At 40.7% G+C, this 121896-nt stretch overlaps 1 protein-coding gene across 4 annotated transcripts; it reads left to right on the top strand.

Annotated features, from left to right (window-relative positions):
* Nucleotides 1-4856: 4856 nt before the first annotated feature.
* Nucleotides 4857-116064, top strand: RNF13 (ring finger protein 13). 4 transcript variants are annotated; one of them, XM_084639616.1, is made up of 11 exons: nt 4883-5011; nt 5306-5478; nt 15294-15421; nt 19663-19743; nt 40398-40523; nt 77485-77572; nt 80194-80284; nt 83199-83304; nt 91491-91584; nt 111797-111877; nt 114629-116063. In XM_084639616.1, exons 3-11 carry the CDS (start codon nt 15308-15310, stop codon nt 114991-114993), a joined length of 1146 nt encoding a protein of 381 aa, XP_084495742.1. In that variant the 5' UTR covers nt 4883-5011; nt 5306-5478; nt 15294-15307; the 3' UTR covers nt 114994-116063. The 4 variants fall into 4 exon arrangements, with proteins under 4 accessions (XP_084495741.1, XP_084495744.1, XP_084495742.1 ...); XM_084639617.1 differs by lacking the exon at nt 5306-5478 and adding an exon at nt 8189-8259 and having other exon boundaries at nt 4951-5011; XM_084639615.1 differs by lacking the exon at nt 5306-5478 and having other exon boundaries at nt 4857-5011.
* The last annotated feature ends 5832 nt before the right edge of the window (nt 116065-121896 follow it).

Here is a 121896-nt window from a genome sequence, read left to right as displayed (position 1 = left end):
AAAAATGTGTAATCAAAAGTTATCCTTCTGTCTCCTGACTCAACAGAAAGTAAAGCTGGTGGTTCTAGGAAAAGCTGTTCCCCACAAAGCTACTATAAACAACACAGCAACTGACTATTTTAATTCTAAGAATTCTGCTGTATTTTGTTGAAAGGGACATTTTTAACCTGGCCTCTCATTTTGCATCCACAATTAATTGCGGGTGTAAATGACAATACTTAGGTGTTTAACTACCTGATCTGTAGAAATTTGGACCCAACATCTAAACTACCTCAGAGTTGGTTGGAGCACCAGCTGGTGGGAAGACTATGGCAACAAGGTTCCACAGGGAGCAGTGTTGCCAGGGGTGATGGAGATGACTAAAGAAACACAACAAATTTTTGTGGATACAGACTAACAAGGCTACCCCCTGATAAAGAAACACAAATTCTCTGTGCAGGTACCCCTGTGATTTGCAGTTACCAAGATATCCATGGAATTTCTTTGCCATCCAAGATTTGGTGGGTCATTTATGGGTTTTCAGGGGTCTGGTGGGTCTTGTCATATTCCTGCTTCAGGGTGGGTAGCTGCAGAAAGGCAAATCCACTTATCCCTGGATTGAATTAACTGCAGGAAATTATATGTACTAAAATTTGGAGTTTCCTGGTTTTCCTGCTTATAATTATATATTCCTTACTCTACTCAGGGGAAACTTTAATTGTATATATACACATATGGACAATGATAAATATTCATTATGGTCCCAATTCAGCAAAGTACTTAATTAAGCCCCAGCCTAATTAAGCACAAGTAGTCCCACTGAAGTCAGTGGCATTACCAACATGCTTGAAGACAGACATGTGCTTAATTGAATATCTTGCTAAATCAGTCTCTACCTGGTGACTGACTCCAATGGGTATTTTGCCTGAGAAAATAGTGTAGGAGTGAGTCTTATGAGGGCCGTCCCACATTTTATATACATCTTTACTTCCATCCCACATAAACCTGCTGTGATCTCTTTCATATTACTGCAAGTTATTTACAAAAGAAATGCTGATACTAGAGAACATGTTATTTATCTAAAAGAAATAAATTTTACATATTTGTGCATTTTTATGTCTACACCTTCCTTTCAAATTTTTCCTCTGCTTTTGGGACATGGCAGTTAAGAAATAAGAAAATATATTAAGAGGAGTGAAAAAAAAAAAAGCAGAAAAAGGAAGAGTGGAAGAAGCCAAAAAGGAGTGATGGGAAAGGAAGGGAAAAGAGAAACAGCAGGGAAGAAAGAGAAACATGGGCATAAAGAAAAGAGAAAAACCCTTGGATAAGTGTCCACCTAGCAACCGATTTATTGTCCCTACACCTTGTAATCACAATTCTTTCAAAAAGACAGCTTGTTTATTAAAACACGTGCAAAGAACTATACCGTACACGTTTCAAAGAAAAAAAAATCCAACAAAAACATGGCAACAGTGAACTAAAAGGAATGCATGTTATCTACCTACATGGAATGTGGAATTTGTGGGAGCCCTGAGTATGACTTTCTTATAGTCCCATGAGTGTGAAATTCACTTCATTAGCAATCTACAAAACCTACCACTACAAAATATTTATTGCAGGCCCTTTCCTAGCAGAGTTATGCAGTCACTCAGGAATCTTGTGGCTGGCCAAAACAGAAAAAAGGTACAGCCATCCTTGGAGTATATAAACTAAAAAATTCCTCTACCTGTGTTATTTATGCCTCTCCACAGCCAAAACATAGGCTTAAAAATAAATAAAGACATAAAATAGGCTTACTTGCCTAATCTTCCACACTCCAAAAAAGTATATCAGCAAAACCTGTCTCCCTCTAGGTTGTGGGAAGGATGCTAATTATATATCCTCCCCAGCAGGTTTTGTCAGGACTACAAACATGGCTCTAGGAGGGACTACATTTCCCAGCAAGCCTGGTACCCTTACTTTCCCGGAAAGACTGGGAGGGAAATACTATTTGTTAGTCATGGTCCCTCACTGCAGCAGAGGAGATACAAGTTCCAGTCCTCCCTACCCATAGAACTTCAGCCTAGAGCACTAAAATTAGTCAGCAGTGTGGGTTTCTTTACAAATCCCAGAATGCTTCCTCTGAATCCGCTTTCTTCTCAGCAACCAGGTGCTGTTCTAGTAAAACTTACAAGTTAAAGGGCTAATATACATTTAAATCCCTTTATGGGAATAAATGAATCCTCAGATAATATGCCCAAGCACTATGGTGATAAACACCTTAGAAATACATTAAATACTATATAATTATTCATAGAAGAAACAATAAAGAATAGTTAGATAAATACCATTTATGCTACAGCCAGTTCTGAAATAAAACAGACATTGCTGATGCTTCAATAATTTCATAATAAATATGAGGTCCAGTCTTGCACCTCAAAAAACATACCACTGAAGTCACTGAGTGTTTTGCCTGAATAAAAGCTTTTTGTTTTAAGGTAACATTTGCTATCAACATCCTTAACTTACATTACTCTAAACACAAAAAAAAATACTTTTCTACCAACTATTCTGTGTTCTCTTTTTCATCCTGTGTTATCTCCCTAATCTGGGGCAAAATCTGTTTTGGGGTACTTATTCATATGCACAATTGACCATTTAGAAACCTAACTGACCAATTGTCTGTGCAAACATGTTTTCCTGCACAATCATGGCAAATGCTTGTTTCAAATCTCTGTGCATGAAACCAATCATAGCTTTTGTTCTTTTTTGTTTCTGAAAATTTGGCTCTTAAAACCCACATGAAACAGACAGCATTTTTGTTTGCTCAGATAGCTTGCTTGACTCACCTACAAAAGAGTAAAGTGCATCCTCTAACCTATGAAGGTGGAGCAGAGTCTAACAAGATTTAAGCCTATGGTTCTAATGAATATAGGTACACTATTCAAACCATGATGCTTAGATCACTAAACTCTTCTCTCCACAACCCAGATTTTCAGTGAAAAGTGAGTTATACAGGGTAAGATAAGGATCATCAGACTTCAGGTTGAAGGATGATGGCTGAAATTGCAGAATTTCTCTTGCAACATCAAATTTAGTCAAAGGGCACAACTGGATAACATGGAATTCTATTGAGTCAGAAGCTAGCTGGGAAGTATTATTTAGGTCAATCTTTGTTGCAAAAGAGGTAAACACAAAGGGACAAATTCAGAAGTGATCTAAATTACACATTGAATGGTGGGAGTAATTTACAAGCCACTGGAGCCTTACCAGGAGAAAGAGGAGTCATCCCTAACATAGCAATTAGCAGTAGAATGTAGGGTAAAGTAAATCTCTTTGTCCTATTTTATCTTACATTTGCCTTTCCTGCTGTCATGGGTGTGTAGGTTACAACCGCTCTCTGAATTTGTCTCAGAATATTTATAATGCATAATCACCTCTAAAAGCATACCTTATACCTAACTCATTATCAAGCATTAGTACCTTTCATTCTAAATGTTTGGTAATTTATTCCAGGGGCTTTCAAACTGTGGTCTGGGTCCACAGACAATGACTAATGGGTCCACAAAAGGTTGCTATTACCACAGAACAATGGTTTTCAATCTGTGGTCCAGGAACCATTGAGGGTCTGCAACCTAGGTCTAATATTTCCAAAGGGGCCCACACCTCCATTTGAAAATGTGTAGGCATCTGCAAATGAAAAAAGGGGTTCTATTACAAGGGTAGCACCTCTTTTGTAAGAAGGCTGATTATATATTACTGGCCTCTTCTACAGCTCTCTCCCTCAGAGGAAATCTTTGTGTGGTAGAAAGAAAAGGAATACTTGTGGCACCTTAGAGACTAACCAATTTATTTGGTTAGTCTTGAAGGTGCCACAAGTCCTCCTTTTCTTTTTGCAAATACAGACTAACACAGCTGCTACTCTGAAACTTGTGTGGTAGGTACATCTGAAATCTAGTCAGGAACAACCTAGAGCTGGCAATAACTGAAAGTTATTGGTAGGGATATGTAGGGATAGCTAGCATCACTAATTCACTGAAAGGCAGCAGCACAGATGAAATTTGGAGAAAACCAGAGAACCCACCCCAAACCGAAACCGACCACATCAAAAGAGCTCAGCCTAATCTATGGCAACTCTTTCTACTGTTCGCAAAAAGAAAAGGAGGACTTGTGGCACCTTAGAGACTAACCAGTTTATCTGAGCATAAGCTTGCGATGCATGTTCAAATAAACTGGTTAGTCTCTAAGGTGCCTCAAATCCTCCTTTTCTTTTTGCGAATACAGACTAACACGGCTGCTACTCTGAAACCTTTCTACTGTTGTGCTTTTAAATGGGGTGGGGGGGCACTTTCAAGGTTGGGAGGTCAAACCCGTGGCCTCCCAGCCATGCTGCCCATGCCCGCGCTGTGCTCTCCGGGCGCGGGCAAGGACGCCGCTCTCGGAGCGTTGTGCGCCGCGTGCTAGGCATTTCCACTGGCCGCCCACTCACAAGGCTGGAACTGCCCAGCCACGGCCCTGGGAGCCCGGGCCCCGCGCACAGGCGGGCGCGGCCCCCGTCCCAAGCAGAGGAGAGGGCTGGGCAGACACGACGTGGGTGAGGGTCCCGGCCCGCGAGGTGACGTCACTGCCATCAGGCCAACGAACCAAACGGCCGTCAGATCGCACCTGGGTGGACCTGGTGGTCGTTCCACTTCCCCGCGCCTGCGTCCCCCTCCCCACGCCAACCTCCCTCCCTCCGCTATCTCGCTCGTCTCCTCAGCGGCCTCTGCCCGCTCCCGCGGCCCCAGCAGCCGCCCTCCGCCTGCAGCTCCCTCCTCTCCTCGCCCGGCCCCAGCATCACGTGTAGGCGGGCTACGTGCGGCCCAACTGGGGCGGATCGGCCGGTGAGTGACGAGCCGGGCGAGCAATTCCTGGCGCCTGGGCTGGCCTCTCAGCCTATGCGGGGGCCCGGGGCGGGATTTCCGCCGCGCTCTGGCTCCGCGTCTCTCAGCTGACGGGACAAACCCATTTGTCATGGAGTCGCTGTAGGCTGGTCCCGGCGCTCGGCCCCCAGGTAAGAGCTGCCTTTGCGGCGGGGATGGGGGCGGGCTCCGCTCGGGCCTCCCGGCCAGCTCCGCCTGGGTCGCTGCTGTCACGCTGCCGCCCCCAGGGCTTGTGGGAGGCTAATGGATCAGTCGCCCCGGCGAGCCGAGCTGCACCGGCTTGGGGGGGCCAAGACTGTGAGCTGGTTTTGCGTATTGAGGCCGAACTAAGTCTCCCCCGGAGCAGAGTCGCTAGCAGCCCAAACGCTGGAGCTGTTACCAACTTTCACTGCAGCTGAGTCTGGCATTTCCCTTCCCTCCCCCAGCCTGCAGCGAGCTCAGGGTAAGCAGAAGAGAGAAGAACGAGTGAGAAGAACAAAATGCTGACAAAGCACCACCGATTACAGCTACAGCCCGGGCTGGGGTTTCACTTCTGTATTTCTTGTGTGTGGTTTTTCTCCAGAGCTCTCTGGCCGGGGATGCTGACCATATTTATGAGGTAGTGATTATCTGTGCTCTCCCTGGCGACGTTTGGCAGCTGTGTAAGGGGGAAGCAGGTACTGGCTGGAGAGTGCAGCCTAATGCCCCCACAATTATTAATAAAGAGGTACAAACAAACTGTTTGGGATGTATAGACTCTGTTTACTGTCTAGCGCAATCCATGCTTTGGTTAACAAAATCCTGAGATAGTGAGAATACAGTGCCATCTGCCATTCTTCATAGCTATTCACCAGTAATGCCCCTGGTGCTTTTTAGTTTTCACTCTCTGCGCAGGTACCCGTCCTAGCCCAGCCCCAGAGGTAAGGCCATCCTGGTATGATACAGATTCAGAGCTGGTGTGGTCTGATGAAACTCAATGCACGGAAATGCTGGGGGGAGTATCAACAGAATATTATTAACATTAAGCAGCTAAGGGGGGGGTTGTCCTCTAATTGTGAAACTAACAAACCTCCCCTGCACCACCTGGAACTTTTTAAGAGAAATTAGAATGTAAATGAAATGAGTGATCCAGATATTAATATTTCTAAGTGTTTTCTTTGCCAATGATGAATAGCAGCAGAGTTTACCAAAATGCAAACTGAATTACAAAACTATAGGCAATGGAACAAATTCAAGCCTCGCATAAGGCTTCTTCAGTTGAATTACATCAGGGATGAATTTGGTCAGATATTAGCCAGTTCACATGACGATTTCACATGATGTGTGTACATGTAAGTATCCTTGCCCCTGGAAGATGGATAATCTGAGGTAATAGGGCAAGGACTACCATTTGGATGGGGACTTTTTATTCTGTGGCCCACACTTTTAACAGTTAGTCTCATGGTCCAATCTCTCCTCTCCCCAGACAATTATTCAGCACCATCTCCCCTCCCATTGGTGCCTGTGCAGACTTTCCCTCCTGTCTTCAGCCACATAAGTTCCTGTTGCACCTACAGCAATTGCTTACATGGAAAATTCATATTAGGAAGATATTTAATATTTTGTAATAATCTATAATGTAATTTAATAGGTTTGAATAAGAAAACCAGATAGCTCTCTGCAAGCCACAGTATGCTGTCTGTGGAGCACCAGTGGCCTATGGACACTGATTTATATGAATATTCCCTGATAACAGGGAACAGCCAATATACAATTATGCCTTCCGTAAATGCTGCAGTATTCTATGTTCGGTAAACGGTGATTGGTCCGAAGTTCCATTCACCATAGGGGCAAGCGGTTTGCCTAACTTCACTTTGTTTTCTATCCCACCACGAAGTTTCTTGGTTATAGGGAGCACTGACAGCAACAGCTGGAGTTAGTCTAACATTTTCCCCCATAAGACCCAATTTTCAGTAGCTTTGTATCTTTCCCAAACTAACTGTTCACATTAAAAAAAAAAAACTGATACAAGATCTCTGCCTCAGACTGATTTTTTTTTTTTTTTAAGAAGGTTACAGCAAAAGTGGCTTAGCCATTTCTGAGAACAAGATTGGCAAAACAACCTATTTTTTTCTCTAATGCTAAATTTGTAGCACAATAAAAGAAATGGTTGTATCTCCATGCAGTGGAGCAGGACTTGACATTTGACAGGGGGTTGCTTGGGGGAAGGGAGGTGCTTTTTACTCTTTATCAAAATATATAGTGAAGAATAGCTCTGTGTAGCTCAAAAGCATGTCTTTTTCACCAACAGAAGTTGGTCCAGTGGGAGAGATTCTCAGCCCAAGTTTTTATGTGCATTCTGCATTGAGCATTCTCTAGCTCTAGGGAATTCCTACATGTAAACTGCACTGATCATAGTCTCAGGACCACTCAGCTTCCTGCTTGGCAGGCACAGAGCTAGAGTTTCAGACAGGATATAGACACTGTAGCAACAATGCCCTCACTTTTGACCTCAGGGGAGGCCCGCTGGGAAGGGAGCGCAGGAGGATGCTTTCTGCTGACTGATGGTGTTAATTATGTGTACTTCATAGTCTTCATTAAAGTTTCACACTCCTAAATCAAGGAACAGCCAAGTAGTAATCCTCCCATTCTATAGCTGGGGTAACAGACGTTTCAGATAGTTGCTTCTGGCAGAGTTGAGAACAGAACCCTATCTCTAGTATGAGAGACATGTATTATTCATTCAGTCACACTTAACGCTTTCTGTGTAAAGAACAATCTACATGCTTATCTGTGCTGTGTCTACAGTCACAGTCCACTCCAGAGCTAGAAATAGAAACCAGATATCCTCATTCCCAAAGTTTCGCAGATATCTAGCAAATTATATAAGCCACTTGCAAATTGTGTGTTGTATTCCCCTCTTGCAGTTGGAAAACTGAATTATACTATACTCTTGCTAACAGTTGCTCCTTTTTAAAGTGGTAGAGATCTGTGCTTTGAATCTAGAACCCTGCAGATGATCCCTTTGGGGGTGAATAGGGTTCCAACATGATGGAATCCATTTGCTTCTTTAAAAAAAAGCACCCCAAAACACACCACTACCACTTAGGAAATTACATAAAAAGAACCTTTAAGGAATAAAGTTTGAAGTCCAGGAAATGCCAGAATTGGCATTGCTTGTGTAACCTTAATTCAGCCCCTTTGTGTATATATAGTATGATGCAGTCTTTTGTTATGTGATCATATACTATGTGTTCTGCAACTCCCCAGCCTTATTCGAATGAGCAGGGATCGACAATGAATGAGGCACAGAATTTTGAGAATTAAAGAGATATTCTTTTGTATTTGAGGCACTGTACTGGGACCCATGAGAACTGGGCTCTGATCGTTGCTCTGCCACAGATTTGCTGCATAATTTTAGGTAAGACAATTGTAATATGTATGCACAGTGGGGCTGAATTAAGGTTGTCTGTACAACCTTAATTCTAGTATTTCTTAACTTAGGGTGCTTGACTTTTCAACCTTAATGTTGTTTTATCATTATTTGTATAACTGCAGTAGACGTAATGTTTGCATATTCACAAATTTTCCTCCCTTATGAAGAGCTAGTTTTCTTCAGGTGGATAGTCATAGCCCCTGCATTTTCTGTACTTCAAACTATAGCTGACAAATTGTGATAAGAGGGAACTAATAAAATTATGGTAAGAGAAACTAAACAGTAACAATTCTATATATTTATATAAAAAATAAAAATTCATGGATTACAAAAGTTTTTTTTTTTTAGAGACAGATTTGTGAGACTTCAATTTCCTCTATTGCTCTGTCAGTCAACAGTATTACAAAGCTTCATGGGTCTAAATTGCTATGCCAGAGTCACAAAATTACTTGCTTCTAAAATGTCAGCTCTTCCTTAACTCCCATTAATAATGAATTAGAAGTACTCTCTCATTTAGATTAAATTTAAGCCAAATGTATCCAGAGAAGACTCGCCTTTCAATGTTCACTAAAATGCAGATGGAAACCTCAAAAAAATGTGGGAAAACACCTGCTCCACTGAACATGCAACTTTTGAAGCTTATTCAGGCAAAACTCCCCGTGATTTTGATGCAGGACTGCAGGTTATAAAATGTAAAAATATACACATTAGTGCAATTCTACAGCTAGTCAGTTAAAATTAAAATCAAGAAATGCAATGTTAAAGTTTCAAAAGCATCATTAACTCAGTCCCCTCGTACATGCTAGATGGTATATGGATTTACATTTTACAATCTTTTTAGCAGGCCTGATTGTAATTTGAAAAGAGGCTTCCAATAAGGAAGAAGCTAGTATAATGTTTAGAGGATAGAACTGTGAGTCAGGAGTTTTGTACTCTGCTCTGGTACTGACTGTAGTAGTCTTGTCTGTGACTCTTGGTCAAGTCATCAAGGTCGCAATTTTCAATCCTGGGTGCCTAAAATTAGGCGCACAAATCCTTGTGAAGTCACATGAACAAGACTACTTATTCAGAGGAGCTGAGTACCCACATCTCAGTGGAGTGCCTCTTTAACAGAATTTTACAGATTGATAACATGCCTGTGAGATAGTAAAGTATTATGAGGTTTAACTCAGTTTTTACTAAGTGCTTTGAGATCCTCTGAAAATAAGTGCAAATTAACAACAGTAAAATGAGGCACTCAAGTAAAAAAAAAAAATATCACTTGTCTGATTTTTTTAACCTATTGTTGTAACACCCAACACTAGTGTAAATGAAAGAGTTTGGGAGGAAATTATGCTATATTATTCCATTTTATATATAACTAGTTTCACTGCTTCCCCTATATAGTCAGTAAGTTTTCCCTCTGCTGTTTGTGCAAGCAATTGTAAAACCAGGGACATTGCTGGAGAGTCAGAGGCAGGTGTGGAACCTGTAACTCACTTTAACTCAAATTGACTAGATATGTTGGTTGTGTCCCATTAGCTACCCCACAGGTAGGTTGTAAGTATCAGTTCATGGTTCATAAAACACCTCAAGATCCTCTTGTAGAAGGTGTTCTAGAAATACAATGTATCAAACCATAATATTAGCCTAACACACAACTAGAAATGACAGTAAATACATGTTCAGTGTCAGCTAGTAATGCTGCAGTTGGGATCTTAACTTTTGGAATTCCTGACGTGTTTATATTCAGGCTTAGAAGAATTTGATTTTTAATTGATAAATGTTAGTAAACATCAATTTCACTGTACTCAAACAGGAAAACATATTTCCATTGGTAATCAAAATTTACAGACAGCAAAGAAGGAAAAATGCTGCTTGAGAACTTAGTGTTTGATTTAAGACTATTTATTTTGTCAGCATCACACGTTGAAATATACAATTTATGGTTTCAACAGTTAAAGCTTTCACTTTTTGAATCCCAATGTTTGTCATTAAATAATTCTCTCTCCTTCCTTCTCTGCCTCCGTAATTTCAGCTGTGAAAATTTAAAATTAAAGTTTTAAAGTGCTTTAAAAAGACACTGATATGTCAAAATTATAAAAAATTGAATTTTGCCAAGCCTATTTATATTTAATTCTACTTACTTATTGCATTAATGTAGTTTCTTCTTCATGTAATGTCCTTGTATTTTAAAAGGAAAGCATCAAAGATTATCTGTGCTTAATATTGGTATTGATGTAAACTGGGCTTTGAAGTTCATGTCTTAATGAAGTAAATGGGGCGGGTTACCCTTTGGTTAGAGGCAATTTTCTTAAAACTGAAGACAAGTTGCAACAGGGACACATTTAAATTGTGTTGGGTGGGCCTTTATTAAAAGAGAGGTCTAGATCCTGGGCTTCAGCCAAGGACCTTTTACTGTAGCTCAGGGTAGAAGGTGCAAAGATGGCTTTAAATTGTGAGCTGAGCTAGACTGCTGATACAAATTAGATTGGAGTAAGGGCTACTCTAATTTATGGTGGCTATCAGCACCTTCTGGGGCTATTCCAGGAGCCAGAGATCCTCTGGGAATTAGTGACATTCTGGCTACACCTCTTTCTGGTCATGTCCTTAAACTGGCTACTGGGAAAGGGTTGCTATGGGAGCAGCATCCTCCAGCTCCAGCTGGAGGAATGGCAGAATTTGCCCAATGCTGTTATGTGATTATTATCTGCCATCCCAGCCTTGAAGGGATTTTTGTCTGTCATATTCAAGAATGATCTTGTGTTTGATCATATGGTCTTGTCTAATGAAAAACAAGCAAGCACTTGTCTTAAGTATTAACGTATTTTCACACATGTGGTAATTTAGTCTGGAATAAAGTTTCTCCACAAAGGATAATTCTTTACTCTTGTTATAGACTTGACCACGTATAAAACCAATTCACTGCTCAATCTAACCAATCTATTAGCTGCTGAAATAAAAAAAAAAAAAGTAAGTCTAGGATCCAACTGAGTGTAAGTAAACCACACTTGGTATCCTTAAAAACAATGAGGAGTGCTTTTGTGGCCCATTCATGATCTCTTTGACTAACTGAGAGCAGGAGCAGGCTGATTAACTGATCTGTAAATCAAACGTTAGCGGTATGGCATAGTTTATTGTCCTTTAAAAGTTTTATGGAGTAGAAGGAGGAACTTTAGAGTGACATCAACGGGAGTAGTCAGGGTAAAAATATTATGTAAATACCCAAAAAGTGTCTTTGGTTAAAGACACTGATAAATTAAAATTAGATGTTATTTTTGTGGAACATACAATGTTAATATGGGGCTATATCACATCACCCTTTCTGAAGCAGAACTCCCTCTGATTTCAGTGGAGAATTCTGTTTAAAAAGATATCCTTAATACAAGGAGTCATGGAGAGCGACTCTAAATTAAATAAGTTTTCTTTCAAGTCCATCATGAATAATCCAGAAGGGAAGGGATTCTAGATTTACATAAACAGAACAGACTGTGAACACTTCCTGTTTTATTTGAGTCCTCTAGAAGACATTCCATAATTACTACTTGTTTTCAACTCCTCTTCCCCTACCACCTCTGTTCTCATTTTTGTATTTTCCTCTTTTCTTCAGTGTTTACTTTCCATTTAGTTTTGTTTTTATTTATCTTGTTATTCAGTGGGATTGACATGCATATATTCTGTGTTTAAATAAATCATAGGTAAGTAAAAGGGTACAGAACCTAATATTTTTTGTATACCGACAGCCCATCCCTTATTCTGGGGGCAGACATGGGGCAGTGCCCCCCACATCTAGTAGGGGGAGGAGAGTCAGGCCAGGCTCCCTGATCATTCCTTGGGTCCAGCCTTTGGCCCATTCCTCATCTCACCCCTTGCAGACAGAGCAGACTTCCATAGCTCAAGTGGTAGGTTCAGTGTTCAAACCATGGTGACTATACATGATTGGGGATTGTTACAGTTGCATATAATGAAATTTATTCATACTTTTTAAAAAAAATTAATGTAGTTTGAGGGTTGTTAAAAGTCAAACATTCAGAAGTTAGGAAATGTTAGATTTATGGTTACCTGTCCACTTTTAATTTGGCCTCCTTATGTGTATGCATTATGGTAGGTTTTTAATTACATGCCATTCCCCCCCCCCCACACACACACACAAGATACTCCCTATTAAATGCAGAGGGAAACAGATTTAATGTTTCATGGGCAACATAAATTTAGCATTTCCTGAGTTTACAACCTAAATAATTCTTTTTATGTATGCACTTATTCAGTATTTGTATAACAGTAGCAACTCGAGGCCCCAACTCAGATTAGGACCACATTGTATTAGGTACTGTACCAGCATTTAGTAAGAAATTATGTTTGCCCTGAAGAGTTTACAGACTAAACAGGTAAGTCAGACAGAGGTTGAGAGAAAGGAAAGTAATACAAAGAGTTACTAGAGAGATGTTTGGCAAATGTCATGTTAGTTCCATTTAAAAAAAGAAAAAAAAATTTAACCAGAACTGATCATACATACTATGCAAGTACATAAAATTTTCCATCTCTATTACAGTCATTAAAGACATGTTAAATGAGTTTATGAAAGCCATAAATCTCATAACAGGTTTTAAACAGGTGGGTTAGTTTCTTTTCAAAGCCCCATTGGATTTATTGGAGGGGGGGGAAAGTGTGACTATCTATGCAAGTAAGGATTATTATTCATGTGAGTGAGGCTTGCAGGCCCCTACCTTGTATTCTGAACGTTTCTGAGAAGGAATTCCTAAAAACAATTGACTAGCAAACCAAAAAAGCCCCCCAAAACAATGAATCAGGAATTTTAAAGGGCAGTTACTCTTTGAAAAGTGATTCAGCAGAGCAGACTTGCTCCCTCTGGTTATTTAAAGACAAAGTTGTTAATTTTAGTGGTTTAAATCTGGTTTTTAATCTTGTAGAATTAACACAACTATGGAAGAGGGAGCTGAGATCTATTCCTTCTTGCACATCTACAGAATTGTTTAGGAAGGGCAAGATTCACAGCTTGTGTAAATTGGTGTAGCTCCATTAAAGACAATGATCTATGTATGTTTACGCCGCTGAGGATCTAGGTCAAGTGTTACAAGTAATAGGTCCAATCAGTTACACTTGTGCAAACCTGAAGACAATAGGGCTGCACAGATATAGCACAGCAATATGAATAATTATGCCCTATTACTTATTATTTATATTATAGTGGAACAAGCCCAGTCATGGAACAAGGCACCATTGTACAAACACATCACAAAGACAGTCCCTGCTCCAAAGAGCTTACAGTGTGTGAGGGTAAAGATTTTCAGGAGTGACTAGATGTTTTGGGTGCACAACTTGACACCTTAAGGAGATCAGATTTTTATAGGACAGCTGCCCAGCACATTCTGAAAATCAAGTTCATGTAAGGCAGTGGTTCTCAAACTAGGGCCGCTGCTTGTTCAGGAAAAGCCCCTGGCGGGCCAGGCTGGTTTGTTTACCTGCAGTGTCCGCAGGTTCGGCCGATCGCGGCTCCCACTGGCCGTGGTTCGCCACTCCAAGCCAATGGGGGCTGTGGGAAGCGGCACGGGCTGAGGGATGTGCAGGCTGCCTTTCCTGGAGCCCCCATTGGCCTTGAACAGCGAACTGCGGCCAGTGGGAACCGTAATCGGCTGAACCTGCAGACGTGGCAGGTAAACAAACCAGCCCGGCCCGCCAAGGGCTTTCCCTGAACAAGCGGTGGCCCTAGTTTGAGAACCACTGAATTAGAGAACATGCTCGTTTAAAGTTGAGCAATGCTCCCTTATAACATTGTTTGTCCACTGCTTGCAGAAAGAGCAGCCAGTTGGAGCTAACTGGTGGGGGCTTGGAACCAGGGTTGGCTGGCAGCCCCCCCATCAGCTCCCCTAAGTTCCCTGTGCAGCAGCTGCCCAGCAGGCTATCAATTGCTGGGCAGTCCAGCTTTCCCTCCCTCAACTGCCAGATGCTGCTCCTGCCCTCCACCTTGGAGCCTCATGCTTGCTGTGCAAGTGGGGTGGAGGAAAGAGGCATGCTAATGTAAGGGTGTCCCCCTCTCCCCTGCTCCTGCCCCGCACTCCTTTACCCTTCTCCACAGAGTGGGAGGACACACGACAGGGCTCAGGACGGAGGGAGCTTGCTGGCAGTAGGTACTGTCTCAACTTGCTGATCTACTTAAAAAGGCAGTGTACTTAGAGTGGGGTCAGCGTACTTAAAGGGGCAATGTGCATTTCTCTCTCACGCACGCTGTGTGTGTCTCTCTCTCTCTACCATGCTGTCTTCCCTCCCTCCATTCATGTTGCCTTGTAGAGTGTGAGGCTACATTAACAACGTGTTAACCCTTGAGGGCTCAGCGGAGTGCTAGTTCATCATTTAGTAGTAAGGCATTCCCTGGGAAATATCCCACCCTCTGACTTCACCACCTCAACCAAGCTTCACAATCATCATTGCTGTGTACAGTATTAAATTGTTTGTTTAAAACTTATAGTGTGTGTGTGTGTATTATATATAAAAATAAAACAGTTTTTTGTCTGGTAAAAAAAAAAAAATTTCCCTGGAATCTAACCCCCCCCCCATTTACATTAATTCTTATGGGGCAACTGGATTCACTTAACATCATTTCACTTAAAGTAGCATTTTTCAGGAACATAACTACAGTGTTAAGCAAGGAGTTACTGTAAAAATATGCATGTCCACTGCTTAATGCCAACAGTTAGTTGCTTGGATAGCTGCATATTGTCTGTGTAAAATATTTTCATTGTTCCTGTCAGCTGAATATCTAACCATTCTAGTGATCTAGACATCAAATGCCATGGAAGCTACGTTCTTTGGGAAAACTGTACCTAATTGTGAAATAATATCAAATAAAGGTTTCTTATCAATTAAGAATAACCATAAAATCTCTTAAAATATTCTTTTGAAAGACAACTTTTTAGCTAATCTAAATAGCTATTGATTAGTTTGCTCTGATCAATAGGAGACTAACCAATAAGGAAAAAATATCTGCTACATAACATGATTTTATTTTGTTTTATTTACAGATATTTAATTTAAAATGCTGTTGTCAATAGGAATGTTAATGTTGTCTGCCACTCAGATCTACACCATCCTGACAGTTCAACTGTTTGCTTTCCTAAACCTTTTGCCTGTGGAGGCAGACATTTTAGCGGTAAGTGTAATAAATGTGTTTACATGCAAATGAATGGGAATTTCTTTCAGATTTTCCTACTTATAAATCATCATGCAATACATTTTGAAACATTATCAGTGCAAAGTTAATAGGACCTATATATTTTACCAATTACGTGAAGCCTATTCAAAAATAAAGGGTAGGCTTTTCAGAGAAAGTTAGGGTTAGAGTTTAGTGCTGGAATCTCTTTGAAATTCAGTGTGAGTAAGGCATTTAACTCCCTTAGGATCTCCTGAAAGTCCCAGCCAAAATATGTAGGACCATCTCATGCCATAGAACTTTAAAAAGAACTCCCCGCTGATTTAATTTAATAGTAAAAATAAGTAGATAGCAGACAATAATACTTTCTATGGACTTCTGTACTTCTGTTTGCATGTGAGAATTCTGTCCAGAGTAATTTACAATATGCTCATGGGCAGTGAGAAGAAGATTGTCCCCTCAGATCCTCATTTATTTACATTGAATTCTGTAGTCATGAAAATATGGCATAACATATTAGAAAGGGTTGAATACCATTTGGATATAGCAAGTTGTGTTCCACCCAATTGTGATTAATAGAGAAACTAGTGGGAAGTTCTTTTTAAAGATCTGTGGCATGATATGGTCTTCTATTTTCCGGCTGAAATTTTCAAGGGACCCTAAGGGAGTTAGGTGCTCTACTCACACTGACTGGTGTTAGTATGAACAGTATTGGATACAGACTGAGTTTTTATTGGTATATTAGAAAACAGAATAAGGCCCTGATTCTGCAAACACACACATGTATGCTTAACTTATGTACGTGAGCAGGCCCACTGATTGCAACTTCATATAGGTGGGTAGTCCCATTAAACATGTGTTTAAGTACTTGGACAATTGGGACCTGATTTGGGAGTAGAAAAAGCAAGCTGTTATCCCTAAGTGTTGTCAACATATACACACTCACATATATGCACACACCCCATCCCCAGCAGAATTAAATGTTAAGTAGGTATCATCTCAGATGATCTCATGGTTGGGTACTGTATAATGTTAGAAAAGGGGTTCACCACTTATTACTCTATTTATGCATTACAGTTATATGAGGGAGTTACATTTTTTCTGTTTGGGACAGGTGTTCAAGCCACTGAAAAAATTTCATAGCTCTAATCAACTATTGTGTTACCCAAGGAAATTATTATTAAGATAAACTGAGGGGAGAGATTTCAGAGTAGCAGCCGTGTTAGTCTGTATTCGCAAAAAGAAAAGGAGGACTTGTGGCACCTTAGAGACTAACCAATTTATTAGAGCATAAGCTTTCGTGAGCTACAGCTCACTTCCTCAGATATGCATCTGAGGAAGTGAGCTGTAGCTCACGAAAGCTTATGCTCTAATAAATTGGTTAGTCTCTAAGGTGCCACAAGTCCTCCTTTTCTTCTTGAGGAGAGAGAGAGAGGCTCAAACAGGATGATGAAGTAATCAAATGAAAATGCATAAAGTTACAAGTTCCACAAGTTTGTGGTAATACAAGGTTGCCAAATATAGAATTGTGTTATTTTGTACTTAGGATGGTTTTACTAGGTCACTTATCACTTTTCAGTATCTCTTTTTAGCTGGATATTTTAGAAAAAAAATTGGATAGATATGAACTGCTTTATTATGGAACAGCTAGGTGTGAAACTGGCTTTCCATTAAAAGCCTTATTCCCCCCCCTCCCCTCCCCCCCAATCCTCCTATCGCCCTTTCCCAGAAGGAAGAGAATCTTTCTGCATGCCATTTTTCATGCTAGGATAATTTTTTGTGTGTGTGGGGGGGAAGTTTTGGTAAAATTCAGAAATGAATTTTTTTTAAAGTTAGTGTTTTGAAAAATTACTTGAAATGTACTTTTGAAGTTTTGTGGGTTTTTTGGCAGGGTGACAGAGGGGTGTCATTGTATCACCAAAGGCCTTTTTGTGAAGTGTCTTGTAATATTTTAGGAGGATTAGTGGGGGAATTACAAAGTATTCTATTTAAAACAAAACAAAAAACCCTTGCAATACCTCATGCTAAATTAAGGAGTGATGGGATTAGCAAGGGTCTCATTAAAGCAGCGTTATACAAAGGAAACAGTGGAATGAGAGTTAGGGGCCATCAGTGGGAAAGGAATGCTTCCCCAGCCACACCATGCAGAACTGGAAAATTGAAACTCTGTAGATAGCTTGAGAGATTTTGTAAATTAAGGATTGTTTGTTTTTTCCCCCTCAGGGCTGAAGAATGTTTAAGATCCCCTATGCACGGGGCTGGGGTGGGGAAGTGCTTTGCATAGAGGAGTGTGTGCTTTAAAGTGGCAGGATATAGAGTGGGTGTGTAGGGATGTGTGTTGCAGATGCCACAGGTAAAGTCTGTATGCAACAGCCCGGGCTATTTTTCTAGAAAACATCTTCAAACTTCTTTTAAGAGTTTATAAATATAAGTGGACTTGCTATTGACACCTTGAATAGTTTGGAGGGTGGGTAGGTGATGTGGGGGAAAATGGTGTGGGAATTGAAAGTGGTGGGGCAGTTGTTTGTAGGGGATGTGAGCTGGGGAGTAGGAGACTGGTTGGCACAGAGCTGTGCTACCTGGTCTTAATACTGGGAGCCTGGGGAGGGCAGGAGAAAAGGATGCTTGGCGTGATGCAATGAACTGTGGAGGGCAGCAGGGATGAGGGTATGTAGAGAAGATCAGGGAGAGACAGAGGTTCTTATTCATATAGCGCTTAACATTTTTATATCTAGACATTTAAGTGCTTAAAGTTTTAAAGTATGGATAAAAGCTTCCCCTCCCCCCTTAAGTTTAACTCCATTCTCACTCACCATCAGTCTTACTGATCTCTTGTGTAAAGTACTACTGATGAAGAGTGCTATATAAGAGCAAGGAATTATTAAAGCTGCAGAAGGGGAGCCCTGCTTTGATGGGCCCCAAAAGATCCTTCAGAGTAAACTTAGATATTTGCAAGCAAAAATTTCTATTTAACAAGTTAAGTTCAGAAGTGTGTCTTGACAGTCAGTGGGATTTCTTGTATTAGGTACATTGGTGTTAGTCCTAGAACTACAATTTGAGAGCTCCTCTGTCTCAGACTTTTGCTCTGATGATGTCTCTTCCTTATGCAGTAAATATAACCATATCTTAACATTTGAACTACATTTGGCAATCCAGGGGTGTAGGCAGCATGAATAAAGCTTTTTAAACTATTTAAATTCTTTAGAAACAACAAGGAGTCTGGTGGCACCTTAAAGACTAACATTTATTTGGGTATAAGGTTTCGTGGGTAAAAAAACCCCTTCTTCAGATGCATGGACCAGTGGTTTTTTTACCCACAAAAGCTTATGCCCAAATAAATATATTAGTCTTTAAGGTGCCACCAGACTCCTTGGTTTTTTTTGTGGATACGGACTATCATGGCTACACCCTGATACTTAAATTCCTCAATTATTTTTAAATTTTAAAATCGTTCTTGCTACAATAAAGAACTTTTACAAGTTTGGGGTTTTCTGCAGAAAACTGAAAATCTGCCAAGATCTGTTTTTGCCCTGTTTATTAGAGACTTGTATGGTACTCACCCACTACCTGTGGCCTAGGGCAATAGAAAAAAAGAGTCATAGGGAATAGAAAAATGTGGCTTATGCAGTTTTAGAGCCATTATGCAATGTTGTGTATGAGCTTCCATAAAAAAAAACATTTTAGAACTTAACTGTTTAAACTGAGTATCTTTACTCACTTCCCTAAAATCTTTGTAGGGTGTTAAGGATTGCCTCCTGGGGACATTTTAAAAAGCTGGTTAATTTCAAAGTGAAGAAAATCCACTCTCCAGAAGCATATTCATGAGGCACAGCAAGATGTACCCTTTGCTCAAAGTGCGCTTTGGCTACAGCCAGTTTTTTGCAAACGTTAGTGCTTGAATTGAAGGAGAGGTTTTCCCAACATTTAGTGGAATTCATGTTACTTTCTTGTTGTTGTTAAATCATTCCAAATAAAGGAAGACTCTCTAGAGAACTTTGAGTTTATTACATGGAATAAAGCTCTTCCATCTGACATACTAAAGCAGATTGGGTTGGGCAATATGTGGATGAAACACCACCAGAAAACCCGGAGGGACTGGAAGCAGCAGTGTTTATGATTCATTAGTATAGTGTTAGGAGGCACTATGTATAGTACATTTTTGCCCTAAAGAATGAGGTTTTTCTTGTGTTTTCAATTTGATACATGTTATAGATCTGATTTTCTTTTATATTTATGTTTAGTATAACTTTGAAAATGTAACTCAGACATTTGATGATCTACCAGCAAGGTTTGGCTACAGACTGCCAACTGAAGGCTTGAAGGTAAGAAGCAGCATCTCTGAATAAACAAAGTATAAACTAAAAGAAAATTCTTAGAATGTATTTTGTGTGCTATGTAAATATGTTGAAAATAACTTTGTCAACACTAGCTTAAAGATAGATTTATAATTTTCACAGATATACTTTAATAGGGGACTAAAAGAGGATGTATGATGATGTACTATCCTCAAGCACACCTCTTTGTGTCCATGCAGGAACACAGCCCTCAGCTCCCTGTTGGTGCTTGCAATCATTTAATCTGACCCAGATACTGAGAACAAGTCCTTTGGGGGGGGTTCAATTTATTAACTTCTTTTCTAGAGTACAAAGGATCCTCCTTTTAGCCCCTCAAGTCCAACTCTTCTTCTCACTCTAGGGCTAATGACAACAAGAGTCCCAGGAGTCCTCCAGCCCTCCTCCAGGGGCCTGTGTACTTACCTTCCTTGCATCCAGCGGTTCCACAGCTGTCCTCCTGGGCCTGTGTTCATTCAGAGCTTCTAGCCCTGCATTAGGCAGCCCTTATCTCTAGGCACTCCATGTCCTGGGAGCCTTCTTTCTCTGGGAGCACATCCTTCAACTGAGCCCTGGTAGCCTTTTCAGGTCCAGGTGCTCATTACTCAGTAAGCTGTCCACCAGCTAACTAGGCAGTTAATTGTTTACAGGTGGGTTTATTCTCCTTAAAGAAGCCCATCATGCGTAGACTGGGCCATGACTCCCCTTAAAGGGGCCAGCCATCCCATGACAGGATGCATCTGTTAGTCTTGTTTATATAGGAAAAATATGGTATGGTGGTCTACCATATAGCAAAGTCCTACAATTCACACTGATTTTTTTGGATATAGTATGGACCCCATCTTGCAAGTTATTGAGCTCAACTACTATCCTGGCCTATAGAAAACGTGGTTGTCAGAAAAAACAGCCTGAGTGGCTACATTGTACTAAGTTACTTTGTTTTTGTGATAAAGCCTTTCATGTTTATTTTAGTGATAAGTAAGTTTCTTGTAGTCAAACATTCATTGCACTGGTCCCTATCTGAGGTACATATTAAAGGATGTCTGCAACAGATGTGCACTGATTAAAGTGTATGAGCTTTGCAGACATGACTCTAGCATCCTTGTATTTCTGTACTACACTATGCTATCACTGAATGCTTATTATAACTGAATTTAGCTGGGCAGGAAAAAGGTTGCTGCTACATAGCTCTGCATTAAATTATCTTTATAGGTTATGAAGGCTGAAATTATGGAGCTGAGTTCACAAACAGACTCTGACAACCCACTTCCTTAAAGAGACAGAATATCTTCAGAGACACAGTTCTTTCTAGATGAGTTCAGGCAGACTCTTCTAAACCTTGATGATGAACTTAGCAGATGGGTTATTGTAGGAGTGCACCTGCAACTAAACCTGAAGAAAAATACATTTGACAGACACTTTACCTTCTACAAAAGTGTAATTTGGGAGCAACCACACCTGATGATGGAAGATTGAATACAGGATGCAGAGGGGTTGGCCATAAGGCTATGAACTAGCATGTCTTCTGAGTGCATGCATTCCATAATCTGAATATATGAAGAGCATATTGCTAAATACATACAGGCTCCATGAAGAGTCTGGCTTTTCATGTCCTCCACCTGGCATATCATAGAATCCTAGAACTGGAAGGGACCTTGAGGGGTCATCTAGTCCAGTCCCCTGCACTCAGGGCAGGACTAAGTATTATCTATACCATTCCTGACATGTGTTCGTCCAACCTGCTCTTAAAAATCTCCAGTGATGGAGATTCCACAACCTCCCTAGGCAATTTATTCCAGTGCTTAACCGCTGACTGTTAGGAAGTTTTTCCTAACGTCCAACCTAAACCACCCTTGCTGCAATTTAAGCCAATTGCTTCTTGTCGTATCCTCAGAGGTTAAGAACAACAATTTTTCTCCCTCCTCCTTGTAACAACCTTTTAGGTACTTGAAAACTGTTATGTCCCCTCTGTCTTCTCTTCTCCAGACTAAACAAACCCATTTTTTTCAATCTTCCCTCATAGACCGTGCTTCCAGACTTTTAATCATTTTTGTTGCTCTTCTCTGGACTTTCTCCAAATTTGTCCACATCTTTCCAGAATTGTGGCACCCAGAACTGGGCACAATACTTCAGATGAGGCCTAATCAGCACAGAGTAGAGCGGAAGAATTACTTCTCGTGTCTTGCTTACAATACTCCTGCTAATACATCCCAGAATGATGTTTGCTTTTTTTGCAACAGCGTTACACTGTTGACTCATATTTAGCTTGTGATCCACTATGGGCCCCAGATCCCTTTCCGCAGTACTCCTTCCTAGGCAATAATTTCCCATTTTGTATGTGTGCAATTGACTGAGGAGAAAGGGGAAGTGATCTCACCGGAAGTATTCAAAGTATGGGTCCTACTAATAAAGTCACTTAGTGTTGCAGATTATAGGGCAGAATGCACTTGGTCCCTGGGCAGGTATGCAACCAGAGTGGAGGCAAGAGGACACAATGAAGAAAGGAGGGGAGGGAAAGAAGAGGGTAAAGGGAACCTCCACATAGTAACTGGATACAATGAAAGTCTTGATGCTCAGAACTGCAGGAGGAAGCATATATGGCAATGTTAATACTCCCTCAGAAGGGACTGGGCCTGCATCACCCATGTGCCCATCTTTATTCTGCTTCTGCTGGGGGAGTGCATACTGTTCCCTGTAATAATGTGGCATAATGGCTGCTCTTCATCTGCATTCTCCAGAGTTCCTGGAGGCATTATGCCAGTATGATGGCCACCACCTTGACTGACACCAGGCATTGAACTGGGGATCTCTAGAGTCAAAAGTATGAGTCTCTACAGCTTGAGCTAAACAGCCAGGTTGTTACACTGACAGTTGTAATAGCTTTGCCTCCTCTATGGATTGAACACAGAAGGGAATATTACACCAGCTTGAGGCACAGCATGTCTTGGAGCTCCTTCTAAGTAAATACAGAGCTCTCTCCACTGACCCCAACACCAGGTTTCACCTTAAAGGCACAACTGAGACCTGAGATGCTGATAAAAATGTGGATCAAAGATCACACCTCTCATAGTATCAAATAATTTGTATTGTTAAATCTTTATTGCCTTTTTGCGGTGTCTTCACACTGTGGTATTTACATTTTGAAGATTCATCCCAAAATGAACAGTTTTCAGGCCATACCCATACAGATTCTGGATCCTGTAAACACAGACCTTTTCATCATCTTTTGGCTTTAACGTGATACAACAACTTAACTTAGTGTTGGGTAACTCTGGGTTAATGGTCAAAGCCCAACACCAAAATCCAAACTCGTACTGAGATATGAATACAAATATAAACAAACACCTTTGGTGAAACTCCAGTGATTTTAGAGAAATTGGCCCCTTTACGGACAAGAACATATAAGTCCCTACCTGAGCAAAGGCCAAATCTACAGCCCCTTGAAGTCAATGGGAATCTTTCCATCTACTTCAGTGGCTTTGCATTAGGTAGAGAATTAGCAATGTACTACTTAATTTATAAATTAACTGTCCAAAAGCCATCTCAAAGGCACAGCTTTTTGTCTGTGCCTGAGGTCATGCTAAGCTGTACCTGATTTCTTTTTCTTTCCTTTTTTGGGTGCTATAGTCACAGCTGGTAAAGCGCAGAAGAGAGGCTTAATGGGCAGTCACAATCACTGCAAAAAGCAAATTTTGGTGACCTTTTTTGCAGAAGAATTCTTTGTGTGTGCTGTAATCATGAAATGCGAATACAATTTAATATTTCCTGAGATTCCTGAATCTTTTGAGTCTGAATCCTACTATTGGATTGCAGCATGTCTTCCTGTTAGCTATTTTCCAGTTTATCTTTTAACATAAATTAGCATTAATGAAACAAACATCTATATAACTCATAGCTGTAGCTTCTTCAACAATGTTATGTTAGGGCCATAAATGTATTCGGTCCTTCACTTAAAAGGGCTCTAGATTTCTTTGTAGTAAGTTTCTTTATGATGATGATAGAAAGGATTTGTTTTTGCCAGTCTGTAAGAGAATAGGATGCAATGAACACCTAGAGAAATTGTGCTGAGTAAAATCTTGCAGGTCTGCGTGAATAACCTAATACAATCAAGTACAGTATGCAGACTGTGCTTCAATATGCAGCAGCTAACATATTGCTAGATTTTTCCTTAGTGACAAATTATACCCCGTAGTTCTAGAGTACAAACGAAAGCAAGCCCTCTCTATGCTAAACACCCATTGATTTTAATGGGATGTTTGACTGAAGGACTTGCAGATTTGGATCAAGATTTTTAGTATGATGTTCTAATGTATTACTAAAAGAAAAGGAGTACTTGTGGCACCTTAGAGACTAACCAATTTATTTGAGCATAAGCTTTCGTGAGCTACGATGAAGTGAGCTGTAGCTCACGAAAGCTTATGCTCAAATAAATTGGTTAGTCTCTAAGGTGCCACAAGTACTCCTTTTCTTTTTGCGAATACAGACTAACACGGCTGTTACTCTGAAACCTAATGTATTACTATAATACTATTATACATAATATCCTTCACAAGTCCAAAGGCACAATATGAAATAATCCTAAAAGCAAGAATAAGCATTAGTACACTGGACTTCTTTAACCTTAACTTAAAATCTGACCCTGAATTATTAACAGGGAGCTGTTGCCACAGCCTAGAAGCATAGTTACAGAAAACTGTAGTTCCTTGTGTTTCAATGTCGGATTTAGAGCACACTGCTTATTCAGACCAATGTGATGCTAGGGATGCTGTGGTGTGAATGATAACTCAGTAAAATATCCAGGACCATGGCCACTAAGAGCTTCTTATAGAAGTTTAAAAACTGATATGATTTTTGAGAAGCTAATGTAACGATATTAATTTAGGACTAATATTCTGAGATAATCCACTGCTCATGCAAATTTGAGCTGCAGCATCTGATAGGAGTTACAACCTGTGAACAGCAGAGAGGAAGCCCTACAAAAAGAGAATTATAGTAATCTGATCTTGTGGTGGGTGGGGAAGGGAAATCACTAATTTCCATACCAAGATGAGGCCCTCAGGCCAAAAAGTTTGCCCACCCCGATCTAGGATAATCAAGCCAGGAGCAACAGCACCACAGGGTATAAGAAATAAATCTTAGGGTCCATTCCTGCTCCCCTGATGTCAGTGACAAACATCCCATGGATTTAAATAGATACAGGATTGGGCCCGGTGTTAGACAAACTTATCGTAGAACTGGAAGGGACCTCGAGAGGTCATCTAGACCTGTCCCCTGCACTCATGGTAGGGCTAAGTATTATCTAGACCAATGCTTCTCAAGCCATCTGATGTGGGGGACTGGCATTTTTTTCTTCCAATGTGCGCGCAGACTGGCAGCTGATGGTTTGTGGACCAGCACCGGTCTGCAGACCACCACTTCAAGTAGCACTGATCTAGACCATCCCTGACAGGTGTTTGTCTATCCTGCTCTTAAAAATCTCCAATGATGGAGATTCCACAACCTCCCTAGGCAATTTATTCCAATGCTTACCCACCCTGACAGGAAGTTTTTCCTGATGTCCAACCTAAACCTCCCTTGCTGCATTTTAAGCCCATTGCTTCTTAACCACTGAGGACAGTACAAGAACAGAAATTTTTCTCCCTCCTCCTTGTAACAACCTTTTATGTACTTGAAAACTATTATGTCCCCTCTGAGTCTTCTCTTTCCCAGACTAAACAAACCCAATTTTTTCAATCTTCCCTCACAGGTCATGTTTTCTAGACCTTTAATCATTTTTGTTGCTCTTCTCTGGACTCTCTCCAGTTGAGGCCTAATCAGCATGAAGTAGAGCAGCAGAATTACTTCTTGTATCTTGCTTACAGTACTCCTGCTAAAACATCCCAGAATGATGTTTGCTTTTTTTGCAACCGCATTACACTGTTGACTCATTTAGTTTGTGGTCCACTATAAGCCCCAGATCCCTTTCCGCAGTACTCTTTCCTAGGCAGTCATTTCCCATTTTGTATGCGTGCAACTGATTGTTCCTTCTTAAGTGGAGTACTTTGCATTTGTCAATTTCATCCTATTTACTTCAGACCATTTCTCCAGATCATTTTGAATTATAATCCTATCCTCCAAAGTACTTGCAATCCCTCCCAGCTTGGTATTGTTTGCAGACTTTATAAGTGTACTCTTTATGCCATTGTCTAAATCACTGATGAAGATATTGAACAGAACCGGACCCAGAACTGATCCCTGAGGGACCCTGCTTGTTATGCCCTTCCAGCATGACTGTGAAACACTGATGATTACTCTCTGGGGAAGGTTTTCCAACCAGTTATGCACCCACCTGACAGTAGCTCAATCTAGGTTGCATTTCCCTAGTTTGTTTATGGGAACGTCATGTGAGACAGTATCAAAAGATTTACTAAAGTCAAGATATACTATGTCTTCTGCTTCCCCCCCATCCACAAGGCTTGTTACCCTGTCAAAGAAAGCGATCAGGTTGGTTTGACACAATTTGTTCTTGACAAATCCATCCTGACTGTTACTTATCACCTTATTTTCTAGATGTTAGCAAATTGATTGCTTAATTATTTGCTCCATTATCTTTCTGGGTACACGCTTGATTACATTAAGAAAAACCTCAATCTCCTAATTACTGTAGTCCAGAATGTGGCTAGCCTTTACAGAGCTATACAGTGTGGGAAGGTGCTACTAGGCAGTAAAGAACTTCCTCCATCACATGGATCTGCTCTGCCCCATCCCTACACTGCATTGAAACTAAATATCACAGTTCAGCCTATAGTCAATGGGTGAAAAAAAAGCAGTAGGTATGTGTGATATAGATTTTAGTAAGTCATCTGATACAATGCCTATAAAACTCACACTCCAAATTACTTCATGTTCACTTGAATAGGAATGGCTTGAAAACTGGCAGAAGTCTCAGGGCACTAATAAAGGGCAACATGCCACATTTCTGGGAGGTACGTAATGGGGTCCAGCAGGAACTAATGCTTGCTCCCATCTTATTTAATAAGTTAAAATGAAAGAGCAAGGTAATGAAATATATATGAGATACTAAATTGGGAAATGCTGTAAATACTGGAGATGACAGAAATACAAAGGGGTCCAGAGAGGTTACTAACAAGGACAGAAAATGGAAATCAGCTTGGAATAATGCAAGATAATACCTCTGGGGAAAATACATTAAATATCTGTTTCAAATTAAGGAAGCAAGAATCACGACTGCAGGTTTGTGCTATGTATTCAGGGGAACAGAGAGAGTAATCCTTTTCTCTGAGGCTACAGTATGACGATACCTGGAATGTAGGCAAAACATACAGACAGAAGAGAAACAAAATGGATTCCAGAGGAGGTGGGAAAAGGGTGATGGAGGAGGGGTGGATTTATGAATAAAAAGATTAGAGAGTGTCAAATAAGCATGTCTCAAGCATCTAATTTCCAGGTAGACAAACAGGTTATACTTTTAATGTCAGCATCACAATTAAGCAGCCCCTTAACCCAAGCCCTGCAAGCCTGAGTCAGCAGGTATGGGCCAGCTGCAGGTGTCTAACTGCAGTGTAGACATACCTTGTCAAGCTCCTGTACAGGAGTGGGAGGGAAGTCTCTGTAGCATGTACTGCAACAGAAATAGGAGGTGTTGTGTAGTGGACAGGCCAGGGAACCAATGGTTCGAAACAGGGAAGGAATTGTTTTTTCTCTCACCATCCCCCTGGAGCTCAAGGAGGAAATGTGATACAGTCAGACCATTTAAGCAAGGTCTCAGACCATGTGTACACTACTAACCTCACAGCTGTACTGGTACAGCTGTGCCATTGTAAGGTCTCCCATTTAGCCACTCTTTGCTAGCAGGAGAGAGCTCTTCTGCCGGCATAATTAAACCACCTCCCAATGAGCAGCGTTCGCTATGCCCGCAGGAGAGCCTCTCCTGCAGACATAGCTCTGTCCACACCAGCACTTTTGTCGTTGAAACTTGTCAGTGAGAAGGGTGGCTTTTCTCATACCCCTCACCGATAAATGCTTTACCAACGAAAGTGGTAGTACAGACACCTGCCAGTTGCAAAAGCCATGTCTGCGTTGCTTCTCAGGAGCCTTTATGCCGGGGTGTGGAAACAAAACCAAAAACTGACATGGAGGCACAGGGCTTGACTTCTCATTGATTCCCGGGTATCCGTGCAAATTCCAAGGGATCTCTAGAGTGGGTGAGTTATCTTCCTTGTGGGGAAACATCCCTGTCTCAACGGAACAACTGTAGAGAAATATTACAAAAGGAACCTTTTATAAATTCACACACCCCGCCCCATATTTTCTTTTAGGAGGGTGTGACCAGGACTAGTTGTGTTTAAACTAAGATTATGTCTATACATAGCGCTTCAGTGTAGACAATCACTATAGCAACAGGAGGAGTTCTTCCATTGCTGTAGCTAATCTGCCTCCCCAAGAGGTGATAGCTAGGTCAATAGAAAAATTCTTCCATCAACCTTCTGCTGTCTACACCAGGGTTAGGCTGGCATAGCTACATCTCTCAGTGTTGTGGATTTTACATCCCTCTGAGATATAGGTATTCTGATGCAAGTTCAGTATAGACCAGCCCGGAGATACACAGAAATTAATTTGCCCAAGGATGTACAATGAGCCGGTGGCAGAGATGAAAAAGAAATAAGGATTATTAACTTTTGATCCTTTAAGCATTAGACAGACTGCTCCTCTTGATTTATTTAAGCCAGTTGCAGATGAGTGATAGGTGTAAACTCTCCTGATCCTTTATTCCTGAAAGTAGTACTGAAACAGTTTCATTTTTCTGTTAAGATTATTAAAAAAATGCTGTTATAGCTGCTGCAGTAGATTCAAAATGGTGGTAATTATTATTTGATGCTTATGATCAGGCTTTGTCAGTTGATTTACTGCTTGTAAATATAATTATCAGCTACTGAAATAGCTGGTTCCGAAAAGAGTATAACAAAAGTAGGAAATTCATCTTTCGCTTACAATGGTCCATTCATATGGAATCCTCTCTGGCTGAGAGCCCTTGTATAACAGCTCCTTCATTAAACATACATACCCTTCAATTTCTATATTTGCATGTACTTAACTTTAGCAGCTATTTTTCTGTAATGTAGCCTGGTATGACTTGCCTAAAGCTTCTCTCTAAAAGGAGATTAAAGACACAGATTTATTACTCTAGTTAAAATAAAGTGAATATTTTATAAGCAATTACCTAACAATAATACTTGCTGTATGAGTCAGTACCTTTCCATCCATTGCAGTAAACTTGGGGGAACCCAACCTTGGCTCCTTGCACAATGATGGAGAATTTGTAGTGGATATTGCTGATAATAGTTCCAGACAGTGCAGTGTGTCTGTCACCACAAACTCAGCAAAGCCCCGATTGCTTAAAGGGACACTAATTTTAAAGATCATATATTTTTCAAAACAAAATATCTTATCTCTAATTAGGATTAAATCTAAAGAATTTTAAAAATCAAATTTATTTTTCATTTCATTATTTCATTATTTTTTATTTATTTTATATTTTATTTTATAAAATATATTTTATATTTTATTATTTATTCATTATTTTTCATTTCATTATTATTTCATTTTCATTTCAGTATTTACATTTTCCTTGGACAATGAAAAAAATTTTGCTTTGGTTTACAGTCTGTTTTGCTTAGTGGAGCGCCTACATTAAAACAGTGCTGCAATATTTGGGTTGTAGTACTCTAAAATAATGACACGTTAATGAATGTTGACTTAAAATGGAATTTCTGGAGAATTACTTTTGAAACCTGCATTGTATTAAATGAGTTCTTGATAAGTTAAATAAACAATCAGTAACAGTAGTTGTTGATTAGACAATTACTTTGAAGAGTTACTTACTATACTTTTAAATTTTAGCCACAAACAATACAGTCCCTTTCTGGAGAGGGACAGAGTTCTGTGAAAATTGAGAGAAGTCCAAGGAACATGTATGAATGATGCTAATAACCTAATAACCTGTAAAAATACAATTTGACCATTGTAACTTCAATTTTCTGACCCACAACAGCACAGCTTCCTATAATTTTCATGTACATGAGAAAAAGAGTAAATGCTTTTATTCTTTTCCTGTTTCTCCTCTTCCCTTCCTACTCTCTTAGGCCTTGTCTACTCTACAAAGTTATGTTGGCAAAAGTTATGCCGCTTTAATTAAAACCACTCTTGCATGTCCACATTAGTTCCTTGTGTCAGAGTGCATCCACCTAACAGCTCTTGCATGGACACAGAGAGCAGTGCACTGTGGTAGCTATCCCACTGCACAACTGGCCACAGGGTGCTTTGGGAAGGGTTTGCAGTGCCTTATGGGGCTGGTACAATGTCACATGATGCAGGTTTCTCAATCCCATGGTTCCAGGAGCATCCTAGATTCATAGATAGTAAGGTCAGAAGGGACCATTATGATCATCTAATCTGACCTCCTGCACAACGCAGGCCACAGAATCTTACCCACCCATTCCTGCAAAAAACCTCTCACCTATGTCTGAGTAACTATTGAAGTCCTCAAATCGTGGCTTAAAGACTTCAAGGAGCAGAGAATCCTCCAGCAAGTGACCAGTGCCCCATGCTACAGAGGAAGGCGAAAAACCTCCAGGGCCTCTTCCAATCTGCCCTAGAGGAAAATTCCTTCCCGACCCCAAATATGGCGATCAGCTAAACCCTGAGCATATGGGCAAGATTCACCAGCCAGATACTACAGAAAATTCTTTCCTGGGTAACTCAGATCCCACCCCATTTACCATGAATATTTAAAGATCAATTAATTACCAATCATGTTATCCCATCATACCATCTCCTCCATAAACTTATGGAGTTTAATCTTAAAGCCAGATAGATCTTTTGCCCCCACTGCTTCCCTTGGAAGGCTATTCCAAAACTTCACTCCTCTGATGGTTAGAAACCTTCTTCTAATTTCAAGTCTAAACTTCCTGGTGGCCAGTTTATATCCATTTGTTCTTGTGTCCACACTGGTACTGAGCTTAAATAATTCCTCTCCCTCTCCAGTATTTATCCCTCTGATATATTTATAGAGAGCAATCATATCTCCCCTCAACCTTCTTTTAGTTAGGCTAAACAAGCCAAGCTCCTTGAGTCTCCATTCCTAAGACAAGTTTTCCATTCCTCGGATCATCCCAGTAGCCCTTCTCTGTACCTGTTCCAGTTTGAATTCATCCTTCTTAAACATGGGAGACCAGAACTGCATATAGTATTCCAGGTGAGATCTCACCAGTGTCTTGTATAACGGTACTAAAACCTCCTTATCTCTACTGGAAATACCTCTCCTGATGCATCCCAAGACCGCATTAGCTTTTATCACAGCCATATCACATTGGTGGCTCATAGTCATCCTATGATTGACCAATACTTGAAGGTCCGTCTCCTCCTCCATTACTTCTAATTGATGTGTCCGCAGCTTATAACTAAAATTCTTGTTATTAATCCCTAAATGCATAACCTTACACTTCTCACTATTAAATTTCATCCTATTACTCCAGTTTACAAGGTCATCCAGATCCTCCTGTATGTTATCCCGGTCCTTCTCTAAATTGGCAATACCTCCCAGCTTTGTATCATCCACAAACTTTATTAGCACACTCCCACTTTTTGTGCTGAAGTCAGTAATAAAAAAGATTAAATAGGATTGGTCCCAAAACTGATCCTTGAGGAACTCCACTGGTAACCTCCCTCCAGCCTGACAGTTCATTTTTCAGTAGGACCCATTGTAGTCTCCCCTTTAACCAATTCCTTATCCACTTTTCAGTTTTCATATTGATCTCCATCTTTTCCAATTTAACTAATAATTCCCCATGTGGCACAGTATCAAATGCCTTACTGAAATCTAGGTAAATTAGATCCACTGTGTTTCCTTTATCTAAAAAATCTGTTTCTTACTCAAAGAAGGAGATCAGGTTGGTTTGGCACGATCCACAAGGCTTGTTACCCTGTCAAAGAAAGCGATCAGGTTGGTTTGACACAATTTGTTCTTGACAAATCCATCCTGACTGTTACTTATCACCTTATTTTCTAGATGTTAGCAAATTGATTGCTTAATTATTTGCTCCATTATCTTTCTGGGTACACGCTTGATTACATTAAGAAAAACCTCAATCTCCTAATTACTGTAGTCCAGAATGTGGCTAGCCTTTACAGAGCTATACAGTGTGGGAAGGTGCTACTAGGCAGTAAAGAACTTCCTCCATCACATGGATCTGCTCTGCCCCATCCCTACACTGCATTGAAACTAAATATCACAGTTCAGCCTATAGTCAATGGGTGAAAAAAAAGCAGTAGGTATGTGTGATATAGATTTTAGTAAGTCATCTGATACAATGCCTATAAAACTCACACTCCAAATTACTTCATGTTCACTTGAATAGGAATGGCTTGAAAACTGGCAGAAGTCTCAGGGCACTAATAAAGGGCAACATGCCACATTTCTGGGAGGTACGTAATGGGGTCCAGCAGGAACTAATGCTTGCTCCCATCTTATTTAATAAGTTAAAATGAAAGAGCAAGGTAATGAAATATATATGAGATACTAAATTGGGAAATGCTGTAAATACTGGAGATGACAGAAATACAAAGGGGTCCAGAGAGGTTACTAACAAGGACAGAAAATGGAAATCAGCTTGGAATAATGCAAGATAATACCTCTGGGGAAAATACATTAAATATCTGTTTCAAATTAAGGAAGCAAGAATCACGACTGCAGGTTTGTGCTATGTATTCAGGGGAACAGAGAGAGTAATCCTTTTCTCTGAGGCTACAGTATGACGATACCTGGAATGTAGGCAAAACATACAGACAGAAGAGAAACAAAATGGATTCCAGAGGAGGTGGGAAAAGGGTGATGGAGGAGGGGTGGATTTATGAATAAAAAGATTAGAGAGTGTCAAATAAGCATGTCTCAAGCATCTAATTTCCAGGTAGACAAACAGGTTATACTTTTAATGTCAGCATCACAATTAAGCAGCCCCTTAACCCAAGCCCTGCAAGCCTGAGTCAGCAGGTATGGGCCAGCTGCAGGTGTCTAACTGCAGTGTAGACATACCTTGTCAAGCTCCTGTACAGGAGTGGGAGGGAAGTCTCTGTAGCATGTACTGCAACAGAAATAGGAGGTGTTGTGTAGTGGACAGGCCAGGGAACCAATGGTTCGAAACAGGGAAGGAATTGTTTTTTCTCTCACCATCCCCCTGGAGCTCAAGGAGGAAATGTGATACAGTCAGACCATTTAAGCAAGGTCTCAGACCATGTGTACACTACTAACCTCACAGCTGTACTGGTACAGCTGTGCCATTGTAAGGTCTCCCATTTAGCCACTCTTTGCTAGCAGGAGAGAGCTCTTCTGCCGGCATAATTAAACCACCTCCCAATGAGCAGCGTTCGCTATGCCCGCAGGAGAGCCTCTCCTGCAGACATAGCTCTGTCCACACCAGCACTTTTGTCGTTGAAACTTGTCAGTGAGAAGGGTGGCTTTTCTCATACCCCTCACCGATAAATGCTTTACCAACGAAAGTGGTAGTACAGACACCTGCCAGTTGCAAAAGCCATGTCTGCGTTGCTTCTCAGGAGCCTTTATGCCGGGGTGTGGAAACAAAACCAAAAACTGACATGGAGGCACAGGGCTTGACTTCTCATTGATTCCCGGGTATCCGTGCAAATTCCAAGGGATCTCTAGAGTGGGTGAGTTATCTTCCTTGTGGGGAAACATCCCTGTCTCAACGGAACAACTGTAGAGAAATATTACAAAAGGAACCTTTTATAAATTCACACACCCCGCCCCATATTTTCTTTTAGGAGGGTGTGACCAGGACTAGTTGTGTTTAAACTAAGATTATGTCTATACATAGCGCTTCAGTGTAGACAATCACTATAGCAACAGGAGGAGTTCTTCCATTGCTGTAGCTAATCTGCCTCCCCAAGAGGTGATAGCTAGGTCAATAGAAAAATTCTTCCATCAACCTTCTGCTGTCTACACCAGGGTTAGGCTGGCATAGCTACATCTCTCAGTGTTGTGGATTTTACATCCCTCTGAGATATAGGTATTCTGATGCAAGTTCAGTATAGACCAGCCCGGAGATACACAGAAATTAATTTGCCCAAGGATGTACAATGAGCCGGTGGCAGAGATGAAAAAGAAATAAGGATTATTAACTTTTGATCCTTTAAGCATTAGACAGACTGCTCCTCTTGATTTATTTAAGCCAGTTGCAGATGAGTGATAGGTGTAAACTCTCCTGATCCTTTATTCCTGAAAGTAGTACTGAAACAGTTTCATTTTTCTGTTAAGATTATTAAAAAAATGCTGTTATAGCTGCTGCAGTAGATTCAAAATGGTGGTAATTATTATTTGATGCTTATGATCAGGCTTTGTCAGTTGATTTACTGCTTGTAAATATAATTATCAGCTACTGAAATAGCTGGTTCCGAAAAGAGTATAACAAAAGTAGGAAATTCATCTTTCGCTTACAATGGTCCATTCATATGGAATCCTCTCTGGCTGAGAGCCCTTGTATAACAGCTCCTTCATTAAACATACATACCCTTCAATTTCTATATTTGCATGTACTTAACTTTAGCAGCTATTTTTCTGTAATGTAGCCTGGTATGACTTGCCTAAAGCTTCTCTCTAAAAGGAGATTAAAGACACAGATTTATTACTCTAGTTAAAATAAAGTGAATATTTTATAAGCAATTACCTAACAATAATACTTGCTGTATGAGTCAGTACCTTTCCATCCATTGCAGTAAACTTGGGGGAACCCAACCTTGGCTCCTTGCACAATGATGGAGAATTTGTAGTGGATATTGCTGATAATAGTTCCAGACAGTGCAGTGTGTCTGTCACCACAAACTCAGCAAAGCCCCGATTGCTTAAAGGGACACTAATTTTAAAGATCATATATTTTTCAAAACAAAATATCTTATCTCTAATTAGGATTAAATCTAAAGAATTTTAAAAATCAAATTTATTTTTCATTTCATTATTTCATTATTTTTTATTTATTTTATATTTTATTTTATAAAATATATTTTATATTTTATTATTTATTCATTTTTCATTTCATTATTATTTCATTTTCATTTCAGTATTTACATTTTCCTTGGACAATGAAAAAAATTTTGCTTTGGTTTACAGTCTGTTTTGCTTAGTGGAGCGCCTACATTAAAACAGTGCTGCAATATTTGGGTTGTAGTACTCTAAAATAATGACACGTTAATGAATGTTGACTTAAAATGGAATTTCTGGAGAATTACTTTTGAAACCTGCATTGTATTAAATGAGTTCTTGATAAGTTAAATAAACAATCAGTAACAGTAGTTGTTGATTAGACAATTACTTTGAAGAGTTACTTACTATACTTTTAAATTTTAGCCACAAACAATACAGTCCCTTTCTGGAGAGGGACAGAGTTCTGTGAAAATTGAGAGAAGTCCAAGGAACATGTATGAATGATGCTAATAACCTAATAACCTGTAAAAATACAATTTGACCATTGTAACTTCAATTTTCTGACCCACAACAGCACAGCTTCCTATAATTTTCATGTACATGAGAAAAAGAGTAAATGCTTTTATTCTTTTCCTGTTTCTCCTCTTCCCTTCCTACTCTCTTAGGCCTTGTCTACTCTACAAAGTTATGTTGGCAAAAGTTATGCCGCTTTAATTAAAACCACTCTTGCATGTCCACATTAGTTCCTTGTGTCAGAGTGCATCCACCTAACAGCTCTTGCATGGACACAGAGAGCAGTGCACTGTGGTAGCTATCCCACTGCACAACTGGCCACAGGGTGCTTTGGGAAGGGTTTGCAGTGCCTTATGGGGCTGGTACAATGTCACATGATGCAGGTTTCTCAATCCCATGGTTCCAGGAGCATCCTAGATTCATAGATAGTAAGGTCAGAAGGGACCATTATGATCATCTAATCTGACCTCCTGCACAACGCAGGCCACAGAATCTTACCCACCCATTCCTGCAAAAAACCTCTCACCTATGTCTGAGTAACTATTGAAGTCCTCAAATCGTGGCTTAAAGACTTCAAGGAGCAGAGAATCCTCCAGCAAGTGACCAGTGCCCCATGCTACAGAGGAAGGCGAAAAACCTCCAGGGCCTCTTCCAATCTGCCCTAGAGGAAAATTCCTTCCCGACCCCAAATATGGCGATCAGCTAAACCCTGAGCATATGGGCAAGATTCACCAGCCAGATACTACAGAAAATTCTTTCCTGGGTAACTCAGATCCCACCCCATTTACCATGAATATTTAAAGATCAATTAATTACCAATCATGTTATCCCATCATACCATCTCCTCCATAAACTTATGGAGTTTAATCTTAAAGCCAGATAGATCTTTTGCCCCCACTGCTTCCCTTGGAAGGCTATTCCAAAACTTCACTCCTCTGATGGTTAGAAACCTTCTTCTAATTTCAAGTCTAAACTTCCTGGTGGCCAGTTTATATCCATTTGTTCTTGTGTCCACACTGGTACTGAGCTTAAATAATTCCTCTCCCTCTCCAGTATTTATCCCTCTGATATATTTATAGAGAGCAATCATATCTCCCCTCAACCTTCTTTTAGTTAGGCTAAACAAGCCAAGCTCCTTGAGTCTCCATTCCTAAGACAAGTTTTCCATTCCTCGGATCATCCCAGTAGCCCTTCTCTGTACCTGTTCCAGTTTGAATTCATCCTTCTTAAACATGGGAGACCAGAACTGCATATAGTATTCCAGGTGAGATCTCACCAGTGTCTTGTATAACGGTACTAAAACCTCCTTATCTCTACTGGAAATACCTCTCCTGATGCATCCCAAGACCGCATTAGCTTTTATCACAGCCATATCACATTGGTGGCTCATAGTCATCCTATGATTGACCAATACTTGAAGGTCCGTCTCCTCCTCCGTTACTTCTAATTGATGTGTCCGCAGCTTATAACTAAAATTCTTGTTATTAATCCCTAAATGCATAACCTTACACTTCTCACTATTAAATTTCATCCTATTACTCCAGTTTACAAGGTCATCCAGATCCTCCTGTATGTTATCCCGGTCCTTCTCTAAATTGGCAATACCTCCCAGCTTTGTATCATCCACAAACTTTATTAGCACACTCCCACTTTTTGTGCTGAAGTCAGTAATAAAAAAGATTAAATAGGATTGGTCCCAAAACTGATCCTTGAGGAACTCCACTGGTAACCTCCCTCCAGCCTGACAGTTCATTTTTCAGTAGGACCCATTGTAGTCTCCCCTTTAACCAATTCCTTATCCACTTTTCAGTTTTCATATTGATCTCCATCTTTTCCAATTTAACTAATAATTCCCCATGTGGCACAGTATCAAATGCCTTACTGAAATCTAGGTAAATTAGATCCACTGTGTTTCCTTTATCTAAAAAATCTGTTTCTTACTCAAAGAAGGAGATCAGGTTGGTTTGGCACGATCTGCGTTTTGTAAAACCATGTTGTATTTTTTCCCATTTACCATTGACTTCAATGTCCTTAACTACTTTCTCCTTCAAAATTTTTTCCAAGACCTTGCATACTACAGATGTCAAACTAACAGGCCTGTAGTTACCTGGATCACTTTTTTCCCCTTTCTTAAAAATAGGAACTATGTTAGCAATTCTCCAATCATATAGTACAACCCCTGAGTTTACAGATTCATTAAAAATCCTTGCTAATGGGCTTGCAATTTTGGGTGCCGATTCCTTTAATAATCCTACTAGATTGTCTGTCTGTCTGTGTCGCTTTTCAACTGAAGTGGAGGGGGGCAGGGAGAGGAGAATGGTGTGTCTGGGGCAGGAGAGAGAGCACAGGCTGACCGACCTATCCTGGGGGAAGGGGACCCCCCCAACACACACATCGGCCTCCTGCTCGGCTCTGCTCCGCACAGCAGTCTCTCCCTAAGCAGCCGACTCCGCCTGCCTACCTACCTATGGTTCTGAGATTCCCTCCAAGTTCTCCGACAGCCTCCTTAACTGCCTGGATTGGCATCCTGAGCAACTGTGTAAGCTCTCCGTGCTGACGAATGTCAAAGCAGCACAGCAGTCTCTACCCCCCCCTCAGCCCCCCCCCTCGACCTCCCGTACCCCAGCAGTAATCTGCCTGTGGCTGTGTTCCTGGTGCAGGGCAGAACAGGAGCATTCCATGTAAATGATTTGCTCTTTGTTCCCCAAATGGAGCAGGACACTCAGCTGTCAGATACTTCCTGGAGCTTGGAAAGGGGAGGGATGCATGCCTGCAGGGCAGCAGAGGTCAAAACCGTGAGCAGAGCAGTCACTGCAGGCATTGTGGGATAGTAGTGGAAGCCAGTTATGTTGACAAAACTAACAGCAGTGTCTACACTGAGGCTTTGTCACTTTAACTTTGTTGCAAAAAGCTTTACGCCTCTCATTGAGGTAGTTTTATTTTGTCGGCTAAACAGCAGAGGTTTGCCGCCAAAAGTAGTTTTGTGGTGTGTACACCTCTCCTGTTTTGTTGGCAAAAGGCAGCTTACTTTCCCCCTTAGAAACAGAAGGCCTGCAGCTATGGAAAGTTACAAAATGAAAGTAAAGTAGAACCTTTTAATGTCCTTATATTAACATTCAAGATCTCCACTATGCTAAAAAGGCGTTAGCATGGCTGACTGTCTGGTATTGCTCTACTATTGATTGCCTAGTGTTACCCTTCTTCTGCCTTGTCCAACAGGCAAACAACATTTTATACTGCTTTAATGATCTTGTACATATCATATGGTGAAGCATTATTAATTAAAACCAATTAAAAAAAATTGTCAGACTGGCTTGCCCAGTAAGGTGTAGTCTTGACAATTCATGGATTGAATAACAAAAAAAATAATCCACTCAGTACGTTCAAATTATTCATGTTTCAAACAATTCCAGGCACTTTCATTATGTCTTGCTAAGCTTCAGGCTTAAACTTCCTTGTTACCATTAGGAGACATTCAACCTTTATATTTAGGATATAAGGCTGCAAAAAGACAATTTTTAAAAAATTGATTTTTGACATCTGATATAAAAATTATCTTACAATAGTTTTTTTTTTAAATTTTGGACAACATATTCAAGCCTGCATGTCTAAAATTAGGTGCCTAAATCTGTATTAAGGCAGCAAAATAAGCAGCCTGCTTCCTCAGAGGTACAAAGTACTTGCAACTCCTAGTGATGTCGAGAAGCAGTAAATACTAAGCACTTCTGAAAATCAATCCTGAAGCATTTCAAATTCAACACCCAACAATAATTCTGGATTATTTAACACATTTGAAAAATGTTGATTATGATTCTGAACCTGACACTTTCCCTATAAGGAAATCAAATTAAGATACAGCTCCAGTTAGATAGAGCTCAGATGGCATCAGTGCCACTGACTTTTTCTACCACCCTTTCAAATACCAGAAGTTCAGGAATGCCAAAATATTGTATTGTATAATGAAAAAAAATCTGTTAGGGCCCAGTTGTTTTCTCTGCTTGATAAGTTCAGGGGACCTAAAGTGGATGAAAATGGTGTATGGGTCACACAAATGAGCTGAAGCAGTTCTGAGGTATATTCCCACTTCCACTGATACTTGGGAAGACCCTCTTCAGATACTCCATGGGATCAAATCTCCATGTTAAGAGTAAAGTGCCAGAGATAGGGTTAAGGTTGCTCTCCAGAACATCTTCCACCTTTGACTGACTTGCAGTGTGAGGTATGCATAGCATTTCTTTCACCATTATCTTATGTTGCTTCCCTGTCAGCATTGTGAAACCTTCTCATGAAGTAATAGTCTCTGGGTAGCAGCCAACATGGAACCATGGCAGCTCAAAGAGGGATTAGGGAGTAGTGCCAGGACATTCAACCACTATAAACATGTCTCTGTCCTTGCCAAGGTCCTAAAAACTTCAGGATTTTTCAGTGGATCTTAGAGCATCTGCAGATTAAGAGGGTCACACCCAATCTATGTCCCATTGTGGTGTGCAAACCCAACCTTATGGTGGGACAATCGAAAAAATGCCCCAGGAGTCAACGTTCATGGAATTTCCTGGTCCTTTTATGATTTTTCCCTCTTGTGGGGGATGTTATGGCCCTTATCAGAAGTTAAGTGTGCATGCATCACTGCAAACCTTGTAAAAACCTTGCACGTGTAAATGCAAATCTAGTAAGTACTGTCACAAATATAGAGATGTTCCTCGCCTTCCCTCTTTGGTAGTGCTTGTTGGCTTAGTGTGCCTGTGGTTCTGTTAATTACAGTGAGCGGCCTTAAAAAATTCATCTTGATAATGTTACTGTGCGATGTGCAGTGTTTCCCATACTGAACTATAGATACACTAGAAATACTGAAAATTCTGAAGTGACATTAGTAACTAGTGTAAGCCAACAGGAAAATTAAGGGCAACTAATGTATATATTCAGTTTGACTTTGTGTTTTCTCTGTAACCCCAAGCAGCACTTTGATATTAAAGATCCTATGTAAATAAATAAAATATGATATACAATGTAAAATTCACAGTGATACAAGATTGAGCTCCAGGAATTTGCTTGGCTTTCTTTTGAAAGTATGATTTTTCCCTAGCACTTGTGTTGTGTCACATAGAGCTAGAACTGATAGTATGCTGTCACTTTGTTTCAGGGCTTCCTAATAAATTCAAAACCAGAGAATGCATGTGAACCCATAGCACCTCCACCACTAGAAGACAACTTCTCTCATGCTTTCATTGTGTTAATCAGAAGACTTGACTGCAACTTCGATGTTAAGGTAGGCCTCTTTCATTTTAAAGGTTTGTAAAATTTAAAGCTGCTGGTATTTCTGAATGATGGCCATAGTTAATGTCAAAAAGGGCTCTCCCTGACACATGAAATGAAAGAGTCGCATAATCTAGAGGCAGGCTACAGTAATCATAGATGTTGGTTAATTTGTGGCTTTTCACTTATAATATTAAACTTCATGTTGTTTTATGCACCGTTTGTTCAGGAAGTAACATCTATAGCCAGTAAGGATTGACGAATCTAAAGTGAAAGGCTCTCCATTTGTGAGGTTGGAAAGTTAGAGACTAGAATTATTTGTTTTGGTGAATATCTAGCTTTGATATTTATTACTTTGAAAGAGTGAAAATGGGCCCACTATATGGGGCAACAAGGACATGCTAGCCTCTTGGGCCTTCTCGGCCCTACCAAAAATGGTTCATGTAATTTGCCACTGATTTTCATAGGATAAAACAGGGTTCAGGCATTTTTACCACCGTGTGGTTTGTTCAGAGCATGGTTCTGTGATACAGTAGTTGAAACTCCTGAACTCTGTCCACAGTATAGTTTCCACTGTTGCTAGTGCTGGCAATGAATTGTGGTCCTATATTTACTAGTATAGAGGCAGGCTTTCTGTCTTGCAACCTGGCTCTGTACCAGACAGACTTCCACAAGAACTTCACAGGTTTAATATAAAATCTTTCCCCCTTCTGTGTATATGTTGTAGTAGGGGCAGAAGGTAGATATAGCCACTTCCTTCTCATCCCTATGCAGCTTCAGGACAAGATTACAAGAACATTATATTGGGGGAACAAGCTACTGCTTTTACTAGTATGTTACAACCTCAAGGGGATGTGATCTGCTAGCTTGGGGAAGGCAGGCCCCAGGTTCCTGGATGCATGCGGCAGTATGCAGTACTAGCTGCTTATGTGTTCTACTCCTTTTTGGAGCAGCAGCAAGGACACTCAAGAACATATTTTTCCCCCTGGCCACCCTGAGTGATCCTGCCCTGAGCTGAAGAGAAGATTCTAGTGCTGAATGTATCATCAGACCCACCATGCCATTTGCCTTTACATCACTCCTAGGAGTTAGAGCAGAATTTAGTCCTTAATACCTGCATTCTTACATGCTGTAAGAATTGGTGAAAAATTAAGCAACTGGTTAAAGTTTGGTGTAAGACAAAGGGGCATCATGATGTTCTTAAATTGGACCTTAAGAATGGCAAACAAGTTGGAGAAAAATGGTGGGGGCTGGAGCACCCACTGGCAGTCCCCCTACCAGCAGCCCCATCACCCCCCACCACCTGCCCGCCGCAATCAGCTCTTTTGTGGCGTACAAAAGGATAATGGGGAGAGGAGCAAGGATGTGGCGCGCTCGGGGGTGGGGGCTGAACAGAGCGGGAAGAGATGGGGCAGGGGGTTGAGCACCCCCTGGCACAATGGAAAGTCTGCGCCTATGAGTTGGAGGGTGTGATGTTGGGTGATCTGGAGTGAAGCTCCTTAGCTTACACAGATGACATTGTATAAATGGCAAACATGTTTGAATTAATGATACTCTTCGCTACCTCTGTAAATTGGTGTAGTCAGCTTGGACTTAAAACCACTTCATCATCTTGGCATTTATTTTGTCTTGGAAAAGGGACAATAGATAAAGTATTGAAATGCAACAGTGAAGTCTCAGAACAAGTAAAATCTTGTGTACCTAGGAAGCTTGATAAGTGCCAATAGTTCCAGCAACAATGTGGTTAAAAGGAGATGTGCTGATAAAAATAGCACATTTGGTATCAAAGTGAAAATTTATCAAACCAGTGTACTAACAGTATTACTCTGTGGTGTAGAAGCAGTTGCATTAAATGAAAACAGACATCAGAAGGCCGGAGGCAGTAGAGATGAGAGTTATTCAGAAGATGTCAGGTGTAAAGCGGAATGATTTTAAGACAAAGTTAGAAGGAGAGTAGGATGTGAAGTCAGCATAAGGGATTAACTGCATTCAAAAACATTACAATAGTGGAGACGCTATAGAAGACAAACAGATGATAGGATATTAAAAGAGATTGTGTGAAAACAACCAAGACAGTCAGATCTAGAGGCTGATCACTGACTAGATAATGAGACGTACACAGGAACATGACCTGGCTGGGTATAATGAAGGAAAAAACCATGACCAGGAATGAATGGTGACATCATGCTGCTCTGTGTCTGAAAAGATGCTTTGATGAGAAGACTTTTACATTTTATTGGTGTAATAAAAGTAAAAATGTGCATTAAGACTGTTACTAAATTTAGTTGAGCAAATTGTTTTCTGTGGTTACATGTATGCAGCTTCCATTGCAGTCAGTGGGCCAGATCTTGGGCCCACTGGAGTCCATGTGTATTTTGCCCTTGCGTTCTACATGATAAGAATTTGGTCAAGTGAGTGTTTTTGCATGCATATATAGGGCAGAATTTGTTCTTATAAGTACCACTGTACTTATGTCACTGGTAAAATTGCTACCTAATCTTTAAGTATGTATTTAGCAAAGAGAAGGTATTTATCGCAGGATAGTCAGATACTTTTCAACATTTATATTGAGTTCTTGATTGTGGTTTCATTATCACGTGTTTTCACAAGCAGTAACTAACCTCATTTAAATGGATTTCTGTACTGGTGTTGAGATAAGCTGTGCTAAACCCTAGAGGCAATAAGGGGGGCTCCATAGTTACTAAAAAGTTATCAGGAGATTTGAGGATATGGCAGAAACAACTAGAGATTAATAACAGAACATTTTGCCAGTTATTGTTGAAATCTGTAATTCTACTGCAACTGGGATGTAATGTTGAAACGAGTCAGTGAATTTATGGCCCTTTTTAAAAAAAAATGCTATTCTGTATTTGCAGACAGATGGTAAAAATTGTGTGTTACTTTTTCTCCATTTAATCCATGTCTTCCCCATCCCTCTTATTCTCTTGCCACCAGCAAACACAGCAACTGCTAAGAGTCATCTTGCTAGTTATAACTATAGCCTTTTGTGCAGGCGTTCCCAAACTTTTTCATAGTATGGACCATGTCTTAATAGAGAGATTTTCTCATCGACCTCAAGTCATCCTTCTGTTCACCATTGTGCAGACCACCCACCTCTTCATTTGCTACTGCATGACAATTATCTTTGACACCTAAATAACTTTACTCCAATATTTGCAGTATTCAGGATATTTGCTATAGTAAATATAGGGAAATGCATTGGAATATTGCCTCTGCCTACTTGTTTTCAGCTGCTTCTTCAGGACTCCAAACTCTTCTTTGCAATCCTGAAGATGCAATGAGAGCCAACACAATTTTTTAAATATGTTGCCTATAATTTCTAATCTCACACAAAATGGAGCAAAAATTCTTTTTAAGGAAGAATGTTCATGGATGGGAATGCCCTAAGTAATGGTTTAATTCCTCCACAATGAGCGCACAGAATTGGTTGCAGATCAGCAAACTGAGAAGCCTATACTCAAGCAAGAGTCCATATACTTCAGGAATTGGCAACTACGTTGTGTCATCCTCTCCCCACCTCCCAGTCCTTTGGGGCATTAGGGTGTTGTTAAGCTGCAGGAGACCAGCAGAAGTGGTATGGAGCATTCTATTTGTGTAGGTAAACATAGGCAGAATGATAGGTAGCAGGGTAATCTTTGCTATGCTTGATTTAGAAAGGAGGATGGATGGATGATTTCAAGCCCTAACAGGACCATTGTGAGAGTCTTATCTGGCCCTCTGTATAACACAAACTATAGAACTTGCCCCAAAAGAATTCCTACAATATATGTCTTTAAGAAAAACATTCAATCTTCATTTAAAAAATTGTCAGTGACTGAGACTCCATCACAACCCTTGGTAAATTGTTCCAATGGTTAGTTACTCTCACTGCTAAAAATTTACACCTTATTTCCAATATGAATTTGTCTAGCTTCAACCTCCACCCATTGGATCATGTTACACCTTTCTCTGCTAGATTGAAGAGAAACCCATTATTAAATATTTGTTCCTGTAGTGGTTTATCAGCGGGGATTCCTCACCCTCCAGGTCCGTAGGAGGCCACTCCGCCTCTGTTCATCGCCTACTGTGGGGAATTAATGGGGCGACAGTAGTCTACAGCTGGGTCTATAGCGCGGGCCTGTGGTCAGGGGCTGAGCAACAAACACAGTCAGGGAGCCCAGGCTCTTAGTCAGGACGGGGCACTGAGAGTCTACAGCTCAGGCCTGTGTTCTGGGTCGAGCAGCAACGGGTTCAGGCATCCTAGCTCCAGTGGATGGCTGACAAACACTGGCTGCTCAGCCTAGAGAGGGGGAGACCACCACCCCAGGATTGGGGTGGCAGGGGGGACATAGGCCCACCCACTCCACTGTGTCTCAGCCCAGGGCCCAAACAGTGAAAGAGGGGTCTGCTACTGGGAGAGCAGGGATCCTGACCACAACACACTGACTGGATTTACGGCAACAATGCAGCTGGACTAGGGACAGCTGTCCCTGGACAACATCCTAACTCCCCTTCAGGTTGTACCTGGGTTTGTAGAGGGTTGTCCAGATTGTCCAGGTAGAAGGTCTGCGGTAGTCCTGATAACTTCTCCAAAGACAGGTCGGCGTATGGCTCCAGCCAGTTCTCAGCTCCACAGCAGTCTCCCAGCCCAGGAGCAAGCAGGAGGCATCTGGCTCCTCCAGCAGCTGCAGCCCAACTGAGCTCCCAGACCCACCTTTTATACTTCCTGTCCTTCCCATGACTTCCAGTGGGAGGGGTAAATCCAGCCTGGCTTCACCCACCAGAGTTCAGTGAGGGACTCCTCACTCTCCAGGTCCATGGGAGGCCACTCCAGCTCACTACAGTTCCCCATAAAGATAGTTATAGACTGTAATCAAGTCACTTCTTAACCTTCTCTTTAAGCTAAATAGATTGTGACGCTCAAGGAGTCCAATAAGGCCTGGTTTCTAACCCTTTAATTATTCTTGTGGCTCTTCTGTGAACCCCTTCCAATTTATCAACATCCTTCTTGAATTGTGGACATTAGAACTGGACACAGTATTCCAGCCACAGTTGCACCAGTGCCAAATACAGAAGTAGGAGCGTCTCCACCTTTCCCACTACCACTCACGCTTATTGCCACAGACTAGTAGTTGGCATACATGGATGACAAGGCCCAGATTTATTCTGTTAGGACCAAATCCTGTAGCCACAAAAGTCAGTGGCAAAACTCCCAGGGATTACAGTGGGACCAGAATCCGGCCCTTGAATAATAAACAAGGGAGACTGTTTTCTGCCTGGGCAGAAAAAAATCTGGGGTTCAGAGCTAACACAAGGAGAAGAGTTTTGAGTGCTGATGCAATGCAATCATGATGGAGAGGACTAAAAAAGAAAAAATTGCATTAGGTATTTGTATTGTAATAGTAAAAACTATTGTCAAAGCATTAAAAGTGCAGCTGAGCTAGTACACAGAGTCAGACAAAGTGCTTAGTACCTGCAGAGAACCCACAAATCCCATCAACTTCGGCTGTGGACTACACTGCTCAAAATTTAGCTTGTTAAGTTTACGAAAGGCAAAATCTGCAAACATTTACTGTTGAAAACTCTAAGTGTCTGCACTTCTTTTAAATAGATATTTGAAAATGAATATACATCAGTGTAACATTAGTGGAAATCAACTAATGTACTCCGTTTTGAAACTGTGTGGTTTACAGTTAAAATGATTGCTTTGTCATCTGCAGATAAGTTTGACTTGTTCATTTTCAGGAGCTCATTAAGGCAAAGATTTTTCTCTTCATTCCTCCTGTTGCCGGCACCCAGTGCCAAGAGGAAAAACAACAGCAGGGTTTGGTTCGCTACCCAGTGTGCTTCTCCCAATAATCTCAACGGGGTGGAGAAGCAGAAAAGTTTATCTGAAGCTTCGAAAAGGTACAGGGAGAATAGAATCTCAAATCCTGTACACAGAGCAGGAAGTTACACAGGCTTTTATACATCCTTTCTTCAGCATACTTATCCAATAGCAAGCTGCCCTAAGTATCCATATAGCCAGCCAATCCAGTTACCAGCTAGTTCCCTTGTTTTTTGTATCATTTGTTAAACTATACATAAAGCTGCTTTATTCAGCATTTTTCTTCCATATCTGCCCTGTTTGGCCTTGTTTAGTTTCAGGCAGTCTGACTCTGCAACATATTGTTGCAGATCCTCAGCATAACTGTTGTGAGTGCCTCCAGGCGGGGGGGGGGGGGGAAGGACACTTGGGCCTAGTATGCAGAGCTGCTGCGAGCGCCTCCAGGCGGGGGGGGGGGGGGCAAGGACACTTGGGCCTAGTGCGAGGAGGCTTCATCGATACTCGTGGTCTTCCAACCCCTCGAGTTACCTAGTGGCCATGCCCTAGTGTCCCCAACACTCCAAAACATCTTAATTGTACTGACAGGTTTCAGAGTAGCAGCCATGTCAGCTCCCAGACTGCTGCGCTGGGCATCACAAAATGGGGAAGAGATGGCCAGCCCTCTGTGGAGATAGAGGTGGTTAGGGACTATTTAGAAAAGCTGGACGTGCACAAGTCCATGGGGCCGGACAAGTTGCATCCGAGAGTGCTGAAGGAATTGGCGGCTGTGATTGCAGAGCCATTGGCCATTATCTTTGAAAACTCGTGGCGAACCGGGGAAGTCCCGGATGACTGGAAAAAGGCTAATGTAGTGCCAATCTTTAAAAAAGGGAAGAAGGAGGATCCTGGGAACTACAGGCCAGTCAGCCTCACCTCAGTCCCAGGAAAAATCATGGAGCAGGTCCTCAAAGAATCAATCCTGAAGCACTTGCATGAGAGGAAAGTGATCAGGAACAGCCAGCATGGATTCACCAAGGGAAGGTCATGCCTGACTAATCTAATCGCCTTTTATGATGAGATTACTGGTTCTGTGGATGAAGGGAAAGCAGTGGATGTATTGTTTCTTGACTTTAGCAAAGCTTTTGACACGGTCTCCCACAGTATTCTTGTCAAAAAGTTAAGGAAGTATGGGCTGGATGAATGCACTATAAGGTGGGTAGAAAGCTGGCTAGATTGTCGGGCTCAACGGGTGATCAATGGCTCCATGTCTAGTTGGCAGCCGGTATCAAGTGGAGTGCCCCAGGGGTCGGTCCTGGGGCCAGTTTTGTTCAATATCTTCATAAATGATCTGGAGGATGGTGTGGATTGCACTCTCAGCAAATTTGCGGATGATACTAAACTGGGAGGAGTGGTAGATACGCTGGAGGGGAGGGATAGGATACAGAAAGACCTAGACAAATTGGAGGATTGGGCCAAAAGAAATCTGATGAGGTTCAATAAGGATAAGTGCAGGGTCCTGCACTTAGGACGGAAGAACCCAATGCACAGCTACAGACTAGGGACTGAATGGCTAGGCAGCAGTTCTGCGGAAAAGGACCTAGGGGTGACAGTGGACGAGAAGCTGGATATGAGTCAGCAGTGTGCCCTTGTTGCCAAGAAGGCCAATGGCATTTTGGGATGTATAAGTAGGGGCATAGCAAGCAGATCGAGGGACGTGATCGTTCCCCTCTATTCGACATTGGTGAGGCCTCATCTGGAGTACTGTGTCCAGTTTTGGGCCCCACACTACAAGAAGGATGTGGAAAAATTGGAGAGAGTCCAGCGGAGGGCAACAAAAATTATTAGGGGTCTGGAACACATGACTTATGAGGAGAGGCTGAGGGAGCTGGGATTGTTTAGCCTGCAGAAGAGAAGAATGAGGGGGGATTTGATAGCTGCTTTCAACTACCTGAAAGGGGGTTCCAAAGAGGATGGCTCTAGACTGTTCTCAATGGTAGCAGATGACAGAACGAGGAGTAATGGTCTCAAGTTGCAGTGGGGGAGGTTTAGATTGGATATTAGGAAAAACTTTTTCACTAAGAGGGTGGTGAAACACTGGAATGCGTTACCTAGGGAGGTGGTAGAATCTCCTTCCTTAGAGGTTTTTAAGGTCAGGCTTGATTAAGCCCTGGCTGGGATGATTTAACTGGGAATTGGTCCTGCTTCGAGCAGGAGGTTGGACTAGATGACCTTCTGGGGTCCCTTCCAACCCTGATATTCTATGATTCTATGTTAGTCTGTATTCGCAAAAAGAAAAGAAGTACTTGTGGCACCTTAGAGACTAACAAATTTATTTGAGCATAAGCTTTTGTGCGATGAAGTGAACTGTAGCTCACGAAAGCTTATGCTCAAATAAATTTGTTAGTCTCTAAGGTGCCATAAGTACTCCTTTTCTTAATTGTACTGGTATGTGAAGCCCTATTATAGCAAAATCTGTTAGTGATTATTTTAAAATCTTTTGATATAAAACATTTACTGTGGTTCTGTTATTCTGTTGCCTTCCACTATATCCCAGGACCATGAACAACGTTATAGATAACAGTGATTGGTGGCATGTGTTTTCATAGATGCCACACTTTAAACTTTTCCTTTACAGCACCCATTCTGACCTGTAATTATGGATGCAAAAGTGTAATTTGTGATGTGATATACAATATTTAAACACAAGTGTACGTTCTCTATTCAGTGCATCCTGGGCCTGTTTTGGTGTTCACATTTTAGACATGAATCAGAAGGAGACCACCTTTCATTTAGGAAAAATGTTCTTCCATGGCAAAAGAATTTTTTTTCAGAAAGTTGCAGTGCCTTAGTGCGGTACTGAATTGCACTCTTTGCTTTTGTTGGTGAACATTATTAACATTATGATAGATTGTACTCGGTCAATATATTTTCTGCCTTCCACTCTCCTTTTTTTTTAAAAGCCTCTTTCAAAATGGCAAGTCATAGATCAATGGAAATATCAAAGTTTGTCACGGAAGTTTTAAAGGAACACTTATAGGAATGCTTTGAGATGGAATAATTTCATGTAACCTAATCTAGTATGATCTTCAACCAGTAGATAGGTGTCTCTCATGCCTTGTTTCGGAACAGGTGGCATTTTGATTCTGACAGATAATCTTGTCTTAGTAATGAAATCTTTAGACGCTACTGCATGTCTTAAGATTTTTGTTGGCAAAAAAATAGTAGCATTCATTTGCAGTTCCACACCCCATGCTCTTACCTACTGCTGCTTTATTTTTGTGTTTTTAAAAGGTTGTCTGGTTTTCTTTCAAGAATCTTATAAACAATATATTGAAGAAGTTGTTCAGAGCTATTCTCCTCAAGAGGTCAATAAAGGTTACAGTCAAAGGTTTTGTTCATTGACCTTTTCAGATTCCTTTTACATTTGGCTGCCCATGGAATGGATTCTTCAGTCTTTGCTATTTTTAACATTCGTTTCTTTTGCTAAGGTGTAGGTGGCCATCTTGTCTGAAGATTGCACTAGTAACCAGAATAAAGTCTGATTTACTAACTTCTGTAACCTGTCCTGTGCAATGACTTAAATTCCATGCTAATTTTTATTTGGTTTGAAACACCAGGGCTAATCTTGTATGGATCTACATTGGTATACATATAGACACAGTCCAGTCTATGGTTGTATCTGTCTCACCACTGGCCATTAATTTTATTGTATGTATTATTTCGGTTATGGTTACTTACATAGGTAGACTTATTTATTTACCCTGCTATCTGGTACAATCTTATTACCTGGGATCCTAAAGTTTCCAGTGTTCAGACTGGCGCTAATCCTCAGCTATTCCACACTGGTGCTTAACAGGAACAGGGAGGCTGCAAAGGTGGTTTTGTTCTTTAAATCATCTCTGTGGTCCTCACATTCTGGAACTTCAATATCAATTAAAGCAACCTGAGGGCTTCTCTATCTTATATATAGGCCCTAGAATGCAGAGAATACTCAAAGTACAGTGTACTCCCACCCCCCTCCTCTCCTTTCCCTATCCCTGACATGCTTCCTGTAGTTGGAGTGGTCCTGCTTTAGAGCTGCTCCAGCAGCTCCTACATTGTACGGAAGCCCCTTTATGCAGAGGATATTCCCCAGGAACTGTTTCCTCCCTGATTTAAAAACCCTGTTTTGTTTCCAGGTTGGTATAGAGGCTTAGCACTGCAGAGAGATGGGGCCACTGTCTTTAAGATCACATGGATCGGTCCCAGAATATTTTATATTTTGTTTACATTCTTTCTCTGAGCAGTATCAATGGATTGTCATATTTCCATATCTGGTACCGAAACACGTATGTTGATCCAACAGACTGCAGCTGCTCCCACTAAACTGCATGATCATCTTTCCAGTATTGAGACTTGGAAGTCTGATGATTTTCTTACTGAATCTGGCAGGACTGAACTGTTATTTATAAGCCCCTTTAAGTTCAGGTAATTATTTAGCTTCCTTGGTTAGTTCCATGGGGTAGTAATAGAGTTTCATTCTCCTTATTTTCAAAGTTGATAATTTTCTATTGTGAACCTCTCTTTTAGACTCACATTAGCTAGAGCATCTGTCAAAGCTTGATCCCTGTTCTTCCAGTGAAGGAATGTTGTTGATATTCAGTGAAGCATTGATCCTCCAAGCAGCAGGGAATACTAATTTCACTGTGATAGCTTCCCTGTCAACCATCTTGTTGTAAGACTGCACAGCCTGCCTGTCTCACTGAGAAAGTGACAAGGCCCCAAACTGAGTGAGAAGGTAACAGATAGGGACAGCACAGGAGAATTTGAACTAAGTGGAGCTAGGCACTGAGAAGGTATAGGCTCTTAATGTAATTGTTAATAGGTTGCTAGACTGACAAACTAAAACCTCTATAGTAGTAGTAATGTTTTTTCCTGAAAAATTAATAGACCAAAAATTTAAAATGTTAACTGTCTACTCAGAGTTAAAAACCAGTCTTATTATGAAGGTGGAAGACTAGCAGCAGGTTAATTAGGGATTGGAGTTATACAGAATCGTGTACAGAATGTACAACTAGATGCTTTGCAGCGAAGTGGTGTACGTATGCATCTGGTGCAAGCAGGTCACAGCCCTCAGTGCCCATGTACAGCATCTTGAGTTCAAAGTTACTGAAGACACAGAATTGGACTGAACTGTTTATACACCATCACAGATCCTAGTGAATGCCCTTCTGGGCTACCCACTAGGACTGCTGTGAGGAGAATCCAAGCTTCTGTGCTCTGGATTCCCTGGAGTGTTTCATGCTTCTGGAGCCTGAATGGAGTCCAGCCAGTGCCCCAAGCTTGGGGTCGCTAGATTTGGCAACTCCTCTCCAGAGTATTGGAACCCACTGTCCAGTTGCCTCCTCCCTCCCCACCCCCAGATGGGCACAGTGCTGACCCTTTGGAAGCCCCAGTACTCAGATAAACCACTTTCCTAGAACTCCACCCCAAAGATGAGAAGCTTTTGATTTAGTTTAACTCACTCAGGAGACACACACATACTTTGTTCAGCCTTTTAAAAAGAACTTTGTGCTATTTATATTTAATTATGTAGAAGACAGGAGAATTTAGATCACAGAAACAATAAAACGGATAAATGCAATGTCCATCACTAGCTAACTCTTCACTGAGGAGTCCTTAGGAGGGCAGGGGTCACCTGTGTTTTGGCAAGCAGACAGGGTCCTCTATCTTCATGCCTACTCTGCCCCTACAGCACATCCCTCATCTTAATCTGGTTCAAAAAACAGCTGTCCCAGTCTCTTCCCCCTCTTCCCGTGAGTCCTTTTGTAGGTTCTTGCTGCTTTTGCTCAGCCCTTTAGGAGAAATGGGAAACTACCAAACTCCCCTCCCTATAGACAACAGGAGGGAAGTCTCTTTATCCAGGTAGAGCAAAACTATTATCCCAGGGTGTTTTACTTTAAGTGCTGATCATTCACCATTGTCTAGGGCCTGGCAGAGCCATGACACATCCCTGCTAACTCATGGTGGATCCACATGCATATACAGCTTTCCATGACATAGTAATTTCCTGATACAATTGTCATAAAATCCTCCAAAATGCAGAAGTGGTAGACACAGAACCCTCAATTCATCATAGGTATAGCCTATAAAGATAGTTTAGAGCAAGCCCACCTACAAATTGACTTCTCAGATCCTCTAGCTGAAAAAGCCAGTCTCATGCTGGAAAGGGCACCTATGTGGAATGGAGAGAGACACCTTCTTAGACAGGACTTTCCTTCTGATAGAGATAGTGAAGACTGATAATTCCTCACACACAGTGGCTCCAGAGGATTAAATTACAGTACAGAGACAGACAAGCTGTAATGAGTGGCGAGTTGATGTTCAGAAATATAGACAATGGGTATGTGGTTACTGTGCAAACTGCATGATGACTTACTTGCTAGGTACAAACATCAGAATGAGACCTAATGGAAGGGGAAGATTATTTCACAGCTGCCTGCTTAAGGTTCTCACACCTTTCTCTGAAGCACTGGATACTGGCCACTATAGGAGAGTGGATACTGGACTATTTGGATCTTGGATCTGATCCAGTCTGCTAATTCCTATGCTGTTATGATTATGTACACACCAAATTTAAAAAACTAAAACCTACTCCAGGTTACAACATAAAATCACACATCTGAGCAAGATTTTTAATGGCTAAAAATCCCTACTTTTCATGTTCTACTTACTGCAGAAGTCTGAATGAATTTTCTTTAAATATTTTTTTAATTCATTTCTGGTTCAGAAATTTCAGCCTAAAACAGATTCTTTGGGAGAGTTTTTAGCTCACTGACATTAGGAGCCAAGAATTAACATGCCATTCCACCCATAATACTTTGCTCTGCCTAAGCCATATTTAAAAAGCCCTTGTGTCCTTCCAATCTCATCTTATTTCCTTTGTTCAAGCTATCCAATAGACATGGGCCCTCCCCTGACTTGGTCTGCTATGCTTCCCAACTCTCTTTCAAGTCCTCCCTTAATTACGCTTATTTTAAAAGGCCTATAAAACCTAGCCCTCCCTGACAAAAGTGTACTTTTTAAAAAAAAAAAAGTAGAAACTCCAGAACAATTAAGCCCCACCCCCGCAAATAAACAATAAAAAACAACCTACAGATAAATGCTAAAATTCACTGTTCATTCATTTTTGCTTTATATTGCATCCCTTCCCCAATCCTTTATCTGTACATTGCAAATTTTTTATGACGGGAATCGTGTTTGATTACTTATCTGCAAAGTGCTTAACACATTGGCGCTACATAATACAATCTTATTAGTAGTATAATCTTTAATCTGAAATTATCTAAATTCAGTTTAAACAATTTATCCCAATTTTAAGGAGTCCAGCGTTGGATGTTTTTTTTTGTTTTTTAAAGAGAGTTATTTATAGGTTTGTTTTGATCTACCTTCATAGTTTTAAAGGAGTCTTTCCTTTAAGCATACTCATAATTCAGATTAAATTATATGATATGAATTAAAAACAAAATATACATTCAAAAAAATCTGTGACAAATATGGGATTTTTCAGCCCCTGCATCGTGTAGGTATCATCTTAGAATTTCACAGTTGTGTGCAATAATGGAAGAAAATTGCTGTTACTCATTTCCTTTTCTTAGTAAGTGTGTTGAAGAGGGAAGAGAGAGTTTTAGCAATGGAAGTGACAAGATGTTTTTCTATTTGGAATCCAGTATCATGGCCTGTGAATCTCCCAAATGATTTGATGCCTATGGAGCAAGGACTGCAAAAATGCAATTGCCAGTTTCCTTTAGGATAGATAATTGTTATGACAAATAGTACAGTAAGGTTATCCTCTTGTAATGAAGGAGGCACTGATTTGGTTTTATACCCCCCACTCTATTTGGCCCATATTCTGCCGTCAGTTTCAGTTACACATTGGAAATCCAGAATACCATTTATTGCAGTGGAATTATTCTGGATTTACCTGGGGGTAACAGGGCAGAATTTGGCCAGGTGTGCTTTAGAAATACACAACTAGTCTTGTGCATTTTGCATGCTAACCAGCAATGACAGGAACAACCAGCAATGTTTGATACAGCACTTGAGCATGTAGAATGTCCACTGGAGTTGTGTGTAGGGCATGCAAACATTACATGGAAACAGCTATTGATGAGGAAATATTACTGATTTTGATGGGCGATCACTCGTTACTGAGTATGATCATCTTCCATGGGAGTTATGGGTCCTCAGGTGGCTAATAAGGCTAATCCTTGAACCACAAGTTCTAGTGCAGTGAGGGCAGATGTTTTCAGACTCCGCAGAAGTCTGTTGACCATGACTGGAAGCCAGTCTCTCCTTCCTTCTGTGCCTCTTATCCTCTTCAGCTTGTCTGCGAGCAAGTTCAAAATGCAGGGGACCATCACGCAGGACTTCGCTTCATTTTAAGCAATCCTTGGCAAGTGTCTCCCAAGTATCAATGTCAATATTACACTTTTTTAGGTTGTCCTTCAGTAAATTCTTATAACGCTTCCGTTGTGCACCCACGTGACAGTACCCTTCTTTCAGCTGAGAGAACAGGACCTGTTTTGGGAGGCAGTGGTCTGGCATTTGGACAATGTGACCAGTCCAGCGGAATTGTTGACGGATGATCATTGCCTCGATACTGGTGGTCTTTGCCTCTTCCAGGACACTAATAATGGTGTGCCTGTCTTCCCATTTTATCTTCAGAATCTTTGTACAATATCATTTCTTAACACACAATTTTGTGCATTTCTATGAATTTGCTGGGCAGCTATAGCCAAAGAATATTGGCAGCTGTTTTGGGAGCATTTTCAGAATGATTTACAGTATTCAGTTCGTAAGTTGTATTTATTCTAGAGATGAATGAATGCTAAAAATGGAATTCAAAATCTTCAGTTATGGCTTGTGTGTTCTTGGGAAGAGAAGCTTGTGCTCTGTTTTCAAGAGTGATGGGGTTAAAGAAATGTCTTACATGCCACCTGCATGACAAAAAGATTTGTTCCATGATCTTGGTAATATAAAAAAAGTTCAAACTTTAAGATTCTGATAATCACATTTTTTAATTTTATGTCTATAACAAGGGAGCACAGACATGATAAATAACTGTACATATTCCTAGCTTTGTATTTTGGCTTTTCCCTTTCTCAGGGGGATGGCATTTTATAAATAAAGCATTATTCTTGAAAAGGATTCTGCGGTTTTCTGAAAATTGAACTTGTCTCCTTCAACTTACCATTGACCTCGTACTGGATCTCGAGCACCCTGAATAACAGAAGATCAATGGGAGTTAGTTGGAAGAACTGAGTACCTTGAAGGCACTCGATACTTTAAAAGGTTCAGGCTTTGAATGTTTTGACATGTTGCTCAAAACTGGAGATGACGCCAGATAAAGAGCAGCCTTCTTAGCCTGTATTACCAAGTAGCTTTTTCTGCCAAGTATGGTATGGAATCCTGGGGCAGATCTACTGTGTCAGAAAGCAGTTGCAATATGCTTCTCTAGAAATTTCCATTGCTTTTGAGACTCAATTTATATTAAAATGTGCAACTGAAGCACTTTAAAATTATTTCACTGATTAGAGTGGGTTCACACTTGGGCAGTTGTAGATCACTTAGAAATTTTTAGTGCATTTCCAATTAAAAGTACCAGGAAAGGGAAGTACCAAGTTGAATATTAGGCTATTAAGTTTCAGAATGGATTTTCCTTCTGTGCATTTTACATTCCTATCGGTTACTGATCTGTGTCAACAGTTAAAACTATTCCTGTGATTTTATGGGTGAGTCAGATCCTCACTGTAAACTGGCATAGTTCCATTGGCTTCAATGGAGCTGCACCAATTTACACCAGCTGGAGGGTCTGTCCCCTTCTGTTTCTGCCTGTATCTTCTGTACATATGCCATGGCAAAGGCCTCTAGTAGGAATAAATTAGGTTAGCAAAAGAAATTTTGGATTTTCCATCTTTGCCAACACTATTTTAGTATGAGGTAAGTCTGTATACTGTGGATCTGATTTATGAATGTGGAAGCGATCATTCCCCTCTATTTAACACTGGTGAGGCCTCATCTGGAAAACTGTGTCCAGTTTTGGGCCCCACACTACAAGAAGGATGTGGAAAAATTGGAAAGCGTCCAGCGGAGGGCAACAAAAATTATTAGGGGCTGGAACACATGACTTATGAGGAGAGGCTCAGGGAACTGGGATTGTTTAGTCTGCAGAAGAGAAGAATGAAGCAGGATTTGATAGCTGCTTTCAACTACCTGAAAGGGGGTTCCAAAGAGGATGGATCTAGACTGTTCTCAGTGGTAGCAGATGACAGAACAAGGAGTAATGGTCTCAAGTTGCAGTGAGGGAGGTTTAGGTTGGCTATTCGGAAAAACTTTTTCGCTAGGAGGGTGGTGAAGCACTGGAATGCATTACCTAGGGAGGTGGTGGAATCTCCTTTCTTTGAGGTTTTTAAGGTCAGGCTTGACAAAGCCCTGGCTAGGATGATTTAGTTGGGGATTGGTCCTGCTTTGAGCAGGGGGTTGGACTAGATGACCTCCTGAGGTCCCTTCCAACCCTGATATTCTATGATTCTAAGCTGCTCTCAAATGTCAAATTTGCATGCCCACTTGATCTTTTTAAAAGAATAAAATTATATTTATTTGCAAACATTTGTTTGCTGTTAACTGTGTCAAAACAGTATATTCTCAAGATCTTTTGAATTAATTCAAACATTCAACTTCCCAACTGTCAGATGTACCTTGGAATCTGCCAAAATTAAGAACAGTCTTATTTATTTATAATTAAAAAAAAAAAAAACAGCTCAGTGGGTATGAGCATGTCTCCCTCTTGAGGCTGGCCTTAACTATAATGCTCTGTTGCTATGAATAATAGCCTGGATTAATATTCCATGCATCCATATAACTGCATGATTATAACACTGAAAATTATATGCATTTTGCAATCCCCTTACTGCAGGAGGGGTACAGTATCTGCAAATCTGACTTCATCTAGTTGTCTTTGCTTCATACTAAAAGAGAGACTGGTTTTGTATTAGTTGGTGAACTCTAACTTAGTATCCAGCATATGTCTCCTCCTGGCTCACACCTCTTTATCAGCCTGATTGTTTCAATCTTCAAATGAATGCCATATCTAGTCATTGCTGTTAAATATTTATTTTTGTAAAAGGCTAAGAAGTTGAGTGGGGTGGGAAATTGTTTCCTGTTCTGGGAAAATATTTGAGATTTGGGAAAATTTTTCTATCCCAAATCATGACAAAAAGTCAATCTCAATTTTTCATTTAAATGACATACTGAAGAAATAATGTTCATTCTGGTCAGTCAAAATGTTTTGTTTTGATAATTTCAAAATGTTGCATTTTGACTGTTTTTGTTTTAAAATTTTAGCCAATTTAAAGTAAATGATTTTGAAATGGAAGCTAGAATTTTAATTCAAAAATGTCAAAAGTTTTCAGTTGTTGTATGCAGTGTTGTAGCCCTCTTGAACCCAAGATATTAGAGAGACAAAAGTGGGTAAGGTAATATCTTTTATTGGCTGAAGAAGAGGTGAACACAAGATCAAAATCTTGTGTCTGACTAACAGAAGTTGGTCCAGACACGCTTTCAAACTTATCTTTTGAATATGAGCTGAATATAAGAGGCAACACAGCCATGCCGTTGTAAAGTACATAGTGTAGACATAGCCTTAGTCAACATAGGTGGTGTCTGTTATGTTGCTACAGTAGCACAGTTGCAGCATTGTAGCTGTGCTGCTGTGTAGACATAATCTTAGTTAAACGGGCAAAACTCTTGCATGTAAATTAAGCCTAGGTTTCTTGACATGGTGATAAAGTTTTAATTTCCCAAGAGGGTATGTCCAGATTGACTCTTTGCTCTTATTTGTACTTGGAGGTATTTTCCCTCTTTATTTGGCAGAAGAGTCACACACTACAAAGAAAATTAACACATCACTATACTTTCTCTTCCAAAACTTTTCACATTTGTTACCCAGTATAACATGCACTACATCATTGCTGTTTTCACCAAGGCCTAGGTGCCTTTTACAGATGATTACCTTCAAAATGAAATTAAGCATCTGATGATAGCAGAAGTGATTATTGTGACTGCTGTATATTCCCATATCACAAGCATTATTCCTGATCTACTGTAGGACTAAACATCTACAATATAAGTCATCTAAAGAAAAACTCATACAAAGTGTTGACATTTCTATGCTGCTTGCTGCGTTTTAGAATCTATCATTGAAATCAGTGTGGCAAGATTTAGGTTAATAATTGTTTAAGTCAGGAATATAAAAAGCAAATGACTATTCAAGATACAGATAGGCTGGTGTGTAAAGAGTGATTAATATATAGACTAATATAGTCTCCATTTTATTTCTAGTCCATTTTGCTCTTTGTAGTACTATTGTAGCCGTGTTGGTCCCATGATATTAGAGAGAAAGTGGGTGAGGTAATAGCTTTTACTGGACCAACTTCTGTTAATGAAAGACAAGCTTTTATGTTTACAGAATACTGTGTAAGCTCAGAATCTTGTCTCTCACCAACAGAAGTTGCTGCAGTAAAAGCTATTACCTCACCCACCTTGTCTTTTTGCTGGTCAGCCATTTTGCTCTTTCTTTCCCACTGTATGCATACCTCACTGTAGTGAGCCGTCAAGAGGAATCCGCATGAATCAGGTCTTTCTAGGATTGATCATTTGCTCATCCTTCTTGAAAAAAGATGCAGGCTGGAAGCATTTTAATCTCCATTGTTATAATGTTTTCCCTTTCTTCTTTTACTTCCCGTTTTCTTCCTTTTGTCCTCCTTTTCTCTTACTTCCCCACTGCTTCTCTCTCCCCTCTCAACCTGGCCTCTGTCTGCTACACCCACTAATGCACTGTCAGGCCATACTGAGGAGGTGGATGCAATGCTACCTATCATGAAGGTAGAAGTACTGCAGCACTTCCTTTTCCTGACTGTCTGGTGCTTCACCATAGCATACCGGCCCATCATGTATATTCCAGAAGTCAACAGCCCCTGCAGCCTCCCCACACGATCTAATTGTTATATTTCTGATGCATTTTGCTTTTTTATGATTTTGCACTAGCAAATCTGTGAAACATTTCGTAATTGCCAAATGCCTAACATATTAGTACCTCTTTCCCCTTGCCTTAATAAAGGTAGTTTATTTCATACATTATGTTTCCTCTGAGTAAAGAATTCCATCTTAATTTGTTTTGTGCCTAGCAATATCCCTTTTTTTCTTGTATTTAACACTTGTTCAAATAGCCCTTGAACATCCATCTTCTGTCCTCTTAAGAGTTTAATACCGCAGTAAAGTCCCCTCTCTTTCTTGTTTTCCAAAGAATGCCAGTTTACTGTAACAGTACACTCTGATCTTGATGCAGGTTGACATTTCAAGTTTCCTTATGGATTTCTGTCCAGTGTCCAACCATACTGTGTCCTGCCCACACACATGTAATCTCTTTTGTTTTAAGTCCCTAATACCTTCGCTGTCTGTCACTTATAACTAGAGCCTTCCTGTTTGGGGCCTAATTCACTGGAATAATTGAGGGTGGTTTTTGATTACAAGATCAGACTGAAGGGGGAGTGTCACAAAAAAAGTGCATTGTGTATGTGGGGGGAGATCGTTTTGCAGTGTACTGTATTTGTATTACTCACATCTGTGGTTTAAAGCATAATACCTTCTTCCACTGTGACTTGGATACTATGGGCAGTCACCTCTCCCACCAGCACATCACTAGTTCTAGGAGCCATAGTTTGGGCTCAAGTTTGCTGACAGTGAATTTTAGCAGATTCCAGTTGCTTTCCTTCAGTATGACAAAAAACTCAATTAACTGATGTTTAATTTTCATGCTACACATTTGTGCATTTCACACTTAGTTTTTTTTTTAATGTGTCCTATCATTGAATAGGTAATGGAATCAAAGGTTATGACAGTTACTGTGACATTCTAGCTTCTCTGTAGTTTAACCTAATATAGATGTACCTGGTCAGATGGATTCAGGAAAGTCATGGAGCATTCTCAGGACCTTCACAGGAAAAGCCTTTGTTGCTAAGCTACCATAAAGCAACTGTGAAAGAGGAGGAGGGAGCGCTAGAGCTGCTATCTGACTATAAGTCTGCTGGGAATTCTGCAGAACTATAACAGCTGTCCAGATGCAGTCTAAAGAACACCAGGAAAGGCTGTTGGAGTACAAGGAGCTCTTGACCTGAAGTTGCTGAAATTCAATTTCAGGGGTGGGAACAAATAGTAGGAATCTGAGTCTAAGGCTGATCTCTATCAGGATGTTGACCAGAGGAATCCTAGGCTAAATATGATCTATTTATGTATTGAAATGTTTGTATATGTATTTGTCCCTCCTGGAGCAATAAACTGCCCTTGTTTGTGAACAATCCATTTTTAAAATTTAATTTTACACAAGCAAGATTTGCACACCTATCACAACACAAAAATAAAGTACTTATGCAAGTAATGCATTCACAGATAATGTTACATACATGCTAGCAGAAAGATATGGATAAAACTCTCCACAGTTAACAAGTACCTATGTACTTACATGCCCCACCCATCACCATGGTGCCTGAACACCTCACATACATTTAATTTAGCCTCAATATCATTGGGAAGAATGGAAAAATATTACTATCAGCATTTTACAGATGGGGAAAAAACAGGCACAGATAGGGTAAGTGCCTTACCTAAAGTCAGAGGCATGTCTGTGGCAGAGTCGGGAACTCAACCCAGCTCTAAGTCCCCACCCAGGCCTTAAGACACAAAGAAAGAAGTATGTGCTTGTGGTTGTTCTGATTAACTTGGGCTTGTACCCTTTCTAGCAACTTCACAGTCCGGCAGAGTTGAAACCACTGAATTTCACCTAGTTTCACATCAAAATCTCAACTTTCCCATAACTTTGATGCTAAACAATGTCATTTCTCTTTTGACATTTGACCCAGGTTGATGTAAGAGCTTAATGAATTATAGTAAACCTTTCAAATAGAGATAGGACTCCAGCATGTAGAAGGCACACATAACTAGGTTGTTTACGAGTCAAAAGCATAGGACTGTTAACTGTTACAATCTTACACACACACATTTGTCAAAACAAACAGAAGCAGTGAGTTCCTCACAGTCAGTGGAAGTTTGACACAAAGGGATTACAGGATCACTTCTTTGGTCAGTGTTTAATCCATTCTTGCCCCTCTATAATTTCTCCTTAAATATACTTAATCTCTCATGTAGCTTGCTGTTAATGTCCATGGCAGAATGGATTTCGTATACATTTCTTTACCAAGCACAGATAACATGATCAGTAGTTTGGTAACAAACAAACACAGGGCTAGAATCACTAGCAGAGGATCTGTCCTCCATTTCTTGCATCCTAACCAGTCATGACTTCTGCCAGCACACATTACATACTGTCCAGCAACGTGCCTTACAAGTACATACTGCAGCAGTTTGTACCATTATGTGACACATGTGAGCTGAATGATATGTCCAGCTGACTTTCTGGCTAGGACATGCCACTGGTCAAAAAATCATTGTGTCTGTAAACGCCTACCAATGCCTATATTTATGAACATTTCACATTCAGTTGTGTATTCCAGTTTGTGAAGTTCTGAAATAATTAAAATGAAGGGTATTTCTCATGTCTTAGTAATTTGTCTTGAATTATAATTGGAATAATTTCTAAATAAAGTATATAATTCAAAAGGAAGAACTACAGGTAGTTGAAAATAAATGTTTCATTGTTTTATGGAACTCAAGTCCTTCAGAGTGTCAAACCCACGTACTGGTCAGATCCTCAACCATGGCCAAGAAGTGCTTGGTGCAGCATGCAGAAGAGGAGAAAAGTGTTTTTTTGACAAGACCCCAATTCTGGGGCTGTTCTCTGTCAGTCCAGCCTGCAGACACAAATTAGAGAAGCCTCCTGTCTATTGTAATTTGTTCTGACTGACATCAGCCCCAAAGGATTGTTCCAGCAGCTGTTCGCAGGAGAACAGTAGTCATGCCCTTGGTTCCCAGACCTACCCTAAGTGATGACTGGAAGGAGAAGGGATGTGGTGTAGGAGCTACTAAAATGGCAGTGTAGCACATGATGTCTCTACTCAGGGGTGGTGTTTTGTATCCAAGTAAGGCAGCTTCATGGGAGCTTCACAGTACTGGAACAGTGCAAAACTGCCCTAATGCCTCCAAGTGACTTGTAGAATTGTACCTGTATGTAGACAGGGTTAACTAGGCGTCTGTGAATGCTCTTTTTTAAATTCTAGAAGTACAACATTATTAATTTCTTCAGCACTGACCATGTGTTCAGCAATCTCCAGTGCTTTTCAGGCTGTAGTTGTTTATAACAGGAATGTAGGACTAAAGTTTTAGGTATGATACTGCATCCTCAAGGCTTCCAAAGCACTTTGATTTAAGTCAGTAATGTATAGTATGTATTATACATATGGATTCATTCTTCTGCCACTGAAATGCAGCCACCTTTGGTATGATATGCAACAGTTTAGTAATGCACAATAACTACTCAGGTAGTTAGGAAAGAAAATAAAAAGAATGCCTTCTTCTCCCCCTCACCCCCCGCTCCATTTACATTTTGGACAGTTCCTTCATTAAATTAAATCAAATGGGAACAAATTTGTGTCAAGTTTATTGCAAAATATATTAAATAGTACATACTGAGTCAATGGCAGGATTTTTCATTGAAGTATAAATTCATTTGCTCTTGGCTACAGTTAATATCCTTGAAACTTTTCATAATTTGTATTGACATTGATGTTGTAAAACAGATTTCAACATATTTTAGATTTCATACACAGTAGATAGTTGAGTGCTCAAAAATGTATCTCTAAAAGCTATAGTGGTGAGTTAACCCATGTGCATGCACAATTGTCATATACATTTCCCCTTCATGCACACTGCTGTATTGGTAAGTGGTTGTGAGTTGTAGGCATGCCTGCCCTTTCTTATGATAGGGATTTTTGCACTGGTGTAATTATGCTGGTATAACTCCCCAATTTAGGCTGGGTCTACGTTGCCACTTTCAACGCTAAAACTTTAGTCATTCAGGCGTGTGAAAAACGCCCTCCCCCCCCCCCCCCCCGAGCAACAAACGTTTTAGCGCTGAAAAGCACCAGTATAGACAGCGTTTTATTGCCAGGAGCCACGCTCCAGGCAATAAAGCTACCACCGTTTGTTCGGGGTGGGTTTTTTTTAAAATCACCAGGAGAGCTCTGCCCTGGTGATAAAGCGCGTCTAGACTGCCCACATCACAGCGCTGCCGCGGCTGTAACGTGGGCAGTGTAAACATACCTGTAGATGTGATGCATTGGTGCAAAGTGAGCTAGCACTGGTGCAGTTTACCCCACATTGACGTAGCTACCCTGCTGCAAAAGTCCCTAAAATACTAATGGCCTAAATTTAAGGGATTCATAAATATATACACAGGAAAGGGATGGAAGATTGAAATGACCATTTTTGACTCCCTCTGCACTTGTGTGTATTAGTCTCTGTATTTAGCCTCTTATATCCGGGACATCCTCCAGATATATTTTATTACTAATAAGACAAGTGAGGGGGCAAGAAAGGAACAAACATGAATGATGAAGGAACTGAAGGGCTGCAGTGCTTCTGTAATCTGTGTATTTTATAATCTGCTTAAAAAAAAAATTGGCAGGCTTTCCCCTCTTAGAGGTGTCATAGCAGAGGCAGCTGTATGGTTTCGTATATCAAATTTATTTACAAAATACACGTTTAAACTGGATGTTGGGTATTATGAGTAAGTGAAAATAAACTACAGTTGTCAAACTACATGGTTCTTTTCCTTACTAATTTTCCCAATTCACTCATTTGCAATGGGTCTCCCAGTCAGTGCAAATTAAAGAGGTTCTACTGGGCTTTAAAAAGCCAGCAGTAATCATTGTAACCTAATTTTAAGGTGTACTTGGAGCCAGTAGAATAGCTGAGAAGAAGAGTAACATGATTGTTGAAATCAGAGAAATTTAAATGCATCATTGAATTGAGTGAACTATTACTATGGGATAGGTGGTTTAAAGAGATAAATTCACTAACCTTTGCTAATGTGGCTGTGCTCTTATTTTATATACTCCAAAATAGATACCAACTGTGACGCTGTATAGAATCTGGGGGACAATTGAGGATATTATGAATATAAATATTGTAAAATTGTAATGAGTTATGCCAGATATAACATTTTTGCAGATACCTTACGTGACCTCATTTGCCAGATGTGATAATCTCATTTATGTGTTTGTATCACCTTTGCATTATAGGTCAGAGATATGTATATATGTCTGTTTCAAAACTTGTGCTATGCTTCTGAGTGACACCCCCAGACAGTTTGGCATCAGCACTGTCTAGCCTGCTTGATGGCCCATCGAGAGCCATCAGCTACACAATTGACCCACTGAGAGAAGGCAGATACACCTTATGACTCAGCAAGGCATGCAGGGACATGCCTGTGGACAGAACTCTGAGGCTTTCAAGCCATGTGCTGGACAGCTTGTGTTTCAAACTAAGGAAGCATAGGCCGCATGGCAAAAGACTATAAAAGACAACTGGATCTTCTCCATTTTGTCTTCAGTTCTGCTTCTTACCTCTGGAAGAACTTTGCTACAAACTGAAGCTCTGAACAAAGGACTGAATTACCCACCCAAGCTGTGGATGTATTCCAGAGGGACTTTCAAGTCAGCAAACTCACCAATACTGCTAGGAACCTGATATATGCACTTTGAAGTCTTTGTATGTATGGAGGTAACTGTTCTACCATCTCTCTTCTTGTTCTTTCCTTTTCCTTTATAATAAACCTTTAGTTTTAGACACTGACGGATTGACTGGCAGTGTGGTATTTTGGGTAAGGTCCAAACTAGGGTTACCATATTTGAACATTCAAAAAAGAGGACGCTCCATGGGGGGGGGGTATTTGCACTAGTATCTACCAACTCGTGTTGTATTAATGTGGTATTACACTGTTATATATGCTGTGCTCTACATGTCGTCTATATTGAGTATATATAAGAAAAAGTGATATGGCCTCAAAAGTGAAGTTTAATTATTTAAAGTTTACTGTACTTCTTTATATGTAGTGAGTCCTTTCCTTTCACCAGTTCTTCTGTTTTCTTTCTCCTCATGTGCCCACACATACTTCTCTGTAGATCGCATTTTTCTCAGCAGTGGTTGATTGCTCTTTAAGAAGGCATGAAAGTCTTTACAAGAAGTTTGTCTAAAGTTGTACTGTACAAGTAGAATTCCTTTCAACAACTCAACATTCAAGTTGTTCCTTTCCTTTGTCCACTGGCTTTGCGTCAGTGAAAACATTCACTCTACATTTGCATTGTGAGAAGGAATAGCAAAGAAGAACTGTGCAATCTTTAACAGTTCTGAATGACACTCAATGTTTTTGGATTTCTCAAAATATTTGGTCCACTCCTGGTGTGCTAGCAAATTACTGAACTCTTCATCACTGTTGCAACTTTCTGTAAACTTCTTCAGGTTGCTGACCTGATCAAAACACTTCACATCATCAATTTGTACTACCTTATCGATCAGGTACTTGATACAAGGTTCCACATCACTCCAATTCAGTGTCTCACTCAGGGTAATCCACTTGAAACAAGAGAAGTCTTCCAGGGGTCTAAGCCATTTCTCCAAAATATTCTAAGCATCTTCTGTACGTATTATCTACTTCAGCACAGAATTTGTCACACTCTTCATCAATTCCTTCCATGCGCTTTTGTGCCAGTAGTCCCTTAACTTTCAGGGACATAAAGTTGTGAGTCTTGCATTCAAGAAGGATAGTGTGAACCGAGTTCAAACTTTTCAGCACTTCCACAACAGAATTGCTTTCCCTTTCAATTTCTTGGATGTAAATTTGGAATACACTCATGAGTGAATGCATGTGCCAGAGGTAAATCTCACTTAATTCATACTCAAAAATATGTCTTAAGCACTGTGGGTGGTTTGTCCTGTGACGGAAAGAATGACTTCAAGGCTGGAAACATCTGTATCAGCCTTGTAATGCCTGGAGATAATGACAGTCATCTTGTCTTGCTATGAGAAAGCAGCTTTCTGTATTCAACATCAAGAAACTCACAGTACTCCTTCAGCCGCTCAGTTCGGACAGTGTAGATATGAAAGTACTGGTAAATTTTAAAAATAATGTTCTCAATGTCAACGTTCATTGTTTCTGCTGCATGGTGAACATAGTTGTTCAAAATGTGTGCTGGGCAACCCACACCAATTAATGTTCTCTTCTGCAACAACTTCTTTACGTTTGCAAACACAGTCTTTCCATCTTCATCATGCCGGAGTCCTCCAAACATTGTATTGCAGTTGTCACCTGTAAATGCAATACACTTCTCGAACAAACCATTTTTTTAAAGCATTTCTTTTACATAATGAGCAATTGTATCGGCAGTCTCGTTAGGTGTGTTCTGGACCTCAATCAATTTTGAGTGCAAACCCCTCATTCTTCCAGTCGAAATACTGAATAATTACTGGAAGTATTTTCACTGAACCGTGATTGCTTCTGTCTGTAGCAACTCGACAGTAAACTATGTCAATTTCTTCAAACGTTTTCAGAACAACATCAACAGAATGCAGTGCAAGCACAGAGATAACAATTGCTTCTGTCTTGGTTCTAGCACTTGAAAATTTCCGTGCTACTTCAGGATCAGGGAATGTCTTCAACAAGACAGATGTGCAATCCATTGACTTAAAGCTATTATGATGCTTAACGGTGTGGAATGCAAAAAGCACCTTCTGCTGCAGTCACAGCATCCTCTGATTCGCTGCCTGGTTTTACAAAATAATCTGTCAATTTTGTTGATGAGCTCTCTCCTCGAACTGCTTTTTTGTGCTTGTCTGAGTCCACCTGAGTTTTTAAATCATTAGCACCTTCATTTTTCACAGAGACGTAAGTACCAGGTCTACATACCAAGCACTCAGCTTCCCATTCTTCTCTACCACTTCAAAAACACGGGAATTTTGTCTTTAGTTCTGAATGAATTTACACTTTCATTTTGGCGTTGTGTTTGGGGGTAGTAAAATAAAATATTAAATAAAGAGCTCTTGAGGAAACACTACCGTGCACGATATGAACTCAGAAAAGACACGGAAATAGTGCAACGTCGACAATCGCCACTATGGAAAAATGAGACAACTTAACAATGTTTAAATATGGGGCCTAATTCTGCTGCATGTTCAGGCCACTTTGTGCTAGTGAAGCAGCCAGTTTAGCAGCTGAGGGATTCCTCTTCCTTGGCTGGCAGAGTCCTGGGAGTGGATCTTAAGTCACCCCACTCTGGGCTGCTGATATAGGGGACATGGCTGGGAATGTACATATAGGGTGACCAGATCACAACAGTAAAATATCGGGACACATTGGGGTGCTCTCGACCCCACTCCCACTCCTCCCACGCTCCACCCCCATGCTGCCTCATGTCCCGCCCCCTCCCCACTCGGCCCCGCCACTGCACCCCTCCTCACCCCCTGGCTCACCGCTGGCTTGCTGCCTCCCTCCTCTGTCCTCCACCCACCATTCACCTCATCCCACCTGCCATTCATCTCCTCACTCCCCTGCCAGAAACCCCCATGCCCACCCCAAGAACCCCCGCCTGCCGCTGGCTCGCCACTTGCCTCCTCACCCCCACCCGCCGCTCACTCGCTCACCTCTTCAACCCCCGCTGTCTGCCGCTGGCCTTTTCAACACTTTTCAACACCTGCCTCTGGCTCGCCGCCCACCGCCTCACTCTCCCCGCCCGCTGCCCACCTCCTCACCGTCCTGCCCGCTGCTGGCTCCCTCGCCGCTCACCTCTTCAACCCTTGCTGCCTGCCACTGGCCTTTTCACGCCCTCCCACACCCTCTGCTGGCTCACCACTCGCCTACTCACCCCTCCTGCCGCAGGTCCTTCTGGGTCCTAGGATCAGGGCAGCCGAGGGGTGTCTACGTGCTGTGCCCGCCACAAACACGAAGACCGTGGCTCCCATTGGCCGGGAAAAGCGCCAATGGGAGCTGCCGGAGCCACAGAGCAGGGCTTGCATGCACCAGCAACGCGCAGAGAGCCCCCCGCCCCCCATCTCCACCCCAACCTGACCCTAAGAGCCAGAGGGACCTGCCGGGGGGGCGAGGTGGGGAGTCCTGGCAGTGCTTACCTGGGGTGGCTTCCAGGAAGCATCCGGCAGGTCCCTCTGGCTCCTACCTAGGGTTGGGTCAGGTCGGGGAGGGGGTAGGGGACGCGGAGGGCTCTCTGCCCGCTGCCAGTGCCTGCAAACCCCGCCCCCAAAGCTCTGATTGGGCAGGAGGGAGCTGGTGCAGCATGCAGAGACCCCCTCCGCCTCTGTGCCCAGGGGCCGCCCACACTGCAGGCTTCTGCCAGCGGGCGGGCGCCGGGAGCTGCCCCAGGAAGCGCCGCCAGCCCCAGGACTTTGGTGCGCATGGTGAGGTGAGCGGTCCCCGATATCAGGACAAAGGGCATCCCGACCAATGTGGCGAAATCCTGGACGTTTTTAGATATTTAAAAATTCCTCCCGGATGGCGATTCAAGAACTAAAAAGCCAGACATGTCCGGGAAAATATGGATATATAGTAATCCTAGTCCAAACCTATACTGACCTAGTTACATGGCTGACCCTTTGGGGTCAGAAGAACATTTTTGTATATGTGAGCAGAGTTTAAAATAACTTCTCACTGTACTGGACTTAGGTGCTGATGGGAGCCAGAGAACTGGAATGCATAAAGGGGGCTGTGATTTCTTTTTTGCTTCTTGATAACAAGTGTGGGGGATCAGAAGCAGAGTTTGTGACTGGTTGAGGAGAATAACTTTAGTGTTACTCCCAAGACTGGTGGGTATCTGCTCTCCCTTTCACTGCCTGCCCTGACCTTGGCATTTCCAGTGGCGGCTGCCCTGGGCATCACAGGTCACACCAATATGTTGCTGGACTTGTTCCCTATCCCTGCTAGGAATTTTCTTCTAAAAACCTAACACAGCTTTTAGTGAGGGTTAATACACCCAGTAATTATGATCAAATGAGAGAATTAAGTAAGAATTATTTAAGTTCTGTTAAGGTAAGTAGCCATGACTTCAGTGGAAAAGTGATCAAATTAAGGAGTAAGGGCCAGATTTGTGTGTGTTAGAGCAGTTAAGATCCAGGAAACCACCATTGAGATCTTATTTCAAGTTTGCACAGGTGTAATTGCTGTTAGAATTTAGCCCCTTGTAGGAGAAATTCTGCTGTTTTATGCCCTGTGACGTCAGTGGGATTTTTTACAGTATCAGAACACTCAGTTCCTTTCCAGGAATTTCCTCCTGCTGATGTGGGTTCAGCTTGCCTCCTTCTCAATGAAAAGCATAGCGCTCTCAGAGATGCTATTTATCTGGTCTTCACAGTGAATTCCCAGTCAGAGGGTAAAATAATGCATATTCCAGAACACTGTTTTGATTTGTGTTACCATCAGAGATACCTACTGATGCCAGCAAAGAACAGGACTGTAATCCAGACAGAGTAGGATTTCAGAACTGGAGGCTCAGATTTGCATGTGAATTTGAAAACTAGAAGTGTTGTCAGAGAGAGTTGAGGCGACGCTAAGCACCCTCAATTCTTATTGATTTAAGAGGGTTGGAGGGTGCTCAGCCCTTTTCAGGAGCAGGCCATAACAACCTTATCTTTCCATGGTAAAAGCAGCTCCTTCCACCAAATACCCAGTACTTATAAGCACTTGCACCAAATAAGAGCACGACTTACTTGGTGAAAGTACTTGGAAGAAATGTAAGCCTTTGTCTTCCCACCATTCTGCAGCAGTGCAGTTTGTCAGCATCTCCATGTATTAAGAAAGCTAAAACGGCACCTAACAGAAGTGTAAAAGCTACTTTGACAGCTCTAACTTTGACGTACAGTGAGCCGGATTCAACAGCCATTGAAGTCAATGGGAGTCTTTCCTCTGACTTGAGTACGCTTTGGATCAAGCCCAGTATGAATATTTTGATGTGGTTCCCCTTCTAGGTCTTCTTTTCTGTGCAACAAGCAAGCACACTGAATAACTGCTTCATGCATATCCCACATCCTTCAGTCCTGAAACCCAATTTTCATTATCTGCTTTTTTTTAAACTTCATTTTAGAGACAAGTTATTAATGTTTCAGGAAATCTCAACAGCTTGTAGGTATAATGAAGCAATAAAATTTGCTAGTAAATTCTTAGTTTTAACTGTCATTTTGCTCAGATTTATTCATTCATTCTGGCATTTGATTGAGCTGATTTTTATTACTTTGACTGGTTTGAGAGTACTTTATTACTTTGACTGGTTTCATTTGAATTAATCCACTACTTTTGTAATATCTTCTGTAGGTTATCAGAAGCCAAGCTTCATCCTCTAGGGTTTGAAACAAGTTACCTCAATGGCATCCATATGAACTCTCCCCAAAATATCAACTGATCTGAACATCAATATATACACTTTGCGCATTGAGAATATGTTACAGAATGAGCTTTCGATGGATATGCAGAATAAAAGACTAAGTCATCAGAAATAGAATATGATTTTAAGTTCCAAACACAGTTTTCCTTGAAACATTTGTCAAGAATATGTTCTAGTCCCGAAGCTATGCTTATTCATATTGCTCAGAAACTCTTAATCACACCTCTTCCAGATAGTATTTCTTGTTTTAGGTGTGGGTTGCTTTGCATGTTTTGTTATTCATTAATCTTCCTTCTCCTAGGGGAGTCCTTTCAAACCATATGTTTGGTGGTAGTGCATTTTGTAAGTGTGCAGCTTTTCACAAAAAGCTCTTATAAAGAGAATTAGATTATATTGGCAACTTGTAATCTTAAAAAGAACAGCTGTTACTTTTTTAAAACTATAATAGAATTTTTTGACATGTGGGTTGGTTTGCAAATACGGGAGAGCTTTCCTTTTTTGTACTCCCCATGTAGGGTAGTCTGTATGTTAATCAAACTCCTGAATGTCTTGAGTTTTATGCTGTCTGCTAAAGATTCTGTAAACACATGTACCTTTGATTTTAAAGGAATGCTGTGTACTTAAAAGTCCTATAATAAGAGACAAATGTCCACATCTACATTGAAAATAACACCTTCCAGCAGTTTCCAAACTTTATTGGTTCACGTATCACCTTTAAATTGTTGTGAAGTGAATTGATGAAACATCAAGTTCATATATCACCAGTGGATGTACTACAGTTTGGGAACTCCTGCTTAGATTAAAATTGAAAGAACGTCGTAAAGTTTACTTTAGTGTTTGTGGCTTTGTTTAATTCTTGCACTTTTCCTGGCTTCAACAAAGAAAGACTAGGCAATTTCATTTTCACTTTACATTGTACTATTCAATACTGCCTTGTTTTACATTGTGCTATTCAATACTGCCTTGTTTGGACAATAAGTTAGGAATTAAAATTTTACCGGAACAGAACAAAGTAAAAAAACATTGAAAAGGAGGTTCTGATTTTACATCGGATGGCCACTAACTACATTCATCCTTTGAGAGATTTAGGGTAAAATGTTTAAGTATGTTTAATTGACTCAGGAGCTAAGTTCTACTGAAAGTCAGTAGGATTTAGGACCCCAAGTGCCCTCAATACTTTTGAAAATTTTAAAGCTTTTATTCTAAAAAGAGGAATTTGCATTAAAATTGAAGTTTTAACCAACAGTTTGACAGTGTCTACAAAAATTATTCAAAGTGATATGTAATTTTAGCCACGTGGACAGAGATGAAGAATTAAAAATTTAGTGTGATGTGAATTTATTTGCTACCTTTGCTGAAGAAAATATTCTGTGTAGTGGACCACTTTTTCCAATACGGCATGTTAAAGAAATGTATAAGTCTCACAATAAGAAATTTTTCTCCATGGATGACTAATAACTGATAATTGTATGCAGTGTTGTAGCAATGTTAGTACCAGGATATTAGAGACACAAGGTAGGTGAGGTAATATCTTTATTGGACCAACTTCTGTTGTTGAGGGAGACAAGCTTGAGCTTATACAGAGCTCAAAAGCTTCTCTCAGCAACAGAGGTTGGTCCAATAAAAGGATGCCTTTCCCACCCCATGTAATCATTTTTATCATAGAGACATGTGGATGATCAAGATTGAGAACAAGTGCTACCGTAGACAAAGTAAAGAGTGCAAATAACTTGATGAACACTCCCTCTTTGGCTTTGTCCTTTATGCCATTTTGGTGAGTGATGTTTTTGGCAAGTCTTTTTTAACGTCCTTTCCATCGCTTTATTTTGTTCTTCACTTTGAAGTCACTTTATCCACAAGGCCATTGCACAGCTATACCATGAAGGTCTCAGTTTTCAAGCTTGACCTGGGGACTGTGGTTTTTAGAAGTACTAATGTAAAATTGGAAAGCTTCTAAGACCATTAACACCTTCCACACCATGATTTCAGTCCCTTGGGATGTGAAATCTGACTATTTTTTTTCTAGTTTTGAGGATACTCGACTCTAGACCAAATGTGCTTCCTTCAAAAACACAGAAAACTTTGAACAGCTCTATGCAGTATGTAGCTGCTGCAGCAGCTAATAGTCGGCTGGAAAAGTCCCTGTCTTCAACATTAACTGGGCAGCATATATCTTATAAGTATAAGGATTACCTGACAATGGGATACATAGGCTACATCCTTATGAAGAATGTAGCATCAATATACTTTTATTAAGCCCATATTTAGCTAGGATGATGCATGGAACACACTGGAAACCACGCAATAAACAGTGATAATGCAAGAGATCAAATTCACACCACTGAATTATCAAATCCTACCAAACGAGAAGCCGCTCATCCCTAGTAGATTGCTGCTGTCATGACTGAATGAAGCTATTGCTTCACAATGGCAGCTTAGGGAGCAGTTATCACCAGTCTGGCAACCCAAGGGAAAATACTGCTTCCTTGGTGGCCGAAAAGGGGCTGCTTTTCATTGGGCAGGAAAACGGAAAGGGAAGGAAGCAAGCAAGCAATTTTTAAAATTTGGATCCAAGTACTATATGTATTATATTTAGGCTGTCAAGCGATTAAAAAGATTAAGTGCGCGGTTAAACAATAGAATACCATTTATTTTAAATATTTTTGGATATTTACTACCTTTTCAAATATATTAATTTCCTTCACAACACAGAATACAAAGCGTACAGTGCTTACTTTATATTTATTTTTGATTGAAAAATGTGTTTTTTACAGTGCGAATATTTGTAATTCACCTCATACAAGTACTATAGTGAAATCTATCATGAAAGTTGAAATTACAAATGTAGAATTATGTAAAAAAAAAACTGCATTCAAAGATAAAACAATGTAACACTTTAGAGCCTACAAGTCCACTCAGTCTTACTTCTTTTTCTGCCAATCACTATGACAAACTAGTTTGTTTACATTGATGGGAGATACTGCTGCCTGCGTCTTATTTACAGCATCACCTGAAAGTGAGAACAGGCATTCACATGGCACTTTTGTAGCTGGTTTTGCAAGATATTTATGTGCCAGATGTGCTAAACATTCATATGCTCCTTCATGCTTCAGCCACCATTCCAGAGGACATGCTTCCATGCTGATGATGCCCGTTAAAAAATGTGTAAATTAAATTTGTGTCTGTACTCCTTGGGGGGAGAATTGTATATCCCCTGCTCTGTTTTATGTGCATTCTCATATATTTCATATTATAGCAGTCTCAGGTGACGACCCAGCACATGTTCGTTTTAAGAACACTTTCACAGCAGATTTGACAAAACGCAAAGCAAGTACCAATGTAGAGATTTCTAAAAATAGCTACAGCACTTGACCTAAGGTTTAAGAATCTGAATTGCCGTCCAAAATCTGAGAGAGACAAGGTGTGGAGCATGCTTTTAGAAGTCTTAAAGAACAACACTCCGATGCGGAAACTACAGAACCCAACCCCCGCAGAAAAGAAAACGAACCTTCTGCTGGTAGCATCTGACTCAGATGATGAAAATGAACATGTGTCAGTCTGCACTGCTTTGGATCGTTATCAAGCAGAACCCATCATCACCATGGAAGTGTGTCTTCTGAAATGGTGGTTGAAGCATGAAGGGACATAGGAATCTTTAACACATCTGGCACATAAATATCTTGCGATGCCAGCTACAACAGTGCCATGTGAATGTCTGTTCTCACTTTCAGGTGACATTGTAAACAAGAAGCAGGCAGCAGTATCTCCCGTCCATGTAAACAAACTAGTTTGTCATAGCGATTGTCAGAAAAAGAAGTAGGACTGAGTGGACTTGTAGGCTCTAAATTTTTAGACTGTTTTGTTTTTGAGTGCAGTTCTGTAACCAAAAAACCTCAAACAAAAACCTACATTTGTAAGTTGCACTTTCACGATAAAGAGATTGCACTTCATTACTTGTATGAGGTGAATTGAAAAAGACTAGTTCTTTTGTTTATCATTTTTACAGTGCATATATTTGTAATCAAAAATATAAAGTGAGCACTGTGCACTTTGTATTCTGTGTTGAAATTGAAATCAATATTGAAAATGTAGAAAAACATCCAAATATATTTAATAAATTTCAATTGGTATTCTATTGTTATAAGTGAAATTAGTATAGTTAGGGCTGTCAGTTACTTGCAGTTGACTCACGTGATTAATTTTTTTGAGTTAATCGTGATTAAAAAAAATTACAAACTTTAAATTGGACTAATTCCATCTCCAGAGTGATGACTGTCCAAAGCACTTTAACTTTGCTCTTGTAGCTTGAACCATAAGCCATAATCAGAAGAACTCTGAGATGGAACTGTAGATCTGTAATTCACAGTTGCCAGTTGTGGATAGATTGATAGATAACAAGAGAAAGGACTAAAGAATTTGGCCCACTATGTTTAAAATCTGACTAGAAATCTTTTAGAGGATCAAACAGTAACCATTAAATCTGCTATGTATGTATGTGCAGGCCTGCTTATAGAATTTTAGAAGTGTTACAGTAGTTGGCAAATATTGACTTTTTTAATGAGAACTGGTATCACACCGTAGTATGTGAGATGTTGCGAGTACAGGGACAGGCTGCACCAACAGGAGTATCTGGAAAGCAATGGTGTGGGACAGTAACTGCTGGTAAATTGATGTACCACTGCATTTACCCATCACATAAATACAAGTGTTCATATTAAATCCTGCTTGACAAATTATAGTGGGCTGGCCAAAAGTTTGTATTATAATTATTTCCCACGTGAGATGCTAGCTCAGTCCAACGTGAAGGTGGAGAGCACCTGATGCTACTCCGTTGGCCCCTATAGCCAGCTTGAAAGTGGTGATGGCACACTTCCCAGAAGGAGCCACATGTCTAGCTCTTCATGACTGGGAGGATGATTTATTATTTGTATTACCATAGCATCCAGGGGCCCCATTCACCTCATTGTGCTAGATGCTGTACAAATGCAGACCAAGATGACTTTCTATCCCAAGAGGCTTACAATCTAATGATAAGACAGGAGACAGATGATATAGATGGAGTATAACAACAATGAGACAGTATTGGTCCTCATGATAGGCAATGGTCTCTGTACACTAGCAACCTAACTTGTCAAGGGCTTTGTTAGCATCACAGCAAAGGAGACTTGAAGAGAGATTTGAATAATGGATAAAAGTTGCGGATATTTATGTGGAACACTGCCCAATAGCAAGGGCAGCATGAGAAAAAGTACTGAGGTGTGTGTTTGAAAATTTAACAAGTGGGCAGTGAAGGACAGCATCATGGGCCAATTGCAGGCGAGCACCGACAGCTCAATAGTAAATAAGAGACAACTGATAGCATGAGGATTGACTATGAAAGGTCTTAAAAGTAACTACAAGCAGCTTATGTTTGATTTAATAAAGAATATGGAGCCAGTGGAGGGATTCAAAGGGAGGGGTGACATGATCAATTGACAGGCATGGGGCAAAGATCTTAGCAGCAACATTCTGAATGGATACAAGTAGGGAAAGATTGCATTTGTCAAGTCCAGAGAGAAGGATGTTGCAGTAAACAAGACAAGAATTTTGGCTGCATAGATGGATGTACTTTGTATTCTGCAACTTAGATGTTACACAGAAACAATGAGCAAGATTTAGATATAAACCAGATGTAAGCACCAATTTGAACATGATACTCAGATGCGTACCTGAAGAACAGGCAGGATGGTGCCTGATGTCCAGAGCGATTGAGAAAAGAGTAGGAGGGAGGGCATGGGCAGGAAGATTAGGAGCTGTGTTTTAGCCATGTTTAGCTTGAGCTGGTGGCTAGATATCCGAGACAGGACAAGATTTTAGTCTGGGCAGGAGACAACAGGCCTGGAGTAGGGAGGTAGATCTGAGGTATCAGCATAAAGATGGCAGTTTAATATATGCTTGCAGATGATATTACTCAGAGATAAAAGTACAACACTGTCACCTTGAATGGTGGATAAAGTAAAGGGCCTCCAATGAATATCCAACCCAAGTGATCTGACAATCAGAAATATTTTTATAAATATGGGCTCAGATCACTCAATTACAGCTCAGGAGTTCACTGTGCAATTCTACACAGGGGTATAAAAACAGCCTTTGCAGTCTCTGGCTGATCTTTTGGCATAGTTTAGGACAGTTTACAGACCCCAGGGGCCCTTTAGCAGCCACATATCAGTGAAGCATAGGATAGCCAGAGCTACAATGCCATGACTATACCCCTTACACTGGCAACAATGCAGCTGCTTTGCACTGCACCTTAGGATCTGGTCCATATTCATAATTCTGCACTTCTATAATAACACATTAGTGATATTGTGAACTGACAAGTTAAAGAGATCCAAGCATGATCTAAAGGCAAAGATTATGACTTAAATGTCATGTTAAAGATAACTACTGGTTAATCAAAATAAGTTACCCTCTTGATTTTCAGAAATGACAAAGGTTTTTTATCTTAAAGTTGAAGGATTTTAGGACTAATTATGTAAACATGAAACCTGCCTGCACAGAAGTGATTTTTATACATTCTTAGAAAGAGTAAAGTAGCATCCTATTTTAGGAATATCTGCTTGTTTGAAAAAATAATGCCTTATTTCTAAATGAAAGTGGAGTCATTTGCACTCCTAGAATGTTGTAAATTAGTATTTTGTTTTATTGTAGAAGACTGATATATTAATATAACAAGTACTGTATACGACTTACAGGTTTTAAATGCACAGAGAGCTGGATACAAGGCAGCTATAGTTCACAATGTTGATTCTGATGACCTAATTAGCATGGGATCCAACGACAGTAAGTACAGGTATCACTTCTCTCCTTTTGAAAGTTATTCCACCCACTATAGCATATGGTATTAACTTCAATTTATTATAATCAGGAATTCCCCCTTGTTTTAATGTATTTAAGATCTTAGAAGCTGGTGTGTGAACGTATGTGCCTGCTTATATATGGAATTTGCACAATTATGGTGTTTGTGTTCTGTGCAAGCATTGTTCTGTCTATTCTCCTTGTTAAAATTTTGGTTCAGCTTTTCCATGGAAGTCAAGTGGTTAAAATTTATGAGCAAGAGGAGTGTGATTGGCCCAATAAATAGCTGGAATGATGTCAGTTCTCGTTTGTTATTACTGAAGTAGGAATACAGCAAAAATAGTTACTGGTGCTCCATGGGATGAGGATCCAAAACATATTGTAATTTTTGGGTGGGGAGTCTTTTTCCATGCTCACTGTTCTTTGCACAGCTGTCTGTTCACCTAAATAACCCCCAAAGGATTAGACAGGTACGTACATTTATTCCAGTGAAAAACTGAAGGTATTCCCAGAACACAGCATACAAGAGGTATGATTCCAGTGTATTCTGTTTTGATATGATACATTCAATAGGTAGTAAGTTGAGAACATATTTGCAAGGTGGCTGAAATGTCAGCTTCCTCTTGTGATATGTATTTCAGTGTTTAATGAGAAAGTGTTCATGTGATTTACTGTTGAGGGTTTAAAATATTCTTTATCTCTAAAGTAGTACACTGCCACATAATCCCACTGTTGCCAAGGAAAAAGTATTCAATTTCTATTATTGCATATTTTGGATAGATCCAAAATATTGCTTCTGTCTTTAGTGCTGTTAATTTTCTGTGATATTTTGATCCTTTTTCTTCACTTTTCTTCAGCTGATTGAGTACTGAACAGGAGCATAACTGTGAACAAACACTATTTCCAGATAAAGAGACACCTTTCAGTGAGCTGAGAAATTCACTTTCAACAGACAAAACACTAAATTGTGGGAAAGCTGTAAGAAGTGTTCTAAGTGAAATCCCCAAGCATGTGATGCTTGCTTGGTTTCAAGTTTAGCTATAAACTCAAAATGCAAGAGAGGTTTGCAAGAAACCTTTGAAACAATTTCAAGTGACCACAGGCCATTATACGTTTTTTGCATTGCAATCAGAAAAGTATGATTCCATATTGGGAAACCTGAACACTTTGATGTCAACCAAATTTCACTGGAACTTTGGATTCATTCAACTTTGAAACTTAAAGTCACAGGTGCAAATCCACATGAACTGAAACCAAGTAAGCAAACCCAGACAGTTCACACAGCTTTACTTAATACATAAATGAAGCCTGCCTTGTTAGCTGCCCTACATTTTGCACCTCTCTTTTAATATGTACCTTTATATATTTACTTGAGTGGCAGCCTGTAGTTATAGTTATGGCACAGGACTGGGAGTCACCTCTGACACTTCAGGCCTGAAGTGTCAAACTGAGGATCCAAAACTGGAGTCTGCTTTTGAAAATTTAGACCTGAACCTTTCTACACTTCTGTCTCTCCATCTGTCAAGTAGGGACTGGTATGTCCCTTTCTCACAGGGCCAAATTCACTATTGACTTAAGCAGTTGCCATTCCATTGACTTTAGTGAAATTGAACCCGCTTGGTGAGTTGTTCCTCCTATGTGTAAGACACATTGAGATGGACCATAGAGTAGCACAAAATGTATTATATGGATTTATTGAGTTAGTAGAGCACTACGAAGCTATTTCTATTTCAGATGCACCATTGACACCTCAAAGTGTGTAAGAATATTATACAGTTAAAACCTGCCTGTGGAAACCCTTTCCATTTCAAACCTTATAATATAGTATTAACTCAAGACCAATATTTATATATTTTCTGAAATAAGATGAAGCACTGTTGAAATGAACTAGTGTAAGTTAGTAGAGCATCTATAATTTTGTTTCCTCTCTTTCACTTGGTTTTTTAAATACAGAGAGTTCCCCACCTGAGGTCAAGAGAAATGTTGCAAGTTTTTGTGATTGCATTCTGTGATGGGGGGAGGGGAGGGAGGAGGGGGCAGGGGGATGTTGCTTTCCTTCTGTCAGATTTCTTGTGAGACATGAGTAGTGAGGTTGGGCTTGCTCATTCCCTCCTTTCTACTTTTGGACTTTTTCCAGCCTAAAGTCATCTCCACTGCTTTCATTTAGATGAAAATGTGGAAAATATAGGACCAGATCCTCAGCTGGTATAAGTCAGCATAGCTCCTTGAAGTCAATGAAGTTATGCCAATTTATACCAGCTGGGGCCTGGCTATAATTAGTAATGCTTTGGTTAAACTGTAATTTACCAAAGGATTTCTTGTTATCTTAAATATTTTTGAAGAATTATCAGTTGATGTTTGCAGAGACAGCGTCTCTAAGATACCACTACTAGTAGCACAGGATATCGTTTTGTAGATGGACACTTTAGTTAACAGAATGTATTAATAGCATATTGTATACTAAGTCTATCTTTGAAGAGGTCTCCACACACTGATTGTCTCATGAAGTCTTCATGGCTCTTTATAAGACAATCTTAATTATTGGTGTGCCCATAAAGACTGAGTTCTGTATGTCAGTGCTAGTCTTTTGTTCTTTTTATGAACAGTTGAAGTTTTAAAGAAAATTGATATTCCATCTGTCTTTATTGGTGAGACATCAGCTAATTCACTGAAGTATGAATTCACTTATGAAAAGGGGTAAGTAATTATTTACCTTTTTAAATATGTAACCTAATATGCAGTAACATCATTCCTTGGACTGTTATCACCTCTGTTTAACCTTTACTGAAGATCAAGAATTTTTTTCTGGATGAAATCCTAGCCAAACTGAAGTCAATGGAAGGCTTGCCATTGACTTCACTGGGGGCCAGGATTTCACCCTCTATACTTTAAACATTGACTGTAGATGCTTGATCCCTATGAGATTATGTGGTAAGTACTTTTAAATAAATAGATGCTCTGACAGAGTGGCCAGTCTAAGAATCTGAAATTGCGAAAATAAAAAACAAAATCAGACTTTTCAGTAGTTCTTTACTTTAGGGCCACAGTTGTTTTGACTGGCTGCAGCAAAGATGTAGTTACTCTTAAGTTTTTAAGTTCCCTTGAAGAATGCTTACTGAATACTGTTTATTGAACCTGTCAGCCTGACTAGTACTTTGGCAGGCTTCTTGAGATTCATAAGATATTTGTGGCCACTTTCACATTCTTAAAGGATATTGCACATTAGAAATTATCTTAGGGGAAGCATCATCTAAATTTCACATTCAGCATGTTTACTCAAAACTAAACTCATGTGTTTGTCAAACTTTAATGTATTTACTATAATTAAAATAATGGTGTAATCACTGATAAAGTTACACATTTATGATAAAAATGCTCACTTATTCATACTGATGGTAGGCTGGCTTCCCTCCCCACATTTTTCATCCCTGTTGGTCTGTCAACTGAAAAACTTAGAAACCTCCAGCTGTACTTTTAGATCATACAAAGGTAAACAGATACCAACCCCAAACATCTTCCAATATTAGCCTAATATAAAATCTTATACAACTGTAATTAAAATTCACCAGTCCAAGCCCAAAATCCCACTCTTCACCATGACGACTGAAAATTTAAAAAGTTACATGCCCATCCAGTAGTATTATTTTCTCTGAACAAGCAACATTTTTCAAGGCTGTCCTAAGAGAAATAGGCCTAAACTGAATTTTAGTCACTCAGTTGGATAGTTGCTACAAAAACACAAGTCTAAACAAAATTCTTCCTCCTGGTTTCACAGCAGCAGCACGTCCTGCTGACATGAGAGACTCAACTTTGTAAGGACCCAACCTCAGGACTCTGCTGGATAGACTGTGGGAGTGCAGGTGACATACGAGTTTGTAGGGTAGAATGCTAACTACCCTAGTCTAGCTAAGCCCTTCTAGCTATTGTAGCTACGTTAGTACTGAAGTCAGAGGAAAGTCTGTTCTACTCTCCAGGATACAGGGAAAGGTGCCACAGAAGTCGGGGCGGTAGTATCAGGCAAATGGAATAGCAACATAAACTAAGATATTGGCTTTGCCAGTTCTTGGAGGCTGCAACTCACAAAAATGAAGCATCATGAAAGTAAATCTATATGTGAACTGTAGAGACTATGGGAATTACTGTACAGTTGAGTCCTCTTACACACATGAGCCATGCTGCTAACTGTTTCACATCAGATATTGTTTTATGGCTCTATGTTATTTCAAGGCATTCATGGGAAGGGAAACAAGTGTTTGCAGTCACTGAATATTGATGGAATATATGAAATCATGCTGGAATATAGGTTCTCTCTTATACTTATGTATCTTTGCAGTTTTACTACAGAAAGATTTTTGAATTAATGCAGCTGTAATAAACACGTGCAAAGCTTGCCTCTAAAATTTGAGCTTAGTTTGGCAAGATTACTAAGGTTTACAAACCTTTCCACAACACTAGGCAAGTTTTCAGTAGCTTGGAAGGCTGCATAGTCCAGTGACTGGTATATGAGAGTGAGTTACAGGGTATCTGTTTTTTTGTTGTATAACTTAGGTGAGTCACTTAAACATGGTATAACTTGGGAAAGCAACTAAAAATTGCACTTGGGGTTCTGTGTTTTTTGTCCCTCCGTTATTTTTATTTCAAGTATGCCCTGTCCACATATGAAAAGATTTTTCCTACTTGCCATTTCTGCAAACTCAGCATAGGATATAACTGCCAGGCTGAGTTCTTTCCTGCTTATGACCAGTATCTGAGACTTTGTGAGCCAAATTCTGCAATCCGTTTTAACTGTGCAGTGTCATTGTCTTCAGTAAGGTCAAACGATTGTAAATGCCAGCAAAATATACCCCAGGATAGTAAACAGTTATATTGACGATTGGAAAGGATCCAACAAAGGGGAAACGAAAACACAACCAAAATATGTCTCTCCCCACACCTACCCTCCTTTAAGACATTCACAGGAAAGGAGCAGCCTTCAAGTTCAGAAAGTCCTTACCTCAAGGCCCAGGTTCAGTTCCTCAGAGAAAATTTCCCAGACCTGAAGAAAAGCTCTGTGTAAATTCAACAGCCAATAGAGTCAGTCCAATAAAAGATACTATCTTCACCCACTTTGTCTAGTATCCTGGGTCTGATAACAGTTACAAGACTGCATAGGTCTCCCAGTTATTCATGCAAATTAGCAAGGTTCTACTTCGTTAACTAATGAGGAGACAATGACATTTAAAACTGACTCATTCTAAAACAGGTATAGAGTCTATTTTCAGCTGAATGTCTTCATGGTGAATTGGAATGCACATTAGGGGTAAAACCCTGGCTCCATTTAAACCAATGGCAAAATTCCAATTGACTTCATTGGGGCCAGGAGTTCAACCTGATAAGTATATTGATTCTAATGATTGCAGTTTTACCTATTTATTTCATTAGTATTACACTGACTGTGTTGACCTTTTAAAAAAAAAGTGGCTAAATATTTTCATATTATAGATACTCCTTTTATGTGCCCGAAGATGCTAATTTTTCCTTTTGATGACTTTACCCTTTTGAATTTCTGTTATAAGCTTCACTGTTTGTTAAAGTTTAATTCATTTTAAAATTGTTTTTCTTTCCCCCACAGTGGCCATATTATGTTAATCCCAGAGTTCAGTCTTCCTTTGGAGTACTACTTAATTCCATTCCTAATTATAGTGGGAATCTGCCTTATACTCATTGTCATATTTATGGTAGGTGTTGCTCTTTAATCTTTTTCCTTCAATAAAACAAAACAAAAAAATTACAGGACTGTGGCCAATTGAAATGTGTATGGCGCTGGATGCTTATTTAAAGAAACAAATAAAGTTTCAGGTAGTATTTAAACAGATTGTACTCACCTTCAAAACTTGTGTCATTCAGTTCATGGTAAGAATTCGAAGCACCCTCTATACCACAGTCCTGCTTTTCTTTATTTGTCAGTCAGCAATCTTCTTTGTTTAAAGGGAATCAAAGCCATAGCAACTGCCCTACAAAAGGAGTTTCTCTTCCATGCTAGCTCTCTTTAAAGTATTGTTCTAGCTCAATGAATGAGAAGAGCTGCAGCAGCCAGCAAGTATACTAAGTTTAGTGTCATCCTAGGACCCAGTTGCACAGGGAATATCGCCACTGAATTCCTCCTGACTGGAGACCAGTGATGTGCTGCAAATGTTTTAACAAGGAGCTTGTACAAAAATATTCCCCCCTTAACCTTGTGATAGAACTTGTCTCCCAACAGTGTATATGTGTTACAGATAGGACATTATATGTTATATAGATATTATATAGATATTTGTCTTATATATACAACTACACCCCCTGCCCCTGAAAAAAAATAATCCCGATTTCTCACTCTTGCTGTTTGGTCATCCTAGAGCAGGGATTGGAAACCTTTGCCATGCGGCCCGTTAGGGAAATCTGCCGGCGGGCCAGGACGGTTTGTTTACCTGCAGCGTCTGCAGGTTCAGCCGATCATAGCTTCCACTGGTTGCAGTTCGCCATTCCAGGCCAATGGGGTCTGTGTGAAGTGGCATGGGCCGGGGTATATGCTGGCCACCACTTCCCGCAGCCCCCATTAGCCTGGAAGGGCAAACCACAGCCAGTGGGAGCGGAGATCGGCCGAGCCTGCAGTCGCTGCAGATAAACAACCATCCTGGCCCACTGGCGGATTTCCCTGACGGGCCGTGTGCCAAAGGTTGCTGATCCCTGCCCTAGAGGGACTGGGGAGACAATTCATTTAAATAAAATACTTTCCTCTCTCTCTCTCTGATGTGCCTATTGTGGTATCTAACCATAACGAACAGCTCCAGGTGCCAAGCATACTGAGTGCCTCATGCTGGGAACATTTTTTATTTTGTTCCTGAAAAGTATCCTGAGTTGATTAATAGTCTAGCAGAGTGTTCAACCTTGGGCTTGGGGTAAAGACCTTGTTAGAACAGCTGGGGTGGGGAAGCCTTCCCTGTGAATACTTTTGGAAAATACCTGACGTCTGGTGCAATCTGGTACATTGCAAAAACAAAAGACTTGCTCTTCAGAAACATTCATGAGCCCCAGGGGTAAGCCATCTGTGGCAGGGATGATTTAGTAGAATACAGAGAGGGAGGGTGAACTCCATCAGAAGCAGGGAAACCGTCTCAAGCTTCCTGTCAGTTTGGCTGAAAATTTTTAACAAGGGGCTGCTGAGAGCGCCTAAAGGTATGTCTACACTGCAGCTGGGAGCTCCTGAGCAGACAGACTTGCACTTGTGGGGCTTGAGCTGGCATGCTAAAAACATCCGTGTGGACATCGCAGCTCAGACTACTCTCAAGCCCCTGCAACCCACCCTCCACCCCCATCTTGAGACCTGAGCTGCAGTCCAAGCCCTAACGTCCACCCTGCTATGTTTAGTGCACTAGCGCGAGCCCCCCACTAACACAAGTCTGTCTACCCAGGCTGGGAGGATCATTCCCCTCTGCAGTGTAAACATACCCCGAGAGTCTCCTCAAGTAGATCACTGCTCCTCCCAAAGAACTGAGCTGGAAGCTACCTATGATTTGAATTTGAACTTTTCAGTCCAGTTCTTAGCAGGAATTTTCACCCTGGTCTGCAATACAGAGTTAGGTAAACACAAGGCATGTTACATCAACCTAACTATGTAAGTGTCTACACTAAAATTTCACTCCTGACGATGTAACTTGCCCACTACACAACTTAACTCCACTTCCATGAGAGGGGTATAGTCAAGGTAGTTAGTTTTACACAGTGTGATGTAGACACTGCGTTGCTTACATAGATTGTTGCTCCCTTTCAGAAGCTGTGCTACAATGCCCCACATTAACGGTTCAATCAGCTCAAGTGCTCCTGGTGAGGATATGCACTGCCAATGCAAGGAAGAAATTACTGCAGTGGCTTTACACCAGTGTCAGCTAGGTTAACAATTTTGTAGTGTAGACATGCCCTTCAACTGGGTGAGTAACTTAGAGACTCGCTCCCCAACTGTTCTCTGATCAGAGTCTCTGGTCATTCATAATTCTCCTTTTCCATAAGAAGCAGCTTCCACATCAGATGCACTATGGTGCATTTTTACAACTCTTTCAGTGATGACTCATGTTACATTGATGATTATTTTAGTTATTTTGAATTATAAATTCAAATTAAATTATAATTTTAAAAGTGCCTGTCCTTGGTTGTAGGCACCTTTGGCACCATTAAAACATCAGTGACATAAAAGATTAAAACTTTTCCTCTTCCCAAATCCAGAGAAGAAGAAAATAACCAACCAGAGATTACCTCAAGCCCAAACAATACCTTGCCTTACCCACAAACACCAGCCCTCATTTTGTCGTTCTTCCCCCAATAGCATGGGTAAGTAGATAATGCAGTGTGACCTGAAGGTCAGCAGATTCAGATACTTCAAGCCAAGGGGTTAATAAATTCCATGGATGATGGCCTTCATGGAGAATGCTCCATGAACAGCCTTTTCTCTTAAATTGTCAGTGCTGCAGCTTCAACTCCAGCACCTCTGTTCATCTGCTCAGTGTGAAGCTGAAGTTCAAAAAAGCAACCAAGATGTTAGGGTGCATAAAGAATGAGATGGAGAACAATACAGAAACTATTGTAATACTATTATGTAAATCAGTGGTACTAGATTTACATTTCATCTACAATACTGTGTGCAATACTGGTCACCCTATCTCAGATTAGAGGGCATGGAAAAATCCTCATATGAAGAAAGATTGTAAGGTAAATAATGCTAATCTTTTCAAAGGAGATGAATAAGTGGATATGAGAAAAATACATAAAATAATGAATGGTCTCTAGAGAAAATAGATTATGAGCTTGATTTCAGTAGAATGAGAATTTCACCCCAGGTTTCCATCATGGATGCCTCATCAGTAGAGATTCGTTCTTCTTTAAAGGTGCTTCTTCATGCCTTTTTGTAGACTTTTGCCACCAATTCAGCTGCTCATACTCCATCTTGGTGTTAGAACAGCTCTAAAGCTTCCTTGTGAACTTCTGGGAAGTCTTCTTCAGGGCAAGAAATTAACTTCTTTATAGACTGATTTATGTAGATCAGCAAGGGACAAGACTGATATAACAAAAACCAGACTGAACTCATCAAAAGGCCACATCTCCTTAGAATTGCAGCTATTACCCTGACAGTAGAAAAGACAGGTTTCTGCATTACAAATAACATTAACTGTGTTACAGGAAATATATGTGGAATTTTCTTGGGATGGCAGCAGAATATCCAAGCAAAGGCCATACATACAAGTTGAACAATTTGTCCTTTTTAGGTCTGCCCTTTAAGTGTAGGCCCTATTGATGTCGATGTAGAAAAGGTCAATGCTCTGAATTAGCACAGTTTTATAACAATTGAATGGGATAGCAGCACTGTGATGGTGCCTAACTGACACTTGCTGAAATGAAAGCCCTATCCTGCATGATTTTGGGACCAAACAACTGTCTGTGCAAGCCTTAAGGGCTAGACAGGATTACTTTTGGGGAGCGAGGGACAGCTGAGGTACGGTGACTACATCCTCTGAGTCCCTTGCTCAGAATAGCCGAACTGCTCTGCAACACAATCTTCTTGGGCTACAGCTTCTGTTCTGGATTGTTGTGGGGGGGATGAGACGTTCCACTTTTTCCACCAATGCCAGTTAGAAAACTCTCTGTTCTGGAGCTAGTTTTTAAAATCTTTTTGGCCTTCCGTATAAGGCATCTAGTTCTCTGGATAAGGCAGATCTGAGATCCTGCTTAAGTCACTTAGCTTCCCTTCCTGAGCTTCTCCCTCTGTAGTACAGGGCTCTTACTAGATACTTAGAATGCTATGTAAGTGCTGCATGTTCCTAACATCATATGAGAGTGGTAGAGAGAAGGCAGTTTCCCAAGTAATAGTGCAACTTCCCGGATTAAAAGCAAGCAAGATAGAGACAATTGGAGTAAAGTGAAGGCCAAGAAGGTCATAGATATATTCTGTGGGTTGGACCTTTCTGATAGTAGACAACACATGTAGACTTGCGCACAGAAATAGTTGGTTCAATGCCATGCGACTCTCCCAGGTAACTTTAAGATACATTTTGTAGAGTCAGAGGGGAGAAGCAGGGGAGAAGGGTAGGTCTGTAAACTCCTCCTTGGTGTTAAAAGTCATCTAAATTTAACCTTCCAAATGTGAACCAAGTATAAACTACTTTCTTTGTCTGCAGATAGCGTGAAACAATGCCTCTGAGAGGTCTGGATTCCTCTGCTTCCATTACTCTCATGATGTTAACTTTAATTTTTCATATGGAACTATAAAGAGAGGGATATAAATATTTCCAGGTGAACTGTGGGACGCTGACAGATGTCTGCTAGGTCAGATTGTGTGCTGAAGAATTGCAAGCCCTGATTTTGTTTAGTGGTACTTAAATTGTTTTTTTTTGTTTGTTTGTTTTTTGATTCTTTACAAAAGGACATTTAAGACAAGAGGGTACCTATACAGACAGTGCAAAGGGCAAGATTCACCATATATACACTGAACATACAGCCATAAAAAGGCAATTCTCTTTGACTTTAATTAAATTTAAAGCACACTTCCACTCTGCAACTATTTTTTATCCATTGTGTGGTTGCTTAAGACAGATTTCTCTGTATAACATTTTGAATGAAGGGCAGGAATATCAGAACTATTCTGAGCCTCATAAATCAACAGTGTAACATATAACTGCCGCCTGTTGGATATAAGTTTACAAGCAGAATTTTAAAATGTAAAATGATTGATTTTGTGTTTACACCACTTCATTTTGCTAAAAGTCTTTTAGATTGACTGTGAATGGTAAAAATGTAACAGTTACCAGTACTTCAGCTTTATTCCACTTATAGAAGAAAATGAAACAAAACAAACAACTGTTTCTAAGGGCTAGTCTGCTCTGACAACGCTAAAGCACTGCCACGGCAGCGCTTTAACGTGGCTTGTGTGGTCACGGCAGAACCCACCTCCACAAGGGGCGTAGTTACCAGCGCTGGTGCACTATCTATACCGGTGCTTTACGGTGCTGAAACTTGCTGCGCTCAGAGGGATGTTTTTTCACACACACACCCCCCCGAGCGAGAAAGTTGCAGCTCTGTAAATTGCCCATGTAGACAAGCCGTAAGGTGAAAGGTAATCCTCTCATGATATAAGTTTATTACATCAGTTCAGGCCATCTACAGTTGAATTGACCAGGACATTTCTCCTTAGAATTGCACTTCTTTCATTTCCCTCAATTCTATCTTCCTAGAGCAAGAGAAAACAACAAACCAACAGCAGCTGAGCTGACCCAAAAGGGCACTGCCACAGTACATTGCTCCCCGGGGACCAGTTGTCTAAACCAACGTAATCTAGAGATACCAGGATAGATACTATAATGATAGAGCCATCACAGATTATTTAAATACATTCATCTCCAGGACATCTCCTACTCTCTGAATTGCAAATAAAATACCGCCTTGGATTTTTACACCTCAGTGCAGTGCGTGGCTATAAACTTGTCCAACACTGCTAACAAGTTGAGGGCAGAAATACATCTGATCTGCGTCCTGTTCCTTTTTTCTTTGTAGTCATGAATGAGAGGTTACTCAGATATCCAATCAGACATTCGCTTCAGCCACTGGACTGAACCCTAAACAGAATCCAGACATGGTCTCCCAAAAGATTTGTTGGATTTGGTCCTCCAGCACTTCTTCCCATGAAGCTCAAGTTTTAAATAGGAAATAAATAAGAGGCTGTCTAGCATCTAAATCCCAGATGATTAACTGCAGTTGTGATGCTTATAAGAAGCACATGGGGTCTTTTTCAGGGGAAAAGGCAATACATTGCATTTATTGGAAATACAACAATTAGCATATGCATGCAATCACACACACACACATACACGCTGTCGGACCAGTCGATGTTATAGTTACCAGTCCAGAGTCCAGATCAATCTAGTGGCCAGCTAGGTTGATCATGAGCAGGGAGGAGTCGGGTTCTGTCGGTCACAACACAATGCTCCGGGGAAGTCTTGGCAGGACAAACCCAAAGTTTCATAGCAAGGCACCCTGTTTATGTAGTGATTTTCCTTCATTGGGAACAATGAGTTTTGCACCATCATGCTGTAATCAATTGTTGTTTAACGAGTGCTTGTTTCTCTAAATTGATTTTTTATTTTGTTTTTTTATTAAGTTTTTTAGGGAGTTACCCCATGCTGGTTTTAATTACAGCTATTTTGTTCCCATTGATAGGTGCCTGTTTTATTTTTAAAGTTGTTAATTTGCCCTTTTCTGACATTTCTATAGGAGCATGTTGTAATCTCCTGGTGCCCTTGCATTTGTCCTTGATTCCTTCCTAAAACATCTGGTCCGGTAATGGCCTCACACTTATTTTTTAACACACACATTCCTCGTTCACACACAAAACAAAATTAATTTACACAAAACATTTAAACAAAAACATCAAATTGCAATGCAAAAAAACCAACCAATCATTGCATTTTTTTACTTATTTTAAAATGCTAAACCTTCAACAAAATGGTAACCCTCAAGGTCTGTCACTGCCTTAAAATGAGCTTCAAACACAAATTCTGGCTAATGCATCTTTACTAATGGCCCATTAGGCCATTCCTTTCTGCTATTCAAAAAAAAGGGCTAGCAAAATATAATCAAATCATACACTTACACATTTAATACATGCTACATTATTATTCTTTATTTTTTATTTTAAATTATATAAAATACAAACATAAAATCCTACTACTACACAGTTCACACCTGGAAAAAAAAATGCCTGGAAGTTCAGTCTCCAAAACAGGGAAATCTAAATGTGCTATAAATGCAAAGCAAAAAAATAGCAAGTTGGTTTTCCTCAGGGAAGAATTACATTGATATCAACATTTCAGCTAAACTGTCATGAGATAGCATGTTTATAACATGCTGTGTATTTCGTCTGTATCACTCATACCTACATTTATACTTACATTATATTAAACAAAAGAGATAAGAGGTAGTTTTACAAGAATAGCAGGGGTCAGAAAGTGAAAACGACTCCTTAAGTGATTATCAGACAGCAAGGAAAATTAACATTGTGTATAATACAAATATTCAACAGTGTTTATTGTACCATAAGGTAGCTAGCTGTAGAGTCTCTTCTGCTTTGGCTGTATAACTGTTACAGTTATCAAAATGGTGAGCTCTGCCATTTTCCAAGTTGGATTGTTCAGTTTGTCTTTTAGCACCATTGTAGTTAAGGCTGTCTCGTCATTTTCTTTCTAAATTTGGCCATGAAAATAATCTCATCATATAAAGCCAGCACATAGTAACAGACTAAAAATATCTGTGGGACTGTAAGAAAAAAAGAAGGATGATTTATTCTGTGTGATCAAAGGGAGCAAGATAGGAGACAGCCTGAAGTTAGCAAAGGGGAAACTGAAGCTAGGTGCTACGAATAAATTCCTGCTAAGCAGGAAATAATCTGCTTGCGGAGTTACACTGGTACAGAACCACTGTAAATGAAAACAGAATCAAGCCAAATGAGCCATATACTGCCGTGACTACACCATCTTCTACCCCATTGACTTGAGCCAGGGTGTTGCTTCAGTGGGGTTGTACGGGATGCAGCAAGGAGTTTTCCATTATTTCCTATTAAATTATTTTCTGTATAAATGTAATATACATTCAACTTTTAGTATCATGGTCACCTAGAGATCTTACTGGTGTAAAATTATCCTGCTTCACTGCTGTTTGTACGTATACGTCTTTGCCCTTGAGTCCAGCTGGGACAAAGATGGCTGTATGTTACCCCACTCCTGGGGACAGTTCATCTTTGGCTAACTTAGAATGGTTGCTCACAAAACAAAACTGGCTATTTCATTGTTCTTTTGCTGTCTTTTGTGTTTCCATCTTCTTATTTATGTCTGCTTCTTTCCAGATCACAAAATTTGTGCAAGACAGACATAGAGCAAGAAGGAATCGACTTCGAAAAGATCAGCTTAAGAAGCTTCCTCTACATAAATTTAAGAAAGGCAAGTGGATCTTGATTGTCTAAATAATCCAACTCCATTGGTCTTAAATAAATACTAATATCCAAATGGAATTTTTTTATAGCTTTGAAAACCAATTGTGAGACTACTTAAACTGGACGGTATCATTTGAAATGAAAGCACATTGTAACAAAACAGACATCTTGGGCCTGCTTCTGCTCCCACTGAATTAGAGGGAGTTTTGACATTTGCTTCCATGGGAGCGGGAGCAGGCCCCACGTGTACTGTTGTGCTTTAGGAGTTTATTATGGTATTTTATACACCTCATATGCCTGCGGGAATTCTGCACGACTGTGCACATGCAGAATTCATGTCCTTCGCAGATTTCTTTGCTTCCCTGCCGAAAATGACAGGGAAGCAAAGGGAAGCCACAAGAGTGGTCACACGCCCCTCCCCAGCAGCACGGGTGCATTGTGTCGGGTGCCTGGAGCAGCTGCCAGAGAGATAAATCTCTGCTGGGGGGGTGGGCGGGCGGCAGCTGGGGATGCCCTAGGCCTGTGGCTTCTACCATGCGCCAAGCTCAGCTGCTAGGTACCAGCTGGGCTGGGGAAGACAGAACTTCCTCTTCCCCTGCAAGGAATGGATGGAGCCGGGCCAGACCCACCCCCAGATGCAGGAAGCTCCACACCCCCTCCTCCGCTTCTTGCCCCATCACACCTCAGCCACAGTGGGAGGAATCACTGTATGGGGAACTGCTCCTCCCATTTGCCCAACCCCTGTACATCCAGATCCTGCCATACTTAGAGCCCCCACCAAGCCTCAGCCCCTTGCACCCAGAACCCCCTGCTGAGCCTCACCCCTGCATCCAGACCCCCTCCCACCAAGCCCATCTCCCTGCATCCAGACCATCTCCCGCAGTGCTCCACACTTGAACCCCCACCTTCCTACACCTAAACCACCCTGATGAGCCCCCCACCCAGATCCCCGTCCCACTGAGTCCCAACCAGCTGCACCCAGAGCTCTACTCCACCAAGCCCCATTCCCTCAGCATCCTGACCACCCCGTTGAGTCTCCCACACCTGTATCTCCCCCATACTAATCCCCTTCACACTTGGATCTTACCAGCTGAGCCTGCTTGTCCCACACCTGGATTGGGGGCCAGGATTGGGTGTGCTTGTGAGACTTTGTCCCCCTCGCTCGCTATCTTGGTGCACATGGAGAGGAGAGGCAGGACCCTGGAGGGTTTCTGGGGCAGGCCCGGCTCTTGCGCTGTGTCAGTCTGTGTCCCAGGGGCAGGGCTGCAGGGTGATCTCCCACCTCCTTGCAGCCCATAGCCTGTGCTTCCCACTGCCATGCTGGAACCTCCACATTTATTTATTAACAGATAAAATATGCAGAATTTTTCAGCATTTTAAAATATTGTGCTCAGAATTTTTATTTTTTTGGCACAGAATTCCCTCAGGAGTAACCTTAAAAGCCAATGCTAAACCTAAGGTTATTTCTTATGTCCTAAATTTTAACTGTCAGCTCCTTCACGCCCCTATGGCTCCCTTTCTGTTTTTTCTCACTGCATTAACAGCAACTACAAGACTGTGTGATGTTTTATTTAGTCGTGTCTGGAAACAGAAGTATTTGGGGCATGTAAGTTGCCCACTGTTTTAGAGGCTCTGCATCAGCTGAACTGTGTTGCAGGTATAATCTACCCACTTTTCTGTAGTGCGTCCTGCTTTCCCTCCATTCACCCAATGCTCCCAGGAAGCCAGGGGATGTGATCAGTTAAAAATTTAATTCCAAAATATTTACTTTGTATAGAGTTAATCACTAAAAGTTAGTCAAAATTACTAAACACACACTGAGAAATTAAAAGGGCAATAATTTCTTTTATTCAGTGCAATAGAACAAGCCTTTGACAAGGTCCCTCACCGAAGGCTCTTAAGCAAAGTAGGCAGCCAGGGATAAGAGGAAGGTCCTCTCATGGACCAGTTACTGGTTAAACAATAGGAAGCAAAGGGTAGGAATATAGAGCCAGTTTTCACAATGGAGAGAGGTGAATAGCTGGGTCCCTCATAGATCTGTACTGGGACCTGTGCTGTTCAAAGTTTTCATAAGTGATCTGAAAGGGGGATGAACAGTGAGGTGCCAACAATACAAAATTACTCATAGTAGTTAAGACCGAAGCTGACTGCGAAGAGTTACAAAGGGATCCCACGAAACTGGGTGACAAAATGGCAGATGAAATTCAGCATTGATAACTACAAAGTAATGCACACTGGAAAAACATAATCCCAATACATACATACAAAATTATGGGGTCTTAATTAGCTGTTACCACTCAAGAAAGAGATTGTGGAGTCATTATGGATAGCTCTCTGAAAACATCTGCTCCATGTGTGGCAGCACTCAAAAAAGCTAACGTTAGGAACCAGTAGGAAAGGGATAAATAATATATTACCACTATATAAACCCATAGTACATCCATCCCTTGAATACTGTGTACAGTTTGGGTAGCCCCATCTCAAAAAAGAGGTATTAGAATTGGAAAAAAATGACAGAAATGTGCATCTAAAATGATTGGGGTATGGAACAGCTTCTATATGAGGAAAGATTAAAAATACTTGGACTGTTCAGATTGCATAAGAGACTAAGGGGAGATATGATAGAGGTCTATAAAATCATTAATAGTATGGTGAAAGTGAAAAAGGAAGTATTAAATTTACCCCTCTACATAACACACAAACAAGGGTTACCAATTAATAGGCAGCCAATTTAAAAACAAACATAAGGAAGTATTTCACAGTGCATAGTCATTCCTAAGGGATGTTGTGAGGGACAAAAACATAATTGGGTTCAAAAAAGAATTAGATAAGTTCATGGAGGATAGATCTAGCAATGTCTATTAGCCAAGACGGTCAGGGATGCAACCCTGTGCTCTGAGTGTCCCTAAGCCTCTGACTGCCAGAAGCTGGGATTGGATGATGGGATGGATCAGCAGTGTGCCCTTGTTGCCAAGAAGGCCAATGGCATTTTGGGATGTATAAGTAGGGGCATAGCGAGCAGATCGAGGGACGTGATCGTTCCCCTCTATTCGACATTGGTGAGGCCTCATCTGGAGTACTGTGTCCAGTTTTGGGCCCCACACTACAAGAAGGATGTGGATAAATTGGAGAGAGTCCAGCGAAGGGCAACAAAAATGATTAGGGGTCTAGAACACATGACTTATGAGGAGAGGCTGAGGGAGCTGGGATTGTTTAGCCTGCAGAAGAGAAGAATGAGGGGGGATTTGATAGCTGCTTTCAACTACCTGAAAGGGGGTTCCAAAGAGGATGGCTCTAGACTGTTCTCAATGGTAGCAGATGACAGAACGAGGAGTAATGGTCTCAAGTTGCAGTGGGGGAGGTTTAGATTGGATATTAGGAAAAAATTTTTCACTAAGAGGGTGGTGAAACACTGGAATGCGTTACCTAGGGAGGTGGTAGAATCTCCTCCCTTAGAGGTTTTTAAGGTCAGGCTTGACAAAGCCCTGGCTGGGATGATTTAACTGGGAATAGGTCCTGCTTTGAGCAGGGGGTTGGACTAGATGACCTTCAGGGGTCCCTTCCAACCCTGATATTCTATGATTCTATGATCACTCGATAAATTGCCCTGTTCTGTTCACTCCTTCCGAAGCATCTGGCACCAGCCTCTGATAGCAAACAGGATACTGGGCTAGATGGACCATTGGTCTGGTGCAGTATGGCTGTTCTTATTTTCTTAACAGCCATTTCAAAAAGTCCTGCATGTTTTGGTCTGCTTCCGCAGAAGAGGAGTATCTACTGCACACTTCACTTTTGGTCTTTCACATACGCTACAATTTTGCCACGTAATAGTTCATTTGTACAAGCTAGTAGTAGGTACAAAAAGAAATTGAAGAAAATCTCATAAAAATTAATGGCTACTGCAAAGTTCATGTTAATGTGCAATGTATTTCAGTGTGCAAAAGTATCGCTTTAGGGATTGGTTTAGATTCAAGGACAGAGCCATATGCAGTTCTCCACTGCCTCGGATAACGTTCCTGCATTATTAATAACATCGAGGGTACTACCCGCAAAGCAGATGTTAGTTTAAGAGTTTGTACAGTGTCATGTGCAAAGTTGGTCTTATAAAAAATAATAAGCTTTTCACTTTACAGGGTTGACTGAACCTTGCTATAATATTCTATTTCTCTGGGGATAGAATTGGCTACAAAGGAGTGATCTAGAGCCAAAAGGCTAATATTAAGTTTGCTCCCTGTTAAGGATTCCTAATTAAAACCAGAAATATTAAGCATGTTGCGGTTTCTTGGGTTTTTTTGCATTTTCCATTGAAAACATAATTTGGTGTTCCTTCAAGCAAGTCAGTTCATGGGGTTTACTGTTAATTATTTATTGTCTGTGTTTAGTGAGAGAGGAGGAGTAATGTCTCAGTATCATCCCAATTGTACACATAGCTCCTATCGCCAGAGTATCTATTTGGAACAGCCTACTCACTCTTGTCGTGGTTTGCCTGGTTCTCCCTCCCCTTTCCTCTTGTTCAATTGTTTTAATTTGGACTGCAAGCTTTTTAAGAAAGGGACTCTCTTCCTTGAAAGCTCTCCTGGGAGGGCACGCTAGCATCATGACAAGTCTAATTGGGGGAGCTCTGAGGATGATCTATACACAAACTCATTGATTTTACTTGTTCAGCTGGATGGCAACTGCTTCAGGTGACACCAGGATGAGACATTCAACCTGTCTCTAAAAAAGGGTCACCTTTTCTTTGCACTTACAAATGATAATCTGCTTTACATGTATAAATGCAGTTTTTCTGTGCAGATTTGAAGTTTGTAAAGTGTACAGATTTGGAGTGTTCCAATTTGGATGTTGAATTATGCTGCTTTGAAGCTTTTCTGAATAAAGACTTTTCAGGGAAGAAAGGGAAAAGTCAAAACATAGTAGGAAACCTTGAATTGTTTAGAGGGAGAAGATAAGGGAAATAAGGACAAAAATATCCAAGACAACTGGGGTTTCAGAGCAGTATAGAAAGAGTAAAACACACACAAGTGAAAGCAAAATTCTTTTTAAAAAACAACTTTCCTCTGTGTTTAATATAGATTCACCACACTTTGTTACGATCAATACATAGTTTAAACTATTTAATATTTTGAAAATACACCATTTGTAAAAACCAAGTGTTTCTTTCAGTGTATGTATCTGTGTGAATATTGCACACATCTGCAGCACACGCCATGTCATTCCCAGCCAGAAAACATCCTGTGACTGTCTAGTCAGCTCACTCTTGTATTTAGGGGAGATATTGTTAGTGACCTCTAAGTAAGGTAATGAAGTGCAGGACCTTGACATTCTCTGATTAGCTTTTATCATATCTATAGCAAATGTACTCAGACAGCAAGCTATGAGGAGACTAAACCCTTTGCTCTATAAAACTATGAATCAAGCATCAGTGGATCATTTAAAACGCAAAATGCCACTTGTGGCAAACTTATGGACTCTATATAGCTCCCTTCCTTCCATACCAATCGGCATTATTAGATAAAATCGGAGATCAAACCTGCAACTGAGCCATCAGAGCAACTTTATTTTAGGTCTGATACTGTATACAAAAAATGTGATCATTCAGTAATGATAGTACCAATACCTGAAGCAACTGGGAACCAACCCTGTGCTCCACCAAGGATACTCTCCACACCCTGCATGATGTGACTTAGAATGACTAATTATCAGTGTTAATCAGTCATTGTATTGTAGAATGCAAAACTTTTATGTTTGAATATTTAGAATACAGTAAGTCTGAAGTGGGCCATACTGAGCTATCTTATTAAAATGAATAGCAGAGGGCTAGAATGTACTGTCAGCTTTCTGCTGTTAGCTGATAACATTTTTCAGGTTTTAAAGTAGACCTAGAGGTCAGTAACCTTCCATTGCTGCTCAGGCCTCAGGCTCTGCCCTCTCCCTCTCATGTAATGCCATAGAAGTTAATGGAGTTAGACCAAAGAAGAATTTAGTCTGTTTATTTTTCTTTTTCCCCCTACTGATCTAAAATTTACCAGCTCATATTAGAGTTGAATGTAAAACCTTTTGGCTAGCTCTGTCTATAACAAAGATGTATCTGGAAAAAAATATTTTTTAAAAAAATCTTAGAACGATAGGTATTAATTAAGGACCTGGGTTCTCTCATCCCATAAATCCTCAGCTAATTTTAGTTTGCAGGACAGTTTTTGGGTGTTTTTTTCTTTAAACTGATCCATTGTTGTGTTGTTTTTTTTTAATTTAAAAAGTATAGTCTTTGTAAGAATAGCTGTGAAACAAATCCACATATCTGTTTCTCACATTGTGGAGCTAGTTCTTATTTGCAGATAGATATTTCATTTCCTGCATGAGAAACAGAAGCCTTTATAAAGGGGAAAATGCATCCCAGATGCAACTACACTATTGATCTAATGGAGCTTCACCAGCGTTTAATTTGTGACTTAATCCTGTCACACCATACTCATTTTTCTCTGTAGCCATGTAGACTGAGAATTTTCTAAGCAAGTGGGTCTCAGTGTAGTCCTGGGCATCCCATGCTGAGTCTCCATTATCAAAATGTTCAGAACTACCAGTTCTTGACATTAAAGGTCTCATCGGAGTTGATTAAAAGCAATTCCCCTTTACTCTATCCCCCAACAAACAGAAGTTAGTGAATTAAGTACTCATCCTGTAATAGCAATGATCACAAACAGCAGCACCAGAGACTCCAACACAGATATATATATATATATATATATTTTTAATAGTAGCTAATCCTCCCAAGACCTTTCATATGACTAATGGCCCTACTGACATTGCTGAAAGTCATCCTCACCAACCCTGTAACTTTTCTAAATTTAATTCATGTTGACGTGATACATCATGAGAAGTCAGTGGAGTTACATCAAGGATTAATCTGGCCCACATTCCTTTTGAGTTCCTGCTTGACCAAACTTAGAGGTCCACATTTTGTCCTCGGATTAAGTCATTTGGACCTAAGTGATTAGGGCTATAGAGACTGAAATTAATACTCCAGATTTTTCCTCAATTATACGAGTGCGGTATTGTTGGGTAAAATTTTGTTTAGTCATACCGATGCAGTCTTTGTTGATCCAAATTCTACTTTCAGTTACACGGATATAAAGATGGATCTCAAGAGGGTTGTTCAGCTTTACATGAATGTTATTCTTCAGCGTAACTAGCCCACAGACCCTTACCATTTAATTCTTATTAATATCAAAATTTCAGTTTGGCATTATTGTTGTATAGCTCCTTGATGTATGCATACCTTGTAGTCCTTGTCTTCCTTCTGTCTAATCCCAACTACTGACTTGGCGATAAATGAGATGTGTGCTCAAGGGTGGATGGAGGCTCTAGTCTCAGCCCTGAGTATTGGGTAGTGCATATCTGTGTTAACTCAGGAGCTCCAGGAAGAAATTGTGTCTCAGAAAAAGCACAGTACTTCTCCAGGCTCTCCTCTTGCACCAGGGAGAAGAGAGTGTAGCATATTCCCTGTCCTGCTGGCTGATATATGGATCATAGGTCTGGCCTCTCCCCATTTGCTTGTGGGGTGTGGTATTGAGCATGCAGCCCCTACTTTCCCTCCTGCGCTCAGAGCCACAATGCAGGAAGGTCCTAGGCTGCTGCACAAAGGGCTGGGATCTTACTTCTCCTTATGGCCCCATGCAACCTCACAGGACCAGGGCACAATTTAGCCTTGACTATGCAATGCAGACATTTTGAATTCTTTTCTACTGACTCTCAGCAAAGAGGCAATACTTGGGCTATTGAAAGGAAGTTTTAAAGCTGATTTTCCATGTTGTTTGTTATTCCTGGGGGCTTGTGAACAGCAGCCTTCATTTTTGTGGTTGTAGATCGCGTTGTTTAATTACCCTAAAGCCCATTGCGTTGTATTTCAACTCTAAACCATTTGTACTTAAAACTGTCTCTGAAATTATTGCTTAAATATACAAACAACGGGAAAAAGTTATAAATATTTGATCAAGTTGCCTTTGTTGAAGTGAAAGAGTGGTTACGGGGTAGTTCACATCAATAATGTATTAAACAAAGTGGAACTGTTAATTCTGATATTACATGTGGGTAAAATTACCAGCAATTCAAGACCAGATCAATAGCTAGATGAGCCTCTGTTACACTGAGATGATGACATTGTTTACTCAAAATTGGATGGGTTTAGTGAACACTAAAAGCTAGTTAAATCCTGACATTGAGCATTTGTAAAACTCAGTCTTCTAATATCTCCTCCCTTCTCTGTCCTTCCTCATTAGGTCCCTTTGTCATCCCTAGTCCTGATTTCCTCTCTGTCTCCCCCATAAACAACCCTACCCATAGTCTAATCCCCCTATCCTCAGACTCTTTATACTCTCAAACCCTCCCCTCCCCTAAAAAAGTCTTAAATCTGCACACAACTGAATGGGACCATCTATCCTTAGCTGTCTGATCAGTGGTTACGCTGAGCTTCAGCCCCAGTCTCCAATCTGTGGTCTAACAGACTCCATTCTCACCCCTAACCACCACAGTCAGACTTCCTTCCATTCTCATCATCCAGTCAATACACTCTTCCCTTACTCTTTAGCTACTCCCACTCCATGCACACACTAATTCTCCAGGTCCACATACTGTATCATTCCTTTACGCATCACTCCCATCTCCACATACGAGAGGGCAGAGAAGGCAATAAGTGATAATTTTGAGAGCAATAAGACAGTTTGAGACTAGGTTGGTGGGAAATAGTAATTCTTAGTAGAGGTAGGTGAAGCATATAATGTATGGTGTGTGCAAGAAAATGCAATGCGGTCTCCCCTTAGTTTGGGTTTCTTTTAGCGGATATGCTTCAAAGCAACATTCCAATAATCTAGCTGAGTTGTTGATACTAAAATTTCAGGAAGGTCTCTGGTAAATCAGTGACTTGCTATGAATTTTTTTTTTGGGAGGGAGGGTCCTCATGATTCTTAGTAAGCAGTAATAATTTCTTAGAGACCAGACAAGACAAAGAAATAGATCCCCCTTAAAATTGGGGGGGAAAAATAGGTCATCGTAAGACTTCAGCCTTATTATTCTACAAAGCTCCTTTAAATAAAAAGTGATCGCTGTGAACATATTGATGTCTAGACAGCTTGGACCAAATTCATCCTTGATGTTACACCTAGGACAAATTTAGCTCAATATTTGTTATACATCAACTTGGCATTACAGGAATCAAATTAGGTTGATTGATGCTTCCTGTTGAAGATAAAATTTTCCAAGGCACTAATGCAAAATCCATTAGCACCCATAACCACATTTTGTGCCCTGTTAATGGTAAAGGGTCAGCCTTTTAGGTCTTGCCTCACTTGTTTGGATGGGACACTGAAGAACACTGCAGAAGATTGTAATTTTGGTGTTAGGAATGCTTGTTTTCCTCTTAGCTTTAACACTCTAGTTGCCCAAAAGCTTTGTGTAAATCTCTGCACTTAGATGATTATAGGTAGTTTAGTGCTGTAAAACAGGACAGTAATCATAACATTCCCTAACTGAATTCTCTCTAAATCTGTGCCAGCAGGTTCTTGAGCATGCTGGATGACATAGGGGCTGACTGCTCTCATACTTACACCAGTGTTATTAGGAGTAATTCTGCTCAGTGAATATCCTGACATCAGTGTAAAACTGGGATGAAAGGAAAATCAGGCCCAACGTCTTTTAGTAACATGAGGTGCACTTCTGTGATATAACATAGGATAGCAAGCAAAGGATTACATGACAAAATAGGTCTCTGTGGAGGTAGGGTACTCTACCATCTGTAAAAAGAACTGTTAATATAAAACAGAAGATACCACACAGATTTGCTATCTTGAGATGGGGCCTGATCCAAAGTCTACTGAAGTCAATAGGAATCTTCCAATTTGACTTCAGTCAAGCCATGATCCAAAGCCCACTGTATAAATATTCATGACAGATAAACACACAGAATGGGATACATATTTTGTCAGTGTCCAAAGAGTTACAACAGTTACTTAGTAAGTAGGGTTAGCAACTGGAATGGAAGACACCTTGTATGGGGTGGCTTTTGGGCACTTTCCTATTAACATGCCTATTCTCTGACTGACCCCACATAACAGAGGTATGTAGAACTAAAGCATAAGTAAGGATTCGCTAACTAAATTAAGGATTCTCAATACAATGTTTGTGTCCTAATTTCTCAAGTTATAAAAATGTTATTCAAATAAGAATGGGCAAAATCTTGGGCACACAATCAGTGGGATTTCATATTTTTTGCTGTTTAATTTGTACCAAAAATTAGCTATCTACTGTGCTGTTTGACCCTAAGGAAATTTGAACAGTATGAAGAATAGAAAATATGTGAATTGGGCTATATTGTAACAAAGAAAAGCTAGCAAGGAGATGCAGTTTACACTAGCATGGAATTTAAGGCAAAACCAAATAGATTTCAAATCTTGCACAGCAAATGAACAATGGTGTATTCAAATGATCACACAGAAAACAAAATATTTTAACATTGGAAAATAAAGATGTAACTTGTCCTTGATGGGATCAAAGCACATGAATTATGTGGGGAGAAAAGAAAAGAATTAAGCCAAAATTTTCAAGTTTGGGTGCCTAATGTTAGGGCCTAAATCAGGGTTCTCAAACTGGGGGGTCAGAACCCCTCAGGGGTCACAAGGTTCTTACATGGGGGGTCACAAGCTGTCAGCCTTCACCCCAAACCCCACTTTGCCGCCAGCATTTATAATGGTGTTAAATATATAAAAAGTGTTTTTAATTTATAAGGAGGGGTCACACTCAGAGGCTTTCTATGTCAAAGGGGTCACCAGTACAAAAGTTTGAGACCCACTGGCTTAAATCCATACTTAGACATCAGTGCCAAGATGTTCAGAGCTGTGGCTTGCTTAGCACGTTTGAAAGTTGGACTTTTATTTAAGTATCTAGATATGGATTTAAGAACTAACTAGTGCTTAGATTTGAAAATTTGGACTGAATCTTTACATTTAAAAAATGTGATATGTACTACACTGTAAGAGTATGGGTATTAGGCTAAGGTTGAGATCCTCAAAAGTAATTACGTGCCTAGCCTAATGAAAATCAGGCACCTAAATACCTTTGAGGCTCTAGGCCTAAGTAACTATTTTCAGGTCAGTGTAGATGATGGGAGTGGACACCATATGTTCACATGTTGAAATCTAAGAACAAATCAAAACATCCTGTACATTTCAGTTTTGCAAAAAATACTCAAGTCCATTGTGCCTCATGAGTTATAATCTTCCAAAAGGAAGGGCTGCAAAAGAGAAAGTGATTAGTGACATGTCATTTACATTATTACATAGTAATAATTATAGGCCTGCTATTTACTAGGAATTTATAAATTGATTTATTCCTTCAAATGGGATTATCACTGATCTAATTTCAGTTCTTTATTAGCCCATCTGCCTGGCTGCACAGTACTGTGCAGGTCTCATGGTGGGGGGGACGACAAAGTCTGCCAGAATCATGGCGATTTTATTTCTGCATCTTGCATTCTTAATAAGTACCAGAAATATTGAAGTTCTATAGATAGATGAATGAGTTAACTGTTTAACGTGTATTTATGTATCTCCATAGGTTAAAAGATTATTGCACGTTTACAAGAGGTTTTGCACATCACATTTAAGTAAAATATTTTATTCATAATTTCTAAAATCCCTTGTAGTCTTTTGCTGTTTTTAGTGGGTAGAGGAAGAGAATGTCTGCAAAACATCTGGAAAATTAAACTGTATGAGTTGGCAAGGTGCTGTATGGTCTGGGAGGTGGAATTTGGCCATCTGAGAAGAACCCAACAGGACATGTTCCTACTAATTCATAGATCTTCCGAGATCCACAGGGGATCACACAAACCCCAAGGCACCTTTGAAAGACTGGTACATCCTGAGTATCTTCTCTTATTGCTCCCCTGCCTGTACCTGGATGGATCCCCTTCCCAGTGGGGTTTGAAAGAAAAGTGAAAGTCCATGTAAATAATGCAGTTTGTCCAATAAAATCCAGACAGGTTTGTTTTGGGGATAGTGATGTGAAGAGGAGCTCTCCTAGTATCATGCTCCACCTCCAAACACAGAAAAGCTCCAGAAGCACAGAGCTCATGAGATTGGAGGGAGGGGCAAGAAGGCATATTGAGCTAGTCTTTCCTCCCTAGGACAGATTTCAGGCCAAAGGAACAGATTTCCTTCTTCTTTAATCCCCTCCATGGGAAAAAAGAATGGAGGAGCACGATATGACTTGTGTTATGTGTGCCATCGTCTAGCTCAGATTTTAGACAGTTTCAAAGCTGCCTAAGGGTGTCCAATTTGGCAGCTGGGATTATGGGCTTGGATTCTATCAGGATGGGAAATCAGAGTTGTTTTGCTAAGGAAATGGTAGAATTGAAGAAGTAGGAGAGACCAACCTTGCAGTGGAGGAGCTCACCTTGGGTGCAGGACTTCCACCATAGAGACTCAGTTGTTCAAGAGTGGGAGCTGAGGAAGTGGATGTTAGAGATGAGCCAAGGCTGGGGTGGGGTGAGGTGTGGTGTGGTGTGACCTTAAAGGGCATTTGAGAAACATTTGTTGTTTCAATCAGATATTGCTTGTCCGCTAAATTTTGCGGTTCTTGTACAATCCTCACTGATAAAGCTTAATGTTTTTCCAGTCTAAAGGTGGGTATGATGGTTGAGCACTGGGCAGCTTTCTGAATGAGTACTGTATATTAAGGACTCCATTCACTTTCCAACGAACCACACCAGGCAAATCCGTATTTTCAAGAACAATGTGCAGCCATATTTCAGGATTCTCAAGGAGCATCTTTTTGAGAAGAGGAAACGATCCAGTATTTTAATGCATTGTCTTGCCTATCTGTCACTGTCAGTTAAAATCCCAGATATCTGTGTTGAACTTTGCAACTATTCTGTAATTAGAAGGTATCACTAAATACATTGTAACTGAGTAATAGGATCAAGAAATTAGATGACAGTTTCTAATCAGAGAAGTGAAGTTCTGAAACAGCCTTTCAAGGAGAGGAGTGAGGCAAAACACCTAAACTGGTTTCAAGACTGAACTCAATACATTTATGGAGGGGATGGTATGATAAGATTGCCTACAGTGGCATACATGTGATTGCTAGTAGTAAATATCTCCAACAGCCAGAGATTGGACACTAGAGGGGGAAGGCATTGAGTAACTACAGTGAATTCTTTCCCAGGTGTCTGGCTGGTACATCTCGCCATGCTCAAGGTCTAACTGATCACCATATTTGGGGTTGGGGAGGAATTCCTCCCCTGAGGAATGAAATGCATTCTTCAAGAGCAGCATACTCCAGAATTTTCTTGTAACACCACTGAAGTTTCTAGGACTTACCACTTGGAAGGCGGATGAGGCAGCAAAGAATTTTACTATAGCATTGGTGTTCGGTTAGCCTGAACACTGGGCCATGAACAAAGAAATCCTGAATTTTAATCCCCGCTCTGTCACTGACTCACTATGTAGCCGGTGCGGGGGAAGAAGAGCACAAAAACACACCAGTCTCCTGTGCCTCCTTTCCCCTCCCACACCCATTTCCCCATCTGTAAAGTGGGAATGATAATACTTATCTACTGCATAGTGCTGTTGTGGGGATTAAAAAGTTAATGTTGGGGCAGAGCTTTTAAAATATGAAGCACCTTATAAATATCACACAGTACTAGCAGCAGCGTGTACTAAGATTGCCATACCTGCTGCCAAAATGTGTAATTAATAGGTTATACAATAGATTTCTCCTTGAATTAATAGTGGTGACACAAACACACTGCAGACATTCGCAGCACACACTCTGATGGTCTATTATGTAACATTTCACTCATCTTAACTTCCATCTCCTCACCCTTTTCCATCCCAACGCAATGGCTATTACTCTGCTGATATTTAACAAACCAGTTTTTCCAATTTGCTTTGTTGTGCAAAGTGTTTAGGCTGGTGTTGGTTTGTTTTATTTGGTAGTGTCTGTCGTAATGCAGAAGTCAAGCAATAGATTGATTTTTTTCCCCCACCAACTGTGAAATATAACAGAAGAACCTACTGCACTAGGGTAAACGTTAGAAGGCTATTGAATGATTTACAGCATAAATCTTAACCCCACACATAACAAAATTCAGTTTATCCACCAGCCACCAATGTCTCCCCATCTTAATACAACATATACTTGGGCTTCTCATCTTACATGCAATGCTGAATTCAGAAAGACTCATTGCTTTTATACTTTTTGCCGTTTTCCCTGTAGCTGGAAAATACATATAGCAGATACCAAACACACAACATCAATGTAATCTACTCTTCATCTTAGTCAGTATAAAATTTGAGATGAGTAAAGTATAATCCATATTTTGATAAAGTGGTATGGCTGGTACTGCATTCCTTGGCATCACTATGAGCATGCGGGTTGCAGAATCAGGTCTTGAGACACAGGAGTACACAGAAGTAGGGTTTTTTCTCCCCAGAATACTGAAGTATTGCTTAAATATTGGTGAGAGTCCTGTAAAGGACCTCACTAGAGTACAGCACGTTTCTTAACTATTATCACTTATTACTAATATACTTACAGCTTTCGTTGTGTGAATGATGCTTTTAAAGTATTGAAGTGCTGTAGATATGTGTTTTCAGAAATACAGACAAGTGAACTGGGAGCATGGTTAAGTCAGGAGGCTAAGAGTCAAGAGTGTGGTGTTTTCTCAGTTCTGCCACTTATTCACCAGTGATCTTGTTCAAGTCCTAGCCCATCTTTATCTCACTTTCTCCCTCTGTAGAAGGAGTATTATGTTGTCTCATCCAGATGTTGTGAGTTTTTACAAAGCACTTTAAGCTCCTTTCATAGATGCTGTTGAAGTGTAATGTATTATCTATTTTCCTGAATTTATTTTATATTGAAAGCACTACCGTGGAGAATGCTCCTTACTATGTGTTTGTAAAGAACACTGTACATTTCTCCTCCCACATTTATTATTTTAATAACCTGAACAAGTATCTCTCTGGTTTCAGAGTAGCAGCCGTGGTAGTCTATCTGAAAAAAGAAAAGGAGGACTTGTAGCACCTTAGAGACTAACAAATTTATTTGAGCATAAGCTTTCGTGAGCTACAGCTCCCTTCATCGGATGCATGTAGCTCACGAAAGCTTATGCTCAAATAAATTTGTTAGTCTCTAAGGTGCTACAAGTCCTCCTTTTCTTTTTTCTGAAATGATTGTTTTCTTACTGCAAGGTGAGAGATTTCAATATTGGAAAAAATGAGAAATGTGTAAAAGCTTCTTGATAAAAGTCAGGTGAAACAGTAGACTGATTAATTAAACTAGACCTATTGTTAATGAGGTGGCTCAGTTCTTAGTTCATATTAGTTAACATCCTAAAAAGAGTATGCAATAATCCTAAATCATCAGGGCAGAAAAGAGGAATAATTAGACTATCCTTATTTGGTAATGTGAAGTATAAGCTAAGCCCTAAGTTGGAAGCTGAAACCAAGTTCATTTCTGTGTAAATATGTGGATGGCATCAAATTGCTACCCTACTTTCCCAAGCTTCTTACTTTTATGAATCAGCTGGAAGGTATTTAAATAGGAGTTATGCTCTGTGTGTTACAAGACTGCACAGAGTAATTGGGAAAAGGTGTTATAGAAAAATAACTAAGCAGATAAAAAAAGTTGGAAATATACTAAGTGCTTCATTTTCTTTTTTAGAAAGACTAACAAAAGGTGCGTTATTGCCAACAATGTGCATTGAGCAAAACAAAAACTGTAACAATCTGCAATTTAAAAAACCCAAATCTTAAAAAGCCACCTGACCAGTATATTTAATACAGCTAAAAGATATAACAATCAAATCAGTTTATTACATTTCTAGTCTGGGTCATCTAAACAGAAAAGGAGGACATGGTTAACCAAGATGCCTGTGAGCCTTTTTTCTCCCTTTGCCTCTCACTACCTCCCCTTCCCTCCTTCCCTCCCCCCGCAAAAAATTTTTAAAAAAGTTCCTTAGAAGGCTTAGAATACTTACAATTTGAAATGACAGTTTTAATGCTTCTGTCTCACTGAGTATTTGACAGATTTCTAATGCTTTCCCCGCAAAGCTCAGCTACTGTCATGTTCTCACAGCTCAGTTTTCCCACCAACTTACCCCGTTTCATAAATGGGCAAAACATACACGGAGCATAGATCTTATCCATATTTTCACTGTGAAAATTGGATCCAAATCTCTTCTGAATCTAGTGTTCTTTTTTCTGTAGCCTGGCATTGTGTTCAGGGGCACCCTGGCAAGCAATTTCTTATGCACAATTCTCAGAACCCTCTCTGTAATGCCCTATCATTTAGTTATGGTCTCCAAGACATTTTTACATTGTACTTGCTTTGATTTCAAACACAAAGGGCCCATATTACCTGTATGTGCTGGTTGCTTTGTACCACTCCATAACTAGGTAGTTAAGATGAGTTTATGGATACTCATCATTACTAGAGTGATGCAAAGCTGGCACAGCTTACTTCAGATCAGTGATTCTCAACCAGGGGAACACAGAGGTACACAGAGGTCTCCCAGGGGGTACATCAACTCATCTAGATATTTGCCTAGTTTTACAACAGGCTACATAAAAAGCACTAGCAAAGTCAGTACAAACTAAAATTTCATACCATGACTTGTTTATACTGCTCTACATACAGTACACCGGAAATGTAAATACAATATTTATACTCCAATTGATTTATTTTATCATTATATGGTAAAAATGACAGGGTCAGCAATTTTTCAGTAATAGTGTGCTGTGACACGTGTCTTTTTAGGTCTGATTTTATAAGAAAGTAGTTTAAGTGAGGTGTAACTTGGGGGTACACATGAAAAAGAGATAGGACTCCTGAAAGGGACAGAGTCTGGAAAAAGAAAAGGAGTACTTGTGGCACCTTAGAGACTAACCAATTTATTTGAGCATAAGCTTTCGTGAGGTACAGCTCACTTCATCGGATGCATACTGTGGAAAGTTTAGAAGATATTATATACACACAAAGCATGAAAAAATACCTCCTCCCACCCCACTCTCCTGCTGGTAATAGCTTATCTAAAGTGATCACTCTCCTTCCAACGTGTATGATAATCAAGTTGGGCCATAACCTGGATTTGTGCTGGAAATGGCCCAACTTGATTATCATACACGTTGGAAGGAGAGTGATCACTTTAGATAAGCTATTACCAGCAGGAGAGTGGGGTGGGAGGAGGTATTGTTTCATGCTTTGTGTGTATATAATATCTTCTAAACTTTCCACAGTATGCATCCAATGAAGTGAGCTGTAGCTCACGAAAGCTTATGCTCAAATAAATTGGTTAGTCTCTAAGGTGCCACAAGTACTCCTTTTCTTTTTGCGAATACAGACTAACATGGCTGTTACTCTGAAAAGAGTCTGGAAAGGTTGAGAGCCAGTGCTTTAGATGGTGTCTATCCCCTACAGCTTCCCGTTACATGTCAGACTTCCCCGTGCCTTTTTCACCTAGACTAAATTTTTCTCTTGATACAACTTCCTTTAAAAGCTTGACTAGATTCTCTAGATTGTCTCTCACAGCCATGTAATAGAGAAGGCCTAAACTGAAAAGCTTTGCTGAGTTGTGGGGTTGTGAGTTTGCTGAGTTGTGTCTCCAGCTACTGTTTATTATCAGTTTCACTTACATTTTTTACCACCACAGGTGCAGCTTAATTCCCATACACATTCTCATTTTGTGTGAAAGTGAGTTATTGCTTAGAAGTCTGTTGGGATATGACTGGTCCATCTGGAGAACTTTTTTGAGAAGCAGCTTCTCAGCTTTTACTCAGCTTGATAGTATCTCTGTTGTTGCAATGGAAGGATCAGGAAGAGGGCAAGGAAACAACCCTTTCACAGAAAGCAGAGTAGTTTATGAACAGTTGTGGGAAAGGCAAAAATATTCAGATAGTCTTAAATATAGACCAGAGAGAGGGTATAAGGAATGGCAATAAGGAATAATGTGTTTGTGAAACACCTCAACAAGAATGCTCAAAAAGATAGAGAAAAAGAAAAGATAGAAATTTTTTTGGTGGGAGGATTACCCTATGGTTAAGGGAAGGGACTAAAAGTCAGAGGTTTAAGGTGTCAAAAGCTAGTAATACCACTATAGACACAACATTCTCTGTACATTGACACAAGATATTTCTGATAGGGCTGTCAATCACGCTTAACTCAAAAAAAATCAATCACAATTAATCAGTTTTAATCACACTGCTAAGGAGTAGAATACCAATTGAAATTTAGTATTTTTGGATTTTTTTCTACATTTTCAAATATATTCATTTCAATTACAACACAGAATACAGTGTAACTCACTCATTTTTACAGTGCAAATATCTGTAATAAAAGAAAAGTATTTTTCAATTAATCTCTTTATCGTGAAAGGGCAACTTACAAATATAGTTTTGTCACATAACTGCACTCAAAAACAAAACAATGTACAACTTTAGAGCCTACAAGTCCACTTAGTCCTACTTGTTCAGCAATCGTTAAGACAAAAAAGTTTATATTTATGGGAGATAATGCTGCCCACTTATTTACAGCATCTCCAGAAAGTGAGAACAGGAGTTTGCATGGCACTTTTGTAGTTGGCATTGCAAGATATTTACATGCCAGGTGCGCTAAACATTCATATGGCCATTCATGTTTCAGCCACCATTCCAGAGGACATTCTTCCATGCCGATGCTGCTCGTTAAAAAAATAATGCGTTAATTAAATTTGTGACTGAACGCCTGGGGGGAGAATTGTATGCCTCCTCCTCTGTTTTACCCACGTTCTGCCATATATTTCATGTTATAGCAGTCTCGGATGATGACCCAGCACATGTTGTTCATTTTAAGAACACTTTCACTGCAGATGTGACAAAACGCAAAGAAGGTACCAACGTGAGATTTCTAAAGATTGCTACAGCATTTGGCCCAAGGTTTAAGAATCTTAAGTGCCTTCCAAAATCTGAGGGGTATGAGGTGTGGCGCATGCTTTCAGATGTCTTAAAAGAGCAACAGTCCAGCTCGGAAACTACAGAACCCGAACCACCAAAAAAGAAAAATCCACCTTCTGCTGGTGGCATCAACTCAACTGACAAAAGTGAACATGCATCGGTTCACGCTGCTTTGGATTGTTCTCGAGTAGAACCAGTCGTCAGCATGGACACATGTCCTCTGGAATGGTGGTTGAAGCGTGAAGGGACATAGGAATCTTTAGCGCATCTGGCACATAAATAACTTGTGATGCCGGCTACAAAAGAGCCATGCGAATGCCTGTTCTCACTTTCTGGTGACCCTGTAAGCAAGAAGTTTCTGGGTAAGTTTAGAAGGGATACACAGCAGGTATATAGAAAAACAAACATCAGAATATGTGAATCTAAATATTCATTGAGGCAAGAGCACACTTGTGTTAAAGGTCTGCAGCTTTAGCACTACAGCTGGTCTGCATCATCCTCGCATCTGAGAGCATGACCACGGCCTACGTTGGGCCCAGGTCTGCTGGCATACATGCAAGACACCCTATGATTCTCTAGACCAAAGCAGAGACCCTCCTGCAGCAAGTCAAATTCTTAACAAAAACATGTGGTAAAAGGAATATGACAGTTGAAAATTGTTTATATACTGGGCAGCATACCGATAATATAAACCTCCCAAACAAGATTTACATTATGTAGTAGTGTGCTTTTGCGTTCTCTTACAACTAGGTAAGAGATAGCTCCTTGTTGATTATTCTGATTTCCTCCAGTCCTCCTGCCTCAAAAAAATAAATTCTAGTTTGTCTGTCAAATTAAAATGGGGCATATGAATATTCTTCTGCTTGTTCTTCATCTACTGTCTTTTTAATTAACATACTCCACTGACAGTTGATACATCTATATTATAATGTAGACTTATATTTTAAATACTTTTAAATAAGATTATAGAAAAGGGATTTCACACAAACTTGTGGAAATATGGCCACCTTATCATCAACCTGCACTTGAAGGGAGAGCAGATGAACATACAGTTCAAATAAGAAGTATAATGAAAGGGACAATACAACTTCAAAAAAAAATTGCTGTGGATGAGAAAAGATCAGAGTTGACCTATGGACATTAAAGAAAATATCCATAAGAACTTATCTGTATGTGTTTGAAGGTTATACAGCGTGTTATACAGCTTTTAATGTAGTATTGATTCACAATTTTCTGCTGCAGGAGATGAGTATGATATATGTGCCATTTGTCTGGATGAATATGAGGATGGAGACAAGCTCAGAATCCTTCCATGCTCTCATGGTAAGCAGCTGTATATTGGTTTGTAATATTTTAATTATAAGAGTTATTTAAAGAAAATATTTGTGTCCAAAACAGCAATGAATTTACTGATTTATAAAGGTAGCCTCTCTAATATGGCCCAGAGTCTACATACAGAGTCTACAATGGGATTAAAAACAGACAATTTTGGCTTCTAAACAGTAACAAGAGAAGGATAATCATAATGAGAACACAGCTAATCATTCAACCAATGAGTCCACCTTCCTTCAGTCAAATGCCCAGGAGAAAATATGGGCCTGACATTGGTGCCCTGAAGATCAAATTGTGTGTCGGTTCAGTGGAAAAGTGCATTCCAGAGTATGTTGCCACCAGTCCTTAGATTTAAATGTCTGGGAACTGTTAGCTCAGCTGATCTCTACTGCCACAGCAACCTGGAGAGTGTGTCTGATGAGTAGCCTGGATATAAACCAATTTGCACCTGGAAGCCAGTTCTCTGCTTGGAGAGCTGCAATATGTAAGGTGTAATAGGTTCCCTGTGACCAGTTCTGCCTAACTGAGCCAGCCATGTTGTGCAATCCAATCGAAAGGATTGCAAAGTCTAACCAGACACAGGTAAAAAATAGGTATTTTTGGCTATCCACACCAACTAGAAATCCAGGAGCAATCAGGGGCCCAAAACCTCCCCCAAATGGTTAACATCTTGGACAAAGGTTGAACAAACCCGCTAACAAAAAAGAGTCAGGAACCATCCCTACTATATACTCTTATGATCCTTCCTTCAGTCCACTAGTCACATCTTGTCTGGACTGAGCCAGAGTCAGCCTGCTCTCAATGTCACACCCTCACCAGGCACTGCAAGAGTACCATCAGGTCAGATGAAAATGAGATCTCTGATGACAGTGCAAGCTCAAACCATCTCACTGTCTCACATAGTGGCCTCACATACACACTGAGCAGAATGGGTGACTAAATAGGGTTTTGTAGAATTCCATACAAAAGAACCTTGAGGGCAGACAGACAGACAAATGACTGGGACTTCTCAGAAAGAAAGAGCAGAAACATGGCATCTACCCTAGATGAGGGCCACAAAGTTAACCAAATCTTACTGTCAAAGGTTACTGACAGATGTAGAAATCATCATGAACACTTGTCCTAGGAAAACATGTTAATTACTATATGTTAAACATGACTTTATACATAGTATAGAAAGGGATACACCATGTTTAAAAATATTAGTTGGTCATGGTTAACCGTAGAGTTCCTAACCAGCTAACACCTGTCCTGGTCCACACTTTGTGCTAGGTTGTGTTGAAGATCATGTTAATTAAGACATTTTCAAACGTGAATCATTTTCTCAGTTTAGATAAGGCCATTGAGATCAGTACAGTTGCTGTACCAAATCTAGCCCGAATACCAGACTAAGATCAAGGAGATTTGAGGACTCCAGTAGACTCCAGTGAAAATAGCCTTGCCACAACCTTCTCAGGAAAAAAAGATTTCCAGTATCAGAAACTTCTTGAGTAAAGGTCAAATGATTATTCACTTGAGGGAAGTGGATACTCTCCCTGCCCATAGGGTCCAACAATGGTTATTATTATTTGTATTATACTAGTGTTCAGAGGCTCCTGTTAGGATCAGGACCCCACTGTGCTAGGTGTTGTCCAAAGGTAGACATGACCCATATCCCAACTGGTTTATAGTAACCAACGTTCTCTGAAGAGGGTCTGAAGAGTTTCACTCACCGCAAGTGGCACCGCCTTGGGGCTCATCTGGGGATTGGCTCTTGAGCAGTCAGGTGTCCTCTCCTTTGCTTGCTCGCCCTGTGGTCTCTATCTGGACTCAGTTGCTCCCCACAGCTAGATGAGTGGTTCTGAAACTTTTGTACTGGTGACCCCTTTCACATAGCAAGCCTCTGAGTGCACCCCCCCCCATAAATTAAAAACCCACTTTTATATATAACACACCATTCTAAATGCTGGAGGCAAAGCAGAGTTTGGGATGGAGGCTGACAGTTCGTGACCCCCTGAGCTTTGAGAACTCCTGAGCTAGATCATTATATTCTCCCCTTCCAGGATATCAAAGTCCCACTGGACAAACTGCCTCAGGCAATCTTTTGATCCACTACCCAGTTTGTACTGCTTTTCCAATGGCTGGTAAGGGAACCTGGACTACCCACTATTCTAGGTTCCAGCCCACATACACTCTGGCCAGCAACCACAGTCTGCTTAAGCTCTGACCCTCTTGCTGTTTCTCTGGGCTCTTTTCTGCCTGCCTGCCTTCCTTCCTTATCTCCTAGCCCACCTCTGCATCACCACTGGAGCTTCCTCTGTTCCCTGTGGCTACTTCACTCCTTCTGGAGTTCTTGCCAGAGTCTATAATCCAAGGCAGGATCCCATGGCCTACTCTCCCCCTAGATCACTTCCACCTTGTACCTAGCCACAGCTACCTTCCCTTCTCTCTAGGGAGGGACTGCAGAGCTCCTCCCAACAGCCCCTTCCTGCCTTTATAAAAGCTCAGCCTGCCCCAGCCAGCTGGCTTTCATCATCAGTTAATCTTTATTAGTCCCTGCCTCTCCTCCAGGTGCAGCCTATAAAGTTAAGTGGCCCGTTTTTCCCAGTTAGGCATTGTGTGGGGTTGACACCCAATCACAAGGTCTTTTAAAATCAGCATTATTTAACACAAAACTGTAACACAAAATTATAACTTAACAAGAGTAACCTCAGACTGTCATTTTTACTTAGCAACTGACATACCTGTTTTGTTTCCTGACAGCATATCATTGCAAGTGTGTGGACCCATGGCTGACTAAAACCAAGAAAACATGCCCTGTGTGTAAGCAGAAAGTGGTCCCTTCTCAAGGGGATTCAGACTCTGAAACAGACAGCAGTCAAGAAGAGAATGAAGTCTCTGAAAACACCCCTTTGCTTCGACCATTAGCTTCAGTTAGCACTCAGTCATTTGGGGCTTTATCAGAGTCTCATTCCCATCAAAACGTGACTGAATCTTCAGAATATGAGGAAGACGACAATGAGGATATTGATAGTAGTGATGCAGAGGATGGAGTGAATGAAGAGAGTGTAGTGGTTCAACTACAGCCCAATGATGAAAGGGATCATAGGGTGGCAAATACAGTTTGAGCTTCAAGACTGCTAGTGATCAATCTCATAAGAACAAAACTGTTCATAAAGCTATACTTTACATACACTTATATAGGGAATACATTCTATTTGGTGGCCTCTTTGGTTACTTCAATAGATGCAGCTCTTCATGTAGTGTTCTATGGTTTGATCATATTACAGACAGATTTTTTTGGTTCAGTTATTCATTCACATATTTATCTTTTCAAAATGAACAGTTTAACTGGACTTCACAATACTAATGAATAATGCCAGGAGTCTCCATCAGTAGGGATATCACAGTAAACCAGAGACTCTACTTTAAATGTCAGTATCTTGTTGAAATGGGATATAGCCAAGAAAGTAGATTTTTTTCCCCGATTACAGCTTGTAGGCAAGATTGGCTTATACTGATAGCAATATTTATTAAACATATGGTAAGCGCTACCCCTCCAACCTAATCAAAAATGTATATGGTTCCTGTGTCTCTGGGGTTTTCCCAAAACTGCCACCACTACTGAAAGAAAGAGGTAGAACAGTTCAGTATTCTTTTAGCAAGCAGATCAAAAAGCAGGGAAACTGATGCTTTAATCTTGACAGCAGTGATTCTGCTACTTTTCCAAGTAATCCTGTTGAGCTTGCAAGAGCAGTTTAAGGTTGTGAAGGAAATTTCAGAATCAGTTAGGTTTAAAATAGCTCACACAAACAGATTCATAATGAACATCTTATTAATCGGCCCCATTTGCTGATAGCAGCTAAACTAATTTCCTATAACAATAATGCAGGGGCTGGGAGTGACCAAAACAGCAAGGTAAGCAAAGCTGTATATAGAAATACTGAATTGTAGTAACTGTTCTATTGATCCTCACATCATATACCTCTAAATAAGGAGCATTTTATGCTGCATTAGTCTGCTAACCTATGTACATAGATAAATTGTTTTTTCAAGTATTTGATTTGAAAATGAGTGGTTATAAATATTTAACAGAACTCTGTACTTACCAGTGTATCATGAAAACCTAAATTATATATAATGTCATTATAACTGTGTATAATCAAAATGCAAAGATTTTTTATATGGCCTTGTATAAGGGGGATTTGAAAGAATGTTAATAAACATGTTTTCCACTTTAAGTACTAGCAGGAATTTATTAAACTGTCACATTGCATACATGCTGCCTTTTATTTATAATATAATTAAGGCCAAAGAATGATGGTAAGGTTATGTACTTAAAAAGAACCAGGAAACGCAAATGTTAGGGTTCCCATAACATTAACTCACCTACATTGCACCAAAGGTATAGCACAGGATACAAAAAACAGTATAGTGATCAACATTATGTGCACTGTAAGTGTGATAATGTTTCATAGAGAACTTTAACTTTTGTATCACTCCCTTGTTTAAATTTGTGATCTTAAAGCTGCACCAACGTAGATTTTTGGCGTGTAATTTTCAGGAAAAAAAAAATATGGAGAAAAGAAAGCCTATGCCATTAATCACTCCTACTCCCCAGGCTGGCCCCTTAAAGCCAGCAGAGTCTATATTTGTGAATTGGTAACCAAATACCCAAAGCCTGGATTGAAGAGATTCCTGGTGAGGCCCCACTGCTTTCACAGCTTTGATGCACAGTGCAGTCACTCCTCCCTTGCCTACCACCTGGAAAAGGAAGTCATTTCTGCTGGAGAGGTGTATTAGCAGTTAGGGAAGGTTACTGCACACTACTGGAGGAAGTCAGACTTAACAGGTTGTGGGGGCTTGGGAGGAGTTGTAGATGAACAATGGTGTCTCTCAGTCCCTCACACCCCTAGGCATCCCTGGTGAGGTCAAGCAGAATGTAAGGCTTATCCTGTATATCATCACCATGCACTCACCCAGATGCAATTTTTAAGTGTAAATGTTATTTTCACTTTCAAAGTAAGCCGTGCAGTTATTCTTTAGTAAAGTCCAGGCACACGCCTCGTTTGAAGACAGAGGTTCAGGAAAAATATAATTTAAAATCAACTGTCTTTTTTCCATGCAAAAAATTTAAAAGAGCTTAACAAACTCTTGCCTCAAACAGCTGGCGTGTAGTAGGCTGCCTGATTGGCTACCCCACCTGATTGGTTGGAAGAGTCACCACACTGGTTCCTTAGCTCAGCAGCCGTTCAGTTGGCTGCTCAAAGCAATTAACTACAGTTGCATAGTAGCTGGTTGTTCCCAGCCCTGTTCCTGCCTTGCCTTGCCTTGCCTTATGCCAAGTCCTGAATTTTGGCTCTGACCCTTGACTCTGGCAGCCAACTCCTGTTGTAACCACTGGCCATGACTTACCAGAGTCCTAGTCACCCACCAGTTAGACCAGGCTTATAGAACCTCCAAATGTGAGCAAAGGGATATTTTTTGGATGGAAGGTAGTGAAATTTTGTCTTAAACTCATGTAAGGACCAATGTTAACTCCAGTGTAGATATACCCATTCACTGATAGATCCTCCTCCCTTCAGAAGTAAGAGCAATCCAAGCCTACAGCAAAGGAAAAGTATAGAGTTGTCTTCAAAGTTTTGAAATGTGATATACATGAAGCAAAACAATTCTACCACTCTGTTTATACTACCATGTACAGCTGGCTCCCATCTTTGATGAGCATTTGTTTAAATTATGCCTATCAAATCCAAAGCCAGCTCCAGTTGCCCTCAAAAAATAGAAGTTAATGGTTTAAGATATAGCTATATTTTGACTACTTGTTTAAAAAAGCATGTCAGCCTTCATGAAGTCATAAGTCATTCTTGAAGTTAATGTGGTAAAGTAAATGTAAAGTTCATACATTCGAAAGCATTTGCAGCTGTTTCAGCACAAGATAGTGTAGGCACATTCTGCAACTATCTGAAGATTAATAGAACTATTTGTGTAGCGCAAGTATAAACAGCTCTTTACAAAAGCCTAGCAAGGGGTCTGTTTCGGTTACGGTGACCAGATGTCCCGATTTTATAGGGCCAGTCCCGATATTTGGGAATTTTTCTTATATAGGCATCTATGACCTCTCACCCCCTGTCCTGATTTTTCACACTTTCTATCTGGTCACCCTAGTTTTGGTGGCTCCTGGAATGGGAGAAAGCAAAAGGACAGGAGGGGATAGGTCCTATGAGATTTCCAGTCCCCCCAGAACTTATAGGGTAAGCTTGAGGTCTCATAGGATTTGGCATGTAATTTGTACCCATAAGATCTTGCAGGAACAAGTGCAAGATTTGGAGCCATAGGCTCAGAGCCACTTCCTTCCTGTTTGCTGGTTTCCAGCAGTCAATCCACCCTTCATCTGGGGTAGCCTCTGTGGGGTCTGGCACTTCCTCCTTCTACTCACTGCAGATGGGCCAGCAGTTGTGCGAGGTGGCAGGACCAATCCCTGCTGGCTTTACCTTAAAGTGATTAACTTTTGAGGCTACCCATGTGGAGCTGTTCAGGGGGTATGTCCTGGGCCATGGTAAGGGCTGCCTGCTCTCCCCTCTGGGCCCTGTGGGGGTTAGGAGCCCTGGTGGGGTATTCTGGCTACCTCGGGCTATGGGCCATGCCCATGAGGGGCTGTTTGCTGCCTTGCGGGACTTGAATTGGTGGCGGCAGCAGCTGTTGGATGTATGCTTCACTCCAGCGGGACGCTGCCCCAGGAGTGAGTCCCATGTGCCCTCCTGGCTGCAGGGTGGAATTCACCTGGTGATTCTGCCTTTTTGTTCTAATCTAGTTGGTTCTTACCCTGGGCCCATTACTGCTCCAGTGGGGCAGTGGTGGATGGATTGATTATCCTGGTCTGGGACTAACATGCCCTGGCTTGTTCCTTGCTCCTGGTACAGAGCCCCTTTCTGTCTGAGCATTCCCCATACTTAAGGTCTCCCCTTAATCGCTCGTGCGGCCCTAGCCATACTTGCAGCCTAAATCTAACTTACATAGAAACTGGCACTGTTGGAAACCTCCAGTCACTGGCAATAGCTGGTATTTCCAGGGTTGGTCCAGCTGGTGACTTGGTCCCTCTGAGCTGTGGCCAGCAAGACTGATACAGTCAGACGCTTAGTGAGGACTCTCCATTTCCACTAGAAATATAGACTTGAGATCCTTTCCTACAGCAGTTTAATGGGTTAAAGGTCTGCTTTAAACTGATGCACTTTAGTTAGAGGTTTACACACTTATGTAGTTACAACATTAGGGCAAACATCCTTAAGATAGTTAGGCCCTTAGACTGCAGAGCATAGTGTGTTCATAACTGTCCGCTGAGTTCTCGTGAACTTGGGTGTTCGTTCCCATAACTCCTACAACACTTACAGCATGAAGGTTATAAAAGCTGCTCCCCTGCCCTGTCCCCACCCTCCCACAAACAAACAACAATAACAAAAAAGTGAGCCTGTTTCCTCTTTATCTCTGCTCCTCCTGCAAGAGTCTTTGTCCATGAGAATGCATCCTTTTAAATTCTAATTTATAAGCTGCAGGAAGACAATCCTCTGCCATTGGAAGGCAAATGACTACTCCCACCACACCTTGCTGAGCTCTCACCCCTCCTAATGGAAGCCAAGACAATGGTGTAGGAGTAGATCATCTGGTGAAAGATCTAGAAAAGCCCTGTGACCCATGCATTGAGCAAACACTGGATGAGATGTGGGAAGGGTTATGTGAGGCTGTGCAGAACTGATCTGGTTGTTAGCTTAATTCAGTGTGTGAAATGTCTCAGCAGAAACATTCCCTTACTTTCCCCTCCAGTGTACCCTTGCTTACAGAGCTAAAGCAACTCTGCTTGTAAAGTAAGGCGCCACCTCTTTGCTAGAATCTCTGCCATGTTAGGGATATGGATAAACAGGGTAGCCCCAATGTTCTGTCCCTCTGTGCTCATGAGACTGTGCCATGTCCCCAACACAGGATTCAGCCTTCAGCTTTGCATGGCGGCAGTCTGGTCTGTTAAATGGGAGAATCCAATGGCAGCTCTGCTGACCCCCCTGGCCTAACTGGAGCTCTAAGAAAAGGCTGTAGTGTAGGTGGGAGCTTAAGCCTCTTTGCCAGCCAATGCCTGGATTTAAACATTTTATTAAAGCCAATGTTAAAAAAGATTATATAATACATAGATTGAGGAAAGATTGTCTGTACATCTGGGCATAGTGCTGAGATTATCCGCAAATACAAAGTTTGTTTTTAAAGTCATAAGATACATATAGTGCATAATCAGCAATAACCCAAATTTAGGTGAATGAATTTCAGAATACAGTTTAGATATTTAGCCTCCGTGCATTCGGGTACATTACTCATGAAAAAAGCTAAACAGAGAGTTGGTGGCGGAAAGCAAAATATATCAATGAGTGAAAATTGTCCCTAAGTAATTGAGAATTTAGGATAGGTTGTCCATTTAGAGAAAAAACAGTCCATCAGGAAAGTATTTGAGTTACTTTTCTGACTGCGCTTATTACACTGCCTTACAGTATGTCCATCTCTGTGCTTGCATACCAGTCCTGCTCAAGCACATCAATCAGTGACAGTGCAGGATTCTTCCAATCAGATGGGTGTTTCATGGAACCACAGACTGACTACAGTGTGAATGCACCACTCCTGTGCTGGAAGACCTGAACATTAATTCCCAGATTCCTGAATGGGGGAAATGGCTCAACACTGGAATTTCTTCCACGTCTCTCTCCCTGTGTGCCCTCAAGTGGGCATGGGGAGCGCAGCTCAGGTGCTGAGCTGAGCAGAGCCCCTCTTACCCCAAATGGCCCATGCTTGTGCAAGGTGCACTGTGCTCTGAACAGAGGCTTGTATGTCTCTGTCCTCCCTGACAGGAAATGGAATGCACTTAAATCATTCTAGCAAGAGTGGAGTTAAGGGAAGGACACCAGGGCTTATTGTGTCTCATGTCTCATCCACTGCCCTGTAGAAGAGAGATATTTCCCTTCCTAGCATGGAGCACAGCAGCCCTTTACAGGAAGGGGAAGGAGTGACTTCACCTGCATGGAATCCTTAATGTGACGAAGGCCCTCTCTTCTGTCTAGTGATAATTAACACTAACCAAACAGAAATCTGCACACAATATTCATTTCACAGTCAAGAATGTGCCTGGGCTTAACAGCAGCATAGCTAATGCTCTCTGGATTGCAAGTCAACAGATTCAGAGCTCTAGCACTGGAGGCCAAGGAAGTGCCAGAACAGATGTCAACAGTCCTATGGAATCTTGGTTGCTAGAAGCTGTATCAGCAGCCAAGGGAGCACTTACACTGCACACTTTTTTAGCTTACACAATGGTGTATAAGGAGTTTATGGGGGGAGTGAGGGGGTCTACCTATACCAGACCCCCAAATTTGGTGGTTTGTGGTCTTGCTAAAGCTAACTGGCTATCCAGGGTGGCCTTTCACTGTAAGTCTGGGGGTCATCTGAACTCCCTGTTGGGGATTCATTGTTTGCAGGAAGGGGGAGGGTTGGGCCTGACTGCTGGGATGCAGAGCAGTATCAGAAAGCCAGTGACCTTGCAGGTTCTGAGGCACTTAATTGAGGTTCTTCCTCAGGCCTACCCTTCAGGGGATGAGGCTGTACTCTTCAAGGCAAGTCGCTGTGTTAGTTTTCTTCAGGGGTCATCTGGGCCAGTGAGTTGTTTCCTTCAAGCAAAGGAGACTCTTTGGGGTGGGCTTTCATACTACAGGACATGTAGTGGGATGGTGACTTTCTAGGGCTCAGGTCCACAGCTCAAAAACCGATCGAATTGGGGTTGGTGAGGCTGTTACAGATGGTGAGCCATAAGGACCACAGGTTTTAACCAAGTCTGCTTCCTTCCCCAGGTCTATCATACAGAATGTATCATAGCATGCCTACAGCTGGCATGTGGGCACAGCATTGTGCACTAGGTTTACAGGAGAGTATGTAATTCAAAAATGGTGTTGCACCTGAGCCTCAGGCTGGAAGCGATTTTGTTTTGGCACAGCAGATGGGGCATG

The sequence above is a fragment of the Lepidochelys olivacea genome (genome assembly GCF_965140295.1).
Source record: "Lepidochelys olivacea isolate rLepOli2 genome assembly, chromosome: 9".
NCBI classification, from domain to species: Eukaryota; Metazoa; Chordata; order Testudines; family Cheloniidae; genus Lepidochelys; species Lepidochelys olivacea.
The sequence above is the reverse complement of the archived record's forward strand: the minus strand, read 5'-3'. Positions and strand labels throughout refer to the sequence as shown.

What these genes read in the sequence shown, in the direction of transcription:
- RNF13 (XM_084639615.1), top strand. Translation starts at nt 15,308, where the DNA reads ATGCTGTTGTCAATAGGAATGTTAATGTTGTCTGCCACTCAGATCTAC. An exon ending in TACTCATTGTCATATTTATG is followed by an intron (nt 83,305 to 91,490) that starts GTAGGTGTTGCT and finishes GCTTCTTTCCAG; the next exon opens with ATCACAAAATTTGTGCAAGA. An exon ending in TCTACATAAATTTAAGAAAG is followed by an intron (nt 91,585 to 111,796) that starts GCAAGTGGATCT and finishes TTTCTGCTGCAG; the next exon opens with GAGATGAGTATGATATATGT.